Here is a 144,179-nt window from a genome sequence, read left to right as displayed (position 1 = left end):
CCAGGCGTTCCTGGAGGCGTACGAAAACTGTAAAACTCATTGGCAGCAGAGTGTAGGTGCGGAAGGGTGCTACATTGAAAAATTGTAATCGTTTGTACTATTCTCTTGAATAAATTTTGTTTAAAAAAATCAGTCCTACTACTTTCAGAACAGACCATGTATAAATCGCACAGCTTTTCTTTTGCACACGCTCGAGTTGTATGGTATCTTTTTTATTATGGGGGTCCCATACAACCGCCGCGTACTCAAGTTTAGCTCTTACGCAGTTGTTATAGGAAAGACACTAAGTCTTAGTACTGGCAGGAGCATTTCTAAGTTTTCGCTTAAGAAACCACAGTTTTCAAAGTGCAGCAGCAGAAGTTCCTGATATGTGTTTTGACCAAGATAATATATTTGTAAACGTAACCCCTAAGTATTTATATGAGTCCACCTCTAATATATTATTGTTGTTAAGCTGATATGTAAAGGAACACGGGTATATTTTCCTTGTTACTCTTAAAAGTACCGTTTTATCAGTGTTTAACTGCATACCCCAATTTGTACACCAGTGGGAAATAGCTTCTAAAGTATCCTGTAAAATTTCTTGATCCTTTGTGCACGTAATTTCTTTAAACACAACACAGTCGGCAAATAATCGGGCCGAAACCTGCGCAGGAATAACATCTAACAGGTCATTGATAAAAACTAAAGAAAGGAGCGGGCCCAAGACACTTCCTTGAGGCACACCTGAAGTAACATCTAACATCCGAGAAGAACAGTTCCTAATGGTGACGTATTGTTTCCTATCACTAAGGTAGGCCTTGATCCAGTGGACAATATTTTGAGAAATACCGATACATTCCAGTTTAAACAACAGTTTTGCATGTGAAACCAGGTCAAAAGCTCTAGAGAAGTCTAGGAACAATACATCGAGTTGACCGTTCCCGTCTAACACACATCCCAGTTCATGCACTGTCGATAGCAGCTGTGTGACAGTTGAGAGCCCTTTTCGAAAACCATGTTGGAATTCAGATAATATCTTGTTTCCTTCTAAGTGTTGCCGAATATATGATGCTACAATGTGTTCCAGCATTTTACAGCACGTACTTGTGATCGAGATTGGTCGATAATTCGCGACAGATAACGGTTCACCTTTTTTGTAAACTGGGACAACACGTGCCGTGCGCCATAGTGCTGGTATTTCACCTGAATCTAGCGATAACTGGAAAAGGTTAGTCAGAAGTGCCGATATCTGTTCTGCGTAACGCTTTAGAAAAGCATTTGGTATTTCATCCGGTCCTGCTGATTTGCTATCGTCAAGTTCTAGAAGCATGGCTACGACTCCTTCACGATTTACTGTAATACTTTGCGATTCCGTACAGATTGAATACTGAAGTTCGTATTGTTCAGGCTTTGAAAAAATGCTCTGGAAATACTTGTTAAAGTGTTCCGCTATCTCCCAAGCGTCAGCAGTTGAAGTTTCCCCAATATTTATTTTCTCGATGTCAAGATTGCTCTTTTTCAAATAGCGCCAAAACTTTTCGACATCGTTGCTAATGAACTTGTTTAGACCATCGGAGAAGTAACTTCTTCTTGATTCGTTTATTTGATGCAACATGCTATCTTTTAGGCTGGCAAAAAGGGGCGTTGTCTCCTTGTTTTGCTTCCTTAGCCTCCTAATTTTACGCTTAATGTGAATAATTTCCCTGGTTATCCAAGGGTTACGGCTACGCTTGCGAATTTGTTTCGATGGGACAAACCTATCGATACAAAACCTAACTGCACCACAAAATTTAGCCCACAAGGCTTCGACATCATCTTCAACTGCATTAAGAACCAAGTCCAGGTGGTCTAAAATCGAGATGTCATCTGCCCGAAGGAAATCTTTTCTAAGAACGACTGAGTTAGGTGGTTTAGCTTGCTTAGATGGTAACATGAACGAGAAGTAAATTAACTTATGGTCCGATAATCCGTTTTCAACTTTCACGGACGCGCCCTGAAATATTTCAGTAATAAACAAAAGATCCAGAATAGAGGTGCCACGAGTGGATTCATGCACCGTTTGCTGCAAGTTTAATGAAAACATAATATCTAAAAGCGTATCACTCTGCAAGGAAGTTCCATAATTGATATGGTTCCAGTCAAACGAAGGAAAGTTAAAGTCACCGGTTACTACAACGTTTTTACCTCGTAGCCTTAGAAGATTGTCATATAGATTAGACATGAACGTATCATCTGCATTTGGGGGCGGTACACTGCGCAAATAAAGAATGTGAATTCTGCATATCTGGCTTTTAATAATAAGGATTCGCATCCAGGGATTTCTTCACTGGAAATAACTTCAATAGACGCTTTAACAATAACTGCTACGCCGCCACCTCGAGAACCCCTATCACGCCGGAAAAGTTTGTACCCGGGAGGTACAATTTCATCATCCCGTATAGATTCGTGCAGCCAAGTTTCAGTGATCGCGCAAAGGTGTGGGTCGTATGAAAAAAGAAGCGCTTCTAAGGAATCTGTTTTATTGACCAAACTTTGAGCGTTAAAAGAAAGGAGGCGTAGGAGCCTGGTATTTAACTGCTAGCTTTCGGACGAAGAAGGATGACTGGTACGTTTAGGTAAGAGTACGCGAGACATAGTTTCGTCATCCCACTTGTAGAACTGGCCATCAATGCACAGTTTGTCGTGGATTAGCCGAACTTTTTTCCCTTTTTTGTCTTTTTCACTGTCCCATAGTAACTTACGTCTTCTGAGAGTGTCAGCACAGTAGTCATTTTGGATAGAGACATTTGTCCCTTTCAGTTTGTAAGTATAGCGCCCGGCGACGCTCTAAAGCGCCGGCGCTGAGATCGGCGTTACAGCGCGCGCTAGAAAAAAAATAAAGATGGACAGCGCGTGTTCGGGGCGCACGCCCGGCACGGGCAGTTCGGAACTAGAAGCCTGCCACGCTGATCGTCTCCCTCTGGTGCTCCGCTGCGACCCCGCAAATCCTCAACAGTGGTGACCCGGACGTGATTCGAACACGCAACCTGCTGAACACGCAACAGTGGTGACCCGGACGTGATTCTCTGGACTGCGCTTCCTCGTCGACACTGGTGCCGAAGTCAGCGTACTGCCGTCCTCCCAGGCAGACCGTGCTTCCAAGTCACATGGACCTACTCTTCGTGCGGCCAACTCAACCTCCATCGCAACGTATGGTCTCCGATCCCTCACTTTGGACATTGGCCTGCGGCGCACGTTTCGATGGGTCTTCATCGTCGCCGATGTAAATCAACCCATCCTCGGTTCCGACTTCCTGACGCATTTTGATCTGGACGTCAGCATGCGTCACCATCGTCTCATTGACAGCAAGACGCGCCTTTCCATCACTGGCGTTATATCAGCTGTCGCTTCCACTGGCATCCGAACTCTGCTTCCGTCATGCCCACACGCGCATCAGCACTGGCCAGTTGCTCCGGACTGCCACTCTCGCTTCACCGAAGCACCTGGCATTGAGCCCAGCAATTTCCTCCGGCATCGTCACAGCTGTCACCGTTGTGTCGACGGTCCCACCACAGCTGCTGTCGGTCCATGGAGCCGTTTCGGCCGCTCCTGTGCTTGTGACCGCGTACACGGCGCGTCAGATTCCCATCGACATCAGCTGCAATGTTCCAACACCGACGACACATGTGTCCGCGGGCAGCACTACAGTCGGTGACGGCCCGACCATGGCCTTCCCTGCCCCCATGTCCATTGTCAGCTCGGCATTCTGCATCATTCGCCCGCTGCGAAGCAGCCAGGCTCGTCCACCTGAGCCCGCGCACTCCACCCGACAGCTCTTCCCGGCACCTGACATGAACTTACCGGACTCTCCATCTCTGGCTACTCCATCTCTGCCCCGTCGGCGCGCAAATTTCGCCGTTCCGTCTAGGCGGGGGACCCTATAGCGCCCGGCGACGCTATAAAGCGCCGGCGCTGAGATCGGCGTTACAGCGCGCGCTAGAAAAAAATAAAGATGGACAGCGCGTGTTCGGGGCGCACGCCCGGCACGGGCAGTTCGGAACTAGAAGCCTGCCACGCTGATCGTCTCCCTCTGGTGCTCCGCTGCGACCCCGCAAATCCTCAACATAAGCATTGCTTAACGCAGCTTCTTTTTCTCTCGAGTCTTGAAGGCGAACAATTATAGGCTCTTTCGGTGAAGGTTTACCGATCCTGTGTATACGACTAACTGACGTGCATCTGGTGCCTAATTTGCCTTCAAAGATTTCTGTAATAACCTTGTCACTTAAGTCCGACTCAGATTCGTTAGGAATATTCGGAATACCAAACACAACTAGGTTAGATTTTCTGCCGTAATCTTCTAAATTGACAATCTTGGCTTGATTCTTTTTCAGTGTATCTTGTATTTGAGCCACGGTATCCTGTACAGGAGCACAGACCTTTGGGCTAGTTGGTTCATAGCAGACACGTACAAGCGCTAAAAAAACACGGACAGAGAAGAGACTTGGACAACACGAGCGCTTACTTTCAACTGAAGTCGTATTGCCATTCACTGAGCCATGGTTTCCAAAAGCAAGTGACGCGTCTTCAGTCAGCTGGGTATCCGACAAGCCTCATTGTATCCGTATCTGAAGGAATGTTGAAAACCGTAAAGAGAAAAGACAAGAACCAGATCGAAGCAAATGGCAACAGAACGGTAGTCATCCCCTATTTGCACAACACCTCGCATCGCCTAAAGAAGATTGCGAAACGCAGTGACGTCAGAGTAGTGTTCTCGGCGCCTGAGAAGTTGGAAAAGCTAGTCAAGTTGACTAATCCTTTTCCAAAGCCTAAAGAACCATGCGGTATCAAGCACCGGGATCCTTTTGTAGCATGTGTTTCTGGTGTGGTCTATGAAATTCCTATATCGTGTTGCTCTAGGTACATCGGTCAAACTGACCGATGTCTGAACGAAAGATTACTGGAACACAGGAGGAAGGTAGGCAATTATAGAGACGGTAATCTTTCTGAACATTGTCATGATTGTGCTGTAAAGAATAAGAAACCATGTAAACCTGTCTTCAGCGCATAGTTGTCAGGAAGTGAGAGAGAAAATAGAGGCAGATTTGATTAGAAAAGCCGGTCCATCCTGCGTCAGCGCACCATCTGTCACACTGACTAAAAAGGAAATAATGTTTTTGGGAGCAGCCACGTGATGTCGGCAGGGCTATCAGTTTGACGTCATGCAGCAAGGTGTATAAAATTGTGCTTGTGTATCAATAAACCTTCAGTTGAAAGTAAGCGCTCGTGTTGTCCAAGTCTCTTCTCTGTCCGTTTTTTTTTAGCGCTTGTACGTGTCTGGTATCCTGTACGTCCGTAATGTTAGTAGCCATCGCTTTTACATCCTCTGAAGTCATCTCCAGTTTAGACAAACGTATATCGAAGCTCGCAACTGTTTTTTCTGTGTTTTCAATGCGAGTTTTTAATTCAGAAATGTCAGCACGTATCGCCTGTTGTCCATCTATGAGCTTCTGAAACATATCCTCAACCGAAGGTCCTGGATTCTCTTCAATATCGCCACAAAGAAGCAGCAGAGTACAGCGAAAACAATCATAAGTAGTACTTAAAGATGCATGTGGGCTCGGCAGAAGAACTAAAAATCGATCATCACTTCTTATTGTGGTGTTGTAACTAACCTGCATCACAAGGAACAGACGCATGGTTAGCGGCCGCCGCTGGACAAGATCGCCGAGCCCACTGCCGATGCCTGCATGCGGTGCTGCATTTATAGTCCTGGTGTCCGAGGACGTCACAAAGCCGTAGAATGTTGAATGGTCGGGCCCGATGATGACGTCACTCTCACACTGCTTGTCGAAATCAGTTACAATCGGCGAGTCATCCGGCGTCGAAGTAGCTTTGCCAAGAGGCAAAAGCAGGATCTGCATCACAAGGAACAGACGCATGGTTAGCGGCCGCCGCTGGACAAGATCGCCGAGCCCACTGCCGATGCCTGGATGCAGTGCTGCATTTATAGTCCTGGTGTCCGAGGACGTCACAAAGCCGTAGAATGTTGAATGGTCGGGTCCGATGATGACGTCACTCTCACACTGCTTGTCGAAATCAGTTACAATCGGCGAGTCATCCGGCGTCGAAGTAGCTTTGCCAAGAGGCAAAAGCAGGATCTGCATCACAAGGAACAGACGCATGGTTAGCGGCCGCCGCTGGACAAGATCGCCGAGCCCACTGCCGATGCCTGGATCCGGTGCTGCATTTATAGTCCTGGTGTGCGAGGACGTCACAAAGCCGTAGAAGGTTGAATGGTCGGGTCCGATGATGACGTCACTCTCACACTGCTTGTCGAAATAAGTTACAATCGGCGAGTCATCCGGCGTCGAAGTAGCTTTGCCAAGAGGCAAAAGCAGGATCTCCATCACAAGGAACAGACGCATGGTTAGCGGCCGCCGCTGGACAAGATCGCCGAGCCCACTGCCGATGCCTGCATGCGGTGCTGCATTTATAGTCCTGGTGTCCGAGGACGTCACAAAGCCGTAGAATGTTGAATGGTCGGGTCCGATGATGACGTCACTCTCACACTGCTTGTCGAAATCAGTTACAATCGGCGAGTCATCCGGCGTCGAAGTAGCTTTGCCAAGAGGCAAAAGCAGGATCTGCATCACAAAACAGACGCATGGTTAGCGGCCGCCGCTGGACAAGATCGCCGAGCCCACTGCCGATGCCTGGATGCGGTGCTGCATTTATAGTCCTGGTGTCCGAGGACGTCACAAAGCCGTAGAATGTTGAATGGTCGGGTCCGATGATGACGTCACTCTCACACTGCTTGTCGAAATCAGTTACAATCGGCGAGTCATCCGGCGTCGAAGTAGCTTTGCCAAGAGGCAAAAGCAGGATCTGCATCACAAGGAACAGACGCACGGTTAGCGGCCGCCGCTGGACAAGATCGCCGAGCCCACTGCCGATGCCTGGATGCGGTGCTGCATTTATAGTCCTGGTGTCCGAGGACGTCACAAAGCCGTAGAAGGTTGAATGGTCGGGTCCGATGATGACGTCACTCTCACACTGCTTGTCGAAATCAGTTACAATCGACGAGTCATCCGGCGTCGAAGTAGCTTTGCTAAGAGGCAAAAGCAGGGTCTGCATCACAAGGAACAGACGCATGGTTAGCGGCCGCCGCTGGACAAGATCGCCGAGCCCAAATTTTTCGTCGCCCGGGCAGCGCTCTCTTGCATCTCGGTTTCCTACCTTGATACTCTTTCCCGCGCGAATGCTTGTACGATTTCTTTTTGCAGGTTACCTTACTGCCCAAGTCTATGAGCCTCGGCACACTTATGCGCTTCGCTTTGCGCGATAGCGATGCCTCGAACATTTCTTTAGCTCCGATTCTGACGCTAGTTTCAGGGCTGACAACGTAACTCACTTTGCCGCAGTCATATTGCCGGTGACGCTGATGCTTCCGATGGCGGAAACCCGTCTTCGCGCGCCTGCCCTTTCTCTCTTTTCGGCGGCACCACTCTTTCTTATGTCCGCCTTTCATCTTTCGGTGGCAATTCACTTTCCTGAACTGACGGCTCCTTTCCTTCCGGTCGCATCTTTCTTTCTTGTGCTTTCCTTTGATTTTCTCCTGTTCCAAGCACATGCTGCTTCCGTGGCCTAGGTTGCTGCTCTCTGACAATATCACTCCGATTGTCAGCCATTTCAAGTGCGCTACCTGGCTCAGGTCTGTCTTTGGCGCCTTTACTAGATTCCTCCAAACTGCGCTCTTCCTCCTGAGCGTCTCGGAGCGCACATACGTGCTCATCTCCCTCGGATGGAATGACGTCTACCTCTCCTATGTCATCCGGAACGTTCTGTTCTCCACTGTCGTCCAGCGCCTTAGCGTCTTCAGGCCCTGACGTACCAGTGTTTTCTCCTGACATTAGTGCTAGCAGGTAGCCCTCGTCATGCTGCCGCGTTTAATTCGACTGCAGATGATGGTCTGCCTTGCACTAAGTTGCAGTGTTTCCGCTTCTGCAGCTGCTTTCTGGAACGTGACAGTAAAGTTCAGGTTCTTCTTCCTTGCACCAGAGGTGCCCCGCCAGAGACGGTTTGTAGACCAGAAGACTGAAGCTTTATCTTCGCACCAGGGGTGCCCCGTCAGAGACGGTCTTCCGATTAGTTGAGACGCAGGGATAAAGGGGATACTTGATAATTTATATACAGATATTTACATCGTATACAAGTTAAGGCACTGGAGACAAATTTAGCGGTAAAAAGAGGAATTAAGGAACAAAGATACAAAACAACCAAAAAATGGATCTGGCTAACACTAGGGGAGGCCCCTACATGGCACAGCCGAAGATGCATAGCACCTGACCTTAGCCCAGAACCCTATTTCTGGCGCCGGAGCTCGGTTTTAAAGACCTAAAGGCCCGGCCCACATTTATAGCTTCCAATCATGTTGTGCTCTTATCATAATTATGAAAGAAGCCAACAGCCACAAAGGGGCACAGGGGTTTTTAAATTTATTGATTTATTTTGTGGTGTTAATCAATTTAGAATATTACTGAATATGTTATCGCTTAAAGCTAATTTATTAGAAAAGCAGAAGAAAAAACAACCACATGCCGCGGGTGGGATCCGAACCCACGACCTCCGAATTACGCGTCCGGTGCTCTACCTCTGAGCTACGGCGACGGCTGTCAAATCTTCTGTTTTCGGGGGTATTTATGTTTACAAGTAACCTAACCTTGAGAGTGTTCATCAGCGCCACCCATGTTCATAAGCAGCGGACGTAGAACGTCCTGAGTTACCGCAGGTGTGACGTAGAACGTCATCGAACCGAGAGGGTGAAGCTGCGTGAGAACCCTCTTATGCTTCATATGGCGTCAAGGCTGCCAGAACCGAGGCCCTTGCTAAGCAATTAAGCAAACAAGGGAAGGGGAATGAGGGGCTCGTTATAAATATGAAAGAAGCCAACAGCCACAGAAACCAAGGGGTCCGCCGGTGACAAGTTATCAGCTCACCGTAGTTCTCCAAGCCGCTGTCCAATAGGCGCTTGACAATATCATACACTTCGCTGGAAAGAAGGGCTACCAACTTCTGTGCCCAACCATCACGCTCAATGCGCTTTCTCTTGCAGACAAGCTTGAACTTTGCGAAATGCTTCGCCATATACTCAGCGATCACGAAGGGCCGCGGCCCGTCTCTCGGCTGCCGACCGTTGGTCTCATGCAGAACGGATGTTTTATTTCTCTCGAAACTCATCCGATGCGCTTCAAGGTCCAGGTCCATCAGTTTCCTTACGCGAGCACGCCGTTTTATCTCAAGCTGCTTCCTTTTTCTGTCTCTTCGCGCCGAAGACGTTGTTGCCTCTCGCTCTGCGACATCGCGCTCACGGCCTTCTTAGGCCTCGCGCTCGTCTTTCTTTGGCCTCGCGCTCAAGGCGTTCTTTAAAGGGGTGGAGACACCAAATTTGTGGTTCGCGCGTTCTTAGTTTCAAACGTTTCTTAAGGCTCCAGGAAGCATGATACACACTCAAAGATTCATATATTCACAGTGAATAATTTATTATAGCATTTTTTAGGTGAACGATTTTCGGTTTCGGTTTCGGAACGCCGAGTTGTACAGTGACGTCACAGAGGGGGAAGATCAACTGCTTCGCTTGGTCACGTGGGCCCACAAAAGTTGTGACGCACCTACTGCTGCATCGTCTGCTTTCTCACACACGTGCTGACCAGCGCATGAAAACAAACAGCTGCATGTCTAGTCCCAGCAGCTCGGATTCTGACAGATGTGATTCCAATGAGTGAGGACATCGACTTTTTTTTGTTCGCATGCTAATATCGCCTTCGCGGGTTCGCGTGAGGATGCGAAACACTTTGCAAAATGCCAGTAAGCATCGCTGCGCCGCTCTAACCAAGCTGCGCCCACAACCGGTGTCACACTTCGCTGCCGTGCAGCAGTACCTGAGCGCTGCTTGGGATGGTGTACAAATATCACAAGAAAAGACAAGAGCGCCTTGTTATCAGAACTGCCAGCTATACTCGAGCAGCGACAAAGCATGTCTGCTTATGTTGGGAGCTTTCGGCAACGGCAGCGCTCGCGAGCGCTCCGGGCGACGAGCTCTGCTGCTGCCTGGCTGCCGTGGTCGTCGCTAGGCCTATAGCCTGTTTAGCAAGCGGCCGGCGCTTCGGAAGTCGCTTGCGCTATAATAAAAGGCCTACTTTTCACAAATAGCTGTAGTGTTAACAGAATCATCTCACAATAAAATAATAGTATGGTCAATCTCCTCGACGCCTTCGGCTGCGGAGCTAGCGGGCGCCAGGCGAGCCGGACCCCAACGTCGCGCCAGCGGCAGCTGCTAGGCGCGGTTGTGGCAAGAAATTTGCTCATTTCACAGTTGTTGCCTCTACCAGCAGCTCAATATTGGTCAGCGATCCTCAAAAATGACACTTTTTTCACATTTCTTGTCCCATGGTTTATTATTTACGTCAAGAGCACTCTTTAGCTCGCTTTTATGACGTCGGCAGACGGTATCCAGGCTGACCTACCGGATGGCAGACTCGGCGTACTTCACGTCCGCACACGAAAATACGAAACAGCCATGCTACCAGAAAGGATGCTTTCTAGATTCGAGATACGACAGCATGACTGTGCTAAAAGTGGATCTTTCGGCAGCGACACTGCCTGCGGCAACGCCGGCCGACGACCTGCGCGCTGGTCCCAGACGGCAGACTGCCCCAAGTCGTCGCTAGGCCTAGCTGCTTTAGCATCGACTCCGCAGCTGAGGGCGCTTCGGGATTGGCCAGCGCTCAGAAACGTGCTCCGCTCGGCACCCCTTTACTGTGAACTCGTCCCATAATAAAAGATATGTTCGATTTCCACGACGTCTTCAGCAACAGAGCTAGCAACGGCAGGCGAACCGCACCAGGCAGCAGCAGCACAAAACCAGCTATGGGATGAAATTTGCTTGCATCGCAGTCATCACTTCTACCAGGAACTCGGTATTTGCCAACGATCGTCAGAAACGATGCATTTTTGATATTCATATATCCCAGGGTTTGCTATGAACGTGAACAAACAATACTATCGCGTTCTTCAGATGCCGGCGTTCGGCACGAAGACTGGCGCAGGCCGCCCGGCTCCAAGGAGTGCGCCCTATGTCATCATGACGCTGCCGCTCTACGCGCTCGCATTGGCTGCTGTTTCCCGTCGTTGTTGTTGCCGCGAGCGGCCCGCCGTTGACATCTAGCAGGCCGGACGTAGGCAACGAGCTGCAATCGGACGTTGCGACGCTGTTCGCAACGGCGCGCCGCAAACGCGGCTCGCTGGTGCGTCGACTGCGCTCACGCGGCTGTGCCCCGCTCATCGTACGTCACTGTATTTTGGTATGACGTCACTAAAACTTAAATTTTTCTACACCCCTTGTGACGTCATGGTTGATGGCGCTAGCGATGGGTCTAGATCGTGAGAGTGAGCATTTAGGTGAACTTTGGAACCGAATTAAAATATTTTTTAAACGTTTGTTGCCTCCATCACCTGGCTGTGAGTGCCCTTGCATACATAGGAATCCCATAGCAGGCTTTTTATAGCTTCAAAATTTGGTGTCTCCACCCCTTTAATCTCAGCCCAGCCTCATTGGCTTCCTCAGCCGTTATTTCCTCTTCCCACATAATCTCAAGAATTGCATACTTTCGTATTGCGGGACCCTAAGCAATGCCTCAAATTTTGATGAGTTACTTCACTTTAAATTTTTCCATCGCGCACAATAGCCTCTTGCAGTTTGCCCTTTTCTTAGAATTCCCTTGGCATTCACTACAATAGAGCTACTAGTACGACACGCGCAAGAAATTCTTTATAACAACGCCTTGTTTACTCCCTCTGCACCAGCCTTGCTTTCAAAACACTCCTACTAGGCTCGAAACAACAAAGCTCTCTGCAGTGGTACACAAAGCCCTACTCTGGACTACAATCACGTGTGCTAGAACAGCCTGGAGAATTCAGGGGAAAACATCACGCACTCAACGCGCTGAGGTACCTGACGTCGGTCGATCCCGCAGCTGCCATCCACCGTTAAGAAGGGGCGTTTCATCCGCTGCCACCACTGTTAGGATTGGGACTTCCCACCGCTGCCTCCACTGTTAGGATTGGGACTTCCCACCGCTGCCTCCACTGTTAGGATTGGGACATCTCAGCCTGCTACCACTGCTGCGCGGAGCTGAGCGAAGAAAGGGTCGAGGCGACGGTGAGTCAACGAAACGTTTATGTACAGTATGTACAAGGGCTTTACATAATCGGGACAAGGGCCGAGAGCACAACGGGTTAGCACAAAGCAGTAGGGCGATGCCTCGGGAAAGCATCTCTCTGGCGTGATGTGTCGTCTGCTACCCGTCTGCCGCTCCGGCTCAGCGCGGCTCCGTTTTTATAGCTTACGGTGAGGGTTGCAGCCGCCAGCCGTTCGAACCCTCCAGTCAGGTCACGCCACTGGCCACCGTTTGAATTGGACGAATAGACGAAAGGTGTTCGGCCGTCAAAAGTTTGCAGCATAGTAAACGCGGCCAGCGAAGCGTCGGTTGAGTCCCCAGGCGACGCTAGCGAGGGGAGGGGGAAGGGACTGTGCCGGGCGAGCCAGTATGAATCATGAATCATGCTGATGATGAATCAGCGGACGCCGGATTCCCCCAACGCCAGACACTAGAAGAACAAGGAGCGAATATGTAGTGGGTTGACCACAAACTTTCGCCAAGCTCACTTTAGAATTTCCAGTCTCTTAGGTAATTTTTTATGAGGTTCGGTGTATACATTCCTCGTTAATCTCAAACGTCAGAGTAAATCCCTGTGGTCCAGTATAATTATGTGGTAATAGTGGTCCAGAATAATTATGCTTCTGCGAATGCAGGGACGCCCGGGGTAATAACCGCGCGGGCAGCGACCAACATCCGCACCATGTCCTGGAGTCCATATGACTGTGGATTTAAAAACGGTATCTTTATTTCTGAGTATTGTGACTCGGGTAGCATGGCAGGACCGGTGATGGGATGAGGATGACCAAAGGCTGGGTTACGAAGAAGGGAACAAAACTTGATAAAACTATTTACATTATGAACACGTACAGCAACTGAGAGTGCTTCTCAGTTGAAGAGCCTCGATGAGAGGAATCTACTTGATGTATTATGACGTCCAGCTTGATCTCACTTTACGTCCATTTAATATATGGTACTGTGTAAGCGATCCTGCTCAAACCTGTATTAACTTTATGTTTCCTTTTTATTTAAGTCCATGCTTGTGGTTTGATAACCTGCGAATCATTCTCGGCACTTGCTTTCGCAAGTTTCGAAGTTTCTTGTGTTCGCTAGATTTTTGGAAGTGCCACCTCTTGAATTTGCGCTCCTCCCGCAAATACTATAACCCTTTCAGAGACTCCTTTCTTCCTAAACATTAGTAACTCCGATTTGTTGGTTGCACATTGGAGTCCACAGCTATTAGCGTATTGTTGCACGGTATCCACAACACATTGTAGTCTTTCCTGCATGCTCCCAGTTGACCCTCCGGAGAACCAAATCGTAATGTCGTCAGCATACAGCGGGTGCTGGACACCCTGTATGCTGTCCAGCCTACACGGTAGTCCTAATAGGGCAGTGTTAAAGAGCAGACGAGATAGCACTACCCTTGCGGTGTGCCCCTGCCTCCCAGTCGCGCGAACTCCGACTTTATTTCTCCGACATTGAACCTAAATCTTCGGTTGTAGAGAAATTCTTTGATATAATTATACGTCCTTACACCAGAATTCCAGTCCTGCAAATTTTTGAGTATGGTATGTTTTAAATTGTCAAATGCACCTTTGAAGTCTATTGCTAGAATTTCTCTCTCCTGATAGCCTCTAGGTTTGTGGATGCTTTCTACTTTTCGCTGCAAAAGTACCTCTTTATTCAAAAGGTTAGGTCTGAACCCGAAAAGCGTGTTTTCGAATAGGACGCTTTTATCTAAATGCGTATAATTTCTTTTCCGTATGTGACGTTCCCGCCTGTCGAGGGTCATTCACAAAGCAACATCATTCGTTGCTATCTATGGGTCCTGCTGAAGCGAGGCGAATTGAGCCAACAAGGCGGTAACCTGGCAAAACATTATTTATTTCTCTGCCTGAAGGCGAAACTGGGAGTCCGCTCACCGCTGGCTTTCAGGAGAACTGGTTGTCCGTCCAGCAAGTCAGGGCTTCACTCCGCTCATCTTGGTTCAGCGGGCAGCGGCTGCCTCGCCCCTCCCGTGGTCTGCCACTCTTCCCGGCGCCCGGCTCTCATCTCTCCTCTGTCCGTTCTCTTCCGCGGCCACCGCCAGTCTCTCTCGAGCTTCACCTTCTCTCTCGTGGTCCTCCTCTCGTCTGACGGTATTTTCGCCGCTGTGGTCCTACAGCCGGCCATGGGCGTACTACGAATTTCCAGGAAGCCGCCGCCATTACGACGAGAAGGATGATGGCCTTCGGGGGGGGGGGGGGGGGAATGGGGTATTCCTCGACGGGCTGCGCTCCCCTGCAGCCCACGCCTCGCCTCCACTGCTGGAAGCCTGCCCGGTGCCAGCCGCCATCTTACTTCGTCACTTCGAGCCGTTACGCAGTCTGTAGCGTCCGCTGCTGGCAGGGCCGCTTGGCGGCCGCACGCACACACAAACGCGCTTGTCTGCCTGCGCCCGAAGGGAGGGGGGGGGGCGAGCACACAACCGCACCACAAACCGCAGGGAAACGTGGTGAGCGTCGGGCACAACACATGTCCTCTAGCCTTCTCCCCTGTAGCAGTCTCTGGCCACCTGTCCCCTGCAGCGGCCGCCGCATTCCACACCATCGCCTTCGCAGGCATATCGAGGTCTATAATTTTGAAGACAGGCACAATGTCTTCGGCACTAGTCGGCGGAATGAGCTTTTGTAAACCTGGTTGTGACCAGTGCCTCATGTATTCAGCTTTCAATACCCCCTCTTATAAAGAAATTTTTTATGAAAATTTTGTATGCACGTCACACAGTACTGTTCGTCGGAGAGCTTTCATCTCTATCTCTCATTTCACAACGTTATGAACGGGCCAGTACCCACTCATGCACAGTAAATTATTTGATGAAACCAAAGAAAAACAGCAAATCCAAGTCCGCTCTTTTTGCTAATCACCAGTCAGTCCCGCATGACAGCTTGGAGCCAAAATTTTGCTATTGAGACGGAAATGTGTGGCAGATCAATAGTCGCGGCAACTGCCAGACTCCGCTTACGTCGCGCTTTCCACGAAGAGGTTACGAAAGGTCAGGAGGTGGTCTTTTTCCAGCGGCAGTTTCTGCAGTGTTTTGCAAAATCCTTTCTCAGTTCATGCCAAAAATAGACTTTGATAACCGCCCGGCGGGTCTTTTGAAAGACTAAACGTCCTCTGCATTCCATATCGTGGCATAACCTTACAACTTAACTTCTCATTAGCAAAGGGACAGCAGCTCGGTCTGCGGCATCGTGCGTTTTGTGTCTTAAACGAAGTATACCACAACAGTCCTAATGATATAACTCTGACTCTTTTCCTCCTGACCTGTTGCACTCGTGTATCCGTTTTAGGACAGACAGATATTTCCTTTGCTCTTTGTAAAGGCGGGTTTAATCGCAAGGGGATACTCGGTTCCTCTGCCGTCCGCAGCGCTGCTGGGAGCATCTGCATGGCGGTTGGCCTCCCTTGGCTCGCACACACTTTCTGCTTTGACCGTGTGTAGGCTCACTACCGCTTCTCAACGCCCTCGCTCGTCATAGTTCTCGGTGGATGCTCTGCTTAGTTCCTCGACACCTTGACTGCCCCCCTCGCCTTCTTTCGCACGCTGCTCGGAGCAGGTCGTTGTCACAAAATTCGGCGCATTTTTGAAACAAAGAAACGCAATCAGCGCCGCGCGGACGCATCTCGCCAGCGCGGTCGTAAAACGAGGGTAGAACTATTAACCATACTATTAACCAAGATTGGTTAATAGTATGGAACTACAGGCAGCAGTATTTTATAAGCGCTTGTGTGACTCATGCTCTGCCCCGCCGCGGTGGCTCAGTGGTTACGGCGCTCGGCTGCTGGCCCGAAAGACGCGGGTTCGATCCCGGCTGCGGCGGCTGAATTTCGATGAAGGCGAAATTCTAGAGGCCCGTGTACTGTGCGATGTCAGTGCAAGTTAAAGAACCCCAGGTGGTCGAAATTTCCCGAGCCCTCCACTACGGCGTCTCTCATAGTGAAGGGCTCCGACCAAGATTTTTCAGCAATCTTTCAATACCTCAACACTGACCACACAATAGAAAATCGGGAAGGTGGTTCCATTATACAAATCAGGAATTAAAACGTCACCTGCGAATTATCGTCCATCTCGCTTACCAGAATATGCTGCAAATTATTACATGTAATTTTCAGAAACCTTGTTAATTTTCTTGAGACTAATGCTTTCTTCACAGTCACAGCACGGATTTCGGAAATCATATTCATGAGATACCTGTCGTGTCCGGTCGCTGTGTTGAATGCAGCGAAAGACGCACACGGTACTTTAAGACTTCGTTTATTTAAAGCTGATGAGGGTGCGACCAGCGTCGACCGAGGCAGGAGGCGAACTGGCCGCCCGAAGAAAGGAGGGAGCGGAGAAGCGTCCACGGGAGGGAGTGGCTTCCCAAAACAGGAGGAGGATGCGGGGGCGCACCATGGGGGGCATCTGGCGACAGCGTGCGACGAGGGGCAAGTGGTCGTTAGGACGGAGCACTGCACTGGTAACACACAAGAGGGGGTGCGACGAGGGGCAAGTGGTCGGTAGGACGGAGCACTGCAGGGGTAACACACACACACAAGCAATAAGGGGACACAACACTTCCTTCCCCCTTAGAAAGTTGCCTGGTATCGGCAGGGGGTCGGCGCTCACGCGTGGAGGCGCGCTGGCTTTGTGCGCTCGGGGGAGAAACACTTGTAGGCTGGCTGTTGTTCGCTGTGTCTCCTAGGTCTGTCCTGGGCGAAGTCTCTTCTTCCGGGGAGAGCTGCCAGGCTATGTGGGAAGATGGTGCACGTGTTCTTTCCGCTGGCGGACAGCTCTCAGACGGCGTCGTAAATCTACGCAGCTGGTTGAGATGTCGGCGTGCTACTGTGCCATGTATGTTGACGAGCCAAGAGCGCAGGCCTATGCGTCTGACAATTGTAGCTTCCTGCCAGCGTGGCTTTTTCAGAAACTGTCGGGCGAGGACGCGCTGCCCCTCATTAAGCGTGCCGCAGCGCGGAATTGCTTTTTCTTCCCGGAACGTCTCTGCCTTTGGCTGGGGGAGGATGGCTGTTAGCTGGGTTCGTATTTCACGCTCGAACATCATTTTCGAGGGGGTCTCGCCTGTTGTGCTCTGAACCGTCGTGTGCTGCTTGAAGAGAAAGCGCGCAAGGCGGCGCTGCAGCGAGCCTGTCTGATCTCTTTCAAGGGCGCGTTTTAGCTCGGCTACGTAGCGCTCGGCTTGTCCGTTTGTCACTGGGTGGTAGGGGGCCGATGTAACTGAGGAGATCCCGTTGTCGCGATAAAACTTGAGAATCTCCGCAGACACAAACGGTGTTCCGTTGTCCGATACTACCTTGCGTGGCAGGCCGAACGTTGCAAACAGTGATCGGAGGTTGTCAATGACTGCTGCTGAAGTCGTCTGTCCCATTTGCCTTATCTCAAGCCACTTTGTGTAGGCGTCTACGACCACAAGGAAAGTGCAGCCCTCAATTGGTCCTGCAAAATCAATGTGCAATGTGTGCCAGGGTGTGTCTGGCTTTTCCCATTCTGGGACAGGAGCTTTCGGCGGGGCGCTCCGGCTGCTCTGGCAAGGCTTGCATTCTCGCACCACTGTTTCGATGTCGTTGTCAATGCCAGGCCACCACATGTAGCTTCTGGCACACTTTTTCATTGCAACAATGCCCCGATGTCCGGAGTGGATGAGAGACATAGCTTGTGCGCGTAGTTCTCTCGGAATCGCAACTCGGGACCCAAATATGATACAGCCGCGATGGGTGCTCAACTCTGTAGCTCGCCTGCGGTAAGCGTCGAAGTTGTCCCCTTTGAGTTTGTGCACGTTGCCTTGTTGAACAGTTGTGTAAACTAGCCGGAGAGCTGCACACTTCTGCGTAGATGCTGCAACTGTGCCTGCTGTAAGCGGAGGTTCTGGCAGTGCTTCGAACATCAGAAGGTCTCCTGGTGGAAATGGTTCGTCAACAGTTGCGTCTAGTGCCAGACGGCTTAGCGCATCGGCGTTTTGATGTTTACTCCCATTGCGGTAGACCAGAGCGTAGTCGTACGCTGAGAGTTTGATGCACCAACGTCTCATTCGCGGAGACAAAGTTGGTGGCATAGGCCTTTGTGGTCCCAGAATGCCCAATAGCGGTCGGTGATCGGTTATAAAGGTCACCTTTCGGCCGGCAATGTACTGGTGAAAATGTGTCGCCGCGTAGACGATGGCTAGCCCTTCTTTGTCAAGTTGCGCGTAGTTGCGTTCTGCTTGCGACAACGTACGTGAGGCGAAGGCGATGGGAGCTTCCCTTCCTTACTCGTCAGTTTGCGATAGAACCGCGCCGACTCCGTACGGTGATGCGTCGCAAGCCAAAAGCAGAGGCTTCCTTTCGTCGTAGTGGCGGAGGACTGTACATCTTCGAATCAGGTCTTTCAGGGCATCGAATGACTGCTGATGGCGTGGCGACCATGTCCATGTCACATCTTTCCGAAGGAGTTGGTATAAGTCGTTGGCCACGGTAGCTCTTTGTTCCAAGAACCGGTCGTAGAACGTCAAGAGTCCGAGAAAAGCCTGTAGCTCCTGCTTGTTTGTTGGAGCTCGTGCTTCTGTGATCGCTCGCACTTTGTCCTCGGTAGGGTGAATGCCTTCTGCATCAATTCTGTGTCCCAGAAATTGCACCTCCGGCACCGCAAAACAGCATTTCGCTTTGCTTATGCGCAAATTTGCGTTTGCTAGCCTTTCGAGAACGAGCTCTAGGCGCACTGCATGCTCTTCAGTGGAAGTGCCACTGATGATGACATCATCAAGGTAGACACAAACTCCTGGGAGGCCCTGAAGCACTGTGTCCATGAATTTTTGAAATATGACCGGGGCTGCAGCTACGCCAAAAGGCAGTCGCTTGACTTTGTACAAGCCTTTCAGTGTATTAATTGCCAATAATTCAGCAGTTGATTCGCTCACCTTCAGCTGCTGATACGCCTGGGTGAGGTCCAATGTGCTGAAGACTCTTGCGCCACGCAGTACACTGAATACTTCTTCAGGTGTCGGTAGCGGGTAAGAGGACGCTTTAGTCGCAAGATTGACGGTGCTCCGGTAGTCTCCGCAGAGGCGTATGGTTCCGTTCTTCTTGCGAACTACGACAAGTGGTGTGGCCCATTCTGAATGCTGCGTCGGCTCGATGACACCTTGCTGCTCCAGTTTGTCCAACTCTTTTTCAACTGAATCTCGGAGAGCAAACGGCACCGGCCTGGCCTTCAGAAATTTGGGTTGCGCGTTGTCCAACAACTCCAGTGTGACCGGGGCCCTTCGTTTCCTGGAATCTCTTCCGAGAATACTCTTTCGTATTTCTCCTGCAGTTGCTCAACCATGTTCTGGCTCGGCGTCTGGTGTATGCCGCATATCATCACGCCTAGTGGAGAAAACCAATTTCTTCCTAGAAGGCTTGATCCTGTGCCCTTCACAACAAGCAGACGTAGCGTATGGGTCTGGCCGTTGTAGTTAACCTGCACGTTGGCAGAGCCCAATAGTGGCAGATTCTGTCCTGACCACGTTCGCAGGTGCGTGCCGTCTTGTTGCAGGGCTGGTGCGTCAGATGGCCATGAAGTTCGGAACGTGTCCTCACTGATCAGAGTACAGGCTGCGCCGGAGTCCACCTCGAACATAATCAGCTGGTGATGTACGCTTACTTCTGTAAAAATCTTCGGTCGCGTGCCGAGATTCATGGTGTTCAGGTCGTACAACACAGATGGTGTTGCTGATGTTGTTCCATGGAGATCAGATAGCGGCGTATTCTCTGAGGCGTTGACGCTGTGATTAGGCTGCGAAGGTGACTTTATCTTGGCAAGTCTCCGTTTCGTAATGCATGCTCTTTCGATATGCCCTCGTTTGTGGCAAAAATTACACGTGGCTGACTGGAATCGACATCCCTGGGGGTTGTGTTGGTCGTCACACCGCCAGCAGCGTTGTGCCTTTTTGACCGATTTTACAACAACAGAAGGCTTGCGCACCTGGTTGCTTGTCTGGTGTACCGGCTCGGTGTTCCGGCGAATCCCTCTCTGCTGGTGACCGGCGTTCTCCGCTCGAACGGCGATGTCGTAAGCTTTGCTGAATGTGAGGTCCTTCTCAGCGAACAGGCGCTGCTGCAGTGACTCGTCACTCAGTCCGCACACAAATCTGTCGCGTAACATCACGTCCAAGGGAAGCATGGTGGTGTTAGCAGAAGAAGCTGCGTCTCCCTCCTGCCCGGTAGCTGTTGTCGACAGCGTTCCAAAATTGCAGTCGGCAGCAAGCTTCTTGAGCGCGGCTACGTAGGCGCTCACAGTTTCTCCTCCCAGTTGATCTCGTCGTTGGAAGCGAGCCCGGCTGTAGACCTCGGATGGCCTTGGGTCGTAGTGCTTTTGCAGTGCTGATACGATGTCCTCGTAAGATACTGCCGCTGGTGTGCTTGGCTGAATAAGGGCGCAGACAGTATCGTAGGTCTGCTCCCCGCACAGCGTCAGCAGGTTGGCCCTCTTCAAGGCTGGGTCTGTGATGTTGTTAGCTTCAAAGTAGAACTGAAGGCGTCCAACCCACGATGACCACGATGAGCCGTTGAATTCTGGTATCTGATTGGGAACCCTCGCGTAGCCATGGCTTGTCAATAGCGTTGCGTAGCGCGGGTCGAATCCACTTTCTCGTCGCCACTGTCGTGTCCGGTCGCTGTGTTGAATGCAGCGAAAGACGCACATGGTACTTTAAGACTTCGTTTATTTAAAGCTGATGAGGGTGCGACCAGCGTCGACCGAGGCAGGAGCCGAACTGGCCGCCCGAAGAAAGGAGGGAGCGGAGAAGCGTCCACGGGAGGGAGTGGCTTCCCAAAACAGGAGGAGGATGCGGGGGCGCACCATGGGGGGCATCTGGCGACAGCGTGCGACGAGGGGCAAGTGGTCGTTAGGACGGAGCACTGCACTGGTAACACACAAGAGGGGGGTGCGACGAGGGGCAAGTGGTCGTTAGGACGGAGCACTGCAGGGGTAACACACACACAAAAGCAATAAGGGGACACAACAATACCCCACTTGTCTGCTTCACTAACAAGCTTCATCTTATTTTAGACTGCGCATACCTTTGGAGAAGGTATGCCACCGTTTATTACTTTTTAAACTAAATCAACTGAATATTGATCATAACGTTTCAAAATGGTTTGGTATGGTTTATGGGAATTAAGGCCCCAAAGTGACTCAGGCTATGAGAGACGCCGTAGTGAAGGGCTCCAGAAATTTCGACCACCTGGGGTTCGTTAACGTGCATTGACATCGCACAGTACACGGGCCTCTAGAATTTCTCCTCCAAAGAAATTCAACCGCCGCGGCCGGGATCGAATACGCGTCTTTCGGGCCAGCAGCCGAGCACCATAACGTTTTGAAATGGATCGAATACTTTCTTCGCAACCGATCACTGTTTTTTCCCGCTAACCACTACGATTCACCTTTCAATGATGTTTATTCGGGTGTGCGTCAAGGGTCAGTCATTGGACCGCTCCTCTTTCTCATTTACATCAATGATCTTCCTTCCAAAGTAACATCTAAAATTCATCTCTTTCCTGATGACTGGGTTGCTTTTGCGAAATAAAATCACCCGATGACATTAAACTTCTTCAAAGGGATCTTATGTATATTTAGCCTTGGTGTAATCAATAGCTCATGGAACTAAAGACTGACAAATGTAAAGTTATGCAAGCATCCCGACAGCTACCACTCTTTCGAGGTACTACTTAAATAACGTCCCCTTAGAAGCTTTCACTGCATATAAATACTAGGGTGTCCACATTTTTCCACAGCTCTCCTGGTCGCACCGCATTGGTTACATTATTAACAGTGCTAACCGCATGCTGGGCTACATAGCTGAAACTTTACCAAAACCATGTCTTCTCTTAAATTATTGCTTTGTAAAGCGCTAATCCGTTAAAAACTGGAATATGCTGCTGCTGTTTGGGATCCCGACCCCGAAAAACAAATTACTGCTCTGGAGATGGCATGAGAATTGGCAGAGGCTTAGCTTGGTTCAGCCCGGTAGGTTGCAAAAGCAAATGGCAAACTATCTTTGTACACAGTGGGAAAGTTTCACCATGACTACCCGCCGCGCTCCGCCGACGGATCGAGCTGGGGGCCCTTTTTTATGCAGCTGGTATGACGTCATCTCGACTGTAGCGCCACTGGTGAGAGGAGCGCGAGGCTCACTGCCGTGACTACCACCGCCCTCCGCCGACGGATCGAGCTGGGGGCCCTTTTTTTCACAGCTGGTATGACGTCACCTCGACTGTAGCGCCACTGGTGAGAGAAGCCCGAGGCTCACCGCCGTGACTACCGCTGCCCTCCGCCGACGGATCGAGCTGGGGGCCATTTTTTTATGCAGCTGGTATGACGTCACCTCGACTGTAGCGCCACTGGTGAGAGGAGCGCGAGGCTCACTGCCGTGACTACCACCGCCCTCCGCCGACGGATCGAGCTGGGGGCCCTTTTTTTCACAGCTGGTATGACGTCACCTCGACTGTAGCGCCACTGGTGAGAGAAGCCCGAGGCTCACCGCCGTGACTACCGCCGCCCTCCGCTGACGGATCGAGCTGGGGCCCTTTCTTTCGCAGCTGGTATGACGTCACTCCGCGAAAGGTCAATCGTAACTACCGCCGCGCCACGTGAGTACCGGGATTTCCCAACCCGGCGCACCATCACCTCTGCCCCAGCACATGCGGGGATAGAGGGAAATAAGGTAGCGGACACTACTGCCCGCGCGCTTATCCACTGGGCGTCGCCTCTCTCGCCGCCTGATCCGGCTATTACTTTTCGGGAGATCTCTCTCCTGTATCAAAACGGTCACGGCAGATATCCACCCCCCTGTAAAGGCCTCAAGAAGGCAGAGGAGCGTTGGCTTCTTCGTCTCTACACCAGCACGGTACTGTGGCCTGCAGTGCTCAAACATTTCAATTCGGCCTTTTCGGGCGAGTGTCCATACTGTGGGGAAGTGTTTGGGGACACGTATCACATGGTGTGGGCATGCCCTGCCAATCTTGCTTTCCCACCCCACCCCCACGGCACCCGAGAGGACTGGGAGGCTGCCCTGCTTGGCTGCTCAACTCTCCAGGACCAACGAGCCCTAGTGACAAGAGCCCGGGCCGCCGCGGAGGCCACAGGGGTCCCGGACTGGGGATCCCTACTAGTTATTGTGAGGGCCGGGCCCTTCAGGCACGGTCCAAGCAATACCTCTCTTGTACATAGTATAAATAAATGTTTTACACCACCACCACCACCACGCTGAAGGCTCAAAACCTAGCGTAGTATTGCTTTCGCAATAAAAAAATTACCGAAGACATTTTGGAAATTCTAAAGTGTGCTTGGCGAAAGCCTTGTGGTCAACCCACCGCCGCTCTCACGAACTGCTTGGCGCATGGCGGGCTTCCCGCATGTGCGTTTTTTATTGTCTTTCGTGACTGCGATCTCTATTTTGATTGCAGTGTTTTAGAGCGAGCTCTTTGGCGCCCGTTTCGCGGCGTCGCCGTCGGAACGTCGAACAAGGCTGGACTGCCTTCTTAGCCTATCGAATCTACCAAAATTGCATACGGAATACGGACCCCGCACACCGTTGCCTTATTGGGCCCCTGCTCATCAGGGGTTGGCAGGAAACGAGGCAGCAGACGCAGCCGCCCGCGCGCTCTCTCACCGGGCTGTTTTCGCCTTCCCATCCGATCAGGAACCCAATTTTAATCCGGTCTATACATTCAAAGATATCACAACATATTATCAAAATTGTCATCGCCTTTACCCTAGCCCATGTAAAGGCCTCAAAAAGGCGGATGAGCGGCTCCTTATCCGCCTTCTCACCAATACAGGATGGAGATCTCCCGAAAAGTAATAGCCGGATTAAAATCAGTAGCCGGATCAGACGGCGATAGAGGCGATGCCCGGTGGTTAATTAAGCGCGCGGGCGGTAGCGTCCGCTACCTTATTTCCCTCTATCCCCGCATGTGCTGGGGCCCAGATGATGGTGCGCCGGGTTGGGAAATCCCGGTGCTCACATGTGTGTAAAATTTGGAAGGCACGATCTGGAATTGGCCCTGTTCAAAATTGCGGCAAGCTCCCCTTGAGTCGGTGATAATGACTCGGGACGCTGGATCCGCAGCTGCAAGTGCGATAGCAACTTCCTCCGCGAATGTAATAATGGGGGCACGGAAGGTGAGGCCCTGGACTGGGTTGTTTTGGTGGACGACGGCAGCCGTGTACCAACCCCCATGGTGTGGACCTGCCGCGTCAGTGTAAAATACCCCTGGTCGAGCACCATACTGCTCGGAAATGGCGTCCGCTCGCGCGAGGCGGCGGCCATCATGGGCATCCTTTGTCATGTTATTGGGGAGGGGGCGAACCTTTTACCCTTTTATTGGTCCTCTCAAAAAAGAGGTAAAAAACATAAAAGAAAGAGAGAGGATGCCTGGACCAGCAATGCTTTGCCAGGCCTCGGGCATGGATACCCGCTTCTCCTCTTGGGTGGTGTAATTGATGTGGAGGCGGGTCAGTAGGCGGCTACCCGCACGTATTTTGCTTAACCGCAAGAATTGATTGCTAAGATGAGCCTCGCGCAACTCCCCAAAGGTGCTCGTCATCCCCAGGCCGAGGAGTCGTTGGTTGGATGTTGCAATTGGGAGGCCGAGAGCTCTCTTATAGATTTTGCGGAGAATCACTTCGAGAGCGTTCTCATCGCATTTGCGCAGGTGGAGGTACGGTGCCGAATACAGGATTCGGCTGGCTACGAATTCATTGGCCAGCCGCAGGCGTGTTTACATCGCAACCCCCCTCGTTTGTTTGATACCCGGCGGACCATATGGCCCACCTGATCCCCCACCTTGCGGAGCTTCTTCAGCGTGGTGTCAGTCTTGCGGTTCCTTTGTATGTTGAGTCCCAATACTCTGATTTCATCGTGTTCAGGTATCGGGCCACTAAGCAGGGAGAGGGCAATTTTGGTTGTGCACCAATGATTGGGATGTATGTGCACGAATTCCGATTTGCTCGGGGAGCACTCAAGGCCGCAGCGGTGTGCATAATCCTCCACAATAGCCGCCGCTTGCTGCAGGTTGGCCTCGATTTCTCCAACCGAACCGTGTGTTGCCAGAGGGTGATGTCGTCCGCGTACAGGGCATGCTGCACACCCGAGACCTCACCCAGCAGGGTAGGGAGCTTCATCATGGCCAGATTGAAGAGAAGAGGCGAGAGGACTGCTCCCTGTGGAGTCCCTCGCGTACCAAGTTGGTATACGGGCCATGTTCACTGTCTTGGAGTCGGATATATGATTGCCGATCTGCGAGGAATTGCTTAATGTATTGGAATGTGTTGTACACACAGTTCACTTGGGACAGGTGGGAGAGGATAATATCATGCGTTACATTGTCGAAAGCACCCCGCAAGTCCAATGCGAGGACCACATTGTCGTCGCTAGGGTGCTCGACGGGATCAGGAATCTCTCTATGATGTTGCAGCAGCACATCTTTTGCGGACCGGGCCACAGTTGGAACGATTCCAGCGCAAGGATGGACACCGCGAGCATGAACGGACACCGCAAGCATGAGCCATTAAAGGCTTTCGCCTTACTAATGCCGCTCGTTTTATTTTATCGAACTCTAATCGTGGCTCAAATGTAAACAGCACGAAAACTTACCTATCTTTATAGCCTTTAGCGCGCCTCACAAAAATAATTCGTCTGTCCTTTCCATAGACTGTACTATGATTCCACTCTACAGCCGCCGCGGTGGCTCAGTGGTTATGGTGCTCGGCTGCTGACCTGAAAGACGCGGGTTCGATCCCGGCCGCGGAGGTCGAGTTTCTACGGAGGCGAAATTCAAGAGGCCCGTGTACTGTGCGATGTGAGTGCACGTTGAAGAACCCCAGGTGGTCGAAATTTCCGGAGCCCTTCACTACGGCGTCCCTCATCGCTCTGGGACGTCAAACCCCATAAACCAAACCATTCCACTCTACGGAACGCACTCACTGCTCCTCCCCACCACATTTAAAGTCGCCACGACGTTGGGATTTCATCATTTAACGCCTCCTCAGCATTTCAGTCCTACTTGCCTCGTGCTTAACGTGAATGGACCCACCTTCCCGCTGAAATGATCGACATCAGTGATAACCAGCATTTTCGCGACGCATTAGCTAACATTGTATGAATAGCAGAAAATTTTTGTAAGTTATTTTCTTGTCTATGTGTTTCTTTTTTGTATTTTTGTAACCACTCCCCTCTTTAATGCCTCTGGCGCTTAGGGTTCAATAAAAGAAATAAAACAAAAAAGATTTAATCCACTGTTCGAGTACGACGCAGTTGCCAAATTACTGACGCACAAGACATCTTTACTCCATAATCAGCCTTCGTAGTCATAATCCTCATAATCAGCCTGACTATGCCCAATGCAGCGTAAAGGATTCTAACATGTATTTCCAATTAACTATGTGTTTTGCCATCTGCGGCCACCGCATCCTTGCAAACTTTCTGCCGCCCCCTGTACTTGCAAACTTTCTGCCGCCCCCTGCTAAGCTTGTCTTCTCTTGGAATCCACTCCGTTACACTTTAGGACCAGCGGTTATCTTGTCTTCGCATTACATGCCCTGCCCAAGCCCATTTCTTCCTCTTGATTTCCACTATAGTATGTTATTAAACCGTGTTTGCTCCCTCACCCACTCCGCCCGCTTCCGCTGTCACTTTTCTTGCCATAGCTCGCTGCGTTGTCCTTAACTTAAGCAGAACCCTCGTTGTTAGCCTCCACGTTTCAGCCCCATAGGTGAGTACCGGTAAGATACAGCTGTTGTATACTTTTCTCTTGAGGGATATTGGTAAACTGCCTTTCACTGAGAGAACCTGCCGTACGCGCTTCGCCTTATTCTTATTCTTCTAGTTATTTCCCTCTCATGATCCAGATCAGCGGTCACTACCTGCCCTAAGTAGACATATTCCTGATATATTTATCCGTTTGTCATATGCAGCGCCCCATGCCGAATGGTACGCAGTAGTATTTTGTGCAAGTGTTTTATGCAGGGGCGCCGGCTCCGTCAGGAGTTAAGCCCGTCGCTTCGCATTTTCTTCTGTTAGGAGTATCCTAAACAAAAATATGGCTGGTGGCATCGTATTGCTAAGCCTGAACTACTGAGCGAAAGCACAATTTTTTGAAGGTGGACTCCACCGCCATGTATCTGAAAGTGCGATTGAGCTGTACACAGACACAGGGGGCCACTTGCCCTCATCTTCAAGATTTTCACCGTCAGAGCGAATTTACTCAATGTACTCCAGTGGCCTATGTTCTAGTGCGCTGTCAACGCCAGCGCGTATAGCTCCAGTGCCGTGTTTCTGCCACAGCGCTGTCCTCGTCAAAGAATGCAGCGCACATCTCTCCGCCACTAACGCCACACACGTGAAAGCGCGAAAATGGGTTTGCTTGTAGTGTCTGTTGATGAAGAAGACGATGCGCAGCGCGAGAGTGTGTTGCACTTAAACGCGAGGTGCCTTCGTCAAGCATGCTTAGATTTTTCTTTTCCACACTATTTCCATGCAATAATAATAATAATAAAAAACTGCGGTCATAGCCTAATGTTTTCGCGTAGTGGCCAGCGAAGTTGAACGGGTTCGCGCCGCAGCGGGTTCGAATCCCTGTCGCAAATATTTGATTTGTTCTTATTTATATCTTTCTCTTGGCAGAGATCCACAGATATTGCAAGACCTTTCTCGGGGTATACCCATCGGAATAACGCTTTCGCAGTAACACGCAACGACTTGAACGCATCGATGCACTTGGTGGGCACTTCGTGGCGGTATGACTGCTCGAAAAGATCAGAGGACATTTTTGAAGGCCATGAGTGGCCTCCGCAACAAGTAAAACGAAACAACTTGAACTTACTCTCGCTCAATTCTTATATCGGCATTGACCAGGTAGGGGAACTAAAAGAACTCATCTTACGGATTTGTGAGTACCGACCATGCTTTAAATGTCCGTAAATAAACATGCAGGGCAGACCTATTGAAGTACAAGGATAGAAAAATGCCAGGCTCATTATAACGCACATGCGCACGTGTGAATGGAGCGGAAGGTCCCATAATCCAAAGAAAACATACGATAATGTCTGTCTTTGCGGTGTTACGCAATGGGAAATTCATTGCGTAATTAACTTTGTGCTCAAAGAGAACTCATCACAAAGCAGAGCATAAAATAAAGCAACCAAATGCCGTGGTTAGAATCCGAACCTTCGACCACCAAATTTCGCTTGCGGCGGTCTACCAATCGGGCTACAGGGGGCTGTCCAATCTTTGTTCTCGGCGGTATTTATGTTGCGTGTGCCCTATCCAAAATGTTCACCAGCATCGCCCACGTCCGTAGCGGCGGATGTAGTACGTCCTGCACTGCAGCAAGTGTAACGTGGAATGTGATCGACTGGTGAAGCCGGAAGCTGTGCGAGGATCCTCTTATGCTACCTGTGGCGTAAGACTGCCAGAAGCGAGGCCCTCCTTAAGGCATGTCAAGGGAGAAAACGAGCCAAAAAAGACGGAAACACACTTCTTGTGTTTCTGTCTTTTTTGGCTGGTTTTCTCCTTTGACATGCCCAGCTGCTTAAGGCGGTCGTTGCTTCGGATGCCGCAGGCGGCATATGTTTTTTTCTTCTACTTTATAGTCTTTACGCCAGGAAATTTGCCCTCTAGCTCTCGGCTTCCGTCTGTGGCTGCCCCCCTCACCTACGCTGAGGTTGCCGCCAGACCCCGACGCCACGACGCCTGTTTCCCAACCATCTGTCGCGCCGCTCCCACCTCCGCCGGCACCTATCCGTTGTCGCCGGCCGCCTCGCCGTGCCGTCATGAACCCATGGCGCACCCACGACAACCGCCACATCTGTTACGCCTGTGGCTTGCCGGACCACGTCGCCCGGCTTTGTCGCCAACACACGCCCAGTTTCCGGGACGAGGAAAGCCCATTCCACTACGACCCTGCGCCTCCTTCGCTACCAGTTCCCTGCGGCACCACTGCGGACTCCTTCCATCATGACCGCTCTTCATATTCTTCACGCCGGTCGCCTTCTCTCCGTCGCCGATCTATCTTTCCCATGCGCCGGCGATCACCCTCTCGTCCGGAGGAAAACTAACAGCCGCAGTTCCGGAGGCAAGAACTGCGATTCCATCGAACTGCCCAAGTCCTCCGTCTTCACCAGCCAATGTTATCGAAGTATTTGTTGATGGCGTCGCCGTTCTCGCCCTTGCAAACACGGGCGCTGCTGTATCCGTTATTAGCGCAAGCCCTTTGCCGTAGACTCCGTAAAGTGAAGACGCCTGTTTCGAACTTTTGCCTCCGCACTGCAAGCTCGCACCGCATTCAACCTCTAGCGTCATGTACAGCTCGCCTTGTTATCCGGGATGTTGTGTATATCGCCGAGTTTTTCGTGCTGTCCTGTTCTCATGACGTCATTCTGGGCTGCGACTTTCTAACCCTTCATCATGCGATCATCGACTGTGCCCGTGCCAGCATTGAACTGTCTCCGCTCTGCGCTACTCTGCCGTGCGACACCTCTCCCCGACTCGGTAAAATGCCGGTCTGAGGCCCCTCAGGCCCCTCAGGCCGTCTTGCTCGTTGGGCGTTGCGCTTACAATAATACGACATTGAAGTAGTCTATCGATCTGGACGTAAGCATTCTGATGCCGACGCACTATCGCGGTCCCCTCTACCTCGTGACTTAGACTCCACATCTTCCGCCACCACTGATGCCTCCTCCCTTGATATTGCCGACATGCCGTTTGAACAACAACGGGAACCCTGGACCGCTTCCCTCCTCGCTCTCCTGTATACACCATCTCAGCGACCTGCGACCCGCACTCTCCGTCGTCAAGCCCGCCACTTCGCAATACGGGAGGGCCTCCTTTACCGCCGCAACTACCTTCCTGACGGGCGCAAATGGCTCTTTGTCATTCCTCGGCGCCTACATTCCGACATATGCGCCTCTTTCCACTCCGACCCCCAGTGTGCTCACGCCGGTGTGGTGAAGACCTACACGCGCCTTCGACTCCGCTACTACTGGCGGGGAATGTACCGTTTTATCCGACAGTACGTTCGCTCCTACGCGGAATGCCAACGCCACAAAACCCCTTTCGCCGTTCTATTGCTCCGATGCAGGCCTTGCCTTGCCCCACGCGCCCATTCGACCGCGTTGGCATCGATCTCTACGGGCCCCTTCCCATCACTCCGGCTGGACACCGCTGGGTCATAGTGGCAATCGATCACCTTACCCGCTACGTCGAAACGTCATCCTTGCCATCCGCGTCTGCGCCCGACGTTGCGTCTTTCATCCTGCATCATCTCGTTCTACGCCATGGTTCCCCCAAGGAGCTTCTGAGCGACCGCGGCCGTGTCTTCCTCTCAGACACCGTCGAAGCCCTACTTCGCCAATGCCGCATTATTCATCGCTCTACAACGGCCTTCCACCCGCAAACGAACGGCATTACTGAACGTTTCAATCGAACATTGACCAACATGATCGCCAAGTATGTTGCCTCGGACCACTCAAACTGGGACCGCATTCTCCCATTTGTGAGGGGGGCGCTGTGAGCGCGCGGAGCGAGTGGACGTACAGCGCATCGTATCCGCCAACTTTTGGCTGGAGCCACGGTTCCTAGGCCGGAACCCCGTCATCACAGCCGCGTCTGTCTTCGCGAAGTCGACAGCTACCTGTGGACACCACTCACACACAGGTGGGGCAACATTTACGCATTTTAGGGCCGATCCTCACTTGCGTTTCGTGGCGACGGCGCTAGGCCTAGCACCTACGCCGACGCTCGGCCGTGAGTGAGTTGCCCACCCGTGTCAAGATGGCTGCCCAAAAAGTACAACGCGGCTACGACCCGGACGCCATGGCCTGGTCCGAGGTTCCTTCAGCACCAACGCCTGAGAGTCCGGATTCTGCGTCCATCGAGAACCCGAGGCTCTTCAAACTAGTGGAACGCCGCTCCCGCAAGCGGAACGCCGCCTCCAAGAAAGCGGACGCCACGTCGGCAGGCCGCTCAACACGGCACAACGCTGCTGCGCGCGCTGCAGCGCTTCACGGAGGGGCCCAGTCTAAGACCAGACCCTCTTGGAAACCAAAGCCACTGCCGCGTCTTCATCCAGAAGACATCGTCATCATCCTGAAGCCCCGAGTGACCGTCGCTCTCAGGGATGTATACCAACATGGCGAGCTGGGAGCAGCGTTCGCGGCCTACCTGGGCGCCAAGGCCGCAGCATCCCTCAGCATGCTCCCCACATGGGAGCAAAACCTGATCGTCGCAGGCACCAGAGAGCCGCACGTCGCGGACAAGCTTCTGCGGGATCTTCAACTAACATCACCGAAGGGCCAGCTCTCCATGTACGGCCAGTTGAAACTCACTGGAGACGTGTGCCGCGGCGTCATCACCGTGGCCAAGCACGAGACCAGAGAGTCCCTCCAAAACAAGATCCAGTGGCGTGCTGGAGAGCTTGCCGATATCCGCAAGCTTGGCAAATCCGACGTCGCGTCGCTCACCTTCGTGGGAAAAGTGGTGCCGCGATATGTGCATTATAACTCCGAGGTGACCCTTGTGCGTGCGTACAAGAAAACCATTCCGGCCTTCGTGCGGTGCGGCACTGTGGGCCACCGAGCAGACACCTGCCCCTGCCCGGATGAAAAGTGCGGCCTGTGTGGCCAAACGGCGCCGACCGTCGACAGAGTCAACGCGCCGCATGAATGTACTCTGTCCTGTGCAGTCTGTGGGCAAGCCCACGCTACCAACTCCCGTGACTGCACGGGAAAATTCCGGCAGCTCAAGGTGCATGGCCCCAAGGCTAAATGCCCAGAGGTGCCAAAAAAACCAGCGACCTGGCAAGCAGCCAAGTCATTCCAAATCAGGTGCCGGTGGCGGAACGCCGCGTGGTGCTCACGGCACCGACCAGAAGACATCGTCACCTTCTTCACCGTCGGTGAAGCCAGCGCTCGGGAAGAAGACGGCGCCTCCACCGCCCAGCGGCAGAGACACTGGCCACTTCCCGGCCCTCAAGACAATTCGCGCTGCCGACGCCCGGGCATCAGCGCCTCAACACGACAAACAGGTGAGCAGCTGGGCTGAGACAACACCACCTAGAAGTCTTCTAGGTGGTGTTGGCTGAGATCGCCTCCTCTTCCTCCCATGCCTCACCCTACCCCGTAACCGTCTCCGCACTCGACGCGGAATACAAAAAACAGATAGACGTGCTCCGGGCACAGAATGAGCTTTTGCTCAACAAAATTCAAAATTTAGAGTCAAAATTGGCCTCCGCCGCACCGAGCCCGCAGAACTTGGACGCAATGGAGAGCGACGCGGAGATCTCGCCTGCCCTCGTGACAGCCATCTCTGCGATGGAGGAGCGAATAACCTCTAAATTGCGATATATGATCGAGACCGCCAAGGACCAGATCTTGACCAAGGTCAAATCTGCCGTCTCCGCGGTGGTCTCAAAACACATCTCGGACACATCTCCACATCTCCTCACACATCTCACACATCTCCTCCGTCGGACGGGGCCCATTAGGGACGTATCCCGCCCTTCAAAATTCAACCGTCTGATTATTGATTCGGACAATGAGGACAGCTGCCCCGCTCCTTCCGTCATCACCCCCTTGATGGCGCAAGTAGCTGGCTGTGGGGCAGCCAATCCCTCCTCCTCCCCCCCAAGAATTTTAAATCATGGCGAGACACCTTACTCAAAGGAGTTCCGCCATCTCCAATTCGGCCATGTCAACTTCAATAACACAGTGGAACTGTAGAGGCTTTAAGGACCGCACTAAGCGGGCCAATTTCCGCCTCTGCTTTGAAACTTTCGAGTCCTTACCAGCCGTGGTTGCCCTCCAAGAGCCAGGCCTGGGCACCACAATTTCAAATTACACGACGTTCCAACAGGATCCCGCGTCTTGTCTTCTCGTTCACAAAGACTACACAGCCAACCTAGTGGATCTCGACCTACTCTTATGTAATGGTGACCCTCCTACCAGTCCGCCGCAGGGACCCACCGTTGCATATACTCAACGTGTACTGCTCTCCCAAACTAAAGCGAGTGACTTTCGCGGACCTCTTTAGCCGCGCGCTAAGAGTAGCGGGCCGCGATCCCCTGCTGATTGTGGGCGACTTTAACGCTCCCATTCAGCAGTGGGGGTATCGCAAGGAGGAGTCGCGCGGGAGTAAGCTGGCGGAGCTTGCGTCCGCGTTGTGCCTCACCCTCCACACGGACCCTGTCCACCCAACCCGGCTAGGAAATTCCGTGACACGGGATACGTGTCCGGACTTAACCTTCACTCGCAACATACGACACGCAGACTGGTTCAACACCGAGGAGACCCTCGGTAGCGACCACTGCATCCTTAACACTCGACCTACTCTTATGTAATGGTGACCCTCCTACCAGTCCGTCGCAGGGACCCACCGTTGCATATACTCAACGTGTACTGCTCTCCCAAACTAAAGCGAGTGACTTTTGCGGACCTCTTTAGCCGCGCGCTAAGAGTAGCGCCCCCTCAAGCGTCCCAGAACACAAGCCCGCATCCCAGATTGGACGAAATTCAGGCAAAAGTTTAACTCACTTGATAACACACCCATTTCCGAGCAAGGCTACCCAGCATGGTCCCAACAGCTGCTGAAACACCTTTTCTCGCATGAAACTCACATCCAGCTCTCAGAGGCGGTCACGGACGTGGATAACCACCTTCTACACCTCTGGGAAGCCCGTCGCAGCCTCGTCCGCCGTTGGCGACGCCAAAAACATAACAGAAAGCTTAAAGCTCGAATTGCCGAGCTTACCCAGAAAGCGGCAGAGTACGCGGCCCAACTCGCCGACTCCGACTGGGTGGATAGATGTAACACGGCCGCGCGACAAATGTCCAGCCGCAACACGTGGCGTCTCTTTAAAGGCCTACTCGACCCAACCCAAACACGAACCGAAACACAAAAACATTTGCAGCGAGCCATTCACGCTTTCACTGGCAACACAACTCAACTGGCACAGAAACTTCGGGACCAGTATCTGTGTACAGCCCAAGACCCCCGTGGATCTGCGTACTCTTATGCAGGCAAGGACAACACGGAGATGGATCAACCTTTCCAGCTCCATGATCTGCGGGCGGCTCTTGCCAAAATGAAACGGGGCACTGCGCCAGGAAGGGATGAGGTGACCGTCAAGCTTTTGACGAACCTGCCCGACTTGGCATACCAGTCCCTCCTCGACTACATCAATGCAATTTGGCGCGGGGACACCCCCCTGCCAATTGACTGGAAAACGGCTCTGGTCACATTTATTCCTAAAGCAGGCAAACCAATTGACACAGATAACCTTCGCCCCATCTCTCTCACCTCTTGTGTGGGCAAACTAATGGAGACGATGGTGCGGGATAGGTTATCAGCATATCTTGAACACAAGCATGTTTTTGCGAGCACCATGTTCGGATTCCACCCACACAGATCCGCACAGGATGTCCTCCTGCAACTTAATCGGGAAATCCTTGACCCCCTCGAATGCCCCCATAATGACCGGGTAGTACTCGCCTTGGATCTTAAAGGGGCATTTGACAGTGTAACACACGAGATCATACTCAATAACCTAAGCCAGACCGACTGTGGTCTCAACACATTCCGATACATAAGCCAATTTTTAATGGATCGTCTATCCTACATCCGAATACAAGATACAGAGCACGGTCCCTACCTACTCGGCACGCGGGGAACCCCCCAAGGGGCGGTACTTTCCCCGCTGCTCTTCAATCTGGCTATGATGCACCTGCCGGCACAGCTGGAGGGTGTTGCCGGCGTACAGCACGCCTTGTACATCGATGACATCACCCTGTGGGCCACGCAGGGTAGCACCGGGGACATTGAAACCAGCCTGCAAACAGCGGCGACGATAGTAGACCGCTACGCCCGTCGCTGCGGTCTTCAATGTTCCCCTCAAAAATCGGAATTTGTGCACCTCCGCCCCTCGCGGAGGTGCACAACTAAAATCTCTCTTTCTCTTGAGAGTGGTCCCATACGCGAAAGTGACGAGATACGGGTACTCGGACTCTACATCCACAAACACAGGCGGCCAGACACTACATTGGCCAAACTCCGTAAGGCGGGGGACCAGGTGGGCCGCATGGTCCGCCGGGTTTCCAACAAACGCGGGGGGTTACGAAGTAAGGATGCCTTGCGGCTGGCAAACGCCTTTGTAACCAGTCGAATTCTCTATTCGACTCCTTATCTCCACCTACGGAAACAAGAGGAGGATGCGCTTGAGGTCATCCTTCGCAAAATAATTAAGCGTGCCCTTGACCTCCCCATCACTATTTCAAACAGCCGGCTTATGGCTCTAGGGGTGGTGAATACTTTCCGGGAGCTCCGGGAGGCGCACCTTACAAACCAGTACACGCGCTTGTCGCTAACAGAGTCGGGTCGCCGCCTTCTTGCTCGACTCCATATCCAACACACCCCTCCAATGGAAGACAGGTTTCGCATCCCAGAACCGTGGAGACGTGCCCTCCACGTGCGGCCTCTTCCAGCAAACATGTCACATGAAGACCATAATGGTCGGCGCCTGGCACGAGCGCAAGCGCTAGCCCGACATTATGGCAACAAAACAGTTGTATACTAAGTGGACGCATCCGGCCCTCAAGACGGGGGATGGTACACGGCCGCGGTAGTTCACAACAGCAACACAGTTAACGGCCTCATCTTCCGAGCCAGCAGTGTAACACAAGCAGTAGAGGTCGCGATTGCTCTCGCGGCCTCACATTCCGATTCAAAATACATAATTACCGACTCGCGAGGGGCCTGTCGGAACGTCGAACAAGGCTGCACTCCCTTCCTAGCCTATCGAATCTATCAAAATTGCATACGGGATACGGACCCCGCACACCGTTACCTTATATGGGCCCCTGCTCATCAGGGGTTGGCAGGAAACAAGACAGCAGACGGAGCCGCCCGCGCCCGATTTTAATCCTGTCTATACATTCAAAGATATTACAACATATTGTTACGTGACGACAAGCGATGAAGAAAGGACTGCATGACCGATGGCGATGACATGATTTAATGTCTGCGAGCCTAGCACGAGCGCTCCTGCCTATGCCACTGCCCGCTTCGTCGTCTTCTAGTCCGTCACATGACTCGGGCCCACGTAGCGATCGTCCCGATCGCGCGAACTAGAAGAATGCCACAGACGATGACAAGCAGGACGTGACGATGGGCGTGGCAGAACATATGAACAGAGAAGAGAAGATGAGTGGCTTGCCGTCACGATGAAAGAGATGATGAGCGGGTGAAGCCAGTTCCACGAAGTCTGAGGAGCCACCGGTTTCTGGAAGTCAACATCGAGGCCCGTGGACACACCCAGCGGCAGGGGCTGGGGTACTTGTTTCTCGTGTGAGTGTCGGTGGTCAATGGGTTCTCTGGTCAGTGGCGGTGGTCTCGGTTCAGTGGGGTCGTAGGTCATTGGGTCTTCTAGGTTCTCATGTGGCTTCTCATGTGGGCGGTGAGTGGGGTCACAGGGCAGTTGCGGCGGTCGTTGTGTCATCGTGTCTTCTGGTCGGGGCTTGGGGCGGGGCGGTGAAGAGCGGCGGCGTCGGGGCATACCTGGCAGGCTGGGGAAGTGCCGGGGGGTGCGAAGCCGTGAGCTCTCCACAGAAGACCTCGGTGTACAGCAGGCTCCTAAGCTCCGGACCGGGATGAAGAAGGTACCCAGCACCTTACACCAAATGTTACGTGACGACAAGCGATGAAGAAAGGACTGCCTGACCGATGGCGATGATATGATTTAATGTCTGCGAGCCTAGCACGAGCGCTCCTGCCCATGCCACTGCTCGCTTCGTCGTCTTCTAGTCCGTCACAATATTATCAAAATTGTCATCGCTTTTACCCTAGCCCATGTAAAGGCCTAAAGAAGGCGGATAAGGGGCTCCTTCTCCGCCTTCTCACCAATACATTGCTGTGCCCGGCAGCGCTAAAACATTTTGACCCCTCCTTTAGCGGCAGCTGCCCACACTGTAGTGCAGTGTCTTCTGACACCTATCACATGGTGTGGGCCTGCCCCTCCAACCCCGCTATTCCCCCCATCCCCAACCCAACCCGGGAGGACTGGGAGGCGACCCTGCTCTGTTGCCACGACTTACAGGCCCAACAAGCCTTAGTCGGGCGCGCCCGGGCGGCGGCAACCGCCACTGGGGTCCCATACTAGGGACCTCCACCTAGTGTTTGTAAGGATCGGTCCCTTACGGGCTGATGCAAACGTACCTCCTGTTCATTCTTAATAAATGTTTTCACCACCACCACCCATTTGTGACGTATTTATTTATTTATTTATTTTATTTATTTATTTTTATTTATTTCAATACCCTAAAGGCCCAATGCGGGCATTACATAGGGGGGATTCATCAAAGAAAACAACAGATATAAAACACAGAATACAAACGGCTGAAAACAGAAGTAAACAAGTTAAGAAGGCAGGTACAAGTTAATAAGAGGAACAAAAAAAAGGGCTAATATGAGGTATTTGAAAAAAAATCACATGTAGCAAACCGCGCAAAAGACCAAGAAAAATCCCGGCTTGGAAAGTTACTAAACACAGCATCTAACATTTTGCGGAACGTTACAGCCAGCACACACACACACTAGAGCAACCAAGAAAAAAAAAACGTAAGAAGTGAATCACACAGTGAAAAAAAAAAGAACGCACATCAACATATGTTAGAATTTTCTAAATAGGACCAAAGAGCTGTTTGAAATGAGGATGTTTCAGCGATAGTCGCAATGCTAGAAGGAAGCGAATTCCACTCGTCGATAGACAAGACCAATGGTGAGTATTTGTATCGTTCTGTCCGAGCGAAAACAGGTTTAATCTTCTGCATGTGATCTACACGAGCCGATGTGTGCGGTGCCGGGAGAAGATAAGAGCTTGAAAATGGTGTGTTGCTGTGGTAGATAGTATGGAAAAAGGATAAACGGCTGAATTTTCTGCGCATGACCAGAGGCGAGAGATGGAGCGATAGTTTCAGTGCTGTTACACTTTGATACCGAGAGTAACGGGAAAGGATGAAACGAGGAGCTTTGTTTTGAATAGATTCCAACATGTTGATAAGATAGACGTGATGAGGGTTCGAGATGACCGACGCGTATTCTATCGCAGGCCTGATCAGCATGTTGAATGCGTGTAGTTTTGTGTCCTGGTTGGCTTGGTGCAGTCGGCGTTTAAGAAGACCAAGTTTTTTTTAAGGCTTTGTTAGTGATTTGTTCAATATGAGTGCTCCAGGATAAATTAGAGTTAAAATTTACACCGAGGTATTTTACCGACGCTGCAGTCGGTACAACACGGCCACACAGAGCACAACTGGCTTCTCTCCGTTCTTTCTTCTTTACAGCCGCGAGCCTACCTGTACCATGGATACGGTGCTTCCGTATCGCTCTGATGTTTCCGAGTCTCTTACCCTTTCTCAAGTAGCGGCCTATGCTGAAGAATGCCGCCAGCTTGCCCGCTCTTTTACAACGCAAGATCAGAATCTCCAGAAGTACCTTCGCGCCCCTACCAGTCCGCTTCCGTCTTATACCCCAGACTCCCTCGTGTAGCTTTGGGTTCCCTCAACCAGTCCCGGTGTCTCCACTAAACTCATCTCAAAGTACCACGGCCCCTACCGTGTCGTCTGCCAGTCCTCTCCAGTCAACCACATTATTGAACCGCTTTCGCCGCCCCAAGATGCACGCCGTCGTGGCCGTGAAACAGTGCACGTTGACCGTCTCAAGCCGTACTACGACCCGCCTACCGTGTGTGCGCCTTAAGTCGGCAGGATGCCTCCTCTTTCGCCGGGAGGTAACTGTAGTGTAGCAGCCGCGCTCGCTCACTGTGATGAACTGGGGTAGTGAAAGACGACGACGATCCTTAGGTGTGAAGCTCGCTCGCAGCCCGAACGTTTGGCTGAACCTTTGCTGAACGTTGCAGAGCGACCTAGGTTCTGTTGAGTCCCAATCCCCATCCTACAGACTATTTTCTCTATTTTTTTTACAGAAAGCATAACAAAAGATCAAAACATTTATCATGCTGTCCTTCGTTTCAGAGCCTATTCATGTGTATTTAAGTAGTTCTTTTACCGAGTATGACACTTTTACCGAGGACGGCAACCGAATGGCTTGTCAGGGAAAATTGTCGCGGAGCATTCTTCCTCTTTTAGAGAAATTGTATCCTTAATTATTTTACTACTTCTTGGGCTAAATTTTGTTATGCATGCATTGGATGAAGGTATTATTGAGTGAAGCGTGAAGTACGGTAGGTAAAAAGGTTGATTGGAACATAATTTTGGAGCTCTCGAACCCCGATGCCGCTTACGACGCTTTCCTTTCATGCTTTGTATCTGCTTATAACACATGTTTTCCCCTCAAGCCCCGAAAAAAGAACAAAAAAGAACGAAAGCCCTGGATTTCTCGTGAACTGTTTCAAAGAATCAAACAGAAAAAGAGACTTTTCCAAACATTCTTGCAAACAAAAGATGAAAGTGACTTTCACGCATTCAAGAAAGTACGAAATCTGCTAAATTCAGACTTAAAAAAAGCAAAGCTCGAATACTACACACATAAATTTACACAGGTGAACGGTAATACACGGCTGGTATGGCAAACCATGAGAGAGTTAATCTATAAGAATGCAGAAACAAAAAAAGTGAACTTTCGGAATGCCGATCTGTGTGAAGCACAGGTTGTAAACCTGTTTAATGAGCATTTTCTTGCTGCTGGTGCTCCTTTAGCGGATGCAACAAATGCACCTTCTTCTACACCAGGGGTTCTCAAACTTTTTTGCTTGGAGGAACGCCAAAAGCCTTCAGTAAGTTGCAGGGAACCCCCCCCCCCCCTCTCCCGCTTTCACTTTCCAGCAGTGTTGTCGAGTGCATTTTTGCAGAGAGAGTTGCAAAGGTTAAATGTTTCTTGCACAGATTAATACAAATACTAATGTGATGGCTGGTACTGCTTCCCTTTTAAGAGCAAGTCAAAGCGTGGCGCAGTAGCACTCGGAGCCAGTCTCATATCAGCTGCCGGGTCAGGGCCGGTGAGGGTTCTCGCGGAACAGAAGAAGACAGCCCGCGGAACCCCTGTGTTCCGCGGAACCCAGTTTGCGAACCCCTGTTCTACACCTTGGGAAAAGTATGTCACTGCACGCAATCCGAATACAATATTTTTGTCCCCCACTGATTTTAGCGAGGTGCAAGATATAATTATGTCTCTAAAAGATGGTTGTGCATCTGGCACTGATGAGATCAGACCAAAACCACTGAAGGCTGTGAGTCAAATCGTTAGGACTCCTATTGCACACATCTGCGATCTTATAATGAAAAAGGGAGTTTTCCCAGCCAAAATGAAACTTGCTCGTGTGACGGCTATATATAAGGGAGGCTCTTTCGATGACGTGAACAATTACAGGCCGATCTCTGTGCTTTCTGTATTTTCCAAAATAGCTGAGCATATTATAAGCAAAAGGCTTGTTGGATTTCTAACCTCGCAAAATATTATCGTAAGGCAACAGTTCGGCTTCCAGAAAAACAAATCGCCAGAAACAGCACTACTTGGAATAAAAGATGAAATTCTGCACAATATCGAAAACAAGGCACTAATTCTGGGTATATTCCTCGACTTTAGAAAAGCGTTCGACAGTGTGCAACATGATATACTAATAAAAAAGCTTCAGCATTACGGTATCAGGGGTATAGCTGGTACTCTCCTCATGAGTTATTTCACTTCACGTGAGCAGTATACTGTCATCAATGGTGTATGTTCAGAGACAAACACTCTGTTGTATGGTGTACCACAAGGGTCAATCCTAGGGCCAGTCTTATTTCTCATCTATATTATTGATATTGTAAATATACCGGGTGCCTCGAATTTGGTTTTATATGCGGACGACACCAATGTGTTCTTTTCGGGTAGGGATTTAGATGCGCTGTTCAGGGAGGCAAACAATTGGATGTTGGGCTTAACCTCATGGCTGGGAAGTAACCGGCTCGCATTAAACATAAACAAAACAAAGTATGTACTCTTTCGCTCCAAAGGTACTGAAATGTATACAATTCCATGTTTAAAATTTAATGGCCTGGACATACAACAGTCTTCTACTACCAGATTTCTAGGTGTGACATTCCACGAAAATCTCTTATGGAATGCTCACATCCACACACTTAGAACTGATCTCTCTCGTGCCTTAGGCATCTTAAACCGACTGAGGTGTTACCTGCCAGCTTCTATCAAACGACTGGTGTACTCCCTTATACATTCACGTTTTAGTTATTGCTCTCTTGTGTGGCAAACCACGACGAAAACAAATTTAGATTCTCTAGTATCAATACAAAAAAGAGCAATACGCGCTATCAGTAACTTAGAGCTGTCCTCTAGTTGTGCGCCCTAGTATAGATCGCATGGAATACTCCAAATGCCTCAGTTCTACAAATACAGACTAAGCCTGGAAGTTTACCGTCAATACCGGTTGGATAAATCTACCTTTGAAACAAAATACCAGGAAAAAAGAAGTGTGTACAATTTAAGAAAGAGCATCATAGTCAAGCCCGAGCTCGAACAAACTATGGACATCAAAGATTAAGCTGTCAGATAGCAGATTTATTAAACAGTTATCCCGTCATTCATGACCTATTAACCGAAAATCTTTCATTAAGCAGGTTTAAGAAAACACTGAAGGGATTATTCTTAAAGGAAGACTCGTGTGTTATGTTTTCATGTTTTTCTTCTTGTTTTGAATTTTATGTTTCATGTGCTTCAAGTTCGATAGTTTACATGTATTTTATGTTTGGAAGTGTTTTGTTAACATGTATTGCTAGTAGAAGTTACTGCACTTATACTCTTGTAGTCCGTTTCTGTACATATTCTTGCACTGTAAAAAAAATATAATAAGGGGGTTGGGGGATACAGTTTCATCTAAGACATTTCTCTGCATGTAAACTCCGTTGAAACTCTGCATGAGTGTCAAACCGCTGCTTGCCACAGGGTGGCGTGACCTCGTCAGGCACTTTTCCGCCTTTTGTCACGTCCCCCAAGACAATAGTTTTGTATTATTGTCTTGAATAAAAACTGATTGATTGATTGATTAATATTAAATCTTCTTGTCGATGCTAACTGAAATATCATCTGTGCTTTAATGTTGTTTCTTTCCTCCCTGATTCATATACTTGATAGATGTAAGGGCACTGTAAGCATGAGAACATATATAAATATATCACGCGAGCGATGTTGGTTCTTGTTGCTTAAAATTCTGTCAGTTAGCAATGGGACAATAAGAACAACCGGGTTACAGCAGCGTTTGCTGCATGAGGGGATTGTTGGCCATGTTTTCAAGGCGCACTTCTTTTAATCGCCACACATAAAGGGGACCTGAAATGTTTTTCTGACAAAAAACGCTTCCATTTATTCGCGTGCGTATAATCTTTATGTTGGTAAACTTTAGTTTGCATTCATAATTTTTTCAATGTCTTGAGAGATGTACGATTGCATCGTTCAGCACTGAGAGCTCGATCTGCCGCGCCCTATCATTAAAAAATTTGCTCGTTTGTCCAATGCATACCTTGCCGCATGAGAGAGGCAGTTCAAAAGGTTGCGAGTTAGCGCCTGTCTTTACCTCATTATGTGTTGCGCTAGAAAGAATACCGCCATGAAAATAAATTCTGAGAATCAGCGCTGGCAGACAATGGACGAGAAACAAGAAGGCCACAGCGCAGTTGTGTCCTCCTTGTTCTCGTCCGTTGTCTGCCAGCGCTGTGATTACCCAGCAATACAACTTGCTCGTGAAAATAGATGTGGTCTGAAATCATGTCAAACATGTGCAGTGGAATGAATATTTAGAACGCGTACTTTGGAAGCTGTGCGAGCTCACCAAATTGCGACGTGAACTGCCATATCTTTCAAATTCCGATGGGGCAATTTTATGCTAACAGCATGTGCTTCTCTTTCATCACCGTCCATGTACCGCCTACATTAGAAGTAGGTTACCTCTTGTCGATACCTTTGTGGGGGCATGCAGGGTAAATAGACTAATTACTAGGACAGAACAGCGTGTTGTGCTACCCAAGACAGGTTTGCGCAGTTTTCCGGCTTTGATAGATAGAGGAGCAGTGAAATATGCACCGCTGTTGGCGTGGTCAGAAATAACGGCCGAAGTAACTCCAACGATGGTAGTAGGGAATTGCGTATTACAACTGTGGCCTTTTATTACGCGCTTAATCTTTTTATAGAATTCGAGCGGAACCAGTTAAGTGCTTTTTTTTTCACTTCAGAATCAGGGCAGAAAGATTTATTTTAAAAGCTTCACACTTTGAGTTTATTGTCTCTTTTAATGATTACGGGCGCAAGTTTTTGTGTAAGGCATACGCTACTCGCTTGTTGCTCATTGTTTAAAATATTCTAGAAAGTGCAGGTTGTAGCAGGATGGTGATCACAAAATCAGATAATTTTTTCTCGTTACTAATTTTGTGTTGCGTCCATCCGCATCCTTACGCACAACACTTCCAGCTTTCTCCTAGACGCGCCCACCTTTTGTTTTGTAGAAAGTAAAAATGGTCATACGACATCGAATAATTTACTTTAACAACATGCAGCAGATGCCTTCAGTCCGGAAAGGAACCAAACACACCATACATACCACACCAAACATAATACGCCTGCTTATTACCTGTGTCCTGGCACTGCTCGAATGTCTCGTCTTGAGAACGTACTAATACAGCTTACATAGAGGTTTAAAGAGATTATAAAATCAGCACTACTCTCAAAATAAATGCAAACTCCCACCAGTTACATTGAATTCTGTTCAGCTTGGTGCAGTGGGAAAGTAAACACTATGAAAGCGCATTTTCGGGTAGGAAGTTGGTCTGACCGCCAATCTAAGAAATCCACACAAGGGATAAGAATCCAGATTCGCCCAGTGAAATATATCATTGAATACATCTCTACTCCTCTTGCTTATATATATATAACCTATGTCTAGAAACCGCAACCTTCCCCTCAGATATGCAAATAGCAAAGGTGACTGTCCTGTATAAAAAGGGTAATAAGAATGACTTGGGTAATTACAGACCAATTAGTATTCTCCCAGTACTTTCTAAAGGTTTAGAAAAAATCGTGCTAATACGAAAGGAAAAATTTCTGCAATCTCATAACATAATTACTAGTTCACAGTATGAATTCAGACAGAATAAATCAACAGAGCTTGCCCTTCTTCACGAAAAGGAATATATATTAGAACATTTTGAAAACAATGTTAGTACTAGGCATATCTGTGGATTTCACGAAGGCGTTCGACAGGATTAGTCACAGTATTCTTTTGGAAAAGCTTGAACTATACGGGATACGAGGACCAGCTTTGCATCTCTTGAAATCTTATTTATCATCTCGAAAACAATATGTTCAGATTAGAAACTTCAAATCATCACAACGCTCAGTTAATACCGGGGTCCCTCAGGGCAGCATCCTTGGCCCTCTGCTGTTCAATCTCTACATTAATGGCATTGTAACTATTGACACTTCCGCCCGCTTTATCATTTATGCCGATGACACTACTATCCTTATACCTGGTGATACCTGTGACGATCTAAACATGCATGCTAATCGCATATTAAAGAATCTAGAGGAATGGTCAGACTCAAATTTTCTTTCAATAAATGTGTCAAAATCCAAAGCTGTAATTTTCCGTCCGAAGAATAAAACTTGTAGTGCAGAACTAGCTCTCTCTTATAAATCACAAGAAATTGAAATAGTAAAATCATTCAAATCACTTGTTTATTTTCACGAAAATATGCTGTGGGATGTCCATGTCAGTCATGTCATGTTGAAGACATCTAAGATTATAGGTTTTCTATCACGCCACAGACATATTTTACCACAGACAGTCAAACTTCTCTTACATAATTCCCTGTTCTGTTCACACCTAAACTACTGCACATTAGTGTGGGCAACAACAACACATACTAACTTACACAAGATATTAGTACTTCAGAAAAAAGTCCTTCGTATAGTTTATGACTTGCCCGTTAGACACACAACTCAGGATTTGATAACTAACCTCAACATTATTACCATATTAAACCTCTATGCTTACAGACTGCTGCGCGTGTATACCGTTGAGCAAAAGCGCCATGTTGACACCATTTCCTCTATGGCTCCTTTGCATCAGTCCGATTCACCATATCCGCATCGCCACAAACCACAATGGGTTTTACCATTCACAAGAACTAGCTACGGTCGTCAGACTTAATTACCAACTACCGTATCTACAAAACCAGTTAATTGAAGCAGGCGTAAACCTCCGTGAAATCACCATCTCCTCTCTGCGTAGTATGATTGTTCATTTGGTTAAGTGCTAATACATCAACTCCTGTTTTATGAATTGCTCTCCACCCTTTTTGTTATTTGATGACTGGTCGTCTACTGTGCTGATACCCCTTTTTCGTTGCTGATACCCCCTTTTGATTTCTGCGTATTCTGTTCGGTTACAGACATTGCTTATATTGATGTTTTTATTCATCTATGACTTGATGTTCAATTTAGTTCCTCGTTTTATGTTCTTAATGACTTGATGACTTGACGTTCAATTTAGTTCCTCGTTTTCTGTCACTGCCGTCTGAACAGGAGAGGAGAACTCCGTCAAGCGGATAGCCGCTTTTTTTCTCCCCTCCTCCATCAAATTGTATTTGATTTGGTGGAAATAAAGCATTATTATTATTATTATAACAACACTGCGTTCGTAGCCACAGGACCCTAATGACAGCATGCCTCGAACTACAAAGTAAAATAGCTAGACTAGTGATTGGCGATTCTAATTCCCTCTGGTCATTGTAATCTATGCCGGCGTGGGAGAGCTGACGTAGAAGAGTGCCCAGATGGGCTAGTTGATGGATGTGCATCTTTTAAATGGGGTTGCTGCGCTGAAAAACACGAGGAGAAGAAGACAAGAAGAATGTGTGCAGCTGTCTTATACATCTTCTGTTGTCCGAGTTTTTTTGGCGCAGTTCTGGTGTGCCCTCCTAATCATTGCAAAGGAACCGCCAAACATAATACTCCAAAGGCAAAGAAAACGAGAAGAAAAACAATCTATTTTTTTCATTGGTCTTCTGAGCAACTATGTACGCTCAGATTCCACTTTGCCAGAGGCCCTCAGGACGCAGCAGGGGCTCAAGGGGCGGCAAGCGCCTTCGACTTCCTCGAGGCTACCTTCCTAACGGAGCCCATAAGGAGCACCGCGTCTGGGTCCTTGCTCATCACGAGGAACATGAAGGGCCGATCAACGGTGAACTTGACCACCTCCGCCGCGCCTGCCGCAGCCGCAGTGGTGGCGCTGGTGGTGCTCTGGACCTCGTTAGAAGGTGCCCTGCCTCCTCTGGCGTTGGCGTGGAACACGGTCACGTGCGTCAGCGTCGACACGAACAGGCTTTTGTCGTCGCTGATGCCCCCCAGCTGCCCGCGGCTCTTGAACACGTCCGGCGTGCCCAGCAGCGACACGATCGGCGCCAGCTCGGTGTGCCGCTTCAGCTTCAGCACGGGCATCGTCACATCCACCTCTTTCTCCTGGAAAGAATACTCTCTGTTTCACATTGTTTGACAATGAAATTTTTCAGCCACGCAACACAGCGCATGCGTTAGTCGCCTTAAAGCCGCAGCATAGCGAAGGTACGCTTTCCCTTACACAAGATGTGCGCCTACCGACCAAGAAAGTCATTTCTCTCCCTATACGCAATGTCTGGAAATTAGACGGGGGGCTTGCCATATCGGGTCAACCAGAAATGTGTCGGAGAAAAACGTATTGGTTAGACGTGAGATAAAATTGGCGCCAGCATAAAGGACGAAAACAAAGAACTACACAGGACCAGCGGTTGTCCTCAGCACTTCTTCCTTTGCGCTCGTGCCAAGTTTATACAATGAATCGTAAGCTGCCAAATTTCTGCATTGCCCTTCCTCGGAGGAAAATAGTGATGGCTTGGAAGTAGAGCATCTGCCTCGCGTGCAAGATGAAAGGGGTTCGAATCCTCGTGCCGCGCAATTCTTTATTGGGTCTCAAAAAAGAAAAAGAATTCCACTTGTGGATGGAATTGAACCAAATGTCAGAGGAACACTTTGTTGACCTAAAGTGCGGAGAGGCGCAAGCCTTTAATTGCGGTGTTGCTGCTTGTGTCACTGATGTGTGGTTAAGATGTTAAGCTTCGCCTCTAACAGTCGAACGCGACCGCGTCTTGAAACGCTACCAGGGAGTCCACAGAACGCCATCGCCCGTTCGGCTCCACGCCTCGCTCGTCGGTAAATTAGTTTTTGAGGAAAGGAAATAGATCTGTCTCGCATATCTCGGTGGACACCTGAACCTCGCCGTAAGGGAAGGGAGGAAGATGGGAGTGAACGAAGACACCGTATTCACTAGACGCGCCTTTGTTCATTCCAAACCATCGAGCTGGCATGGCGGAGTGGATAGCGCTCTCGTCTCGCACTCCGGAGACCGTGGTTCGATTTTCCAACTCGACCAATTTCCTACTCGGTTTCATTTATTTAACTAGTCGGACTAGAAACGTTAATTAGGCTAACCGATAAATTAAGCAATTAACTAAACTCAGTCCCACTTACTTGGAGCATCACTATACGATCCCTTTAATTGGTTGCATGGTTACTAGCCAAAGTACAATTTGCCACGTTTGAAATTCGCGCAGTGTGACCTCACGACAATTTAGACCAATTGAAACAAGTCAGCGTAGCTACGCCGCGACGGCGGCCACCCGAGGTCTCGCTTTGGCTGTCGGAGTGTTGCTTTCGCAACAAAAATCAGGGCTGCGGTGCAGCCTGAACTAGGTGACCAGAACCGACAACGCACTTAAACACCGGAGCGGGATTTGGCCACCCTGGTGTAGTACTTCGCCACAAGCTTCTATAACAAACCAATTAACACTCGGCCCTCAGTCACCAGAGGCTGCGGAGCAACTGATTAAGGTGCTGGTCAGACCAGTGACGCCGCGCAGGGTGCTGAGAATCTCTGGCTCCATACTGGTTGCCATTGGAAACTGAACCTGGCAACGTTTAACGCAAGAACCTTATTCAGTGAGGCTAGTTTAACAGTGCTGTTGGAGGAATTGCGGGTATTAATTGGGATGTCATAGGGCTTAGTGAGGTTAGGAGAAGAGATGAGGCGTATACAGTACTAAAGGGCGGGCACGTACTGTGCTATCGTGGATTAGCAGACAGACGCGAGCTAGGCGTGGGATTCCTAATTTATAGGGGTATAGCGGGTAATATAGAGTTCTGTAGTATTTACGAGAGAGAGAGAGCTATCGTAATTAGGTTTAATAGGCGGTCCCACCTGAAGGCGGTGCAGGCGTACGCGCCTACATCCATGACATGATGACCAGACCATTGAAAGCTTCTATGAAGACGTCGAATCGGCAATGAACAAAGTAAAATCCAGAACACTCTACTAATGGGCGACTTCAATGCGAAGATAGGCGCTAAGCAGGCTGGAGAGCAGGCGGTAGGCTACTATGGCAAAGGCTCCAGAAAGTTCGGCAGCAGTGCAGCATTGAACATCATTCGTGAATCGCAACCTTTTGCTATTACAGGAAACGGCCATTTCTGCGGTTAGCAGCCAGCAACACAGCTGTCCAAGGCAAACTTCGCATCGTCAAGATAACGGCACTTGGAAGCTTCGACCATCCTCGCGGCAGCAAAGAAAGAAAGTCACGTAACTGAAAGGCGGAGGCACCTGCACGCTTGAATGCAAGGACGCAACGATCGAAGCTCCAGTTCGGCAGCAGTGCAGCATTGAGCATCATCCGTGAATCGCAACCTTTTGCTATTACGGGTGAGAAGGTGATTTCCAAATCAGTTAATTACTTACCTCACCCGTCCTGTTGAAAGCACTGCTGCCGAGCTGAGAGCGACTGTGACTAGGATTGATTTGCATAGCGACGAGCAAAGAGACTGGAAAGGATTCTAAGGATGCCAAGTATGGACTAGACGTGAAGGATTTAAGGGAACTCACAGACAGCATGAACGTTTTAAGCGAGACATGAGAAGTGAGAGAGATAAAGGATAGTATTAAATACTTTTCAGATACTTGCGATAAAGTCGCCGGCGTTAGTAAAGACATTGTGGCATTAAGGACAGAAATAAAAGAGCTAAGCAGGCTGAGCGCTGCGCTGAAAACAGAAAATGACAGCTTGCAGCAAAGGGTAGACGAGCTTGAGCAGTATCAATGATCCAACAACCAGGAAATTAAAGGAATCCCTCGAACTGATGATGCTGTTGCGGCACTGAAAAGTTAGCTGAAGTAGTCGGCGAAGCTGTAGAGGAAAGTCACATCGATGCGGTTGGTTGGTTTATGGGGTTTAACGTCCCAAAGCGACTGAGGCTATGAGAGACGCCGTAGTGGAGGGCTCCGGAAATTTCGACGCTTGCCACTGGGCGTCAGCACAAAAACGTGAAGTTAAGAACATTGTAGTTCGCTTTGAGCGAAGGAGCAAGCGAAATAATTGCTCTCTAAAGCAAGGAAAAAGAAAATTGGCACCGATGACCTCGGACTCCGGGACAGGAATCCTATCTACGTGAACGAACACCTCACGCCTCGCATTAAGATGCTGATGGCGGTAGTCAAGAAAAAAATTAAGGACGCGAAGTGGAGATTTCCGTGTACTGCGAACGGAAAACGTCCAGCCCCCAAAAATGAAAGCTTGAACATCATTCGCACTGCTTCCTCAGATGACCTAGCACTGATTGCTGGATCACCACGACCTCCTATCGATTAGTTGTTTTTAATCTCTGCTTATCTATCTACGTTTTCACATGGCCCTACGCCAAGGCTCTTATCATGACATTCACAGTCTCAATTCTAATTTTTCCAAGAGTAATGCGCTCTCAGCTATTCACATGAATGCAAGAAGCGTTAGAAATAAGGCAGGTGCAGTAAGAGCTTTGCTGGAAACGATAAAGGTGCAATTTGATTCTTCTCTGAAACCTGGCTGACCAAGAATGAACATGCCCCGCTTTTCAAGGGCTATCGTTCGCTGAAGCTTATGAGAAAAGCAAAAGAGGTGGTGGCATTGCAGTATATGTAAAGAATTGTATGACTTTCGATACTGTTAAAGAATTTTCAAGGATAACCGGTGACGTTGAATGCTTGAACAATTCGAATGGGAAAACTCAGTGTCTGTAGTCTACAGGCCCCCAAATGGCAATCTGCATATGTTTAATACTTTTCTAGAAGAACGGCTTGAGCTTTCTAGTACGCGCAACGGGAATTGTCTCATTATAGGAGATCTGAATGTAGATATGAGCTCAGGGGAGGCTCGTTCACAGGAGATATACTGTCATGTCACGCCTGTCGGAACTGCATCACGCTTCCATCGAGGGTGTCGGCAACTAGTGCCACACTTTAGACATTTGCGTGCCAAGCTCAACTAAAGATGACCTAAGAGCTGGCGTTCTTACTAACGACATCAGTGATCATATGCCGGTCTTTTGTTTCGCAAACATCACCTTAGAAAAGAGAGCTGTCTGTCAAAAACCACGGTTGTGATAAATGGCCATACACTAGAACACTTCCGATGCCTAATTGCAGCCGTAGACTGACAAGAAATTTACGACACTACAGGCGCAAACGCAGCATACAACTTTTTTACATTATATACTTGCTTGCTATGATTTAGCATTTACGCAAGACGTTGTTCACAGCAGGAACAAAAATATCCGATAACCTTGGACAGAATCCTCTTTCCACGAGCGCATAAAAGTGAAAAATGGTATGGTACGGAGCCAATGCCTGCTCGCTGCAGTAAAAAAATACGGAAATAAGCTGCAAAGTGACCTTAGGAATGCGAAAAAGCTTTACTATTACTTTACTTTACGAAAAGCCCATAACCGTTTCGCCCATCCCTTCATCGACGTCGTCTTCTGTTTACGATCGGGACGATCGCTCGGTGAAGAAGACGAAGCTGGCAGTGGCGTCGGACGGAGCGATCGCGCTAGGCCAGCGGCCATTAAATCATCTCTTGTCCATCGTTCATCACGCTTCATTCTTCGGCTGGCCGCCACGTAACACTATTAGCGTCTTTTCTACGATTTACGCAATGACCCCAAAAAGATAAGGGAAACTTTGAACACGATAACAAACAGAAAGAAGGCCTATCACACGCCAGCATCCAAGTTAAATGACAACCAAATTGAAGGAAAAGAAGTAGCTAATGCAATGAACGAACACTTCAGTGAAGCTCCAGCGCAAGTGACAAGAACAAAATACAGTAGCATCTATGATGCAGCAGATATCTCACCAATTTCAGACACTATCTTTTTCCAACCAACGGATTCGGCTGAGGTCGTTTATATTGTCCTTGAAGTTAAAAATCATGTAGCAGCAGGTGTGGATGGCATTGCTTCGGGACCGATCAAACACGTCGTGCCTCAGATCAATAGTGTGCTAGCATATATTATCAACTTGACACTTTCGTCTGGCATTTTTCCCGACAAACGGAAGATTGCACGCGTGACGTCCGTATATAGAGGAGGTGGCGAGGATCAAATTTAAAAGTGCAGGCCGATATACGTTTTGACCGTTTCCTCGAAAATATTTGAGGAAGTGGTTTATAAAAGGCTATCCGCGTTTCTTGTTCAGCAAGGCATAATCTATTCCTGTCAGTACGGCTTTCAGAAAAATAAATCAACGGAGCAAGCACTAGTATACATTCAGGATAAAATAATTGAAAATATTGAGGAACGAATGCTCACAATCGGGGTATTTTTAGATTTTAAAAAGGCTTTTGATTGTTCACAAAACCACAAAATTTTGTTCACAAAATTGGAAAGGCATGGTATACGTGGAGTGGCTTGGGAGCTAATAAGTAGTTACGTGAATGGTAGAAGCCAATTTGTGAAAATCCAAGATGTGTCCTCCGATACAATACAGTTGCACAAAGGTGTCCCGCAAGGTTCGAAGCTAGGCACTTTGCTTTTCTTGCTATATGTAAATGATATTGTAAACATACAAGGCGTTCAGGAACTATTAATATATGCCGACGACACTAACGTATATTTTGCTTGAGTCTAGCGTTACAGAAATTTGTTATCGGAGCGGTTAACAGAAGACATGCTGCAGCAAAATTCAGATGAGACTACATACATCTTATTTAAGCCAATTAAGAAAACAGTCGAAAAAGAAATCCATATCATCTACAATGGCTCTGCGAATAAACGAGCAAAAAACATAAGTTTCTGGGCGTCTGGTTTCAGGAACAAATATTTTAGAATAAGCACATTTTTTATCAATGTAGAGAACTCTCTAGGAATATACGTATCATATACAGAATAACACATCTGATTCGAACGCGGATAAAAAAACAGCTGCACAACACCCTTGTTTTCTCGAAAACATTGTTACGGGTCATTGGTATGGGGCACAAGTAAATACAATTACAGTAAGTTATTAATCTTGCACCAACGCGTTCTCCGCATGTTCTCAAATTATCAAGGCTCTTGTGGAAATCTGAGAACAGGTCCGCTTTTTGGTTAATATTCCATGTTATGCGCCGACCAGATTTACTACATGAAATTTCTTGAAGTCATACACAAAGAAAAAACATATGCACAGCAGGATTGTAAAAGTGATTGTGGATGAAACTTCAGACATTCCAAACAACTCACACCTAAAATAAGAACGATTTATGGAAAACAGCTATCTGCTTTCCAATCAGTAGATATATTTAATAAATTCGCAGAAATTAAATATGCCTTTTCTAAGCAGGTGTTCGAAAATCAGGTTAAAGAAATATTGCTGAATGGAAATATATGCTTCCATGATGAGAATCGTATATATACATATATATATATATATATATATATATATATATATATACATATATATATATATATATATATATATATATATATATATATATATATATATATATATATAATGTAATTATGTAATTTAGTTGATGCAATCGCTGTCGTAGGACTAGACCTTCCACCTTCTTGTGAAATTTGTTACTTAGTGCTTGATCTCCTTTGTTTCATTTCACTTTACCAACTGAGAAAATATGGAATGCTGCGTGTGCTGCTAGAATACAAATTTCAATTTTCCAGGTGTTAATAATACAGAATGGCGTACATCGCATGACGCACATGCCGGCGCTTAAATCACAAAAAGAATTTGTATGTTTACCTCGCCGAACAATAAAAGTTTTGCTGGAGAAGCTTTCAGGGCGTGAAAGCGCCATCTGAGACACCCCGCTCGTCATGCACAATTTGTTCCAACCAAAGAACTCCCTTGGGTGAGGCACACACTACGCTCGGCAGCGTATGGCTTTAGGCACTAAGTGCAGCTTGGAACTGTCGGTGAAGTACACCTAAAAGTGCACCGCTCGAGAGAAACGGATAAAAAAACGGAGGAACGGAGGACACGCGCTGTCTCGAGTCGGCCGCAAGTAACAAGCGTTACAAATAAAAGATCATTAAGGCATACGACTATATCTTAGCACCAAAGAATATTTGATGTCCTGCTTTGGAAAAACATTGCAGTGGGTTGCCACCACAGCAGGTAATTAGCGCGGCCGCGCTCAAGTTTAGTTTAACACAACTTAGTAAAGTGGAAACGCTGAGGTGGCCTCCTGCGCGACGTTCGCACTTATGCCGGTCTAAATTTCTCAATTTCTTACAATAACCTTGGCTTAAACCGCGAGAAGCTGCAGTAGAGTAAGACGCAGCTTTAGCTACGTCGGCCTTCCCGACTTCAATATAAGCGCTCTGAAATAAATTACACGGAACTTGGAAACACTTACGTACTTCACGAAACGTGCTTCATGAATACTTTTCTGGCTACCAGTGCAGCTGATTACCCAACAGACAAGGAATGTCGTGTAAAAAAAAAGCAAATCGCCCCCGATATGTCTCACACTTTGCGCAGCCCAAGCTTCGTCCGGCAGAAGGCCGTTTATATTCGGCGACCCCATACTCCTGCGCCCGCCGCGCCATCCAGCCCGTAGTTGTGCTCAATGGTTCAGACATCACGCATGACGTATAAGAGCTCAAACATAATGATTGCTTTGTCCTTTCAATTCGCATCGAATATTAAGTTAGCATACTCCAGAAGTGGAAAATGAGCAAACATATATTGCACTGTAGTTTATGTATGCCTCACGTAATCTAATACTTAATTGTGATGGCACTAATGCCATCCGGCTGCTGAAACCAAAATCAAACGACAGAAGAAATTCAGTTACAAATTATTCACGACGTAAAGGCGAATTTCGCGTCATCATCACAAAGCAAACAGGTCCGAAAAAGTGGTTCCTCTCTCCCTTCAAGCCGTAATTCTGGGCCGAGAAACACTTAAGCACAGCTGCTTTAACGCATGCGCTCCGCCCACCTGCATATTGGCCAGGCAGCGCAGCAGCTTGGCCGGCGTAAGGCTGTGCTCGAAGGTGGCCAGCCGCTCCATGCGGGGCAGGAACACCACCATGCATTTGTTGGGGTCCTGGTAGGGGATCTCCAGTGCCAGGGCGTCCAGGTCGCCGCAGTCGCCAACGCGGAAGCGGCCCCGGCGCTTCATCACACGCACGGCGCGCATCTTGGTCGGGCTCTCGTGGAAGTCCCCGTGGCCCGGCTCGAAGCGCTGGCGCCAGCGGCCCTTGACGAACAGCACCGCGATGGAGACGAGCAGCACCGGGTCGCGGCCCGTCGTGGGCGGGAAGCCGAACACTGTGTACTCGCGGAAGGCGAACGAGGTGAGGGCGCGGATCCACAGGTCCATGCGGATGGCCGCGCTGCCCATGTCGGCCTGCGCAAGAGGAGGGCCATGCAGTCAGCGCTCTGGCGTGACCTGATGGTGCCGAACGTTCGTTCTCTATAGTGCGCTGGGGCTTACGTATAGTGCCCTTTGTCCGCACTTAGCCATCGTGTGTTTGTTTGTCTGTCTGTCTTTCCGTACGTTTGTCTGAAGCCTGCTTTGTGGCAGGCTGTCCACCTACTCACCGGGTTATGGGCAACCTCCCCAGATATTTGTGTATAAATATATAAATCTGGAAGGTTGCCCATTTGCCACTGCCCACGAGGTTGTGGGTCAACTGGCCGCCGGAGCAGTGACAGTTCAGTTAATGACTGCTCGCGAGAGGCTGCTCGGGAAGTGAAACCTGGGTCTTACGAGCCCTATCGATGGCAGCCCCTGTCATTGCAAAGCAATGGAGTACCGGTTAACCACTGCACCAGTGCTCCAGGAATAGTATAAAGTCTCCAAGGGATCTATAATGTAAAGCAGAGAATGACCAAGTCTGCATAACTTTCAGCCAAACTTGTTGCTGAGCTTGTTCGTAAGCCATGAGTTCAGAGGAACCAGCGCAAAAAAAGGACAACGGAGAGTAGAGAAGAAGGACGACTCGGACAGAGGCGCTGAACTTTCAACTTTATTTCGGAAAAACTATTGCAACGTATTTATACAGATTTCTGTGAGCGACAATGATGCACAGGCAGAGCAAGAGCATTTTTTTGGTAGGACGATAATTCAAAATCTAAAAGATATGGCAATGAGCAAGCAGAAGCTTACCCAGCTTTTTGCTTTAACATATGAAGAAAAGAAGTAAAGGAATGTGAGGTAGAACGGCCAACAAGGAACACGCCATAAACCAACGACGATAAAAACATGATCTTGAAAGCTAAAAATGTTTTTAAACTTGAAGAGAAGACACGAAAACGACCTATGGTGACGTTCTCGATCTAAGAGAACGTCTTCAGCAGACTATGCGAGCTGCACATCAAAATTCGGTGCTTGCTGACAGGCTCGGAAGAGATAATATGATAGGAACAGGAAGAAACGGCATTTCAGGGTTGGGAATAGAGCCCTTATTCTTTTGCCAAGTAACCACAATGAACTCCTAATGCAGCGGAAAGGTACCTTTGTGGCTTCTGGAAAAAAGAACGATGTGGATTATTGGATTGACTTGGGCCACACTACAAACCTATTCAATTCAATTCAATTCAATTCAATTCAATTAATTTATTTTTCAACTCGAGGTTGAAGGCCCTCAGGTGAAAAAGCTGTTCTACGACAGCTTGAAAGGTGCCTGGGGGGCCCATACAAGGCAGCAGTGGTTACAGACTAAATTACAGTGTGAGTACACATCTTCAAACAATCATTCGAACAACTATAGAGTACAATAATTAAGAAGACAATTGTTGTTAATAAGAATTTCAGGTGATCGGCGTTCTGCCTCAATTCGTCCTGAACATCAGAAAACATTGCGGAATTCACATATGTCAGTCGTACTCCAATTCAATGTTAGCATGATTACTGTACACAGGTTGTTTAGTGGGTTACAAAATATTGTCGCAGTTGTTTTCTGCTGTAGGTCTCGAAATATACATCCTTCTTTTCGTAATCTTTCAGAAGAAATGGAAGCAGGTACTGTAGGGACTGACAGAGATAATCGGTACGCCGGTGTGGTGCGAACCATTTGTCACAACTGCGAGTAGGACCATAGCTTTGTTTCCACATCAATAGGCTTAAGCGATACGAAAAGCGTGCCTCCAAAGTGATCATGCAGGCGTCATCTTTCGTCGTAATCGAAGAAGGTGACTCAGAAGAACAAGTGCCTATCTTTAGTACGGATCACGGTAAAGGGATCCACCAAGCTAGATTACGAGAAACAGCAAGAGATTCGGAGCTTACATGAGACATATTAAAATTGAACTTTATTCCGTAGAGGCGGAAAGGGACTCGAACAAAAGTGAACACATAACTTGACGTGGTTCGAGCTCCCATTTACAAGGCATACAGCAGTTGCACATTTACATACATAGCAGCACAATTAAGACAACATACACACATAGCAAGCGAATCCAGATTTTCTTGGCTGAAAAGAAAAATTAGTTGGTCGCATTTTACGTCAGTCTTATTTTGCACAACAATCCCTTTTCGAGCTGCGAGAGAGAGAGAGAAAGGAATTTTAATGAGGGAAAGGTGGAGAGGTCGGCCGGTGGTAACATGGGTCTAATTTAATATGATATATGATCTTCATCATATCAAGATTAGCATAATACTCTTAGAACGAAAAAAAAGCATCACAATAAAATTCATAGTGAGCAAAACCATCAATTTTGTGATGCAGACATCTTTTGTTAGATTCCAGGGAAGACAAATCTAGTGGAGTGCAAACTCAGGCTCTCTACTTCTGAAACCGTAAATACCCCGCAATGCCCGTTTCCTTTTGTCATGAAGGAAGTGGTCGAAAAAGAGATAGACGAGGTGGTGAAATTAAGAGTCATTGAAAGGTCAAAATCTCCATAAAATTCTCCCTCATTCTGATCAAAAAGAAAGACAACACCTGTAGCACTTGCGTCGATTTTCAACGCATAAATGATGTCTTGTGTCTGATGCAGAGTTTATTGCAAGAGCAGACGTCATATTTACAGAGGTTAAACCCGAGGTATAGTTTTTGAAATTTGACCTTGCTAAAGGCTACTGGCAAGCACCCTTGTAGGACGCTTCGAAACCGAAAACAGTGTTCTCTACCCAATCCGGTCACTATGAGTTGCTTTACGCGCTTATGTGCATTCTGTTACAGGGCGTAGACAATGTCGCTCATTACATCGACGATGTTCTCGTAGCGGCTTCTTCAGGGAAGAGCTTCTTCAGTGTTTCATTCCTGATCTTATTTTGTGTGATAAACTCGGTGAGCACGCCCTGTAGCTTACCCAGTGAACACAGCAGCGAGCACGAGGGGAGTTGTCTCAGTGTTCCATTTCTGACCACATTTTCTGCGATAAACATGGTGTGCATGTCGTGTAGCTAAGTGAAAACCACTATCCGGTATAGCACCGTGCATGAGGGGAGCTACTTCAGTGTTTCATTCTGATCTTTGTGAGGTGCACAACAAATCGCCGGGCGTTTTTCGGAAAGTGGTGCGTCGACAGCAGAGCGCTGCACGTGCCAGCCCATCATTGCGCGTGTGCTCGTGCGAATGGTGTGTGCGAGGCGATGACCACGAAGAGCGCGGTGAGCACGAGGAGCCGAGAGCTGACGTGTGAGGAAAGTGAGGTGTGAAGGGAGACAGCGCAGCGGAGGTTGGGGACTTCAAGTGTGGAGGTAGCAGCCGAAGGACTGTTGGGACTCTGATGCCGCGTAGCTGACTCATTGAACATCACCATCAGATATAGTAGCGGGCAGGAAGAGCGCTGCTCCAGTGTTTCAGTCCTGATCTCATTTTCTGTGAAACTCGGCGTGCCTTCCGTGTAGCTACCTCAGTGAAGACTACCTTCAGATACAGCATGGAGCAAGAGGAGAGCTGCCGCAGTGTTTCCTTCCTGCTCTTATTTTCTGCGATAAACTCGGTGTGGATGCCTTGTGTAGCTGACTTAGTGAATATCGGCATATAACATGGAGCAAGAGGAGAGCTGGTTCAGTGTTTCATTTCTGATCTTATTTTCTGTGATTAACGAAATGTGTCTGTTGTGCAGCTCGCTCGACGAACGTCGGTTTGAGATGTATGAATTAGCACGGGAAAAGCTGCCTCGGTGTTTCATTGGTGATGTCATTTGCTGTGATTATTATGGGGATCATACGGGCAAATTTAGCTTTAATTCTAATAAGTGTATTTTGTCTCGTTATGTGCGATCTGGAAGGTGTGGTTTTATATGGGCAGAAAAAGTGCCACTCGGAATGGATCAGTTTTCGGCTGCATACTGCACATGCATCTAATCTTCCCGTCCGCCATTTCCATCAGGCAAAGAGCCGCACGTGTTCGTCCACATTATGAATGCGTAAGCATTGTATGAATATATTTGCGGTTTCGTGTCATCACAAGCTTGTCCGCACGATTACATCCGAACGAATCGGTTTATGCGAAAAAGAATCGTACCATCGAATAGAGCATGAAAAAATCGCGTACGGGAAATTGGGGGTTGAGGTCGGTTAAGTAGTTAATTAATTAGAGCAAAAATTGTCTAATAAGTGTGCAGGGCCGCAGCAAAAGTGGCGCCAAATTTGAAAACGTCGGAAGTATGCAACCACATGACCGGAAGTGAATCCAGGTCGTCTCTTTCTCCCACTGTGAGGGTGACGTATGGTGTAGTGTAGTTGACTCTGCTAAGAACGAAGGCTTGTATTAGTCTCCTGGTCTCGGCTTCTTTAACTCCTCCTCGCCTATTCGCGATGCGTCTGATAAGGAAGGAGATTTGGTTGACAGTGTTTCTCAGTTTCTTAATTAACGTGTCGTTTTTTTGGTTTCACTGTATCAGCATTCCTAAGATTCTTAGTGTTTCCACTTCTGGGATGGTTGCCCCTTCCGCGTAGATTTTGATCTGAGGCGCTTTATTTTTTCTTTGACGCTTTGGGTGTAGGATGAGAACTTCAGATTTTTGGGGGGAACACGCGAGTCCCGCGGCTTGTGCCTCCTCTACTACTACATCTGCCGCTTGTTGTAGCGTATCTTGTATCGTGGCAATACTCCCCTTGGTGGTCCAAAGGGTGATATCGACCGCGTACAAAGAGTGTTCTAGGTCTGGGATTTTTGCGAGTGTGTGTGCCATTTTGATGAGGGTTATATTGAATAAGAAGGGGGAGAGGACCAATCCTTGCAGCGTTCCTCTGTCTCGTAAACTGAAGGTGTCGGATTTGATTGCGCCAATTTGAATTTTAGCCGTTCTATCGGAGATAAAGTCCTTGATGTAGTTAAACGCTCTTTCGCCCACATTCAACGGTGAAAGAGATTCTAGGATTGCTTTGTGTTTGACGTTATCAAACGCTTTTGTTAAATCTAGAGCTAGGATTGCCCTGGTGCTCCTTTCTTGCTCCTGAGATAGGACTTCGTTTGCTAGTCTGAGCATCGTGTCCTGTGTTGATAAACGTGGTAGAGCCAACCATAATGTGTGGATATAAATTCTCTTTGTGCATGTGAGACTGGAGTCTGTCTCTATCAGTTTTCCTATGCTAGATATAAGCGAAATAGGTCTGAGGCTTTCGAGCGCGAGCTTTTTGCCCGGTTTTGGGATGAATTTAACGATGGCATGTTTCCAAGCCGCTGGGAGTTTGCCCTCCCTCCAACACTCGTTCGCAAAGTTCGTGAGGGCTGTGATGGAAGCGTCGTCTAGGTTTCTGAGTGTCTTATTGTTAATACCGTCTTCTCCCGGGGCGGATGTCGTGCGTATCTTATGGAGGGCTGCTCTTATTTCCGCTATTGTTAGACAGTCCTACAAAATTGCGCTCAACCTCCCTCGTCATACTCCAAATGAAAAACTATTAGAGTTAGGAATTCATAACACCTTAGCGGAAATGATAGAAGCACGCCTAACCGCATAATATGAAAGACTATCAGGCACTGAAATGGGACGTTTCATCCTAAAGAAAGCAGGAATACAATATGAAGGAATCCGTACACACACCTTGCCAATTCCAAGACACGTGCACGAACACTTAACAGTCCCTCTTCTGCCCAAAAACATGCATCCACACTACTATACGGACAGAAGAAAGGCTAGGGCACAAAAACTTCACGATAGATTTTCAGTTCAGAAAGACGCGGCGCACGTGGACGTGGCAGAACATGCGGACAGAGACGCCTGTTCTCTGGCAGTTGTCGATCATCGAGGGTCTCCCCTTGCATCGGCGACAATGGGTAAAAAAAAATTTCCGGAGGAGGCCGAAGAAGCTGCCATAGCTTTAGCCATTACCTCCACCACTGCCAAATACATCATAAGTGACCTCAAAACAGCAATTAGAAATTTTTCAAAAGGAAGGGCCCACTTAGCAGCCACCAAAATCTTACAAAAAATCTCCAATACCCGCCAGATAACATTGATCTGGGTCCCCGCCCATTCGGACCATCTCGGAAATGAGGCGGCGCACCAATTTGTCCGAGGATTCGTGGTTAACCGGCAGATGCACTACCCCGAGCTCAGGTCGGCCAAGGAGCGAATGACAACCTACAAATAAATTACTACCCACTTCAAGAAAGAAAGACAGATCTTCCCAGAACCACATAAATCCCTGAGTAAAACACAACAAGTCAGTTGGCGGCAGCTCCAAACAGACACTTTCTTTAATCCGTACATGTACTCCTTATGGTTCCCGGAGCAGTACAGCCCCGTCTGTTCTCTCGGGGGGGGGAAAAGGGGGGGGGGGGGAAATCCGACTGTGCGGCCTGCCCCCCCCCCCCCCCCCCCCCGCCACCAAACACGGACCGGTGCGGTTTTGGCTGTTAGGTTTTGTTTTGGTGCAACGCACAGCGGTGGGTGGATCCGCCGGAATCCACTCTTGGGGTTGCGAATCCCCAGGAAAGGTGCAGCAGACTTTCCGCGACATTGTGAGCGTGTCGCGCCCACGATGCCCTATGCCTGAGTGGGAGGGCAGGTCCGAGAAGGGAGACGGACTGGGAACGTGGAATCCGGCTTAAAAGCAGAACTGGTGACTAGAACGACTGTTTGCTTTTGGCGTGGTCGACCCGGTAGACGCGGTTCCGACTTAGCTGTTTTGCCGAGCGACGAGATCGCCCGGGCAGACGCGGTCGTTCCAAAATTCGCAAAATTGAAAGTCACACGGTTCCCTCTCGGTACGAGGGCGTACCACCCAGCCGCGGACGCGTTGGTTTCCGATCACGAAGAGCTCGGTGCCTCGCGGGTGCATGCGGCTGGGCGATCCAAGCTTAGGTTTTCGGGAAGTCGTTCTTGGCCTGAAAGCACGAAAAGAGATGGAGTAAGTAGCAGCAAACTCCGAGGCCAGTAAGCTCCGAAACGCGGGAAAGCCCGGCGGCTAAGTAACGGTTAGTAGACTGGTGAAATCGCAGCGAGCATCAAGCCTGGCCCGGGCCCGTGCAGATATACCTTGTGGTAGCACGTGATGTCACTGCGGACATCAACCGAGACTTCAACCATGACAGAGTGGGCGTATGGATTGAGGTTTCACATACTATGCCAGGGTGATCGCTCTCGATCGCTGCGAAAACCGTGAAAGGATGGCTGCAGCGTGTGCGAGTACTGCAGGAGTAAGAGCCGAAGTACCGAACGAGTGCTGCGAAATATCCGTCTCTTAGTACTGTGGGAGGGTCGGGGGGGGGGGGGGGGGGGCGGAACCTGGCTTGGGGGAGGGGATCCTGGTCGAGCCCCTGTAGGATTTTCCCTGTCTCGGACGGTCGGAGATCGCCGGCAAAACGTTCTCTGTGGTGTGGGAGTACGCTCGACGCCGAGGGCCCACTATTGGTGCACTGAGTGCTCGCCCTTCAAGGAGGCCTGAAAAGGAACTCAGGATCAAATCAAACCAAATGTGGTCAAAATCCTGCTGTCCCCAATCCCACCTAATTCCCATAACCCAATCCAACCTCCAATTTCCCATCCATTTATCCCATCCCTTCCGCTACTTCCCAGGGGAGATCAGGGGAGTCTCCCCGGGCCCGCTCCCCCGGTTGTGGGTCGCTAATGTAGCATTTTCCCTATTATTTTATTTTTCCACCCACGGGTGGCGAAAATATATTTTGCCTACGGGCCTCATCTTTTATTTTCCAATTGGGTTAAGCCTGTTGTGCGTAAGCGGTGCAGGCAGGGGCATATTATTTTTATTTCCTTTTGGTTGCCCCAACCTAACAAATGTGGGCACCAAAAGGCAGACACACCGCACATCCTATACTCATGTACTCAAGACAAGCCATCGCACAGTCTGCAGCTCTCTACCCAATCTCAGTGGGAGGCCGCGCTGCTCAGCTCGGACCCGGAGGTTCAACTTCGAGCCACAGAGCGAGCCGAAGAGGTCGCCGAACGACATCGTCGTCGGCCACCTGGCGTCCCGCCTAGAAGAGGAGCCCACCGCGGGGATGGGAACATCACCCCAATCCGCGCCTAAGACCTCTTCTTTAATAAAGTTTACCTCCTCCTCCATGACCGGAAGTGTGGGCGGAGCCAACGAGTGGCACCAGTGTGAATGCAGACACTTCTTGGTTAATTCAGCAATTTCATACACAACTTAATGATGTGTGTTTTTACTAGACCGTTACCAAATCGATTTAATCGTCAATAGGTGTTCCGCGGTTTGCACATGGAATATAGTACCTAACGCTTGCTATTGGATACAAAATTGTTCTGGTGTTCCATTTTGCTTTTCTTTTGTTCATGATGGGGAGATGGAGGGGGGGGGGAGGGGAGGCACGAGGAACGGAAAAGGAACGACACGTGTTGCTTCCGCGCTATCTTTTCGTCATGAATGTTATCTAACTCGCCCAACTTTCGGCTTTGCTTTTCTTGTGTATTGGTTTTGATGTTTGTAGTGCCGGTTACACACTTGATGTTTCCTATTGCCTGTGCCCTTTGTATGCAAACATGGATATGTTTACAGAAGCCGAGTTTTCTTACAACTTTGGATGGATCATTTGAGACTGATGTACAGGACGGTACACTTTTGATTTTAAAGAATTGTTTGCATTGTTTCCCTGCTAGTGACCAAAGTATTATGCCTGAGTTCTGTTCGTCGCTGCAGAAATTTGTACAAGGGTCCATGGCCTTGTCAGGCTCTTAGCCTTTAGCCTTGGCCTCCTCTTAGAGACTGTCTGAGGAACAAATAAAGGAAAAAAAAATTGAAAACGAAGCAAGGCGCGAAGTTTGAAAACTCAGATGGCGAATTGATGGAACTTTATTAAGACAATTATTTGTGCTATCGATAAAGTATCGATAAGTTATCGATGACTGATCGACTTCAGGTCTGAGGGTCTTGACTTCCGGTCACGAGTCTCAGTTGACATGAAAAGTGTTACGCCGACGTCTTGGTGTCGCGTCTTAAGTTGTGACGGCATGCTTGCGCATTTTTCCAATGGGGATGCCGCAGTGATCTCTAACATTTTGATTTCTATGGCGAATGGAAAGAAGCACTATGGGTGATGTATTGGGTGCTGTGCTAACATCTGTGGGGACGCATTCGTCCCCTGCGTTCGCTTTCGCGCAACGCACAAGTTCCCTGTGGTTAGCTTTCCCGCCATGCACCCTTCTCAGTTGTGTTACTTTAACTAACAAGGGAGGGCGCTCGCGTCGCAGTGACACCAGCGCCACGGATGGCGTTTTGCTGCGCGCGCGCCGGGGTGAGACGGTCCTGTTTCGCTCGGGACAGGGGAAGCGCGCGGATGTGTCGCGTGCCGCTCTGCTCTTCGCCGCGGGCGCCTCGTGGTCGGAACATGCTCCCGCCACACCGTCCCGTCCGGCCTCGGAGCTTCCCCTTTGCCCTAGCGTGGGCGAACGTTCCCTCGTAACCGTGCTGGTGAGTCGGACATCCTCGATTCCTCAGTGCATTTAGTTGCTAGCTGGCGTTATTGTTGTAATAGCAATAAATGCCTTGTTTGTGTCAGCCAGTGAGTCGTTCCTTTGTTCCCGCAGAGCAAGGCCCGCGCTCGGCCAGAGCACTCGGTAGCGCTCGCGACCACGGGGTGGGGTCAGCGCGGTTTTGGACTGAGTCAGCCGCGGTTAAGCGGGCAGAACGGATTTATCTCCCCAATCCTAAAACCCCACACATCTTATGAGCCCACACTCAAGCACATAATCCCGGACTGGCCGGCCCAAAGAGAAGGAGAATAAGTTCACCTGCTTTCTTTAGTCTAGAACCAAGTGGATTAAGTTCTGCACTTAGTGCACTGCGCAACAGGTCTGCGAACAGACGGCAAGCACACATTCGCTCGGGCTCGACAAACCTGGCTCTGCTCCAAACTAAATGCTGGCAGTAAGGCCGCAGTCTGGCGTTGTACGCGAATTTTCGCATCACAGGCAGGCTGACTGCTCACGCGTAAAATGTCAGGTGTACCCAAGCTGATTGAAATGAATTCTTCAAATTCACTTTGAGCTGAATGCAATCTCCAGGGTAATGCACTGAAGTTCATCTTCTGACACTGTGTAAATGACATTAAAGGCGAGCGGCATTTGTTGAAAGGGGTGCTAAATTTCCTCATTTCATAGTATAGCTAAACAGTGCGAGCTTGTATAGCTGGCTGGGCCGAAATTACCTTCTGATACAGCAAGGACTAAGATCCGTGCTTCAGTGTTTCATTCTTGACCTCATTTGCTCGATTAACTCAACAGTGTGTGTGTACCCCGCAAAGCGAGAAATTCCTTCTGGGGCTGCAGCGAAGACTACATTTTTGAACCGATTCCCTGTTTAGCATAACACTGTGTATTGGGGATCGAGGTTAGCCTGCTGGTTGCACGGCTTGCTAGAGTCTAATACATCAATTAAGATAATGAACCACGTAGCAATCCGCTCTCTGGTCTTTTGGGGGAAATATATCGCATATGCCTTCACTTCATGATACGCGTTGTATTTCGCGAAGGGCCACTTTATTTGGGCGTAAGTTTCTGTTCATACATGACATCATTTGCATCTAATCACGCACATTTCTCACCATAATTTCTTCTCGAATAGACGTCCCTATTATGGCTGTCGTGCGGTAACTAAAGAATGATACACATCGAATAGTGGCGCAGAGCTGGAGACCAATTTTCGCGCAGCCCTGTGTAGCGTAAGGCACTACAAGACAGCATCCAGCCACGTTGCAGAAAATGCTTACAGGTTTCTATACATCACCACGTGATGCACATCCTATGCCTCGACCGGTGAATATGGATAAATATCTTTTTTGCGTATATCACTAACTGGGTAGCATATACACATACTTGATCGCCTATGCTTAAAAAAGGTATCAGTTTGTGTGCGATAGTTGCGATTTATGTTCCTGACATCTGCCGAGGTAGTCGTCGTGATAAACCAGACGATGAACGAGGTTTTCTTTAATCCCCGAAGCCAGCACTTCATCGTCGCGAGCGTCTCATTTATTGCCAAACGCCTTCTTTTGGTGCATGCCAAGCAGCGCTCGCAATCTTGACAGAAAGTCGGCATCCATTGACCTTGATGCCGATGACCAGGCATCAAAATAATGTATAGTGCACACCAATGACCCGCCTATTCTTTTGTTTCAAACACGACACTTCTAATACTCCGGCCTGAAGTCTGCCTAAAGAAAATTACGTTCAGCAGTCGTGTCCTCTGTATGACGTTGGCCTTTAAAGCTCTGTAATGGTTACCATAATGATGCTGATAGTTAATTTTTATGGAGCAAGGGCATGTGCGGGCAAAGAGTGCCATGGCCCATGGTTTTTTCGTTTGCTAAAGCTGGTGTCAAAGACCCATTTTCCAAGCAATTCACCACGACTAAGCCGAGCACCAGTCCTGGGCAAGATTGCACCTATTGAATCACCGGTGGGTATGCGGCGGCACTGGGGATCGAACCCCGCACCTTCCGCATGCGAGGGGGATGCACAGGCCACCGCTGCGGCGGTTACAAAAGTTGGCTGCAGTTTAGTTGAGGTTAAACCTGGAAGATTGCGAAAGCAACATCTGCGCGTAGCCATATATTGTTGCGTGAGCTACATTGCCTACATTCTCGACGGTTCGCGTGCTCTTGCACGACTATACTGCGCATGCGCGAGGAGAAAGTGACGTCACTACGCACAGCTGGCGTGCGGGTGGCCCCGGCACGCTAGCTGTGCGCCGATACTGCACATCAGAGAGGAGAGAGAGAGAGAAGCGATGGAGAGCGTGCGGCAGCGGCGGCGGCCCCTGCACGCCAACTATGCGCCAGAATTGCGCATGCGCAACTGGCGAGCGCAGCGGCGCGGCACCTCCGAGTCACCCGCGCAGCGACGGCGGCGGCGCGCCAGCTGTGCAGCGTGTGACGTCAATGCTCCTCGGGCATGCACAGTATGGATGGGCGACTAGCGTAGTGTTGCTTTCGCAACAGTAATGCAGCAATTCCCATATTGGTCGGAACAGTTACTCAGGCTCTCGGCGGGGATGAAGGAAGCCAGCGAATACATGCAAACTATTGTTGCGGCTAGCAGTACGTCATTGTGCCTATAGTTGTGCCAGAAGGGGAAAGACACTTGCAGGAAAAGTATGCCAGAATGGTAATTGTGCGTTGACATTTTACATTATGTCTGCGTACACTACGCGCATAGGTGCAGTCTGCAGCCATTCTTTTTAAAGGGTCCCTGAAACGGTGTCCATGTAGGCAAAGAGAAGTCGAAGTATTGATAGACACTGAACGATCAATCATCCTACCGCAAAAATTTTTGATCTACCTTGTGTGGAACCAGAGATAATGGCTATTAAAAATGGCCACCAGCCTTTTCCCTCTCAACTCGTACACCGGAGCGAACCATAAAAAAATAAAGATTACAGACCGGGACCATGCTCCGCCCACAAATACGTCATCGACGAGATCGGTTTGTTTACTTCCGGTAGACGCGCTCGCTCGCTCGCTTTCCCGCTGTCTGCTCACCTGTGTCTCGCAACCGTCGCTGCGGCTTCTGTCGTACTGTGGACCCCGAGCTGAAGGAACGACTTTTGCGGATGAGTGCCGAAATGGGTTTCAGCCTTAAGGCGGGGACATATGTGCGAAAAGTGTGTGCGATTCGCTGCGGAGCGCCGTTGTGAACGACGTCGTAACGACCGATCGCAGCTCGTCGCCTGCGTCCAACCTGCTGGATGTCAACGACGAGCCGCGCGTGGAAAACGCAACGACTGGAAGCGGGAGCCAATACGAGCGCGGAGAGCGGCAGCGTCGTGATGCCGTACAGCACGCTCCTCATGGCGCTCGGGGCCGAGCCACGCCAGGCCGGCCTGCCAGCCTTGATGCCGGCCGCCGGCGACTGAAAAACGCGCTAGTATTGTTTGTTCTCGTCCATAGCAAGCCCTTGGATAGATGCATGTCAAAAATGCATAATTTCTGACTATCGTTGGCCAATATCGAGTTGCTGGTAAATGTGATGGCTGCGATACCAGCAAATTTCATCCCACAGCCGCTTTGGTGCTGTTGCTACTAGGTGCGGTTCGCCTGCCGTCTTCTAGTTCCGTTGCTGAAGGCGTCGTGGAAATCGAACATATCTTTTTATAATGGGACGAGTTCGCAGTAAAGCGATGTGAAGAGTAGGCCTTTTATTATAGCGTAGGCGACTTCCGAAGCGCCGTCAGCTGTGGCTTCGATCCGAAACCAGCTAGGCCTAGCGACGACTAGGGCAGCCTGGGACCAGCGCGCAGTTCGTCGCGCGTCGTTGCCGCAGGCGGTGTTGTTGCCGAAAGATCCACTTTTGCACAGGCATATTGTCATTGCTCGAATCTAGGAAGCATCATGTCTGGTATCATGGCTGTTTTGTATTTTCTGGTGCGAACGTGAGGTACGCCGAGCATGCCGGCCGGCCGGCCAGCTTGGATCCCGTCTGCCGGCGTCATAAAAACGAGCTAAAGTGTGTTCTTGACGTAAATAATAAACCCTGGGATAAGAAATGTGAAAAATGTGTCATTTTTGAGGATCACTGACCAATACTGAGCTGCTGGTAAAGGTAACGACTGTGATACGAGCAAATTTCTTGCCACAACCGTCTCGCAGCTGCCGCTGGCCCGACGTGGGGTCCGGCTCGCCTGGCGCCCGCTCGCTGCGCTGCTGAAGGAGTCGCGGAAAGTGACCATACTATTATTTTATTGTGAGATGATGCTTTTGACTGCAAAGCGATGTGTAGAGTAAGCCTTTTTTTATTTTTTTTTTATTTATTTCATACTGCAGATCATCTTACAGATCCAAGCAGAACAAGATAACACAGATACACGGGTAACAAGTAAAATAAAAAGAAATAACAAGTAAAATAGAAAGAAAAACTAAAAATAAAAATAAAAAAGGCATGCAGGATGACTATGCGCTTACATTTTATCATGTCAGAGAATTCCACTCACTGATGGTACGCGGGAAAAAGGAAAATTTAAAAGTGTCAGTTCTAGCAAAGTACGGGGTAAGTGAACCGGGATGATGGTGACGCGTGATGCGTGTAGCTAAAAACGATAAATAGGGTGCAGGATCAAGAGCCAGTTTGTTATTTATGAGCAAGGAAAGAAATTCTCGTCGAATATTTTTTCTTCTTACCTCAAGAGGTTGGATACGGTTAGATTTCATTAGCTCAGACGGAGAATCAAAAGGTGAAAATTTAGAATAAATAAATCTTATGGCTTTTCTTTGGATTCTTTCAATTTTCTTAATATTAGTATTAGTATATGGATCCCACACCACGCATGCATATTCGAGCTTAGGCCTGATTAGTGAGTTAAACGCGAGAAGTTTAACCTGAGGGGGAGCTTTGGAAAGTTTATTTCTTAAAAAATAGAGTTTGCGAAAGGCGGACGAACAGATATTTTCCACATGTGAATTCCAGGACAGATTGTTAGTTAATGTTACACCCAGGTATTTAAAACTGGAAACTTCCTGCAGTGGTGTTTGTCCGAGATGGTACCTGTGCTCAAAAATATTTTTTTTACGTGTCACGCGAAGGAAGTTTGTTTTTTCTTTGTTTAAAGCCATGTTTAAAGCCATGCGACTTCCGAAGCGCCGGCCGCTGCGGCTTCGATGCCAAAGAGGCAATAGGCCTAGCTACGACCACGGCAGCCAGGCAGCAGCAGAGCTCGTCGCCCGGAGCGCCCGCGAGCGGCGCCGTTGCCGAAAGCTCGCAACATAAGCAGGCATGCTTTGTCGCTGCTCGAGCAGTATTTCTGATAACAAGGCGATCTTGCCTTGTGATCCCTAGCAAAAATTCCCAATAGGAAAAACCAATAGCATATATGGTTATTGACACCAATAGGCTTATTGGTCATATAGGCCTTTAGGACCAATAGCTGTGTATGACCATTAGGCTATGGGTCCAATAGCTCTATTTGTCCTATAGCATATTGGTTATATTTGATAACACCCAATAGGTCGTCTAGTGCAGACCTCTCGGCTGTTAAGCAGCATGCAGCCTCGGGGATGTCAGGATAGATAAAACGGTTTTTCACTTGAGAAGTTCTTTTATTAGCTCCCTTTTGCATACCGTATTGTGCGTTTTTATCGTAAAGACTCAAAATTTTTCTTACCTCAACCGCTGGCTCGTTTGCGGTGAAACTGCACACAGAGCTTGCATATTATGGTAACTTTTGTATCGTAGCAAGTTTTACAACGGTACTTACTTAGTTGAGCCGTGCATGATGCAAAAGTGTAATCGTCTGCATCGAGATCGGCGGACCGAAACCCAAAACATCGAGTTTTTGCTGAACGGCTGCCGTAGCGCCATCTGTCTTCTGCAGTCGAAAGCGTCACAAGGCGCCAAGGCGAGCGTTGCAAGGAGCGCGGGCCCTTTGAATACGCCGTTCCGGCCTTTTAGTCTGCTTCAGCTGAAGCGCTTCGAACATTTTCGGCCAACTGAGCGGAAAAAATGCCAGAAACAACTACTTTAACGAGGCTGTGCCATTAAAAGAATATTGTTTGACGTCTTTTTTTCGTCCAATGACTTTATCCAATTCAGCTTATATCATCTGCTTTCGTGGCTCTCCTAAAGCGTCGGAGGACGACGTCACGAAGTCCTGAGCTGTGTTTTTCTTGTTTAATTTCATTGTGGAAGACAGATGGCGCTACTGCCGCCCTTCAGCAAAAACTCGGTGTTTTGGGTTTCGGTACGCCGATCTTGACGCAGACGATTACACTTTTGCATCATGCACGGCTCAACTAAGTAAGTACCGTTGTAAAACTTGCTACGATACAAATGTTACCATAATACGCAAGCTCTGTGTGCAGTTTCATCGCAAACGAGCCAGCGGTTGAGGTAAAAAAAATTTTGAAAGTCTTTACGATAAAAACGCACAATACGGTACATCTCTTGGACTTGCCAAGTTCACATCTTCTTTAGCAGTTGACTCTTCGTTACGTCTGCAATTTTCATGGCGAGCGTCCTTCCCAGGCTGCGGTGTCGCTCCACCACGTCCTGGCCACTGCAGCGCTTCTCCAGGTAGTGCTTGAAGAAGGCTGCAAAAGAGCACGTGCATAAGAAAGCAGCTAACATCACTAAAATCTGGGTGTTCGCAGCGAATGAGATCACAAATGCAAAAACGAAAATGATCATGCATGCATGAATAAGCTCGGCACATACTGAAAGCTACCTGTAGCACTACATATTTTCTGTGCTGAGCCAAATATTCTTTTTTCCCCTTTGTTCGAATTACGCAGCATGTACTATGAACACACTCAAACTTTCGATGAGTACAGCTCTGGAACAAGACATGCAAAAGGTGAAAGCATATGGCTCCTTATTCAGCAGTTCTTGGATATAAGTGACAGGCTATTGCACACATAGCGCTGAGGGCGTTAAGCTTCATTGAATCCAATGGAGGCTTCGGATCAGCTTTGGTTCGGTTGGAGGAGGCACCAGTGACACTTCGGCCGATGAGGCCTGCCGAGGAGAAAATTGCCACCGCCGCCTCCCGCACAAACACGCTGTCTTTAGTGCGGCTCATCAACCGCTCGTACGTGGTGACTGGAAGCCACACACCTTCCCCCAGGAACACCTGAAAGGGAACATCAACCATGAAAAAAAACGAGCAGAGTTCGATGAACTTTTTATAAGACTGCAAAATGTAGCAAGGAAAAAAACTGGGAAGAATAATGTGATGCACAAGTTTAAAATGCTTATGTGTAATGCCTGATGTGGATGCTCTAGATGTTTTTTGGAAAGTACATGCGACGTTTAAAACGGGCTGGATGAGAACATGCGCCAGCCACTATGATACTATATAAGTGCACTGTTATTTCTCCTCGTACTATAGTCACATACAACTCAACAAGTGCCATTTCCCCTCAAAGGGTTCCCCTGCAACCAATGGCATCGACCAATTCTCATGATGTAGTGGGTCAACCTAGGGAGTGGTATCGTATGGAGTGGCAGATGAAAGGTGGTCAACAATGTCTTAATCGGGTTAACTAGTCACCATGGCTATGGCAGCTGTTTGCAGCCTGGAGCTCCGACTACAGCATTCCACGTTTTCTGCCTTCTGTAAACACTGGATAAGACAGCATAATGCATATGGCATGAGCATTATATATAGTCCACTAATGTGTATTATTAGGCTTGAAATTATTGTTCTACTAATTGAGTTTGCAATTAGCTTGTTTTCAGCAGCATAACTGAACTTTGGCTGCTATATGCAGGACACATACACAGAGGAAGGAGTGAGTTTACTCCACTGTTTAACTGCAAGCAGCACTATGAACTAGGGCGATCCCTGCAGTTAGGTTGCAGCCAATGGTCCACTTCTGCAGTGGTCAGGGCACGAATTATGCTAACATAACGAAGGCCCTAAACTTGACATTGCTGTTTCATATAAATCAAACCAGCAGTTCTACTAAGCTAACTGTTAACTGATACAGACCTCGGATCCTGAAACAGAGAATGGCCTCATCGTCCCTTGGGCAGCGGCATTTTCAGTGCCATCACCTGCTGCCTCTTTGCACAGATGTGTCGCCTCTGGAGGTGACGGTGGAGGCAATGCCAGGTTTTCTTCAGGCTCACATGGCATGTTTCCCTGAGCACGTACATTGGCAGGCCCTGCCTGTACGTCCATATTATGCCCACTGGCAGGACTGTTACGTCTTGGCGGGTCGGGAGGGGCCATGGCCACAGGTCGGAGACTTTTGCTGCATGCTGGTGCAGCAGGCCCATCAGCACCCTTGAAGAGGCGCCGTTCTGAACAACGAATTGAGTACACTTGTAACAGCTGCTAACTGGCAAGGATGGTACATTCCAGACGACATGCTAAATCATCTATCTTCCAAAAATAGAAAAAAACATACCTGTCTTAAATATTCTGCTGCACAGTGCCTTCTCCAACATTTCGATTCGCTGCTTGAGCCTTTTATTTTCTGCCCTTAGGCATTCATTTTCATTGTCGCTGTCATTCAGCAGGCTGAGCTGCCTTTCTCTGAACTTCTTTTCTGCTTCAGAGTTCTTGGAGCTTTGCTGTGCTGCTTTTGTGACCTGAACGTCATGCATACACAGAAAGTGAACCACATGTTTACCGAACACATTTCGCCACTGTAGAACATCCTTAACTGAAAAGCCACCAGCAGAGTCATCCGTATGCAACCAAATTTGCCTCAAGCCTAAACTAACAGCAATCAGAACTCATGCATTCGGAGAAAGCATTAGGCTGGCTGGCCCAACCATGCATGCATGCCTAAATTTATGTGTGTTGTGTTTAATGGCACATAGGCAGCTAAGGCCATCATGTGCCAAGCACAAGGTATGGGACTAAATTTATAATGCATGAAGGGCCACAAGGCTGAGTCAATGTATGTGCTGAACACGTAAAAATCATTAGGTAAATATGTTGCTCAAACAACAGGCCTTGCACATGTACTAGCATAACTTATGCCCAAATATGTGCTTTTCTCCGCTAACGTTTATTGCAAGCACAACACGTGCACGCGTGCTTGCCGTCCGCGAAGAACTCATAATACTTTTGCAAAACTCTGAAAACCAGCTTTCGTGCATAGAAAAACCTCAATCTTTACTCTAGCGGCGCGGACCGTCACCGCGGGGTGAAGCATGGTTCAGTGCTGAAGACTTTTTTCCGACCGCACACTGTTCGCACCAAGCTGGCACAGCTGCAAATAACGTACCACTTCCTTCGCGACTAGCTAGCACGCGGGGAGGCGGCAGGTGTATTACCCTTATGAAGCTTACCCTTCATCGCCGCGGAGCAACACACAGCTGATGCAAACAAAAAAATATACTACCTCTATGACAAGAACGGCGTAGAGCATTATATATTCTCACTGTCATGCACTGCACCCAATTCCTAGCTGCCACCAAAGCCGACCGGGCCACCATGGTGAAGAGGCTTTTCCTAATTGTGAATTAAGGAAGCTGACCTCCACAGTTTTACGAAGGGTTCGCAAACACACAATATTTACTTGTAGCTGCATGCATGCTTTCTTACCTCCTGCACGGAATCCTCGCTTCCGTCCGAATCGTCGCTGTCCGACGACGGCGGCGGTGGAATCGACACCCTCTTCCCGCACTTTTCAGCTTCATCTCTGGTCTCTACAAGATTGCACAACGAAATCAGTTGAATTAAGTGCTGAAAGAAATGTCGCGCGGGGCATGACAACTGCACTTACCATAAAGGCGCACAACTTGGGCCTTGAAATACCCGCTTTGCTTCTCGTCCCGCCAAAATACTTCGTACCATTTGCTGCACGAAAAGTCAAGGACTGTTCTAGGCTTAAAAGACCGGAATTCCTTGGTATTAACTACGGCTTTGTGGTTGTCGTCACGAAAGCGCACGTACGCGTACATGGCACTACAAATAGCAAACACGTGCAACGCTACGCGATCCAGACGCGATCAGACAAGTGGTAAGTACACACAGGTAACAGAGGCGGCAAGATACGGGAAGAAGGGTGGCTATGGATGGGTGGAGTTACCTGCTTTATCCTTTGTATTGAGCGGTAGCTAGCGCCGCCTAGCCTATGATTCCACCCCAGCCAGTCCTTGAATTTTCCTCTTATTTTCGTCTGTTCCTTTTAGGCATAAATTTTTTAAATAACTATGCTTTTAAGACATCTAACTTGACAACTATACATGGAAATACGATTGATATCAGACTGGGGCATGGACTGGGGGCCAAACCAGACTTGCAATGTTACCAGGTTATTTCGGTGGTAACTAACTTGGCAACACTGCACCGAACATCCCAGGACACAAATGCGCGCAAGACAGAAAAGATTTCCTTCTTCAAGTAACTTATTGATCTGGTATTAAAATACTCTACTTGTAAATCTTTATTATGTAGGTCATGGTGTCAGATAGTATGAAACAAGACACCATCACCAAGTGGCTACGACTTGATTGCGACACCTGTAGCCAATACGGTTCTTGTGGCCATTTTATGCCATTTGTGGCGCAGGCGCATGCTCATGCTGTTTGGTTGCACCGATTGAGCGGCCGTGCTCTAACCATGAGTGACACTCAACGTGCCTCCGCTCTCAGCGATGCTACTCGCGCGATTAATCCTCGCGCGAGAAAGCGCAAACGTTATCTGGAGCCCGGAGAGCCTTGCGTAGTGCCACGGTCTACACTACTCTACCAAGAAAGGATGAAGTCGGACTGCTCAACTTCAACAAGCAGTGGCGTGCGGCAATCACAGAGTGCACGCGATTTTTCCCAACAAAGTGGATTCGACCGCGGGGACACCTCCAGCGGGCCCGAAATTACAGAAGGCGAAAGCGCCGCTGATGACCCCAACATCAACGCAGACGAGAGCAGCGGTGACACGGGGGAGCAGAGTGGCACCTACGAGTGTAGAAGTGACGCCGACGCGTTTGACGACTTCGAATACTGCGGCAGTGACACTGATTCTTTCAGCAGCAGTGCCGATAACAACAGTGATGTGGATGATGGTGACGGTGGCGAAAGCACAGGGCAGTGTGACGCAGAGGAGTTCTGCCGTATGTTCTCCGGCGAGCACTTGCCGAACTCTGATTTGAGTGTCGCGGATGCAATGATCGTCCTAATGTCTTATTCTACGTCTGTTGGATTGAACTGGGCCGACATGGAAAAGTTGGCATCTGTGATAAACCTATTTTTAGGAAAACCAGTCCTTCCAACATCTCAGTACACAATGAGAAAAGTGTGGAAGCGGTGGAAAGAAGACATAATAACGCATCACTACTACTGTCAAGAGTGTGGCAAAATTGTACCGAATAAAGATCGGTCTACGAAGTTCACTTGCCCATTTTGCCAGGCTGCCAACACTTCTAGTAATCTTTTTGCAACCCTCAGTGTTAAGAGGCAAATGGAGGCTCAACTCTCGGACAGAAATTTGGCCAAGGCACTGCTAGCCTCATTGAAGGAACGAGAGAAGGAACGAGGCCTTTCCCCGCCGAGCAGCACCACCCTAAGGGATATAACAGACGGGAGGCTTTACAGACAGCAAATGAAAGATGCTTCCTGGTGTGACCTTTCTCTGACTTTCAACACTGACGGTGCAAGAGTGTTTAAAAGCAGCAAGTCAACACTTTGGCCAATACAGGCTGTGGTGAATGAACTTCCTGTGGCTCTGCGCTGGAGTAATGTTCTCCTTTGTGGCTTGTATTTTGGAAGGAGCCATCCAAAAATGAAGCCATTCCTTCAAGTTTTTGCTGACTGCATCACTGAGCCCCAGACAGTGAACTGGGAGTGTGACGGACAGAGGTTTGCCTCCAAACTGAGAGTCATCTGCTGTTGTGTGGACGCACCAGCAAGAGCCGCAGCTTTGAATATGAAGCAGTTCAATGGCTACTATGGCTGCAGCTACTGCCAACACAAGGGTGCTCGCATTGGTCGTAAGTACACGTTCTAAGCCCTGTTTTGAGAAATTGCATGTGAATGTTCCATGCTACTGGCAAGCTTTCTTTCGCAGCTTATAGACAATCACAAGTATGTAACGTGTCCTGATAGCTTAGTGCTGAGAAATTGTTAAAAGTAGTGCTATTGTTATAAGTATAGTGCTGTTATTTTTAATGCACATATGCTTTCATTGCACTTAGAAAGGGCCATAATAATTACTGCTCATGCTAGCAACTTGTCTGCATGCTGTCTGTACTATCTGTAAATGCTTGTCTTAACTAAACTTGAGGTGGGACATTTTTTAGTACAAAATCACTGCATCACAGCGCCAAACCCAACCAATAATCTTGCGGGGTCCTTCCAGTAGTCAGGTTGGCTCACTTTCGCACGTCTTAATCAGTTCAACTGTGCTAAACATTACCACTATTTTTCTTGCTTTTAGGCACGGTGAAGTACCCAGTTATCACTGGTGGAAAGGAGCCAACGCCAAGGACTGACAGCACAGTGAGGAGGAGCATGATGCTAGCCGAGTCGTCGGGACAGCTGCACCGCGGATTCAAAGGGCTTTCCCCACTAGCTTGCCTGCCTAACTTTGACCTTGTGTGGAGCGTCTGCCCCGACTATATGCACTGCGTGCTGGAGGGAGTTGGCAAGCAGCTGGCTGAGGCATGGTTCGGGAGGGCAAGCTCTCCGGCTTACATTGGGGAGCCTGCTGTTGTCAGGCAGGTTAATATGAGGCTGCTCAGCATGACGCCACCACAGTGGGTGACAAGGCTTCCACGTGCTATTGAGGACAGAGCACTTTGGAAAGCCAGCGAATGGAAGTGGTGGCTCCTGTTCTACGCTGTTCCATGCCTTGACGGCATCTTGCCAGAGCCATATTACGAACATTTCTGTTTGCTTGTGGCCGCAGTGTACCTGTTGCTGAAAGACAACATAGCAAAGAGCGATGTCGTACTGGCCGCAGACAACATATGTGCCTTTGTTTTTCGTGTGAAGGACCTGTACCTTGAACCAGCCATGACATTCAACGTACATCAACTCTTGCACATACCGAAGAGTGTCATGGAGCTTGGTCCCCTCTGGTCACACTCGACGTTTGTGTTCGAGTCTGGCAATGGCACATTGCTGCGCTTCATAACCGACGCAAATGGTGTGCCATTGCAGGTACTCGAGCGCTTTGTTATGAGGCTTCAGGTGACCAAACTGTCAAATAGCCTGGACCTGGCCACACCTGTGCATACTCTGTGCAAACGGCTGATAGCTCCAGTGGTGGCAGGACATGGTAATGAACCAATATTTCTTGGAAAAGGAATAATTTGCACTGAGTTGGACCAAGCTGAACATGTTGTGTGTATCCAAAAGCTAGGCTATGTGCCGCCCTCAGTGACAAGCTACCAACGTGTGGAGATATTCGCAGGCAACGAATTCATGTTGCTGGTTACCAGAGGGCAAAAAAAACCAGCAACTGTTTATTCACCTGCAAAGGGGGGGAGCACTATGCTTTGCTGAAAATATACCAGCTTCTTGACTGCTCATGTGTCTTAATAGGTGCACGCCTTGACTGCCAGCCGCACAGAAACATGCCTCATATATCTACATGCACACAGACATCTAGAAAGGCAGCTCTGTTTCCTGACGAAGTTGACAGAGTTTCTGTGTCCATGATAGTTGACGGCAACCATTATATTGCAGAGATACCTAATATGTATGAACGGGACTGATTTGTCACTTTTTCGGAGGGTTGTTTAGGTTGGTTGGTTCATGGGGTTTAACGTCCCAAACCAACTGAGGATATGAGAGACGCTGTAGTGGAGGACTCCGGAAATTTCAACCACCTGGGGTTCTTTAACGTGCACTGACATCGCACAGTACACGGGCCCTAACATTTCGCATCCATCGAAATGTGACCGCCGCCTCCGGGATCGAACCCGTGTCGTTCGGGTCAGTAGCTGAGCGCCATAACCACTGAGCTACCGTGGCGGCCTGGAGGGTTGTGTAAATATCGGTGTGTTTAAGGTGGTCAAGTAAAATAGATGTGTGTTTTAAACTTCAGTGTAAAGAAATTCATTTCGCCTGCTTTATTTGAGATCTATTGAAGAGAAGTTTGAATTTTTTTTCGATATGTGTAATGACATGACTAACAGTGTTGATAATGTTGAGGAGGACTTTGCATAGGGAAAAGAAAACCTGTCTCTATTGAAGAGCAACAGTCCTCGTTCTTGTCCATGTCCTGCACCTGTCGTGTGTTCTGCATTGTTTAAAACTTTGTGCAGTAGTATAGCCACCTGAAAACTTTTTTTCATATGTATTATAAATTTCTTGCCACTGAAATTTTTTGGTATGCAAGTGCGAAGTAGCATTTCTGAGAACATATATAGGTTGCTTATTGTACCTGCTGCTATTTACTTTACCCATACCCCTCAAGAACATTTCTTGCTGTGGACATTTTTTTTTTGCTTTTTTTTTAAGTGGGGAAATAATGCCTCGAGGTGGCTTCAGGTGGCGCCGGAAAGACGACAAAGCTGAGGCTCTCGCGCTCTTCTTCGGTCAGGGGCTGCTTGTGTTTGTACAGCTATTTAGCCTGCGTCTACTATTTTACTGTTCATGCTGCCCCTGTTTTCGTGACAATATTGCAACGGATATTCACAGAAGACGATGAGAAGGAAGTGCCTGATTGGTGTGCACGCGATATTGTTCGGTGCTTCCTGTGTTGTTCGCTCTGCGCTCCGGTCACCCTTGCTTGTGACTAGCCTTTCGGGCAACGTAACATCTTTGGTGGAGCGTGCCAGGTATCGTTCCCAGTACCACGGAGCTCCGAAGCGGTCGTCAAACCGGTGCTACTACCATCATGGCCCCACCCAGCGAGTTGCCGACCACTTCTGCCGCTCCTTTCGAGGTCATGGCTTCGTCCCGTGACCCCGGTACATTTTCGGGAAACGACGGCACCAATGTCGACGACTGGTTAAGCCTTTACGAAAGAGTAAGCGCATATAACCGGTGGGATCAAACGTTAATGCTTGCTAACGCAATTTTCTATCTGAATGGAACGGCGAGGGTGTGGTTTGAAACCAACGAAGAAGAACTTACAAGTTGGGATATATTCAAAAAGAAATTGCGAGCACTCTTCGGAAGACCTGACGATAGGCAGATCACTGCGAAGAAACAGCTTGCTTCTCGTGCGCAGTCGTCGACGGAAAGTTACGTGGCCTATATACAGGACGTATTGGCACTTTGCCACAAAGTCGGTGCCACCATGAGCGAGTCCGACAAGGTGGGCCATGTGCTGAAAGGCATTGCTGACGATGCCTTTCATCTGCTCGTTTGCAAAGACTGCAGAACTGTTGACAGCATTATCAAGGAGTGCCGTCGATTTGAACAAGTCAAAAGCCGTCGCATTTCTCAACAGTTTTCCCGACTTCCAAACACAGCTGCTACATCATCTTGCCAGGACCAACGACTTCAAACTCAAGTGCCCTCAGAGTCTCCTCCTGTCACCGACATTGTGACAAGAATTGTTCGCCGTGAACTCGAAGCCCTAGCCCCTGTGGTAACATCATCGACCACACCTAATGACACACTGCCTTCCATGTCGTTTATTCAGGCTGTCATGCGGCAAGAACTCGCCCATCTCAACCTCCCTCCGGCTTTGTGCGCCATCGGAAACTCGTCCCCACCGCCACCACCTCCAGTCCCTTTCCGTCCCACCTATTATTCACCACGGCGTTACCGCGATCCGAATGAGTGGCGCACGCCAGACGACCGCCCAATATGTTTTCAATGCTCTCGGGTCGGCCACATTGCCCGCCACTGCCGCAGCCCCTGGTTGTCACCCCCGCGAGACACCTCCTACTACCGTCCAAACTACACACGCCGCTTTTCACCTCTCCGCCCATCCGAGACGTCTGAGGCCGCCGATCAACCTCCACAACAGTCCTCCCGTTCGCCTTCGCCGCTAGCCCGCTGCTCACGCTCACCGCAGTCGCCTCGTGTTTCGACTGCTGCGTCCTACCGCCCCTCTCATCGGGAAAACTAAGTGATGCAGCTCCCGGAGGTGACGCTGCATCAACGACCCGGACCTCAAACCCTCTACTGACGGCTCGACCCAGTCTGTTAGATGTTACAGTTGACGGTGTTCCTGTGCGCGCCCTTATTGACACCGGTGCCCATATTTCCGTGATGAGTGCTGACCTCCGCCGTCGCTTACGCAAAGTCCTTACGCCTGCAACGTCCTGTGTGCGCGTCGCAGATGGTGCCATGCCTGCTGTCGAGGGACTGTGCACCGCTCGCGTGACAATCGGTGACCACAGTACGCCGGTTCAGTTCACCGTCCTTACCACATGCGCCCATGACCTCATTCTCGGTTTAGACTTTTTGTCGGATCATTCTGCCCTCATTGACTGCTCGCAGGGTGTCCTTCACCTTGAGCTTCCCCAACTCAATCCTGACCCCATCGACTCGTCGCTCCGGTTGACCTGCCCCGACTATGCCCACCTGCCCCCTCAAGCCTTATCTTTCATTTCCCTCACACCTTCTCGCCCTGTTCCCGATGGTGACTACATCGTTGCGCCAGTCATTGACCTCGCACTGACCCGCAGTGTTGTCCTGCCCCATACCATCACCACCGTCACAGCCAACAACCTGTCTCTACCTTTCTTGAACTTCGGCTTCTCCTCACAGCTGCTTCCAGCCGGCATGTGCGTCGCTACGTTGTCCCCACTCGCCCAGTGCCATGTGGCTCCATTAGATGCCTCTCCTAATCGCGACCCACCAGACCCACCGCGGTCCACTCCGCTGTCCTCGGACGCATTCACGACCATGATGCCCACCGATCTCCGCCCCGCCCAAACTTCTCAGCTTCGTGACCTTCTCCAGTCGTTTTCCGACATTTTTGACCTCTACAACACCTCACTGGGCCAAACTCTCGCTGTGACGCACCGCATTGACACCGGCGATGCCCCTCCCATTCGCCGCAGGCCCTACCGTGTCTCCCACGCCGAGCGCAAGGTCATAAACAACGAGGTCTCAGAAATGCTTTCCAAGAACATAATCGAACCATCCCACAGTCCCTGGGCCTCTCCAGTGGTACTAGTGAAGAAAAAGGACGGCTCATGGCGGTTTTGCATAGATTATCGACACCTCAATAAGATCACTAAAAAAGACGTCTATCCTCTGCCGCATATTGACGACGCCCTTGACTGCCTACACGGAGCCAAATTCTTCTCCTCCATAGATCTTCGTTCCGGCTACTGGCAAATTGCCGTCGATGAGAAGGACCGTTAGAAAACCGCTTTTGTGACCCCTGATGGGTTATATCAGTTCAAAGTAGTGCCTTTTGGCCTATGCAACGCGCCAGCCACATTTGAGCGCATGATAGACGCCCTTTTGCAGGGATTTAAGTGGACCACTTGCCTGTGTTATCTGGACGACGTCGTTGTATTTTCACCTACATTTTCATCCCACCTCGAAGACCTTTCCCAGATTCTTTCCCTCTTTCGTCGTGCCGGCCTACAGCTTAACTCCTTGAAGTGCCGTTTCGCGAGACGTCAGATCACTATTTTGGGCCATATCGTTGATTTCCAGGGAGTTCACCCTGATCCCGATAAGATCCTGGCCGTGAAAGACTTTCCCCTTCCCCGATCTTGCCACGACGTCCGAAGCTTCTTGGGGCTCTGCACGTACTTCCGTCGATTCATTCAGGGCTTCGCTGACCTCACCCGTCCCCTTACCGACCTATTGAAGAAAGACGCCACCTTCGTCTGGGGACCTGACCAAGAACGAGCCTTCTCCACTTTGATCGCCAAGCTGACCACCACACCAGTTTTGGCGCACTTTGATGTTGCGGCCCCCACCGAAGTCCGTACTGACGCCAGTGGCTACGGCATCGGCGCTGTGCTCTCTCAGCGACAATCCGGTCAGGACCGCGTCATCGCCTATGCCAGCCGCCTTCTTTCTGCGCCCGAGCGCAATTACTCCATAACAGAACGTGAGTGCTTAGCCCTTGTCTGGGCAGTTGGCAAATTCCGTCCTTATTTATACGGCCGCCCTTTTACGGTTAAAACCGACCACCATGCGCTATGCTGGCTCTCCTCTCTGAAGGACCCTACAGGGCGGCTTGGGAGATGGGCATTGCGTCTGCAAGAGTATGATTACACCGTGACAAGTCTAGCAGGTTACACCAAGATGCCGACTGCCTCTCCCGTTACCCCATTGGCCAGTGTGACTTGTTTGGCACTGCCACCGAAGCCGACCTGTTTTCTATCTCTGTCCTTGCCAACATGGGTGAAGAACAGCGCCGCCATGACGATTTGAGATCAATTATCGACCGCCTCAATTGCACTCCGTCTGATCCCTCGATGCGGCGCTTTGTGCTCTCTGACGGAATCTTGTATCGCCGCAGCCTCAATCCGGATGGCCCCAACCTTCTACTCATTGTCCCCAAGCACCTTCGTCCTGCTATCCTTCATGAACTCCATGATCTCCCCACTGCTGGCCACTTGGGTGTATCGCGTACATACGACCGTGCGCGATGTCGCTTCTTTGGGCCCGGCCTGTTCCGCTCCGTACGCCGCTATGTTGCAGCCTGCGATGAGTGTCAGCGCCGGAAACGCCCTGCTACTCTCCCAGCTGGCACACTTCAACCTATTGACGTGCCCCCAGAACCTTTCCATCGCGTCGGCTTGGATCTTCTCGGTCCGTTTCCAGAGTCCACCTCCGGCAACAGATGGGTTGCAGTTGCCACGGACTACGCCACCCATTATGCGATCACGCGGGCACTGCCAACCAGTACAGCTACAGATGTTGCGTGCGGACTTTTTGCTATACGACCTCATATTGCACCATGGTGCTCCCCGCCAACTTCTTACCGACCGCGGCCGCTGCTTTCTGTCCAAGGTTGTCTACGACATTCTTCGGTCCTGCTCTACTAAGCACAAGCTCACCACCGCCTATCACCCGCAGACAAACGGACTTACTGAGCGTCTCAACCGCACTCTGACCGATATGCTCGCTATGTACGTTTCCCCCGATCACCGCGACTGGGACCTCGCTCTCCCGTATGTTACCTTCGCATACAACTCCTCCCGCCATGATACAGCCGGTTACTCCCCTTTTTACCTTTTATACGGCCGCGAGCCCCAATTGCCTTTGGACACGCTGCTGCCTACTCCTGCTGCGCCGTCCTCTCAATACGCCCAAGACGCCATTGCCCGTGCTGACTACACCCGTCCACTTGCACGCTCCCGACTTCTCGCCTCGCAGGCCTCCCAGCAGGAGTTCTACAACCGCCGTCACCGCACAGTCTCTTTCTCTCCTGGCTCCCTCGTCTTGCTTTGGTCCCCATCTCGCCGCGTCGGCCTCTCCGAAAAACTTCTGTCCCGTTATGTTGGCCCGTACCGTGTCCTGCGCCAGGTAACTGCTGTCACTTACGAGATCGCTCCGGCCTTCCAGCCCGCTTCCTCCCGCGTCTCTCGCCGGAAACCCTACCTCTCGCCCTGCCGCTCGACGTCATCCAGTACACCGTGATGGTGTTTTTCCGGACGGGGGGCCATGCAACGGATATTAACAGAAGACGATGAGAAGGAAGTGCCTGACTGGTGTGCGCGCGCTATTGTTCGGTGCTTCCTGTGTTGTTCGCTCTGCGCTCCGGTCGCCCTTGCTTGTGACTAGCCTTTCGGGCAACGTAACAATATTATCCATTGCTGTGTGTAAATGATATCTGCATCGCCTCATATCAATTCAAGTGAAGATTTTCCTGTGCCGAATATTTACACTGTTCTCTCTAAGCAAAAACGGCCGTGTCAACCTGGAAAAATTGAGGGGCAAAAAATGTCATTGGTCATTATAGGCCAGCTCACATTATAATTACTTATGCCTGTTTGTGTGCTGCTCCTCAGGATGCTTTCTTTTTTTAGTTTATTCTTACTATGCATCATCACAAGTGATTATTCGTTTTCAATTTTGTGCACTTTTGCATTTAACAGCACAAAAGAAAATTGCATCATCACAAGTGATTATTTGTTTTCAATTTTGTGCACTTTTGCATTTAACAGCACAAAAGAAAATTGAAAAAATAAAATTTCATGAAAATGAACACCTGTACTGTATCATTCATTATTACTGAATTAACTCATAATGTGTTTGTGTGCTGGTCTCGTCAGTCAGCTTCATATACTGATAGTCTGCATCATAGTCATTCTGCTGTCTCATTTACTTAGATTTAGACATAAGGTCAGTACTAATTTCCATTCCTAACAATACAGGTGTCTGTTTGCTCTTATTATCTTTCACGTAACCCGTGCTGCTGAAGTGATAAAAATACCACAGAAGGCAAAAGGGGAAGCCCAATGACTCCTTAGTATAATTTATTTCTACATGACGCAGGTAAGATACCCATCCTCCATTATACCAGGTGGCCAGTATCTTTCTGCCAATTTCAGTCTGCCAACCAGTCTTTTTTTTGCCCACGATTGCCAGAATTTGAGCATAAAGGTTTGCGTTCCACATTCTTTGCCAAAGAGATGAGCTGTGGGCAGATCGAGCTGCAGTTTCCAATATTAAATTGACAAAAGCTTGCAATACAAGTGCAACCAGGTCAATAAAAATACCTGGTTTTCATATTGGTATGTATTGGTCTGATATCCCCAATAGGTATATTTCTATAGGCCCTGTATGACCTATAGCTATAGGTCCTATGGGACCAATGCTCCCAATACACTTATTGTATATGACCAATAGCTGTTGGTCTTTTGGTCCAATTAACTTCTCTATAGGTCCCATAGAAATTCAAATAAAACCAATCGAATCCAAATAGGACTCATATAGAACCAATAAGAATCTGGTATTGGACCCATACAAATCTCTATTGGAATTTTTGCTAGGGATATTTGTACACCATCCCAAGCAGCGCTCAGGCATTGCTGCACGGCGGCGAAGTGCGACACCGGTTGTGAGCGGAGCTTGGGTAGAGCGGCGCAGCGATGCTCACCGCTCCGTGTGTCCCTGCTTGTAGGGGGGCGGCAGTTCACAAGCGACGATCGGTGCGGCGCGTCGGCCAGGTTTTTAAGGACACGCCGTTCAGAAATCCAGCGCTGAATCCTGACGACGACGACAGCTCGCTCACTTCCATCTTTCGGCAGACAGTGCCGAAGGGCAACATCTTGGTTTTGCAACCAACGACACAGCACGGCCGGTCCATTTTGATTGCGCATGCGACGGAGGTCGCGACAGAAATCAGTAGTGCGGTGACTCCAAATCGCACCTCGATTCTCGATTCGGTTCGACGGCGGCGCCGGCGGAGTGACACAAGCGGTACGAGCAGACGAAAACATTGCAAACCGGAAGTGCAGTACTAATTTCTGACACCCAACACGCAATAACCGCGTAAACATGCATATAAACGACAACTCTCCTTGTTGAAATGCGAAATGGTTCCGCAAAGAGTAAGAATGTGAAGTATCTAGAGCTGTTAGTTTGTTAAATGTGCGATTTCACGTTGGCACCGCGAACCAATGATAGCCCTGCGCTGGTGACGTAAAGAGTACTAAAGTGACGTAATGAGTACAGATTCGGGCGGAAGTTCACCGCCGCTGGTCGCCGCGAGGCTCGGGAGCAGCAGTTTTTGAAAATGTATTATAAATTATCTACTCGCTTTTGATGTATTGTACGCGGCATGAACGTTCAGTGGCCTATGCTCTACGTAGTGCAAGTATTTTTTTGCCAACCTCAGACACCCCTTTCTGGGACCCTTTCAGGACACAGAACTTCCTATTCCTGTGTAGCGCTAGATTTATTGCTAAAAAAATGTGAACAACAGACACAAGCTATCATAGTAAAGGTAGTTGTCCAGTTATGCTGAGCTGAATAATTACTCACTCTGTGCAATATGGTTTTAACATACAAGAAAATGCTCATTATCTGACCGTGGTGCTACACAGGCTAAGGTGTTCGACATGAGTGTGTGGCTTGCAGGTTGGATTCCAGCTATTGCAGTTGGGTTTCCAGTGAAATGGAAATCCATCCATGTACTTTGTGAGATAAGTGCATCATAAACGCTTAAGGTGGCCGAAGTCAGTCTGTGCAAGCGTTCCCCTACAGTGGCTCTCGTAGCCACGCTTCAGATTTATTTATTATTTATTTGTTTATTTATTATGCAGACTTTCAAGGCCCGTAGGCATTACAGAAAGCAGTGTTGAGTTTATTACATTAGTTGAAGAGCCAAAAAATAACTATAAGGCAATTTGAACCGCGACCTTGAACCGAATGGCATCATAAATGGAGGCTGAGAAGGCTGGAAGGCGGTTCCATTCAGTAGCTATTCTTGCAAAAAGGGAAGAATGGTACGAATTAGTACGGCAAGTTGGCACTTAAACTTTATGTTGATGGTTGATGCAAGATGAGATGTAGCTGGGTGCGGTGAAAATATTTTCTTTCAGGAATGGGTTAAAGAGTACATTTTATGATAAAGATATAGGCGAAAGGACTTGCGATGTAGATAAAAGACAGGCAGAATAAGTGTATTTTTCATGGACATCACGCTGGAATGACGTGAATAATTAGATAGGATGTTAAACCACACATGAATGGAAAATGCCAATTCATATACAAACTGAGTAGTGTCATTGGAAGTTATTGAAATGCGGGCATACTTTTGACCAACCCTGTTCGCGGTTAAAACTCGAGATTGTCCTCAATGGGCTTCAGTGTCTGTCTTGTCAGAAGGATGTGAAATGGCGTCTTTCTGTGCATCACGTTGGACAATAAAGTTTTATAAAGGTCAGAGTAATGCAACAATAATGTGTTGGTAAAAATGTTTTATTTATTCTCTCTCTGCCAACCAAAACGTAGCTGGTGCCCCTTAGAGGAATTATTGGGGATTCTAGCAGTACGTCAGTAAATATTGATAGCCCAAAGTGAAAGCTATGTCCTGCACAAATGTCGCCAATAGTGTGCTGGCAGTTGTGAATACTCATTGCTTTCTGTCCATGCATATTCTAGTCTAAAGTACGCAGTGTACACTCCATGCCAAGTATTCAGGGCATAGGGTTTTGAATTTCAGCCATGCAGTCGAGTACTCAAAGCACCCGGAAGGCTGTAAGCGTCTGGAAGGAGAGAATAACCCATGTCCGAGCCTTTCAAAGGTCTTTGGTCTTTAAGGCTGCCATAGGTGCTCAACATGCGGCCGAAAAAGCAAACATTGTGGCCCGGAAAATTTTGGTGACGACTATATATAAATATGGTCTACGTGCATCCTCACAGTATAAAACATACTACCACTCTTAGAACTCTGGATGTGCTGCTGTAGTTCAATGCAAAAATAAGGCCCACGCTTCGGAAAGTTGATATATAGCATGTAAAGAATACGAACGAGCGCTGCAGTAAAATAACGTGCTTTCCTAACTAAAGTAGGTGTCGAGCATGTTTCACCCACACATCATTCATGTTTATAAAGAGGTCATGCCGAAAAAAAGCCGAGGACATTCGATTGTTGTGCATGGGTTGCATATCTGATCCCCATCATCGCAACCATGCTTCAGTGGCAGTGAGATGCAAAATCATGAAACGGTAGAGGTGGTTGAAGTAAATTTGCTTTCCCCTACTCCATCTCTCGTTACCACGGTTCTGGCTTTGAATGATGAACCTCCACATACCATGGAAAGTTCACATTTATGCAAGTTCACATTTATGGCAACTTTGCAGAGTTGCGAATGATGAATGCAGCGGAAAACTGCCATGCCCCATCAAGCATGGGAAGCCGTTTATGGCCTGCAGGACCAATGTGGTCTATCGGATTCCACTATCTTGCGGAAAATGCTACATCGGCCAAACTGGCCGTTGTATCAACGTTCGCCTCACGGAGCACAAGAATCTGGCAGCTGCTATATCAGGCCCTGAACACTTGGCGGCACACTATAAAAGATATAAGCATGATGAAAAAAACTTGTACCCCTTTGTTTGAGCACACACGTGTGATATCTGTAAATGCTGACCAGAAGGAGCGGGAGGTATTGGAAGCCTTTCTTATTCACATGGAAAGGCAATCGTGTGTCAGCAAACCGAATGTTTATCTCTGTACTAAAGATTTGAAGTTCCTATATCGGGAAGTGCCATCACGCATGCGATCCCATTGTTGATTTTTTGGTCCTGCTTGTCACCTATAAATTCGTGGTTCTTTTCGAGAATAAAGTCAGTTGGTGTCTAGCGCCTGTGTTGTCTTCGTCTACCCTCGTTCCTGTTTTTTTAGCGCTGCTACTATGTCCTCACATTAATGGGCACTAGTGGAACATTTCATGCATGAGTCACGGCATGCCATTTGTGCCATGCTGGCGTAGAAGAACCTAAAATTGTTAATCCATTCTCTGACATGGTACCTACAGCACTTTATAGTCCAAGGTTCGACGGAACACCGTCTGGTCAGGGCGAAGCATGATTTATTCACAAATGAAAATTGGGTCACTGACCAAGTCGAAAGATGAAAATGACGTTTCGGGTCCCATACGGGGCCCTTGTTCACAATAAGGCTTTCACAGAAGAAGGGATGGTTATATACGCTTCAGAATCCTCTGCAATCTTTTCACGTAAATATGACGTAGCGTGCCCTGATTCTTGTTTAGCGTGTTGGCCGTTGTGTGGATGATTAGGGATTCCAGATGCAGTCTTGCAGATAGGTTTCTTTCCGTCGCCAAGATTTCCACCTCATCCCAGCCTATCTCGTGGCCAGTGGACAGCACGTGCTCTGCAACTGCATTTTTTGCTGCGCGCTTGTTTCTGACGTCGCCCTGGTGCTCCTTCATGCGCCGCTGGAAGTTCCCGGTTTCCCCAATGTAGACGGAGGGGCAGTCGCTGCGAGGTATCCGATAAACAACGCCAGACAACTTGGCACGTGGTAGCGGGTCCTTCACGTTGACCACATCGGCTAGCAGCTTGCTGGTTGGCACGTGTGCAATGTGCACTCCGTGTTTACGGAAAATCCTAGAAAGGGCCTCGCTGATCTGACGCACGTAGGGAATCGCAGCACGTTTTATCTTTTTTGTCAGCTGTTGTGCTCCTCGTGTGTAGGTGGCTTTCTTGGTGACTTTGCTGGTAAAATTTCTAGGGTAGCCGTTTCGCTCAAGATCGTGCTGTATAAGCTTCATCTCGTTGCCAAGGCTGACCTCGTCGGAACAGATATTTTTAGCACGGTTGACAAGTGACGCAAACACTGAACGCTTGTGAGCCGTAGGATGAGCGGAATCAAAATCCAGGTATCTCCCCGTGTGCGTTGCTTTTCGGAAGACGCTGAAGGCTAACCGATGCGCATCACGTTTGACGAGCACATCCAAGAACGGGATCATGCCGTTCGCTTCCTCTTCCAAAGTACGGGACCCGAAACGTCATTTTCGACTTGGTCAGTGACCCAATTTTCATTTGTGAATAAACCTACAGCACTTATCTAAAGAATGCAAACATAACGTAGCGTAAAATACTACTTTAAACTGTGCCAGCTTCCTGATGTTTCTATACATGGCCTGCTTGCTGGCATGAATGAGTCTGTATGTTTATTTGCCCCCTACAACACTTTGTGCTTTGAGAACTTGTTGAATTTTCAGTGCAGCGTTGTCATATATGGTCATGACGCTGCAGAAAATATTGTTTGCTAGTATGCATTTACAGGGTCTGTATAAAAAGTACGGGGAAAAACTTCGGAAAAATAGATTTGTTTCAGATGAGGGTACCATGCCTCAAAAGTCTACAAAGTATATTCCTTTGTGCATCGACACCCTTTTGCCAACGGCTTTTCCACGACTCGAGTGCTCTCCGGAAGGCGGATTCTGGAAGGTCCTTAAGGGCACTCGTGCAAGCTTCTTTCACGGCACTTAGGGTCCAATGGTGGTGTCCTTTGAAGGAGAATTTCAATTTTGGAAATAGGAAATAGTCTGCTGGTGCCAAGTCGGGACTGTAAGGGGGGTTGGAGGATCGTCGCGATGCCGTTTAACGTCAGGTAGTCGCTGACCTTGGTGCAGGTGTGGCTGGTTGCATTGTCGCGATGCAGTTTCCAATTTCCATGTCCGGCGATGGCTGGCCTCACCTGGTTGACCCTTCTCTTCAGTCTTCTTAGCACTTCGAGGTAAAACACGCCATTCACTGTCTGTCCCTTAGGTACAAATTCGTAGTGGACCACCCCCTTTGCGTAAAAGAAAAAGATGAGCGTGGCTTTCACTCTGGATTTGCTCCTTCGAGCCTTTTTTTTGGACGAGGTGATGTCGAAGTGTGCCACTGAGAACTTGGACGCTTTGTTTCAGGGTCGTATTCGAATATCCAAATTTCGTCTCCCGTGATTACGCTGTCCAGAAAGCCGGGGTCTTCTGCAACGCGTTGCGAAAGGTCATCGCAGACACACACTCGCCTCTGCTTTTGCTCGTCTGTCAAGATTTTCGGGACGAGCTTAGCACAGATCTTTAGCATCAACAAATTTGAAGTGATAATGCTGCGCACAGTCATCTTATTAATGCCAGTTTCATCTGCGAACATTCGCACACTTAAACGACGGTCTGAATTCAGCACTTCATGCACACGTTCCACGTTGTCATCTGTTCTTGACGTTGCCGGCCGTCCAGCGAAGGGCTCGTCCTCTACACTCTCTCGGTCATCTTTGAATATCTTGCGCCACTTAAAAACTGCAGTTTGTGACATGGGGTCATCCTTGAACACTTGGCGAATCATGCCCAACGTTTCCGCACCGTATTTCCGCACACATCACAAAATTTGATGGCGCACCACTTTTAAATCGTTCGCTGCACTTTGCGCTTGCACCCAGTAACTCGACAGGGGTCCACTACAAACACGATCTAGCCTGAAAGAACGCTCGCAGACGACTGGCGCGTCTTGAAGGCGACATCCGCCGCCACTGCGCATGCGCAGTGTGAGCGCGCTGCGGCGTGCACTCACGACAGGAAATAGTTGTTCCCGATACATCTAATACAAGCCCGGTACAACTTCACACACGAGATTCCGAAAGAAAGTTTTTTTATTCCAGGTTGCTTGGATAATATTGGAGGCATAAACTTGGCAGTTACCTTATAACTGTGACCAGTTACGATCACTGGAGCGTTACAAGAGCACGCACAAGAAGTGCCAACGAGTTTTCACTGTCGCCGTATAGGTGGCATCTACCGAAAACCTAGGGCTGAAACGAGTGCGGGAGCGGTTCGCACACATTCACAGATTGAAGGCCAACAGCGCAAACGACGCAGACAAAGTACAGGAAAACACAGGACAGGCTGAGCAACGAGGAAGGCTGAGCAACGAAAAGAATCTGAAACAACTTGTGGGGTTAAGCACGAAACAATGTATGTGCCATGCGCAGAAGAGGTAGTTTACAAAATCCCAATGTCATGCGGACAAATATACATCGGGCAGACGGGGCGTTGCATCAATACACGTTTGAAAGAGCATGCAAATAATCTGGAAGCTAACAAATCTAATAATCTAGTTGACCATGCTCGAGACTGCCAATCTTGTTTTCCTTCATTGCCTTACTGTGATATTCTCTACAAACACCCGTCCCGATTAACACGTGAGATTATGGAAGCATATCACATGAGGAAAAAAACAAGGTTATGCGTCAGTAAGCCATTTATTTCATTATATGACAGTGAGGCTGCATACCTCGATGACACGTAGAAACATGGGTTTTGTTTACTAGCTGATAAGTTGGCCACTTTTTCTATAAAATGTACTACTTTCCTTGAATAAAATTTCATTTGTGAGTCAGCGCTTGTCCTGTATTTTCTTCTACTTTGTCTGCGTTGTTTGCGCTGTTGGCCTTCAATATGTACCACCAACTCGCCCGTTTGGCTATAGTTTTGGACATTCACAGACACGCTCATTTCCCGAACAAGGCACAAAATATTTCCATAATACTTTGATGACTGCTCTATAGAGCACGCTTTAATGGATCACTGGTAAAGGAACAGCCGGAGTGCTGTCCAGTGAACTCCGGCGGTTTCCCGACGTCAGTGAGCAGCGCCGCATTAGAGAAAACGCCACTACGATGGACGTCGCCAAACGCGTCTAAATCCGAGCACACACAAAAGGTTCCTGCTCAAAGAAAAAAAAAAGCTAAGAAATATCCCCAAAGAGCGAGAACGACTTTTCAACGGCCCACCACGTCTTGAATCACTGATGGACGGTGCGAATGCCACAGTTAACAGGTGGTCTCCCGAGTCCCGACGGCACCGAGTGATGACGGAGTAAGAGAAACGCCTGAGAGATTGTTGTCAGTGTGCAGACAAATCACTCCACACAACACGCAAGCAGGGCTTTTCACCGAATTTCAACTTGGGACATGACAACTGCACTAACGTTCAATTGCAAGAATAATTTTGCTGGCTTCGCCGACTGGCCGACGCGAGCAGGGGAAGGGGCACTTTGGTAAAAGTCTGTGAGCAACTTAAGCGCGGAGGAACATCTTTTTTTTGCGCGATTTTTTTTTTCTCAAAGTGCCGCGACGTCACGCACTTGCGGCTACTCTATTGGCTGCAGGCGGGTTTTTTGAGGGATTGATGCCTCAGCTTTCCTGAGTTGTATCGGACTTAGAATGTGGTCAACCCGCGTTTGATCCCTGACCCACTCTGCGCTCTTCATGTATCTTAACGTTACACCTGTAGCGCCACCTTGTAGCGCCCTGTAGTGGCGCGCGCGAAGAGAACGAAGAACCTTGAGCGCGAGCCTAACAGAAGAGGTCAGGCGCCCGGCTCGAACGGCAGCCATCATCTCCAGCTCTTCAAGGCTTGTACAAACCGCCTTCGTCCACGGAACGGCATCAGCAAGAATAAACGTGGCCGCACACCGCATCTGGTACCACTGTGCGCCACACACCTATCATTTTCCTTTTCCTAGCTCACTGCATTGTCTTTAACCAAAGTTAAGACCATTTTCTTTAGCTTCCACATTTCCGGCCCATAGGTCAATACTTGTAAGATACACGTGTTATATCCTTTCCTTGTTTATTCATATTGAATATTGAGACCAAGCACTACACCCACTACACCAGGGTGGACAAATCCTGTTCTGGTGAAAGAGTGCGTTGACGGTTTTGCTCTGCGAGATCAGGTTGCACCTCTGGCCTTGTTATGCAATTCCATCGACACGCGGAGCCTTTTTTTTAATCCAGTGGAGAATTGCTGGTCACTGTGATTCCAACCCCGGTCCTCTTGAATGCGAGGCGGATGGTTTACCTCTGCGACATTGCTGTTGCACCTTTACGCCATCGCATCTAAGGGCAATCACATGTTGAAAAAACGTAGATGCCCTGCAGAGAGGTCAGCGTCCCCTCACTTTTCCGCACTCAACTGCTGGCGGAAGTCCATCTGGTTCGTCTACTGCTGTGCTTCGTATTCTGTCATTTTGTCCCATTGTGGACGTTCACTACAAAGTCTTTCGTGAAAGAAAGTCCTGTTGTGCTTGAGCCCGCTTTCCGCTGACCGCTGGAAACCAGCGCCGTGCGCCCGCCATTGCGCAAAGTAAGCCCGGACGCGTATTCGCCAACTGCAGCCTGTACAGCCACATGGCTTGAAACCACGGTGAATTGATCACGGTGACTGAAGATTGTCACAACGGCTTACCTAAAAGGGATAATAAATCCTCTTAAACGGCGTTATATGACACTAAGCATCACGATTTGCGACCTAAAAGGGAAAAAATTGAAAAAAAAATGAAATTAAAAAAACAATAAAATTACAGTACAGAGAGCGGAGTCCAACGGCCGACCTTCCATACGCAACACGTGCCTCTAGTCCACTGCGCCATAGCGGCGATGTCAAGCCGCCGTTCTGAATGAATATTTATAACCAGCCTTAATGTGGCTGCTACCTGCCAGTGGGCGGCGCTGTCATCGCTGGCTGTACCGGCTGCATTTGGCGAACACGCAGCCCGGACACGCCGACATGTCGCGGCTTGCAACATGAGTCATCCTGGCTCACCGGCGCAAACCCTTCCTCCTCCTCCTCTCTAGCGTCGGCTCGAGACTCATGCGACGCTTCGCCGGCCGCTCTTTGCAGGCTGCAAACCTTCAACGGCTGAGCTCTTCTCGGCCATTCGTCCAATTCGAACGATAGCCAATGCTGTGACCTGGTTGGAGTGTTCGAACGGCTGGCTGCTGCAACCGTCACCGGAGGCTATAAAAACAGAGCCGTGCTGAGCTGGAGCAGCAGACGGGGAACAGACGAGCCATCACGCCAGACCAGCGTGCCGGCATCGCGACTATAGCTTGGTGCAGAGAGCTAATGTCAAGGAACATGGCTAGGACACAGAAACAAGAAAATTGCGCTTGTTGTGCCTTCGCCAGGCGCCGTACTTTTGAATCTGGCCCGAGAGCATACCGGCAGGCGTACGCCCAAGCAGCGCCTCCTCTATACTTTCTGTGCCTGGGAGAACGAGAGGCGAACAATGGGAGCCCGCCGTCGGGGCTAGTACGGCCTTTCGCCGCCACGCGCCGCCACCGGAGTAGGATCACTGCCGCGCCGTCGCTCATAGAAACGCAGACCGTTCGCTGCTCTTCTGTCGTTGAGTTTTCGGTTGCATTCATGTTGTTTCAAGTACAATCAAAACTTTTTTTTAAAAGGGAGCTCGGAAGCACTTGTCGCTAAAGGTAACCGGACCATTTTAGTCGCTTCTTTCGCGGCTACTGCTGTGCAATGCGCCCGCGCGTCGTCTGCTGCGCTGATATGACAGTGCGCGCCTGCTTAAATCCACTGCGTGGAAAATTGTTCTGTCACCTCTAAGTTCGCTTGTCTGAGGGTCGTTATCTGAAAGCAGTGCTTGGCAGCAGCTAATACTGAAAGCTTGGGCTCTGGAAGAGCTACGTTGCGTGCTGTTGTTTACTCATGTAAGTAGCACCTAAAGACGTTAGACTGCTTCCAAAGCGGTACCTGATCCCACGTTCCCTCTGTAAAGTTTTCGAGAGTTACCATTGTCGCCAACGAAGCCAGAGTTGGCGCTAGAAAATGTGGAGCTTTGCCATGTGGTTTCATCAATTGATCTGCCGCGCACCTCCTGCAAGACTGCATGGTGTCTCGAGTCGCATCGTTGACGCTCAACTTGAGCGTGTATGGTACGCGCGAAAAATGCGGCCTGATGTCAGTGCCACCAGCTATGTCAGTGCCACCAGGTTAGTGAGAGGCTTTTTCAAGGTCTGATCGTCCTGCAGGGCGCGGTCAGCAAAAGCTCTTAATGTGTCGAGAAGAGAAGTTGATCTGACGGGTAGAGCAGCCCACCCCGGTCTTGGCTGCGGGTGAACTGAAGGAGTGGCTGGTTGCTAACCGGCTTCGTACACAAAGTAAGGCAGTTCTCGCAATCCATATGCTCGCCAACAACTCGCGCAATGTAACCGCCCACATAAGCGATAGCCGAGGTCTGAAGCGACGGCAGGTGCTGTGGCAAAATTGTGGTAGTAAGCCTCTGAAGCACCAATCTTGCTCTCGACAGCTTCGGCGCTGCTTGCACAGTCGTCGTCAGGGGAGACTTTGGAGCTGAAGTAGAAGTTGGTTGCGCAGAAGAAAGGACGTCAGCGGGTAGGAGTCTTGACATCGAAGCACATCCTTTGTGGGCAATATTGGATGCTGAATTAGACGCAGCGATCCCGGTCTTCAGTAGCTTTTCGAGACCTGACATTGCAGCCAGAACATCCAACATGCTGTTACACCCGGATGACATTCGCAAACTACCAAACAGGGATTAAATTGGATCGCTGTTGAATTTTCGGGTGAGGAAGAAAAAAAAACTTCTCTTCAGTCAGCAGATATTTGACACACGCCACTGTGAAATAGGTAGTGATCAGAATTGTCTGATAGGTTTCGTCTGTAAAAAATTCACGGGTATGCCCAGATCTTTTTTTTAGCCCTTCTAAATACATAAGTAAAGTGATTTCAAGCCATTCAAGCCGCGGATCAGCACTGTCGAGCATCCGGAAAATGTAGGTGTATGTGCTGCGTCGTGTTGCTGATGTCGTGAAGCACGAACCACCAATAAACGTTCTTCATGAACGTAATGGTTGGCCCTGCAGCTGAAAATGACACGGCAGAAGTGCGCCCAGCCTGATCCTTGAAAAAGAAACAAGAATCGTACTGCGCGCGGCCGATCAGCGGTAGCCGAGCGCCCGCCGCGCGCGACGTATTCTACTCACACAGCGCCACCTTGCGGCAGCCGCGAGCGGCGGCGGAGCCAGCGCCCGACGGCCTGAGGAGAGCGTTCGCCCAGGCACAGAAAGTATAAAGGAGGCGCTGGCCAGACAGACGCTTTCCCGGAAATCGCCCTACTCCTTTGTGCTAGCCCGTTGTACTCTTGGCCCTTGTGCCTATCATGTAAAGTTTTTGTACATACTGTACATAGACGTGCATTGACTCATCGCCGCCTCAACCGTTTCTTGGCTCAGCTCTGCGCAAAAGTGGCAGCAGGCTGAGATGCTCCAGTCTCAACAGTGGTGACCAGGCTCGGAGGCCCAGTCCTAACAGTCCCCAGCGAAAGTAACATGAATGAAACAGCGCGAAAGAAGCCCGAAGGTGAAACGAAGAAGGAACAGGAACCAACAATGAACCACAGTGAACCAACTAGCCCAGCAAAAAGTTCTGCTTGGTAGCCCAGCGAAAGTGTACGCGAAAAAAAAAAAGCCGGTGTCGGTCCGGAGTGGTCGAAAAGGTGGATTTACAAGAGGCTCTCATAGATGGCGCCAGCGACACCAGCGGCGCACCGGAAACACCTGACCCTCGGGTTGCGAGTCAGCATCGGTGAAGGAAATGCAGACACGCTACCGCTACTCTACGCAGTCACGTCCGTAGGGCTTTGTATGCACGTCATGTGGCCTTTCACACAATGATTGCGATTGTTGAAGTGGAAGCAGTCCGTGCCTGCGTGGGCAAGATGAACCGCTTTCGCATCATACCCTTAAAGCTGGAGCTGAAGTGTCTCCCAAGTTTTTTTTAAAACAAAAATGCAGAGTTATATGAGACCCTTTCTCTAACTGTTGAGAATAAATCAGTCTTGTACCCGTTACAGAGAGATAGCAACTAATTACAATTAGAATTATTCATCTGAAATCAACTGATTTTAGCGGTGAGTTACAACCTAAAAAATGTCGGGTGCATACTTGGAAAATAGCAATAGATTGCTGTAGCGTTATTTTCCTCCCCACCTTCCTAACGACAAACAACCCACTGTAGAGGAAAGTGCCCAGCTGAAGGGCACGACTGCATCCACCTCAAACTTGTTATTAGCTCTGTCTGTCACTGCTGCGGTTTCCTTATTGGAAACGCTTTCGTGCATTGAAGCGCTTGAACTTAGCCCCATGTTAAGCTTTTCTAGAGCTCCACTTCGTATGAAACTCGCATGGCTAGTGAACAGTAAAATCTTTTGCGCAATATTATTGAAAGAACAGCGAACGTTATCAAAAGGAAACAAACCAGCGAATACAACACGCAACCTGAAGAAAAAGCAACCTGGAAGCTTGAGGCGAGGCTGTTGAAGTTAGAATAAAAAATATATGAACATTTTGCACAATTTGGTAATGCTTCCAGACACACATTTTAAATAACTTCGCTGTGAAATATGAACTAACGCAGAGTGGTGAAAAACACACTGATGTCCACGCTTGTGTTTTTCTATGTTTCTTTGCGGTGCTGTCGTTCTTTGTAGTGTGAAATATAAATAGGCCGGTATTGAAAGTAAAAACAAATTGCTGCGTACCAGTGTTGCGTTAATGTGACATTATGTATAATAGTTGTTTGATCCGAAGCAGTGATGGCGATTGTTTCACATGGCAAGAATAGTTATTTTAAATTTGTGAAGATTAAAACAAGCCCTGTGCTTTCCCTTAACTTGTGCGGCCGGTAGGTAGTAAAAATTTATTACCCCTGCAAATCTTTTTTTCATGAGTATTGATGAGGGCCTCTCTTTGGTTATATATGAGGGTGTGGTATTGTGCACCGCTTTATAGAGCGGAATTGCGAGATTAGAGGTAGTCAGTGATGCGTTTGATAAAATGTTTGGTTTGGTTTATTAGGGTTTAACGTCCCAAAGCGACTGAGGCTATGAGAGACGCCGTAGTGAAGGGCTCCGGAAATTTCGACCACCTGGGGTTCTTTAACGTGCATTGACATCGCATCTTGATCACAGAAAATTCTCTTCAGAATCGAATTCGCGGCTGCCCCGTTCAGAGCAGAAGGCCTATTCCCAGAATTTACTGTGCACCCCCTTGTCTTTGTGTCACTGCCTCGTGCGTTCCACAAGCGACGTGCCGGACGGCTGTGCACACGGTCGCGAGGCGTAGCGCCGACGCGGAGGAACGCAGCGTAGGTGAGCGAAACTTCCGTTCAGTGCGAGGTCTCTAGCGTGACGTCTCCGAGCTGAACCACAGCTTGCCCACGCGCAGAGAACGTCGTGGTATGAACTCGCCTTATGAGCGAAGCTGAACCACGTGCGCAGGTACAGGCTTCATCCACATTTCAAGCAGCGGCAGTGGGGGAGCGAGAACAAGCGAGTCTTTTTGTTGCGGAAGCAACACTACGCCAGCCAGCTCGAATCGTCGCGTGGTCGCACTTCAGCCGTATGCCGTGGCCCACGAACGACCTGCAGCCGCCGTTGCCTAGCAACGCCACGTTCCTACAGATGGCGCCGCCGTCTACGCCGCTGCCTGCTCCGCTGGGGTAGAGGGAGAGGAGGTGTATATATACCCCTCGGGTATAGTCTTTACGGAGAGCGCGAAAGAGAGGCAACAACGAAAGCACAAAGCCAGGAAGGGACAACGCGCTCAATTGCTGTCGCAATTCCACTAGGGTTAACCAGAGCTAAACCACAGCCAATTTTTTCCTCAACTCATCACCACCTCCTCTTCGTAGCAGTGGACAAACAGGCACCTCTTACTTCGAGCTAGAACGGCCCGAAGCCGCTTCTTATCGGGACTTCGTGCTAAGAGCTAGATTGCGTGCTGCATGGTGAATCTTTACGGAGGGAAAAGAGGTTTTGCCACGAAATCTAATTTATTCATTGCATGGCTTCCCAACCTCACTGAGGTTGGGAAGCGATGCAGTGAAAAAAAAGCAACGCATTAGTTATTGCATGGATTTGCGACAGCGCCCTGCCAGCGCCGCTGTGTCCAGCTGCCTGTCACGTTCTTCTCTCCACCAGTCGCTGATTCTCTTTCTTACCGCACAGATGTCAGCGCGCTACTTTTAATGTTTAATGTCCTGCGCTACATATAGTAGCAGCCGAGGGAACCAGCAGCGCTTGGCCCGAAGTCTGCCTTCCCTATATGGGTTTGATATTTTCCGCAGAGACAATCGATGGCTCGCGCGGTGCTGGTGTATTTATCGCCACTAAATATTGATTGCATTGTTCTCGCCCGGAGGTTCCATCCCCGCTTGAAATGTTATGGCTTCTCTGTACGGCAACTTTCCCAAACGTCCTTCTTGGTGTCTGCTACCGTCCGCCCAACAGCGATAGTATATTTGTACCCCTCTTTCAGGACGCTCTGAGTACCATAACAGCTACACACAAAAACATACCTGTCATGCTTTTTGGCGATTACAACTTCCCGTCGATAAACTGGTCTGATACCGCGTAAACGTCAACCAAAGGCACTCCATCCAGCGCATTCTTAAACACGTGCCTTACCTTCAATTGAACAAAGTTAGTTGCCACTTCTACTCGTGTCACAGATCACTGCGCCAATATTTTATACCTTATTCTAACAACTCATCCTGGCAACTGCCCCGTCGCGGTGGCTCAGTGGTTATGGCGCTCGGCTGCTGAACCGAAATACGCAGGTTCGATCCCGGCCGCGGCGGCTGAGTTTCGATGAAGGCGAAATTCCAGAGGCCCGTGTAGTGTGCGATGACAGTGCACGTTGAAGAATCCGAAGTGGTCGAAATTTCCGGAGCTCTTCACTACGGCGTCCCTCATAGCCTGAGTTGCTTTAGGACGTTAAACCCCAATAAACAATAAACCATCATCCTGGCAACTCTTCTTCGATAAAGGCCGCCGCGGTGGCTCAGTGGCTATGCTGCTCGGCTGCTGGCCCGAAAGACTCGGGTTCGATCCCGGCCGCGGCGGTGGAATTTCTTTCGAGGAGAAATTCGCGACCCGTGTACTGTGCGATGTCAGTGCACGTTAAAGAACCCCAGGTGGTCGAAATTTCCGGAGCCCTCCACTACGGCGTCTCTCAAGCCTTAGTCGCTTTGGGACGTTAAACCCCATAAACTAAACCAAACCAAACCAAACCATCTTCTTCGATAACATGTATGCAAGGCCTCAGTGATCATCTGGCAGTTCACTCTACGTTTTCTTCCAGCATGCTTCGTGACAAAACAGAAGACAATTGCCCTTTACGATAAAGACGGTTATGCAAGCATTCACGCCGATTTTTCCGCTTCGCTCCATCAAGTCAAACTGGATTCTTTTCAAATCAGAACTGCAGAGCCCCATATTTTCAAAGATACCAAGTAATGCCATTACAAAGCGAGCTGGTTCTCCCTGATTTAAGGTGGGGTGAGACTTTGTTTGGTCAAAAAATTCAGTTTTGAGATTTTTCAATCATCTGATAGAGAATTTCTTTATCTTTCAGAAAATATATTACACTTGGGTATTCGCTGTTTGAAAAATATTTTTTGCCCTTTTTCTTCGACACGTTGACAGGAAAAGTGGTTCTATCTCGACCACTAATCTCCACTGTGATCTCGACGCAATCTCTTCATTTCCGATACATGCAGAGTCAATACTCTAAAGGTATCGGTTTCGATTTGGAATTTATTCTTGTGAGTAGTACATCTTTAAGCCACTAGTGCTCGTTCTGTTGCTCTTCTGTTTATGGCTGCGCGCTAAGCTTTGACGCTGTCCGCTTGTGCGTACTAACAATTAATCTGGGTGAAGCATGGAGGAAGGAAAAAGAGAGAGGCCCTTTCCACACAACACCCTGGGAGAAAAGTGTGGAGGAAATCACGTGGTTTTTTCGCGATCGGAAGGCCATCTAATCCGGGCAGCTTAGCAACGGCGTTGTAGTTGCTGCTTGCAAACCGGGCGGTAGCAGACGGTCGCGGCATTGCATTTGCGGTGCGGCGTAGGCGTACTTTTCTCAACTGCTCGAGTTTGTTTTTGATCGCGCTCACAGGCTGACGTTGGCGCCGTTCACTCATATCTCAGGTGGAATTCGCTGCAAAACTCTCGTTGTTGCGTGCATTGATTTCAACGTGCTCGGCGACCACGATCGCACGGGCATTTCGTCTATTGCGTCACTGCTCGGAGCCGTCGGGAGACTACCGCTGCTCACTGAGGAGCACTCGCGCTGTTCGTTCACCAGTGATTCAATACGCCGTGCGCTAGAGAGGTCGCCGGCGTATTGTGCGGACGTTTCACGTCCTGTGTGTGCAGTGTGCGTGTACCATTCGCGCTCCCGTTTCCATCGGCAGTGAATCCTCGTTGCTATGAGGCGTGTTCTTGCAACGCTCCAGTGATCGTCACTGGTGTTAGTGTAACTGTCATTTTCGTTCTTCGCGATTGCGCTTGTGTGAGCGGCGGGGGCCATGACATGGGCGGAGGGCGATATTTTAAAGGAAGCATGCAGCTGCGCTCACTTTGCAGAAACTTGATTACCCGCCCGTTTCAAGCGCGTAACGTTTGAAGCGTCTAGAGAGCTCTAGCTTCTGGGACGTGCCGGGCTCAAGTGTATTCGTTCATATCGTGGCCAAGTCTGTGTTTCTGGTCGCGCGCTATGCTTAGACCGGTTTCCTGTTGCAGGTTTGCAATTGCTTTTCTATCTGATGTCATAGTCAAGAAATGCGAAAAAGGCGAAGCTAACTGAATTTGGAGGCATTTTCTCTCGTGTTAATTGTGCCCATGTCCTGTGATTGTGTTTTTTGGGGTAAAAAGTACTTAGTGGACCAACACGTGCGCTGAATTTCATTGATGTCTGTGGTTATGTTGAAGAAAAATAATTTGATGCATTCGATCATTACGTACAATAGATCAACTTTCATTTTATGTGTTGTCATCACGAGTAAATTGTGCTACTATGCAGTGACATTAGAAGCTAGTATTTCATCAAGTGGCGAAAAGCGGTGCGTACAGCTGCAGCTCTGCACATTAAACATGAAACGCGGCATTGAAATGATGTACAACACCGTGAAACTTATACTGCAGCCACTGGGTACTCCTAAACTTCTAGAAGTCTGAAAAGCTACAGTAATATATATTATGCACAATACTAGATCTGTGGATATGTGAAACATGCTATGTTGCCATGCTACAAAGGATGGATTTATGGAGAGGGGCAGTCACATTTTAAACATTTATTTCTTGGACTTTTTTCACTGAGAAAAAGATGTTCAGAATGGTTATCCTGTGTAAAATTTCAGATAAACCCTCCCCTGCTGTCTACTATATGCACTTTGCCCTCTCCGTTTCTGTCACCTGCGTGAGTGGCTCTTGGAGTTGTGAATCAAAAGTCATTGCTGGCACGGCCACCAATACAACACGTTATGATATTACATTTTGCGTTCAGGGTCAAGAACTCAAACTTTTTATATACTTGCCCATCCTCACTGCTGTATACGAGAAAGCATTCCTTGCATCACCAGCCGCACGAAACCATATTGCTATGAAGGTAAGTATAGTATTTATGGCCAATAACAAAGTACTGCAGAATTATTCCTACCCTCACTGCTGCACAAGGCAACGTTGACACAGCCAGCTTCCCAAACATATGCAATGGAAGCAGATGGCAACATTCAGCAGCAAGAGCTGCATTAAAAGGCAGGTTGAACACTAAGGTGGGGTGTGACCATGCATGGCAGCATATTGTTCACGACTCAGCCGAAAGCAGACAAGTGCACATTCATTCAGCATAAAACTGAGAGGTTTGTGCTATCCTCCAGAGAGCGCGATTAAAGTGCGGCCAGTAGCGGCACACTTTTATGCGAGCATAGCATGCAAACAACCCAATATCAATAACCTTGCTCAGGGATCTCATGCATGAACCTCTAAACTCATTCTAGCAAAGAAGGATTTTTTTTTACAACCTCATGAGCGCATCTGACAGCTGTCCACTCAAAAATCATTATGCTCTCAAATAGAAAGTGTTGCAGAGTACCATTCAAACATAAGTCTCGTGCAAGCAAGCTGTACATGAAAGGCTTCCAGGGTAGCCATATACTAAAACATTTCAGGAAGCTTAAGTTTAAAGGGAGTACTTTACACTGCATTATAAGGTGGGATAGTTTGTTCAGAAGCTTCATGAAATACACTGTGAGATCCAAGACACACAGCATTAAAAAGAGAAAGAAAAAAGAAAGGAAGAAGAAGAAAAAAGGAAGTGCTTTCAGGCAATGGGTATGTGAAATCTCTTAATTTAAAACGTTCCCCAAAGCTCTTATAAAATTTGACAAAATATTTTTGCAGAAATGACTAAAAAAACCTGAGCTACTGGTGACTATTGCATGCCATACTCAGTAAAGAATGCAGGGGCTCGTTCGGTTGAATGTGCAATTTACCGTTGATTTTATATGCGACTATTGTTGCGTATACCTTCATGCACTCGCTGTAGTTTCTACCGGCATCTTGCTTACCACTGCGATTAATTCGATCCCGACTTTACGTATTCATTGATCACACGCGCCCTTAGGTTATTCTAAACTCAAGGTAGACACGTGCGCCGAAGCAGATGAGTAAAATTCTTTCACAATACAGCCACTACCAGTGGCGTAGGCAGAAGTATTTTTCGGGGAGTGTTATACGCCGCTGGTAAAAAGAAAGAGACCCTGCGCTTAAACAATACCTTAGAGATTTTTCTTCTTTAATAAAGGCGAAGGGTTAGTTTTGTTCACTGCAGTATCTATATAAAGATACGTATGCACACAGGATCCCGAGAACTTCATTCATAAAAAACATTTTCTCACAAAAATTACCGACGATTACGTTACTTCCTAATGCGAAATTTGAGCGCAGCAAATAAGCTGTTTCACCTTTTCGATAGATTGAGGCAAAGAAATCGAGCAACACATGTATGCGCTATCACAGAATTTTTTTTTATTTTTCACACGTATTCCTTTAACAAAGACTCCACTAACAGTTCTTGACAGTCATGAAGGAAGCTTTGTGGTCGGAGAAATAGACTGATATATGTTCGACTTGGTACACCAATGCTTAATTCTCAAAGACGAGATCTATACAAGTGCCTCGCGAGGTTGTCACAGCCGTGGGACGCGTTACGAGCGAGAGGAACAGGATGTTCTCCCGCATAAGTGTTAGGAAATTGCTGTTTGTCTTTATGTCAACATTAAAGTCCCCCACTACTAACATCGGTGTGGATCGATGGACGGTTAATGCGAATTGCAGGAAGTGCACGACGTCTTTCGTGAGTGCGGTAGGGGCGAAGTAGGCAGCTACTACCAGCAAGCCGTTGGGCAGCTTTGCGGCGCACAGTTCGCCAACTTCATGTGACGTGGCAAACATTTCGACTGGTATTGCAGAGAGACCTGTGCGCAAGTAGATAGCGACTCCCGCCGCTCTGTTGTGGTCTCTGCGAGCACCACGGCAGTATAGGAAATCTATGATTTCGAGAGGCTCTTCGGGATCCATCCAGGTTTCAGCAAAGCAAAGTACAGAGGACTGGCGCAGAATGTGATCGTGGTGTACGTCCTTGGCATGTGCGGCAAGGGAGCGTACGTTAAGAATGTGGTTGTGGATGATGAATCAAGTGCTGCCAGCGAATGACGCGTCCATTGGCTGTCTGCGTGTGTTACTGATGTGTGGTTAAAATGTTAAGCTTCGCCTGCAAGAGTGGAACGCGACAGCGTCTTGCAACGCTGCCAGGGAGTCCACAGAACGCCATCGCCAATTCGGCTGTACGCCTTGCTGGAAGGTAAATTTATTTTTTGAGGAAAGGAAATGTATCTCTCTCGCATATCTGGGTGGACACCTGCACCTCGCCGTAAGGGAAAGGGTGAAGATGGGAGTGAACGAAGACGCCGTATTAGCTAGACGCGCCTTTGTTCATTCCAAACCATTCAGCTGGCATTACGGAGTGGCTAGCGTGCTCGTATCGCACTCCGGAGACCCTGGTTCGATTCCCCAACTCGACCAATTTCGTTCTCGGTTTTATAGATTTATGCGGTCTAACTAGAAAGGTTAATTAGGGTATTTCATATTTATATTATTGTATTTCTATCCATCGTGTTCTGTCATTAACCTGTCAATTGTAGGAACTGTCTAGGATGTTCGACACAACGTATATGAAACGAGCAACTTCTTACTGAGTGGGGAAGTGCGTGGTGGTGGAGGGAACGCGGCTTCGTACTTGTCTGTTTTTTTTTCAGCAGCGTCTCCTTCCGCGGACGCTGTTGTCGCTGCGGCGCGCGTCTTTTCTTTTCTTCTGACCTCTTCATTCTCCTCTATATTAATTAGGCTAATTGATTAATTAAGCAATTAACTAAACTCAGTCCAACTTAGTTGCAGCATCACTATACGATCCCTTTGATTGGTTGCATGGTTACTAGCCAAAGTACAATTGGCCCCATTTGAAATTCGCGCACTGTGACGTCACGAGCATTTCGACCAATTGAAAAGCGTTACATTGGGGGCGGAGCTGGTTACGAGGCCGACGCCGACGCCGACGCCGACGACGACGCGAAACCCAGGAACGGACGCCAAAGAGCTGCGCTCTAAAAACAACTCATACGGACAAACGTGGCTATTTACAATATTTTCACATTATATACAACAACACAAAAGCTTCTGCTCTACAACAAAGTCATGAACTGCAAACAAATGGCATTTGTCAAAACTTCTACTCCGTACATGCAAACCTGCGGGGGCCTGTGCCCATGCGGTAGCACGCTCTTTCGTTTGCTTTGAAACGCGCGCGCAATCGGCGCGGCGGCGAAACGTCAGCATGACGTCAGCCCGGACAAGATGGCGCCGAGCTTGTTTCCGGCTTCACAAAATGTCACGTGACGGCCTCTCCTCTAATTTTCCTTCCTCCAAGGGGTGAAGTGTCCTCAAACCATCTTTGCCAGTCTCAAAACAGTTGAGACAGCTGTCGATAATGCAATGGCATGCTTTATTGATATAAATGTAGCACAAGCAAGAGTGCTGAAACATTTGGGAGCCACCCCTGGGCCTCTGTGTCTGTCAACGCTAGCATCTATAGACAAGCGTCAGGCCGTGACGTCACGGAGATGCGGCGGCGCTGGAGTCAGCAGTGACTTTCGCTGTGTAGGCAAAAGCCGGTACCGTGTGCCTTGGGTATGCCATGCTTGAGCGTTTTTGAACGCATTTTGCGATATTCCGGCGAGATGTGGTGCGGGTGGCTGAACCGCAAGGCTGAAGAAAGGCAGCGGCACAAGTTTCCACAAGTTTATCTCATTTAGATATGGGCCAAAGGGTTACGCAGCGGCCGTGGAGCAGGAAAAGTTCGGCGACGGATCGGCTGCGCGGCTAGCATTGCATTTCTGCATCGAAATATGATAGTTTGCGTCTCTTAATCCGTATGTTTGCTCTTCAGTCGCGCGGCGAACAGTGCAAGAATGCGAGTATGTTGCGAGTATGTTTTTGCAGGCTAGTTGGTGCCTAAGCATTGTGGGTTTTTTGCGCAAAAGACACGACACAAAGAAACGAGGTAGACAGGACAAGAATCAACGTCTGCAACTTGTTCGCGTTCTGTCGGGCGCTCATCATGAGAAGTCTGCACGCGGCATTCCATGTGGGTGTGACCGTAAACTGAACGCAGGGGACCGTTTTTCAGGCGACAATCACCCGGTCTACGTCCCGGGCATCTCTTCGCGCTAAAAAAAAAAAAAACAGCTGCTGCCAGTCGCCGTCAGCATTCATCGGGCCACTATGCGCGACGTTTGAAGCAGCACTGTAGTCTAGATGATAGTAGGAATATACGACGCGCAGTTTTTTTTCTATTTTCGCCGAGACAAAGAAAAGCCAAACTCTTCGAACTGTTTTATGGAGCGCACAAGCTGGCCAAAGAAAATGCGCTCATCATCGTAGGAGATTTCAACGTCATGGACAGGAGTTGGGGATACCAGAAACGACATCAAGGGAAGAACATTAGTGGAAGTAGCGGAATACTTTGGCTGCAGTCTAATCACAGATCCTGCGACCCCCACGCGAATCGGTAATAGCGTGAGCACGGACACATGCCCGGACCTCACCTTCGTAAGGAAGAGCAGGGAGTCACAGTGGGAAAACATGATGGAAACTCTAGGCAGCGATCACTTTATCCTCCGGACACGAATAGCATCCGACACCATAAGACGCCAGATTGGACAGGCGAAAATCACTGACTGGAACGCGTTTCGCGGGGCTTGCAACAAATCTGAAGGCGGTATCCAATCACTGGAGGAATGGAGCGGCATGCTGAGAGAAACGCGACAACGATGCACAAAAAGTCTAAGGAGAACGACAGCAACGCCCGAAGTAGACGCCCACCTCCTCAGACTATGGGAAGCGAGACGCAGTCTCACCAAAAGATGGCGGAAGAAAAAACACAACAGGAAACTAAAACTAAAGATAGCAGAAATTACGGCAAAGGCGGAAGAATACGCGATGCAACTCGCGAAACAAAATTGGGAACAACTCAGCGACTCGCTTAGGGGAACTCTAGGCACAGCCAGAACCTGGAATCTCTTAAGAGCACTAATCGATCCGACCAAAATAAAATCAGAAAACAATAAAGCCATCCACAGATTCGTCCACTCCTTCGAGGGATCAGACATCGCCCTACTGGAGAAGGCACGAGAAAAATGTTTTGGCGATCACAATTCCCCGCGATACCAAGGAACGTATCGAGGAGCCGAAACGAGAAACTCGACCACCCCATAACTGTGGAAGAGGTTTACGCGGCCATAAGAAACACCACCAGAAACACGGCAGCCGGAACGGACAGAATCGACAACGCCCTAATCCGCAACCTGAGCGACGACCTCATACAAGAGCTCGTCAGCTTTCTTAACAAACATTGGGAGGCGGAGACGGTTCCCGAAGATTGGAAACACGCCGAAGTAATAATGATACCTAAACCTGGTAAAAAGCTACAAATTGAAAACCTCAGGCCCATATCACTCACGTCGTGCCTTGGCAAGCTCTATGAACGGGTTGTAACTTTAAGACTTCAAAATTACATGGAAGATAACGACTGTGTACCACATACCATGTTCGGCTTCAGAGCGAAGCTCTCGACGCAGGACGTTCTCCTCCAAATACAAGAAGATGTCCTGCGAAACGTACCTCGGACGGGAGCAAATGTCATAATGACCCTGGACATCAAGGGGGCATTCGATAACGTCAGCCACGAAGCGATCCTTATGGGTCTAGACAACATGGATTGCGGATGCAGAATCCACGGCTTCGTCAAAGCCTTCCTGTCCGATAGAACTGCCACCATCGGCATAGGAGACCTTCGATCGGACAAAATTCGCATTCCAAACAAGGGAACACCCCAAGGGTCAGTTATCTCACCCCTACTCTTCAACATAGCTATGATAGGCCTAGCTCGAAAACTAGAGAACATCGAAGGCATCAGGCATGCAATGTATGCTGACGATATAACAGTCTGGACAAACACGGGCTGTCTCGGAGAGAAGGAAGGGCTACAGCAAGCGGCCTCTTGTGTAGAGCAATACCTCGCAGAAAGAGGACTCGCATGCTCGACCAAGAAATCGGAACTGCTGAGAGTCTGGAGAGGCAAGCAAAACCGGACCGTCCCAACCAACGAGTACCTAAAACAACGTCTACCTAGAAGGGACACCCATACCCGAAAAGACAACAATAAGAATTTTGGGCATGTGGGTTCAATCCAACCAGCGCAGTACTCACACTTTTACATTACTGAAAGCAGCAACGCTACAAGTCGCACGCATGATCACCCGCATCACCAACAGGCGACATGACATGCGTGAAGAGGACACACTAAAACTAGTAAGAAGCCTAGTAGTTAGTAGAATCACGTACAGCATACCCTACCAGTGCCTCAACAAAAACGAAATACAACAAGCGGATGCCCTGCTACGCAAAGCGCATAAGACAGCGCTCCGACTACCACGCTACACGTCTACAGAAAAACTCATGGCCCTGGGATTACATAACACCTTTGAGGAGCTACGAGAGGCGCAGCTTGAGTCGCAAAAACTCAGGCTGTTGCAAACAACGACTTGAAGAGCGCTCCTGCAGAGGCTCGGATATCGCGAGCAGATGCGAGAAATGTCGAGGACGGCAACGATCCCCGACGAGCTTCGCAAGACCCTCAAGGTAGCTCCAATACCAAAAAATATGGATCCCAACCTCCATCGAGGCAGAAGAGAAGCGAGGGCCGAATTCATTGAGAAAACATACGCTCCTCAAGCCGCGACCGTGTATACAGACGCGTCTTGGAGAGGAGGATATAATAAAATCGCTGTAGCGGCGGTGGTCGATTCGTCTTTACGCGAAATGACCAGCGCGTCTCTCCGAGGCTGCACAGCTGCAGAGTCCGAGGAAGTAGCCGTTGCTCTAGCGGTGGCGGAGGGCTATAGAACCGGGCGGTCACTAACAATACTCACGGACTCTCAAACAGCCTGCCGAAATTACATGAATGGCAGGATAGGTCGTCACACGCTCCGTATACTCCTCGCAGCGAGCGACAGAATTAAAAACCAGGAAGAACAAAACGACAAGATCCCACACAAAATTGTGTGGGTACCGGGGCACACGGGGGTGGCAGGGAACGAAGAGGCCGACAGGATAGCTCGAGGATACATTACTTTCCGAGCATCCGACGAGACCGCCGAACTCGCGCCAGCACCCAGGGAATATTCGGCCATACTACAAAACTATAGAGGCAGAAGAATGCGATATCCCCCACCGCACAAATCTCTCAGCAGAAAGGAAGCTGTCACTTGGAGACAATTACAAACAGGCTCTTTCCCAAACCTACATATACTAAACAAAATGCACTCTACGATATACACGGACAAATGTCCCTGGTGCGACGAAAAACCTACTCTATACCACACCACATGGGCCTGCCAAAACATACACGTGGTCCCCAAAATACAAAACCCGAGTGCGGAGCAGTGGGAGACTCTGCTGTCCAGCGACCGCTGTGAAAACCAACAAGGTCTGGTGCAGCGAGCTCAACGGGCGGCAGTGGCCAGCGGAGCCCTGGACTGAGGGCAACCGACCACTGATTAGAGGCGGACGACTTCGACAGAGAAGGCTCCTGGGGGTAGAACCAAGACGTCTCTGAAGATGCCCCCAAACCGCAGGAAAAACCATTAGTGTAAATAAAGTTTTCCCTTCCTTCCGTCCTTCTATTTTCGCTTCCACGAGCTTCAACTTGTTCGTTTTTTCACCACCTAACCTAGAAAACGATTAAACTTCAGGTATCGGCAAAATCATGCAGTGTTATTTCCCATTTTACCTGAATTTTACAATTACTGGTCCATCAGAACCTGGCGAAAACAGCAAATTCCAGACCAAAAGCCAGTTATCAAGCAGAATAAGGCCTGCATGCAGAATGACTGAAAATATTAGCTCTGCAGAGCAAACGTAACTTCGTTGTAGCTCGAGGTAAACTTCTATCCATTCGATTGTCGACCTCTCTTTAAGCCAAGCGAATAAAAAAGTATTGTTTTAAGTCATTGCCAGTGAAGATCGCATTTGCATGACTCATTTAAAATAACTGCATGGCTTCAGTGTCCAGTAGTGTACGGCGTTCTCCGCACTGAATTGGCTGGACGAGAGCAGGCACATCACAAAGGTTGGTCATGGGAAAAAGTTCCCGTCGTCCTTCTTCTTGCACTTAGCGATCGGGTATGCCCTCCATGGGGTATGCTGTATCGCCCCAAATGTTGAGACTGCAAACCTGTATACCTCGTTCGTTCTCGGTTTTATTTAATAAGTCAACCTAGTCGACCGCCGAAGCCGCGCCGTTGCTGCCAAATATAGCAGCGCAGAAGGAAGCCTATGCAGCGCTTCGACAGATAATTCCGTCAGCCGAACAGGTTGAAAACGTGCTGAACTGCTCTCCGGTCACCAACAGAAATGTTTCTAGCCACAAGCGACGCGCACGCTTTGAAATATGCGCGCACGCGAGTTGGTTTCGAAGGCAGCATCGCTTGGCGCGGTGTAGGCATGCTACGTTTTTGCCTACACCCCGCGTCGCTGCCGACCGCAGCGCCACCTTTGTTTACAAACATGACGCTTGTCTTACATGACGTCATCCGCAAGGGGCGCTAGCGGCCGGTGCGGCATTCGCCATGTTGGTGGTCGCGCACGCAGCCGCCGCAGCCAGCCGCAGCGTTAAATAGCCGGTGATGTGTGAAATGTGAGTGTATTTCGCGTCTCGCCATAGATAATTACTGTCCGGCCCGTAACACCGCGTTACTGAGGGGGTGTTCCGGGAACTGCGCGAAGCAGAAAAGAGCGGCCACGCTCAAAAAGTTCCACTTTGTGAAAAGGTCGGCCCGTACGATAGCGGAAGCGCCGGCACAGTGTGAGACGTACAGGACTGCTGCCGCGCGTTGAATTCACCAGTATCGAGGCCCACCTTGTGCACGGCTTAAGTTTGCTGGCAGGCCAAGGAATTCCCTTTATGTAATACCCCTGAATAGGGGTCTTTAAGGAAATAAACTGAACTGAACTGATATAAACCTATGAGAGGATGCAATTACTTGACAAGCGGGTGAGTCCAAGAGCCGTGCTGAGGGTGCCGACGTCCGCGGTGCCGACGGCCGAGGTGCCGTTTTTGAAGAGGTGAGTAATTCTAAGGGTCTGCTCACTTAGCTGTAGCTTAACTTGTCATCTCTATCTGCTGAAAGTGACGTGTCACTACTGAATCTAGCTGAATGGCTGCACGCTGCGTTGCTGCGAAAGCGCTAGACGTATTGTGCATACGAAGCAGCGCTACGTAGCTACAATCAAAACTGCAAAACATTCTCGCTGTGTCTGCCGTTCGTGCTGCGAGCGCATGGCAGTATTTGTTTGACCCTTCTGTCGTGTGAATAAGGCAGCTATGACGCTTTGCCTTTCTGCTGAAAGACCGTCTGAGAAGCGTCACCAGTTCGCAGACTACAGGCGCTAGAATTATCAATTTCTGCGGCGGCAGTTTTGGAATTTCGGCAGTTAATCGTGCTGTTTATCCACCATGTGCCCTGCATGACTAGCTGACAGTTATCAACTAATATTAAAAGCTGCAAGTCGTGTACATTCTTGCGTGCAGCGCAGCCAGCCAGTTTTGCTGCCGAGTTGAGGCAGCTCGGTTATATCACGGTGCAGAAGAATTCTGCTGCAAACTTCGTGCACAATACGCGCTCAACAACGTACAAATATGCTACGGATCACTAACAGTTCAGGCCGGTTACCTCACGGCGCACCGTGACACTGCGCGAGCTGGCCTGAAACGACCGCAAACATGGCGTGCTTGCCGCGACGACGCTCGCGCCGTCTGGTAGCGCGGCCTCAGTGAATACCTCCTATAGACAGACGGAGGGTAAAAAAAAATTATTTCAAGCTGATACCTGAAGCGAAACAGGAAAGAAACGACCGAAGAAACAAAGAGAAAGGGTATGGCGATGCTGCCACTTCAAAAGACTACAGCCGAGGGAATTTGAAATTGAAATTGAAAAGATTTATTTGAGCAGAGCAGTTACAGCATCTGCTGCAGGGGCAGAGGCTAAAGGCTGTGGCGCCTGACGAGGCCTCTGTCCCTCTGCAGTCGACGGAAGCGCAATACAAATTTCAGCATAACAAGAAAGTAAGTCACATAATTAAAACAAATATGGGTAAAATATGCCATTATAATCACAACATTAACACAGTATGATAAGTCCAAAAATATGCAAGGATATTATACAGATATTTTGTTCAGTATACAATACATTGAAGGACACTTATAACAAAAATAAAGTGAAAAACCATGGTACAAGAGAAGGATACATCCTGTGTATCCATGTCATAGGCACTCGTCACTCCCCGTACAAAACACCTGATATTATTAGGACATTTTTAATGTGCTTTTTGAATGTGCTAATATTAGATGCGAAATTCAAGTTACCTTCAAGTTTATTAAGAATTGAAGCGATTTGATAAGGAACTGTTTGTTTACCGTAATTGGTTCTAGTTTTTGGCATGCGTCTTTTATTGTGTCGGAAAGGATATGTAGAGTTTTCTTCCCTGTCGCAAATGTGCAGCTTCCGGAGTTGTACGAGCTGAAGTAGTTTATAGTAGTATAGCTGGTCGGCCCTCAGCATTTTATATTTTAAGAACAAAGGAGAAGTTTGTAGGAGCTAGTAACGTCCATAATAATTTTCATAACAACGTAATATCTTTTTCTGCAGTATTATGAACTTATTGTAACTACCTTTTGTTGTGGTTCCCCACACCATCATCCCATATATTAGTTTTGAATAGAACAGGGAGTTGTACAACAGTTGTTTTAGCCATAGAGGAATTATGTGCCCTACTTTGTATAAACATCCTACGGTTCGTGCTAGTTCAATTGTTAGATGATTCACATGTGGCGTCCATGACAATTCTTCCTGGAACCATACGCCAAGGAATTTTTGTTCTTTAACCGAGGAAAGACATTGGTCATCAAACTTAAGTGTTATTGTATTGTGCAGTGGTTTGTTAACTGGGCCAAATACGATAAATGTTGTCTTTTTTGAATTCAGTTCTAGCATATTTTCCTTCAGCCAGCTGGACAGGTGCACTAGGTAGTTATTTACTTTGGTTTCGAGCGCTGTTATCTCATGCGATGTGAAAAAAATATTAGTGTCATCTGCATACATAATGATCTCTGGTGATTCAGGTATCTTCACAATATCATTAATATGCGCGAGGAAGAGCAAAGGGCCTAATACGTTGTATAATGTTGTACGGGCATCAGGCACCCTCAAGCTGCCAATGGCAGCTTTTTTGCCTGATGACCCCCAACGAGTCGTTGGAAATAAAGTTTTGAATTGAATTGAATTGAAATAATATCGATCCCTGTGGGACACCCTGAGTTAGTTTTAACTGTGATGAACTTGAGCCATTAATGAGTACTATTTGATAGCGATCATAAAGATAAGACGATAGAAGTTGCAGGGCAACACCACGTACACCGTACATAGATAATTTGTGTAGTAAGATGTTGTATTGGATAGAATCGAACGCCTTTTTAATAGCGAGAAAAAGTCCTACTGTGTATTTTCGATCCTCTATGTTAGAAATTATTTTATCATTAATGTATAACAAAGCCTGCTCCGTTGATTTCCCTTTTCGAAAACCATATTGACTTTCTGTAATAATGTTATGTTTATCAAAAAATGACACTAATCGGTTATGAATGACACCTTAGAAAATTTTTGAAAGCGTTGGCAGGACGGATATAGGGCGGTAATTTGCTAGGTTTTCAGGGCCCGCGCCTTTATATATTGGGGTGACTCTTGCTACCTTTAACTTCTGTGGAAAGACTCCTGTGGACAAAGTAAGATTTATAATAAAGGCCAAACTAACGGATATCACAGCGGATATACACTTCAACTCAATCGGGCCGATGACATCGATTCCAGCAGCAGCATTATTTTTAAGCTTGTTTATTAACATTTCTACTTCGTGAGGAGTTGTTGGGCGCGTATAAATTGACTCGCATAACGGTGCTATGGTCGATACTGACTGATCAGTGCAGTTCTTTGTTGTACAGGCATTCGAGCCTACTTTAATAAAATGCATGTTCATAGCACTGGCGAGAGCTTCACCGCGCACAATCTTGCCATCAATGGTGATTTCAGTAATGTTTAAACACTTTTTAGTTCTTCCAGTGAGCGTATTTACTGCATCCCACACCTTTCTAGGATTTTCTCTTATGCTATCGAATTTACTATGGAAGTATTCTACCTTAGCTTTCTTCAGATCGGATGTTAGTGCGTTCCGGTACTTTTTAAATTTCAAAAATAAGCCTGGGTCTCTTTTGTGTAAAAATTCGTGGCACATTTTGTCCTTTGTTTTTATGCGGCTGTAAAGAAGTGAATTCATCCATGGTTTTCGGAATTTTTTGTTTCCACGAGAAATGACGTTTTCATCATCATCATCATTTAATGGCCCTTAAAGACCCCTGGCGGGGTATTACATAAGGGGGGGGCGAACATCGAAGCAAGTAATGACATTATTAGGTCAAAAAAAAAATACATATACAAAAAAGTACAGTAAAACAGTGAAAAAAAACTGAAAAAAAGAATACAGTGAAGAAAAAGTATACAGTGAAACAATCATTGCTGGGGAAGAGAGAAAAAAAGAAAGAAAAACACGTTTATAAATCAGGCAGACAGGTGCAGTAGAATATCAAACAATCATAACATAAAAATAAAACGCAAAGGCAACAGTTACCCACATTGGGATTTCAAGTGCAATGACAGCATTTGGCGGAATTTCAGAGCATCGCGTTCAGTGACAATTAATTCGGGTAGTGAATTCCATTCATTAATGGCAAGAGGCAGAAATGACTTGTTAAATGCGTTTGAGGAGCCATGAAGTCTTAGGATGCTCATGGAGTTGAAAAGACGGCGTGATGTTCGGAGGGGAGGGAGCAGAAGGGAGTGTCGAAGTGAGGGAAAACAATGGTACAATTTATGGAATAATGATAAACGGGCAATTATACGCCTATGCGCGAGAGGCTCGATGTCGGCAGATAATTTTATTTTGGTAATGCTAGAGCGGGTGTCATAGTTGGAGGAAATAAAGCGGGCTGCACGGTTTTGGACGGCTTCTAGGCTGGCTATTAAGTAGGCTTGATGTGGGTTCCATATTGGGGATGCAAATTCAAGTTTGCTACGGACGAAAGTTTTGTAGGCTAGGCTGCGAATGGAAGAAGGGGAGAAACTGAGGTTGCGTCTGATAAAACCGAGTGTTTTAGATGCATCAGCAGCAATCTTCGTGATGTGCTCGGACCAAGTGAGGTTGCTCGTGATATGGATGCCAAGATACCGGTATGATTCGGCTTTAGTAAGGATGGTTGAACTGAGTGAATAAGCGTAGTCGATATTAGTGCGCTTGCGTGATACCTGCATGTATTTGCATTTCGTTACGTTGAGCGTCATTAGCCATGTGGAACACCAGCTTTCAATCCTGTTTAGGTCGCTTTGGAGCAATTCCTGATCATTGTTAGTAGTTATGCGGCGGTACAGGACGCAGTCATCTGCGAAAAGACGAATTGTCGATGAAATGTCGGAAGGAAGATCATTGATGAAGATTAAAAATAAAAGTGGGCCGAGCACCGAGCCCTGAGGCACACCAGAGAAAACTTTTGTTGTGGGAGAATTGTCATTATCGATAGCAGTGAATTGAGAGCGATCAGTTAGGAAGCAGCGAATCCATTTTAATATCAGGGGATCGAGGCATAAGCATGAAAGTTTAGCTAAAAGGCGTTGGTGGGGTACACGATCAAATGCTTTTGAAAAATCAAGGTAAATGACGTCTGTCTGGAATGAAGAATCTAAGTTTAGGTTAAGGTCGGTAGTGAATTCAAATAGTTGGGTTTCGCATGAGTAACCGGATCGGAAGCCGTGCTGATTGGAAAAAAAGAAAGAGTTAGAATCAAGGTGAGATGCGGTTTGTGAATATATAATATGCTCTAATAGTTTGCATGCAATGCAGGTTAAAGAAATTGGACGGTAGTTGGACGGATCATGACGGTTGCCTGCTTTAAAAACTGGTACTACTCGACTCAGCTTCCAGTCGTCCGGAATTAAGCTGGTAGCAATAGATTGATCAAAGATTATTTGCAAAATTTGACTGGAGATTTCCTTGGTGCATTTCAGTATCTTAACTGGTATATTGTCTGGTCCCGGGGCACTTGATACTTTAAGTTTTTCGATGAGGCTTCCAATACCGTTAGCTGTTATAGTAACAGGCGGCATTTGCGAAAATGAAAACTTCGATACAGGAGGAATGTCTGAAGTAGATTCATTGGTGAAAACCGAGGAGAAATAAGAGTTCATTACAGCACTGCGTTCGCCTGATGCGACCACAGAGCCATCCGGGTTAACCAAGGAGATGTGATGCGTAGACCTATTACCTGGCGTAAGGAGATTCCAGAATTTCTTTGGATTGGAGCGCATGATTTCTAGCAAGTCCTGGTGGTAAAATTTCTTTTTTGAGCTTCGTAAAAGTCTCGTGTATTCGCAAAGACACGCGAAATACTTATCCCACCTTGATACACTGGGAGAATGCTTTGCAAGACGGAAAAGACGTTTTTTTTTCATTAAAAGTTTTCTGAGGGCATTGGAAAACCAAGGTTTGCTGGCATCACCTCGAATGCGTACGAGGGGTACATATAGATGAATAAGTGATATTAATTTTTGTTTGAAGAGCAACCAGTTATCATTGACGGTTCTTGTGGAAGAGGACATACGAAAGTGATGGAAAAACTTGTCTAGCTCAGCAATGATACTTGGAACATCGGCCTTATTATATCACGAATGAATTTAACTGAAGGTTGACGAGTAGCGATGGGTATAGATAAGTTAAACAACAAGGTACAATGATCGCTGAAACCCGGAATGGATGATAATGACTGGACACATTCAGGATCTGAAACAAGAACAAGGTCGAGGGTATTGTTTAGGCGAGTTGGAGTGTGAACTGTTTGCACAAGGTTAAAGGTAAGAACTAAGTTTAGAAACTCACTCGATTGGCCAGAATGTGCGGATAAGTTGTACCAGTCAATATCAGGAAAGTTGAAATCGCCGCATAGTAAGTAAGTTGCATGGGGATAACGGGTATTAAGGTCGAGTAGTATTGAGTACAGTTCATTAACAAATGAAATGTCGCTGTCTGGAGGACGATAGCATGCAAGCAATATGACTGTGCTAGAAGGAAGCAATAACCTTATCGCAACGATTTCATGATTGCAGAGGGGCAAAAGAGGAAAAGAAGGCGTGCTCGATTTTACAAAAACCAATACACCACCTCCTCTCCGCATCACCCTATCGCGTCTGTGGACCGTGAAAGATCGCGTATCGTGCAGCAGCTCTTCATTCGAGATGTCCGAGGTCAGCCACGATTCAGTAAATATAGCTATATCAGTATCGCTATCGTTTAGGAAGGCTTCAACGGCATCTTTTTTGGGCAGATAGCTGCGGACGTTGGAAAGTAGAACTGCTAAGGTTTGATAACTCGGGGCTGCGTATGTCACTTGTGGTGACTGACGAAGTAGGTGTGGCGGAGGCCGATGAGCGGATGGCAAACGCTATAACTTCACTTCTTGGACAGAATCTGTTTCAGAGTTATAAATAAATTGACGGTCATTCATCAGGAGCTTGTCGAAACGGATCTTAAATGTGGTGCTTCTTCCTTGGGCGTAAGAATAAAGCTTACTTCTGGCCATTCGCACACGTTTTGAGTAATCTTCGCGAATTGCAAAAGAAGTATTTTTTAGCTTCGGTCCTGCCGTTAAAATCCTTGATTTTTCCTTGAAACGGGCCAGTTTGACAACTATTGGGCGATTTTTCTCCTCTTGATAACGCCCTATCCTGTGCGCCCGTTCAATGTCATCAGGGCTGACGGTAAGGCTAAGTTTATCTGAACAAAAAGAAATAATCAGAGACTCAGACTGAGCCCAGGTTTCAGCGCGATCATCCTTAATTCCAAAAAAGATCAAATTGCCGCGGCGAAGGCGATTCTCTGCGTCATCATATTTGTCGGCAAGAACTTTAATTTCCGCAGAAAATTTTTCTACATTCGTTTGTGAAGTGCTAGAAGAATTGGGGTCGACTTGTTGATTCAGCTCGGCAATTTTTTCCAGTGCATCAACGCGAGAAGACAAGCGGCTGACCACACCTTCAATATCAGTTTGTGCAGCACGTATTTTTGCGAGTTCAGCAAGGACTATGGCTTGGGACTGTTCTAAGCGAAACAGTGTCTGCGAAATTGATTCAAGCGATACAGGTGTGTCCTCTTCTGTAGGACCAGGATTTAGTTCAACGTCACCCGAGAGGACAAGCAGGAGGCATACCAGGTGGGCGTTGAGACAAAAGTAACATGACAGGCACATTACTCTACGGTAGAAGTCAAGCAGGTCAGCGGGGCACGACACTGCGACCAAGAAGGGGTTGCTAGTACGAACAGAGTTGGCATGAGGTAGGTAACTAACCTGCGCAAAGAGTGGCGGTTTCATGACCACGTTCGTTGCAGTGGCGTGCCCCGAATGGCCCCAGAACGATAGTTGCATTTGTAGTCGAGGCGTGGCTCCTGTGGTGACGGTGGTGTGTGGTTGCCAGGCAGGCGTTTCGACTGTAGCTGGATGTGGCGGATGGAACGTGTCTTCTGCTGTCTTGGCGATGAACACGGGAAGCTGCGAAGCAGCCTCACCGAGGTGACGGGCGGTGGCGGGGTAGATGCTGCCAAGGCAGGAATTCAGCGCAGCAAAGATCCAAAGCAGGAAGGCCTGCGCAAAGAGTGGCGGTTTCATGACCACGTTCGTTGCAGTGGCGTGCCCCGAATGGCCCCAGAACGATAGTTGCATTTGTAGTCGAGGCGTGGCTCCTGTGGTGACGGTGGTGTGTGGTTGCCAGGCAGGCGTTTCGACTGTAGCTGGATGTGGCGGATGGAACGTGTCTTCTGCTGTCTTGGCGATGAACACGGGAAGCTGCGAAGCAGCCTCACCGAGGTGACGGGCGGTGGCGGGGTAGATGCTGCCAAGGCAGGAATTCAGCGCAGCAAAGATCCAAAGCAGGAAGGCCTGCGCAAAGAGTGGCGGTTTCATGACCACGTTCGTTGCAGTGGCGTGCCCCCTTCTGGAAATGCCACATCATACGAGGAACGTAACAAGGTGAAGAATATATCGAAGGCTTTGTTAGCGTCTTTTTGTTTATAGATTTCACTCCAATCAACTCTTTCTATCAGACGAGCAAAGTACTGCAGAGTTTCATCTGTAATTTTTCGACGCGTATGAAGCAGCGCATCCGGGTCTTTCCTGGTTTTCTTTTGGGATACCGCAATAAAAAATAATGGCAAGTGGTCGCTCAAGTCAGATGAGAGCACTCCAGAATAAAATTGATGAGGTTCTAAATTTGTTACGCATACGTCTAACAGTGTTGCACTCTGTGTGGTTATTCTTGTTGGCATGCGTATGCTGTTTTCGGAATCGTATGTAGAAAGCAGAGTCTTTAGTTCGCTGGCGTGCAAGTCATTGGAAGAAAGGTCTATGTTTATATCTCCCAGAATAACGCATGGATATTGTTCTGTACCAACGAAGGAAAAAAACGTGTCAAGAAATTGCAAGAAGTTTCTTTTGTGCCCCATTGGAGGACGATACACAACTAAGATCACAAACTTCCCGACTCGTGCTCCTAGGCATTCAATATCTGGTGATATAAATGAGAAATCTTGTAATATTTCATACGTGAGTGTTTCCTTAAAATATACAGAAATTCCTCCGCCTCTTTTGTGTTCGCGATATACATGCCGAGGAACGTAGCCGGAGAAAAGTGGTGCATCATCAGGAGTTGTAATCCATGTCTCGGAAAAGGCCAGGATGTCATAATTTATTTTGAACGGTTCGAGAAACGTATTTATATCGTCACTCTTTCTTTTAATACTTCGAATGTTCACATGCATTGCGGAAAAAGTACTATCTCTGTTGCTGTGCTGGTTATTGAATTCCTGGGTGCTATAGTAGCTACACATGCTTAACCTGTAGTGTGCTGGTGTGTTTGCTGGTGTTTCGCTTGCTACTCTTATGCAGTAATCAGGGCCAGGTCCGCGTGACTAGCGATTTGAATAGCCGACCCATGTTCTTCTTTACGGGCAAGTATTTTTCCGCCTGCAGTCCAAACGAACTTCCAACCGTTTTCCTTCTTTTTCTTGATTGCAGCAGAAAGCAGTACCTTGTTTGCCTGAGTTAGGTGTTCATTGACAAAAATTGGTTTTCCGGTTTCATCACCCAGCACAGTGGTATTAACTCTTTTTTTTCTGCATTTGTTCAGAATGTCATTTCGCTTGCTTCTGCGCACGAACCGCACTATGATGTTTTGCACATCTGAATTCTGCGTACGAACCCAGTGGCATGCATCGATATCAGCATTATCAACTTTTTCACCAACATGGTCACCTATCTTTTGAACCACAGTGATGGGATCAGTTCCGGAGGAAACACCTTTGATTTCTAGGTTGTTCAATCGCTGATATTGCTCAAGGTCTTCACATTTGCGCGCTAAGCGTTCGTTTTCTGCCTTAAGTTCCTGGTTCTGTCTGAACATTTCTTGCATTTCTTGCCTGAGCTGCTTTATTTCATCGGCTGTATTCTTCACTTCGGTGCAAACATCAGTGCAGAATGAAACACTGTCTTTAAGCTCGCGCATTTCAGCCCTGAAATCACGCTTAAAATTTTTAAATGCGGTTACCAACTCTTGCAGCTCCTTCATATCTGTGGTTTCTTTTTCAGACTCTTTTCCAGCGTTTTTCACGTTCCCCTTCCCCATTCTAACACATCATGCAGCAAGGGCAGTATTCGGCAGCAGTGCACCACAATAACAGACAAAATACACATTTCTGAAGAATAAAAGTGTTTTCAAAAACTTTACCGACGTTTTTCTCAAAACATTTTTGGAAGTTCGTGTACCTTTTTCTCGGGAACTATGGGGCACAAGCAAACAAAATTTCTCAGAGGTGTTGATTGGTGGCAGTTACATAACTGGAACTAGAATCAATAGCCTAGGTGCATTTTTATTATTTCTAGCATAAAAAGACCGATCATAGGTGGCAATCTTCATGCATCGGCAAAAGCAAAAAACGTAACAAATCTAGTTTTCATTACAGGGACATAATTCTAGTTCCACTTCTGTGAAGGATCTGTTGCTACCTTTGTACAAAATTGGAACACTCTGTCGGTAGTAGATCGTAAATAAAAGGTACAAACGTATAAAAAAGTAAAAACAGAAATAAAAAAGCTGCTTCAAAATTTAAAACTAATTTTTGACTCTACTGCAAGCTGCGTCTATCTTTAATATTCCTTTCAAATTTTATGGCCATAGCTTTTATTGCTACTGCTGTGCAGCCAAATTTTGAAACTCGATTTCAAAGTCTCACCCCACCTCAACGCATCATTGAGGCGTCCAAATACCACGAAAAAGCGCTAATTTTGAGCGACTAATTAAGTTTACGATCGCTTCCCCAACATGGACCAAATATTATAATTCCGAAAGGCACAACAGAAGGTAAATGTAAATTTTTTTTTCAGAGTTTATCGTCAGTGTACAACATAACCCAAAAGGCTTTGGAAAAGCAATATTCCTCACGAACCTATTGCAATTTCCCTCTGTGATGGCTCCGGAAATCCCTTTATTGAAGCCGATGTTGCGAGTGTGCTGAACTCTGCATTTTCTTCGGTGTTCATCAATGAAGCTGCCCTTAGCCTTCCTGACATCCCATTTTTTGACCATTCCGTCATGGAAAAACATTCCAATTGAACCCGATGGCTTTGCTATAATATTGAGTGATGAACCAATGATTCGTTCTCGGGTATTGATGAAAGTAATGGAAAAATGCTGAAGAATACTAAAAATATTTGCAGCGTCATTCTGTCACTCATATTCCAGCAGTCGCTTCCTACAGGATGATTACCTCTTGACTGGCAGAATGGCAAAGTCATCCCTGCATTAATAAAAGGTAACCGTTCATCCCCGTACAACTGTCGCCCGATTTCACTCAAACATGTTTGCTGCAAAATCGACGAGCTTATATTATACTATGTTTTGTAAGTTTCTTCCACCCATGATTTCCTCAAAAGTCGCTCATGTGAAACTCAGCTTGCCCTCTTTCTACATAATCTGTACTCGTAGTTAAACCGTAATACACCATGTGATGCTCTGCTTCTAGGTTTCGAAAATGCGTTCGCTAAAGTTCCTCATGGCCGCTTAATTGACAAATTATTCCATCTGAATCTGTGCCCCTCGATTGTTTGTTGGATCCGTGCCTTTTCAATCATCTGCTTTACGCGCGAAAACTGGTGCGCCCCAATAGGACCGCTTCTGTTTTTAATATATTTTAGTGGTCTCCCGCTTAGTATTTCTTCAAGAATCCGATTGTTCGATCATGTTCGTGTCACACATCACTCCATAGGAACGTAATCAAATATCATCGCTCTTGAAAAAACCTTTCTCAAGAGCAGTATTCGTGTGACGAGTGGCTCATGTCTCGTAATATTTCCAAGACCTCACCGATTTCCTTTCACCATCGTCATAACTTTTTCTCGCCTTTATATACTATGGTAACCCAGCAATTTATTCCGTAGATAATTACATGTACTTAGGCGTTCATATTCCAAGCGATCTAACTTGCACTCTCCGTATCACTCGCATCACCAACTCTGCAAACACCGTCCTTGGGTACCGTCAGCGCAACCTTGCATTAGCGCCCAGTTCTCTTAAATCAGCCGCTTACAAGACCTTCGTCAAAAAAAAAAAAAAAACTAGAATATGCTATCTCTGGTTGGGGTTCCGATCACGTTAGTCTATATAATACCGTTGAAATTCGGGCTTGTTGGTTCATACTTCGGAGCAATAGCGCAAACAGGACAAGGGACCAAAAACGAGTAGACACACACAGCGCTGTGTGTGTCTACTCGTTCTTGGTCCCTTGTCCTGTTTGCGCTATTGCTCCGATTTATATAATACCATTGAGTCAGTCCGGAATCGTGGCGCTATGTTTATGTCATCTGACTACTGTTATCATTCGAGCATCACAGGAGAAAAAACACGATTACAGTTCCCTACACCAGCCATGTGTCTTAACAGATGACGTCTATGTTTATTTCATGAATTCTCTCACAATACTTCAGCAGCCGATGAAATCATGTCACGCTCGCAAAGTGTTATTATTTCACACCATAACCCCCGACCCGCTGTGTACCGTGAATGTGTTATACACAACATTCAGCGATCGTTTTTTTAAACTGCCCGCGACTGGAATGAGCTCCCGACTTAAGTGGCCGCCATCACCAACCATCGACAATTCAACTCCGCCATCAAGGAAGCTCATTCATCAATATCAACTGTTTTCTATAATTTTAACTAATCTATAATGTTATTTTAGCTGTGTTATCCTCCCACTGAACTAATGTCCCTCAAGGGACCTTAGAGTAATAAAAAATAAAGATATAGCGCTCAAGATTCGGAGAAGTTTTTTTTTCGTATCGAATATGCTGAGGTGGTTTCGGGAAAAAAATGATGGATTTTATCCTATGAGTTTTCTAGCCTGGTGCGCATGCATCGTTATCAGTGTGATAAAGTCCACAGGAATACGCATGGTTAACCGCGCGGCAGCGTCGTTGTCTCTCATGCTCAACATAATTCTTGGCTATAAGAAATGAAAACCAGAAAATACCAGCGCTCTGAAGCTGAGAAGGTTACCGCGAGGGTTGTTTCCACGGCTACTGCAGGCGCGAAGTCATGCCGGCATCCTGGAGTTAGGTAAATTATGACCTTCTTGTCCGAATTTCTTCCAGAATCACAACGTGTATACCGGCTGGTATCTGTAGAACGGTACTTTATAACTGCGATCAGAAATGCATATTCTTCTACGAACGTAGTAAGCACACGGCGCATAGAAATGATGCAGAAGTCCGATATATTGGCGCCTAGCAGCCGCAGCGAATTGCAGGACATTCTCAACGCGCAAGCGCGCGCGCGCACACACACACACACACACACACACACACACACACACACACACACACACACACACACACACACACACACACACGCACACGCACACGCACACGCACACACACACACGCACACACGCACACACACACACGCACACACACAAGCAGCAACACAAGGAGTAGAACAGCAGTGGACAGTGTGACATACATGGGTGGTGCCTCCCGTCGTCCACAGCGGGCACTCACCTCGAAGAAGTCCGGCTCGGTGCGGCACCACGGCGACAGGGCGGCCACGTAGGCGGCCAGCATGTTCAAGTTCCGGTCGCGGATCAGCGCCAGGTCGTGGGTGGCGTTGAAGCCCTGCCGGTGGTGGTTGGGCCACGAGGCGAACAGCCGCTCGTGGCAGTGCGCGAAGTAGGCCACGGCACTGGGCGCGTCGCACTCCAGGTGCAGCAGGCGGGCCAGGTGTCGCGCTGCGCGGCCCCGGGCCCCGTGGTAGAGGGCGATGAGGGCGCCCGCGGCCAGGAACGGCGAGAAGAGCACGTTCCGGGAGCCGCCGACCTCGCGCAGCTTCTGGTGCAGCTCCAGGGCGAAGGCGAGCAGCGCGGCGCTCGCCGACGGCGTCAGGGCGGCCACCTGCTCGGGGGACACCCTGCGAGGACGCTCTGTCAGCGCACAACGCTCCTCACTGCCTACGCCCATAATTAAGACGCTGGGCGTGGTTAAAAGCCACCGCAGTGTAAGATGCCAGACTATTTCGCACCCTTGCCGGCGTTAACTCGGTAGTGTTAGAGCGAACGTTCCGAGAAAAGCAGTGCGCGTTGTCGCATTAATTCAAAATTGGTCGGCAGTGCTCGTGACGTTACTCCACAATCAACCAATGAGAGAGAGGCGCCGTTTACCAGATGTCAAGGTGCCCCGCCGCGGTGGCTCAGTGGTTACGGCGCTCGGCTGTTGACCATAAAGACGCGGGTTCGATTCCGGTCGCGGCGGCCGAATTTCGATGTAGGCGAAATTCTAGAGGGCCGTGTGCTGTGCGATGTCAGTGCACGTTGAAGGACGCCAAACGATCGAAATTTCTGGAGCCCTTCACTACAGCGTTCCTCATAGCCTGAGTTGCTTTGGGACGTTAAACCCCAATAACCAAGAAGATGTCAAGGCGGACGGTTGATGAGAGGGTGGCCCGGTGCCAGCTGCGCAGCAGTCAGAGCGCGCGCAGTTTCGACTGGTCTGTGGTTGGCGCCTCGAGTCATGTGACAGGGTGCATGACCTGGCTGTGGCGGCTGAACAGCACCGATTGAGCGCTACTGAGTCGCTCCAGCAGTCCGTTTGCGTAAAATGAAAGAGGCTTCAAGTCGGATCCGTGCGTTGGGTAATGGCACTTAAGGAGTTGCGAAGGCGGGCCAAGTCATTCCTGACGCTGGCTCGTGCAGCTTCAGCCCCAACTCCAAGCGCCCTTCCTGGGCGTACGCGCTCAGCGTCGGCGCTCTTGGCGTACGCCAGGACCGGTCTTCGCATGCGCACTGCAGGAGACGCCAGCGAACCTCGGCGAGGCGCGGATATTTGTCCGTGCTAGATATCGGCGCCAGCGCACGGGCGCTCGCGTGCGCTTCCGAAGCCGGTTGCGGTTTAGAACAATCGGAGGACCACGGGAGCCTCGGCGACTCTTTTCTTCATGGCTCTTCTGGGTTCCCCGAACTTTTATTCGCAGTTTAATTGGTCCTTTCGGCGCCCCCCCCCCCCCCCCCCACCCGACCCCTTTTCTTCCCGGCTTGAAATTCTTTCCCTTGAGTCGAGAGGGGGAGCGAGCAAGCACCAGGGACATGGAGATGCATGCCGCTTTTCGACGCCCGTTCCGGCGCACGCCAAGAGCGCCGACGCTGAGCGCGTAAGCCCAGGTAGTGTCTTTGGAGTTGGGGCTTAACGGTTGTTCAGGAGTGTGCAAATTTTTTATCGTTAACCGTAGGCTTAATTAAAGGGTGAGTGCAGTGTGAACACAGAATGCAAAAAAACATATTTTTGCACCGCACCTACTGTATCAGCGAAGAAGAAAAGTTGAGTTTGACATTCCAATTTTTAGGTAATTGGGTAAGTGCCGAAATCAAGGAGAGATTAATTAGATCAAAGAACACCCATGACAGGTAAAATAAATAGTTACAAGCATTAAGCAAGCGAACAGGAAGTGCCGAACTGCCCTCACCGCCTCCGAGCCAAGCGAGCAAGGCAGTGTCTGCCGTTCTTGACGCATTTTTCCAGGTTTTTAGTTGTGCTTAATTCGCAGTGCCATTGTTTTCGTCTTGTCTCGACGGGTCAACAAAATAGAATTTTACTTCTCTGTCTTCCTTGTGTTAGTGCGGAGTCTGCTCTCATCCTGGTAATGTATGAAACACTTTCATGAAACACTAGTGGTGGCCTAGTGCCAAAAGTTCTTCAAATCAAGGGATTTATAAACTGCGCTTTAGAGAGCAAAGCAGCTCAGCCCGGACCGGACAGGTTGTGTTTATGATTCCGGTTTTCGCCAGCCCACAGTTATAGCAATCACGGTCGATTAACTGATGAGCCTGGTCAGAGGTTATCGTGTACAAAAAAAGCATAGATTACTTAAAGGCTAGCATTATGGTAACTAGTAGTAGTACAAATTAAATTAAAATGTCAGTTGCAGTGTACTGCAGTAAAGACAAAACTGATGCTGTTTTGCCAAATGAGCACTTGTGGATCCACCCTTGCCGTTTTCTACGGATGTTGTTGTTGTATAATTGAAATACCTTTTTGAGTTGTCCAAGTTTTGTAGAGGGGAGCAGACCCTTTGTCCAGCCTTTCAATAGGCTTCTTGGCTGCGCTCCTGGCATCTATGTGGTGTTATGAAAAGGTGACTTGACTTGACAGTCAGGAAGCAAGGATTTATATCAATGATCAGAGCGTAGAAGTCATTAAAAGTACGTAATCACAATAATATACAGTTCAGCAGCTGGACTCTCAGACATGGAAGCTTAACGTAGAAGTGCTACGTTATTGTAATGCTGAATCGAAAAAAAGAACATTAAATGTGTTTCGTGTGCTCAAGCGTATGCAAGTCTAGCAGCGGGCGGCAGAAAGTTAGGTGATCGGATGAGATTAAGAAGTTTGCGGGGATACGGTGGCCGCAGCTGGCGAGGGAGAGGGTTGGGCGTAGTCAGGATGACGATGATGATGTGTGCTCAAGATGAGCTGTTAGGTTTACATTCATATGCAATGCCGGTTCCATTCCAGATATTCCTTCGGCCAACTTCACCTGGCAACGATGTGTTCGTTCGAACAAGCAGTACGCGTAACGCGCGCAATTACAACAAGCAAGGCTGCTCAGGCATACCGGCAGGTACAAAACGCACCATGGAAAGTGTAGCAACGCGTTGACACCGTGTCACTGGGCAGCGACAGCACTGGGAAGAAATACGCGCCGAGCACGAAGCTTGAGGAGTAAAGAACAAAATTCATCAACCCAAAGGCATAACAGCACTGCAACACAACAAAATGCACAACTACACGAATGCTGCTGAGTGAGAATATGGCTAAATTCTAACGAAGCGTACAGCCGGCACACACGAATGAAACAAAGAGAATTAACCAATGAAGCATGTGTAAGAATCTGCAGGCAGCACGTCAGATAGGTATGTGACGCACAGCGGCATTCGCAGCGACTCACGTGGTATTTTCCTGCCCTTCGGATGACTCGCCGGAAGGCTGCGCGGAGGTCCTCTGTGCCCCTGAAGAGCAGGGCTGGACACGAGGACCTCGGGGCTGCTGCTGGCTGGCTCCCTTTTCCATGGCTGAAATTGTGGGGGTCGCCTGCGCACGTGCTCTCTTCTTCCTCGACGCCCGTGGCACGAAACTACCGTGAATCAGGACCAGCCAGGCAGCCGCGTTTAGTGACTCAAAAATTTCCGAGCGCACGAGAATGAAACAAGGACTGATAGAAAGGACACACACCACTATCAGTTCCTCGTTTCATTCTCGTGCGCTCGGATATTTTTGAGATGTGTAACCAACTAGCCTGCCAGTTCGTCCTGAGCGTTTAGTGACTCGTCTCGACTTCACTGCCCTGCGCCCTCATTTGACGCAAAGCGACCCCTACCATAGTACAATACGGCATAAGTCGGGAAGCATTCAGGCGGACGCTGCCGCGCCATTCATTGGTGTGAGCCATGAACACTCTGCTGAACGCTGCTTTCTTTAGATAAAACCGAATAAAGTCTTTGGTAGATGTGACGAAAGCAAATTTAAGTAGTCGTTGAGGCCACGCTCGAAAGAGGTTTAAAGACAAGAAGTGGCTAGAAGGCGGGACCAAACAATTTTGCCATAAAGCTATTAAATGACTTGCAATGGTGTAAGGTTGGCGCCTTTCGATCGCCTCTTTCCATTTTAACCGGCGCCCTAATAACGACTGAAAAAGCCGCTCCACGAGCGGCGCGGCGAAAGCATCGCGGTCGTTAGTCTGGACGGCGTTCGCTGTTTCACTGGAAGCTCGTTTCCGTGTTTTTTTTTTACCAAAGTAAACGAATGGTCTCCCCTATCAGTCGAAGGTCGCGTTTCCGCCGGGTCCTCCGTGGCCGAGTGCGGATCACCCACAGGTCTGTTGTGGGGAGAGGGAAGGGCAGCACGCGCGCCTCGCGGCTTTCTTCAAAGGGTTAGGCTCGCGGAGGGCGCGCTTGCGGTTATCGGAGGCATCCCTTCTCTGACAGGGCCGGTGCCACACGGCGCGGCGCGGTACAGACAATGCCCGGTGGCTGCGCGCCCATCTGCTAGCCTCATCTGGGAACGGTTAGCGGCATCTTACCTGCCCCGAGGGGGGTGTCGCGGTCCCTGTTGCGGGAGGCCGTTCGTCGCCGCGTTTGCAAGCTGTGTATGGCGCCAAGGCCGGGGCTTTTAGGGAGAGAGCAAAAACACATGTAGTGACGATGCTCCTCCTGCTCGCAGCTTGAGAATAATTCAACGTCTTGCTTTTTTTTTCTTTTCGCGTGGGGAGAGAGCGCGGGGGCGCGCGATGCCCTGCCGCCATCACGACACAGAGATTTTGGTTTGGTTTGGTTTATGGGGTTTAACGTCCCAAAGCGACTAAGGCTATGAGAGACGCCGTAGTGGAGGGCTCCAGAAATTTCGACCACCTGGGGTTCTTTAACGTGCACTGACATCGCACAGTACACGGGCCTCGAATTTCTCCTCCAAAGAAATTCAGCCGCCGCGACCGGGATCGAACCCGCGTCTTTCGGGCCAGCAGCCGAGCACCATAGCCACTGAGCCACCATTTTGGTCTTGACCGGAGCCAGGCACGCAGACCGTGCTCTCGAGTAGCCGTGGAGTGGGTCCACGGGGCGGCTGGCCAGACATCATGTTGTCATGTACATACTCCTTGTAAATAGTCGTCTGTGTACATAAAACCTATATCAGTGCTCGACAAGAGTCCCCTGTCTTCCTACTGGCTCAGTACTTCGTTGGAAAAGAGAAGAACGGAGGAACAACCTCTCCGTACAAAGAAGAAGAGAAAAGAACCACCCTTTACTGGCGCAGTCGACAGCACGAAGAACTGCATCGGAGGAGACTCGGAAGACAACAAGTGGGAGACGATAGCAAGCACCTCCAAGCGTAGGACACCAAAGGCGGTGTACCTGCGGAGGGTAACTGCGAGAAGGTCGTCACCGGGATCGGCGAGGAACGTTAGCCGACAGCCACGGTCAGAAGGAGACCACACGGGCAACAGGGGAGAAGTCAACATGAAGGCAGCCAGCACCATCGCGACGGAAAAGCGGCGAACTTGGCGGCAAGCGACTTCCGACCGACTGACGTTCACAGCGGTGGATCCAAGTGAGTCCTCTTGTTTATGTTCGGGTGAACGCAGGGTTACTCGAGTCAGTGGTTTTATATGGAGACGAGATTTGCCTACTTGAACCCTCACAAAATGTCTAGAAACGCTGAAGGCAGAAACAGCGCAGGTGGGGAGGACAGTGCGGATGAGTTTCCTCAGCTAGACTTCGACCGACTTGACACCGCGGAGGTCGATAGCGAGGGTGGCGAGGGCAACGGTGATGGGTCCCACACACGTCTATCTGAGAGGGAAATGAAATATAACCTGAAAATGGCGGAGGAGAGGCGCGAAGCCTTGGAACTCAAAATTGAGCTCGCTCGACTTCATGGTCCCACCGCAAGGCGCACACATGACGATGCGAGCGAAGGAGAACCGCAAGGCAGCCGGATGGCATTGAGGAATTACACTAAATTGTTAGCAGGTGCCATTCCGAAATTCCCCATTGGTGCGGAAGTACCTATTTGGTTCGAATCCACAGAGAGCTCGCTGAAGGCGTACGGAGTGCCGAGAGAGTTTTGGGGACAGATTGTTTTCCCATTTGTTGCGGAGAGGGTGCAGTACCTATCAACGCGACTCTCGCCGGCTCAGCACCGTGATTACGAGGTGCTGAAGAAAATTGTGCTGGAAGAGCTAAGGCTGTCTGCAGCCGAATAGCAAAGACGGTTCCAGTCAGCTACCAAACGTGCAAGCGAGACTTGGAAAGCGTTCACGACGCGTCTGCGCAGCTACGCGAACTTTTACGTAGACGCACGCGGCGTGAAGTCTTTTGAAGACCTTTTGGAGCTTCTCGTCGCTGATCAACTGAAGGCGGGCTTAAATGAAGAAGCCAATAAGTACGTTAAGCTTCGAGAAGGCGAAAAATGGTGTAAGGCTGACGAGCTAGCTCGCCTTCTGCAGACCTTCGAAGAGGCTGCGGGAGAGGGTAGCGCACAAAGGAGGGGCAGCGGCCTTAAGCCAATTGAACAGAAGGGCGCGGCTAAAGGCGAGCTGAACAAACCGCTCAATGCACAAGGGAGCGTTAAGCCTCGAGTAGAAGAGCCACGAAAGGGCAAATTAATCAAGGCAGCTCAAAAGTCAGCTCGAAGGGGCGAATGCTTTCGGTGCGGTGACTCCACCCATTACGCTGCGCACTGGCCACTTCTTCGCGGGGAGACTAAAATCAAATCAGTAGGGCCCGCGAATGGAGACAGGCTAGCAGTGGATGACTCCTCCTCTCTGCGTACTAACTTGAGGGAGGTAAAACTAGACTGCAGCGGCAAGGTAATTGACGCTATTGTCGACACCGGCGCCCATATCACTGTGATTCGTGAAAGCAGCGTGCCGGAGGAGCTCGTAACACCACACGGCAGCATAGAGCTGGTGTCAGCGTTTGGCGAGGAAGTGAGTGCTAAGCTAGCACTGCTGCCTCTAGCTTTAATTGGCGAAAAATCACCCATACAGGAGGTGGTGGAAGAGACACAAGTAATGTGCGCTCTTACAGACAAGCTGAAGTGCACCTTTTGTTTAATATCGGGTGACACATGGGAGCAACTGCTTGACGCATGCCAGGTCAACACCGAGGCCCGGGTGCTAGCAGTGACGGAGCAAAACAAGCTGAAGGGGTGCGAAATCGATAGACCGGAGACGCCCGAGAGAGTGGAGCCGGAAAACACCGCTGGTAACGCAGCAACTCCGTCAGAAGCGGTAGATGTGCGGAGCGAGGCGCGCGAAGCTCAGCCGATACAAAGCAGCGACGCGCAGAAATTCCGTGATGAACAGCGGAACGACGATTCCTTGCGTCAGGCCCGGCAAAGTGCAAAAAGGGGCAAGGCGGGAATGTTTACGGTTGATGGGCTTCTCTATCACAAAGACTACGTGCTAGGAGAGCGGGTGCATCAATTGGTACTACCGTAATCGCGCCGCAAAGCTGTGCTTAGTCTGGCCCACGAATCTTACTGGGGAGGCCACCTTGGTGCCCGCAAAACTAAAGCGCGCATTAAGTATTCTTTCCACTGGCCAGGCATGGAGAAAGACATTCGAGACCACTGCAGTAGTTGTCAAAGCTGTCAGGTCCGCTCGGACAAGAGACAAGCTGATCGAGTGCCGATAGCACCACTCACGCGGCCGAAAGTGCCATTTCAGACGGTGAATGTTGACGTGATCGGACCGCTCGATCCACCTTCTTCAAGAGGGCATCGCTATGCACTCTGCGTAATTGACCTGTGCACACGCTGGCCGGAAGTAGTTTGCTTGAGATCTTTGTCCGCTAAAGCTACCTGCGAGGCCCTATTAGCAATCTTCAGCCGCACAGGCGTTCCTGAGGTGGTATGTTCCGACTGCGGCACTAACTTCACCGCCGCCTTGACGAGAGAATTTCTCGCGAGATTGGGTTGTTCTCCACGGTTCTCTACTCCTGACCACCCAGTAAGTAACGGGGCGGTGGAAAGGTGGAACAGAGTCTTCAAAAATATGCTGTTTCACGTTATTGAGAGGAATGCGAGGGACTGGGACAGATTCATCCCGTTTTTACTGTGGGCATATCGAGAGGTGCCCCATGACACAACCGGTGTGTCGCCTTTCCGGATGCTGTACGGTAGGGACCCGGTTGGGCCACTCGCGATACTAAAGAACAGTTGGGCAGGTGATATTGAGCTGCCGGCAGACCTCGCAGACTCGCCCGCTGATTATCTGAAAAAGTTAAAGGTGCAGCTTGAACTCGCAGACGATGCCGCAGAGCTGACGAGCACAAAGCAACAAGAAGCCTACCCTTCTCAGTACAACAAGCACTCCTCTATCAAGAGTTTCAGAGAGGGCGATACGGTGCTGATCTTCGATGAGAGCCGTTCAGGGAAACTGCACCCAAAGTGGTTGGGACCGTGTACGGTAACAAGGAAGTATCGCGAGCACTCACACTACGTGCAAATGCGCGACGGAAGCCAGAAACTGGTTCACGCTAACCAGATGCGCCCTTACGTGAGCAGGGTAGCATCGGTGAGCGTCATGTTTCATGATGACAGTGATTTCGGGGAGGTGGAATATACCCCGCGTGTGAACGAGGACGAAGTGTCATGCGTAGTCCTCGGGGTGGAAAAGACAGCACATCTCGATGTAGAGACGGCTGCTAGAATACGCGCTGTATTCGACCAGCACAAAGCACTCTTCGCAGCGAAACCAGGCGTAGCGCGTGTGGGCGCGCATCACATAAAGCTGGTTGAGGGCGCCAAGCCGAAACGCAGTCGCCCGTACCGAATCGCTGAGACTCTGAAAGGTGAAGTCGCCAAGCAGATTGAGGAGCTGCTAGACTTGAATCTCATATACCCGTGTGAGAGTCCATACGCGCATCTAATCGTATGCGCGCCTAAGAAAGATGGGTCGATCCGTCTGTGCATCGATTACCGGGCGCTCAATGCAGAAACCGAGACGGATGCCTACCCAATGGGATGCCCACAGGAGCTCATTTTGCGTGTAGGAGCCGCGAAGTTCATTACACTCATCGACCTAAAACGAGGCTATTGGCCGGTTCCCCTAGACGAGGGCTCACAACTTGTAACAGCCTTCGTGTCGCATTGCGGTCAGTTCGCATGGAGGGTCATGCCCTTCGGCCTGAAAAATGCAGCTGCCACTTTTCAGAGGGATATGAACAACGTGTTGGCTCCTCATGAAGAGTACGCGTGCGTGTATTTAGATGATATAGCCGTCTTCAGCCAATCGCTAGAGCAACACGTGGAGCATCTGCATGGGGTGTTCACTACTTTGGAGAGCGCAGGATTGCGCGCTAACGTAGACAAGTGTCAGTTAGCTCAGGCTTCAATCCGGTACTTGGGACATATAGTAGGCTCGGGCAAGCACGGCCCAGACCCTCAGAAGTTGGAAGCGATCGAGAGGCTCCAGGTCCCTAAGACGAAAGAAGAGTTGAGGAGCGCGCTCGGTCTCTGCGGCTACTACCGCAGCTACATTCCGAAGTTCGCTGAGATAGCTCGCCCGCTAACGCAGCTGACGGGAAAGAGTGTACCGACCCAATTGCCGTGGTCACCCGAAGCCGATAGCGCCTTCGAGGCACTCAAGCGAGATCTCTGTGCAGCCGTTTCGCTGAGTACACCTGACCCTCAGAGGCCATACGGACTCTACACGGACGCCTCAGCTGTGGCTGCAGGTGCTTGCTTATCACAAACTGCCGATGACGGTTCGGAACAGCCGATCGCCTTCGCAAGCCATCGTTTTACACCGACGCAGATGCGGTGGGCCACGATCGAAAGAGAAGCATTCGGGGTCATTTGGGCATTAAAGAAGTTCGAGACGTGGGTATTCGGTGCCCAGGTAACTGTTGTGCCCGACCACAATCCGCTGTCGTACCTCACGAGGAGCGTACCCCGGGGTGCGAAACTTACCCGCTGGGCTTTGGCGCTGCAGCGCTATAATGTGACGATCCAACATCGCAGTGGTAAAATTCACGCGAATGCAGATGCACTCTCGAGTCTCCCAAATGGTTGCTGGGGAGTAATGACTGACTCGAGGCCCGGAGCGTTCTCTAGGGGCATAAACAGGGCGACGCTGAAGCACGTGTCATCGCCCCTGTGCCGTGTGAACGGAGACCAGTGTGCGTCCCGGGACGTCAACCAACAAGCTGTGCGCGTGCGAATGGTGTGCGAAATGCGGTGTGAGAACTGTAACCCTAGGACGGGTTTATATACTCTTTGCATGTCGCCTTGTTGATGTGCACATGTTTGTCATTTGTTTTGTATTACCTTGTGTTAGGAATTTTGTACTACCTTGTATAGGAATGTGTTACGGAAAGTGGCGTTGGCGTCCCACCTTGTTATCTGTGTAATTCAATGTATCTATTTAGTGATTATTGAATCTTGGGAGGGAGGTGTAAGGTTGGCGCCATTCGATCGCCTCTTTCCATTTTAACCGGCGCCGTAATAACGACTGAAAAAGCCGCTCTACGAGCGGCGCGGCGAAAGCATCGCGGTCGTTACTCTGGACGGCGTTCGCTGTTTCACTGGAAGCTCGTTTCCGTGTTTTTTTTTTTACCAAAGTAAACGAATGGTCTCCCCTATCAGTCGAAGGTCGCGTTTCCGCCGGGTCCTCCGTGGCCGAGTGCGGATCGCCCACAGGTCTGTTGTGGGGAGAGGGAAGGGCAGCACGCGCGCCTCGCGGCTTTCTTCAAAGGGTTAGGCTCGCGGAGGGCGCGCTTGCGGTTATCGGAGGCGTCCCTTCTCTGACAGGGCCGGTGCCACTCGGCGCGGCGCGGTACGGACAATGCCCGGTGGCTGCGCGCCCATTTGCTAGTCTCATCTGGGAACGGTTAGCGGCATCTTACCTGCCCCGAGGGGGGTGTCGCGGTCCCTGTTGCGGGAGGCCGTTCGTCGCCGCGTTTGCAAGCTGTGTATGGCGCCAAGGCCGGGGCTTTTAGGGAGAGAGCAAAAACACATGTAGTGACGATGCTCCTCCTGCTCGCAGCTTAAGAATAATTCAACTTCTTGCTTTTTTTTTCTTTTCGCGTGGGGAGAGAGCGCCGGGGCGCGCGATGCTCTGCCGCCATCGCGACACAGAGATTTTGGTCTCGACCGGAGCCAGGCACGCAGACCGTGCTCTCGAGTAGCCGTGGAGTGGGTCCACGGGGCGGCTGGTCAGACATCATGCTGTCATGTACATACTCCTTGTAAATAGTCGTCTGTGTACATAAAACCTATATCAGTGCTCGACAAGAGTCCCCTGTCTTCCTACTGGCTCAGTACTTCGTTGGAAAAGAGAAGAACGGAGGAACAACCTCTCCGTACAAAGAAGAAGAGAAAAGAACCACCCTTTACTAATGGGTTTTTCGGGCACCAAGCACAGCACGGCACAAAGCACAAAGCGCAGAACGGCGTTCACAGACAGTCGGCGGTTCCAGCAGCACCAACCAGAAGCATGCGCTCGCCGAGAGCAGTCCCGCTGATGATGATGTCTTCAGGCTTAATCAACGTTTATAGATACTTTTTTAGTTCCGTAACTCCTCGCAGCGCCCGTAGGGAGCAGGCGGCCTGTCGCCGTCCCCGCCACCGCGGCGCTGCAATCGCGGGTTGAGCTAGGAGAGCGAGAGTCGTCTGCTAGCGTGCAGCGTTTTGCATGAGCACTCGCATTCGAATCATCGCTGCGCGACTGCTGTTTTTTTTTTTCCGGCTGTTGCCCGGAGGTATTTCATAACATATGTGTGCTTAGCGCGTTTGCGAACTTAAGAGCGGTATTCTGAGCCGTGTCACAAGCGGCCGTTTTGTACGGGCAATGACGAAATGCATGCTTCGATTCTGCTTCTCGTGAGATGAACCTAACCTTGCTACTTCATAGATTTAGATTATCCGCCGAACCAGTTTTTCGCGACTGGCTGTTGTGTCTCGCATTTCGCGCAAAATTACTTTTACGTTTTATTACAGCAATACTGATGCAAATAAAACCCGCCGCTGTCTCGGTGGCTACGGCCCGCGGCTGCTTTCCCGAATGCCGCGAGTTCGATACCGGTGTAGGCGAAATGCAATAGTAATTCAAGGCCCTTGGCATTTAAATGGAAAAATTTTATTCACAAATCCACTAAACATCGTTGTTGACAGATTTGCTGTCAACTAATTTGTCAGACAAGCTTCGCCTACTTCGCTCTTTTTGAGCTCTAACGGCGCTACGATTTTCCAAGCACTTTGCTCGCGCAAAGAAGTGCATGTGCGTCACTAAATAAAATTAAATTAATTTAGCTGTGAGCACCTCAGCATGCTCTGGTAAACCAACACCATTCGTGCCTTTCTTTACAAGAGTATCCAGCACGTTCCAAAACAGGTCGCCGAACAACTCGCCCTTTCAAGCCTGTTTTATAGCACCCTCTACCGCGCTTACACAGGCAAACATCTTTTCGGAAGGGTATGCGAGACTGCCACTAACATACTCGCGCTCAGTAATGAATAGCCTCACGCGGCAGAGAATCCTGTCTGCCAAGTGCGTCACATTGCGTCACAGAGTTCACATTGCGCTTTATTTCTCATTTTGAAAGCAGCATAGCCTGCCAAATAGTACAAGGCTGTTTCTTCTGGTGATGGAACACTGTATCTGTGGTCGTTGGATGCATTGGAGAGGTCCCTGAAAGGTATCGCCATCAGCTCCTGCCAGATCTGTTCTTTCTAGCCTTTTTCTGGATGAGGGCGTCGCGACGCTTTTCTCCGAGGATCTTGAAAGCACTAATTAAGACACGATCAGTTCCCGTCTCACAGTTCCCTTTCACCGCTACTTCAACAGGTGTGTAAAAGAAAGCAGCCTAAATAATTGGCTGAACTTGGTCACTGTAGGGTGGTCTTCGTCACCTCCTAATGACCTCACTAGGCCAAAAAGTCTCTGAATTAAAAAACACATTATATATGAGCATTTATAGGCTTTTTCAACGTGCCAGTCTTACCTCAAGCGGGTCTTGGTCTAACTTCGCTGTGAGAATATAGCTGACGCCCTTGTTGTGTAGGAAGTCTATAATGGACAGCACTGCCATCAATGTCACCCTCAGGGACTCAACGGTTTGATTTGATGCAGTGAGTTTGATATTTCCTCTTGCTTCCGTACGGTTGGCGCTTCTCCGGGCTGCTCTTGTACCCGCTGGTACAGCCGGGCACGAAGCAAGTGGGCATCGTCGCGCTCGAAAGCTGCTTCACGGCCAGCAGCGTTTGTGTTTCTCAGTGCACGATGAGTACCACGTGTTCGCAGAGCGCACAGGAACACAAATGGACAAAAAAAGCCAGCGACAAACCCGCGCACGGGCTATGTAGTAACTGCAGGAGAGGAGCCGCGCGCGCGCCGGCGGCCGCGCAAACCTCGACTGCAGCGCCCTCTCACCGCCCGGGTACAAGCAGCGCCCGCTTTCAGAGGAGGAGTTATGGAACTAAAAAAGTATCTATAAACGTTGGGCTTAATGGCATGTACCCACGTCGGGGGAGTCCCGCTGCCGCGCGGGCACTTCTTCGTAATTGCAGACCACTTTTTTTAGTTGGTACAAATAAAACAACACAAGGTAATAAAAAAACACTCATGATCAATAAAAGTCGTCCTCTGTCGATAGATTACCGCTTTCGCTGTAAAACTCTTTGCCTTCACTAAAGCGGACGTTTTCTAAGCTGGAAGAGGTTATGGAATGCAGCACAAATGATTTTTTCGAAAGTAAACTGCGCAGCCTTAAGGCAGTGGTCTGGCGGTGGGTCCGTAATTACGCCAATGGCAGGCTGTATAAAGTAACTTTGCTACAGTCAGTCAGATTGAACCCCAGAAAGAAAGCCCTACTATCGCACGCATTGGCTTCAGGAAATGCTGGTTTCAGTTTTCAGTTTTAATTGAAGAAAAACATTCTTGTGGGACACCTCGGCTAAAAGCTGCTTTTGTCAGCTTGACGAGATCCAGGGCCCAGCGTATTACAAAGCAGGACAAGTCATACAGACATTGAAAACAGCAAAATAAAGGAACATAAAAATATAAATACTTAAACACACAGCACAGATAGACGTGCAAAATGTGGTTACCAGTAGAACGTGTATACAGTTTTGAAGTAATGTAAACACTGAAAAAAAAAACATGCATGTGGATGATTTAAACACATTCAAAATCAAAAGAAACAACATGAGCTTAACATCATCATCATCATCAGCCTGACTACGCCCACTGCAGGGCAAAGGCCTCTCCCATGTCTCTCCAATAAACCCTGTCCTTTCTCAGTTGCCGCCACTGTATCCCCGCAAACTTCTTAATCTAATCCTCCCACCTAATAGACGATATGCGAAATTGCTTGGCGGTCTGGCAACACCGTGCCCACAACTTCCGGTTTCCATCTTGGCGCGGTCGAGCTCGTCGAGCTGGTGCATCGTTTTCTATGCGTACTTTCTTCTTGCGAGTGGAATTTCAACAGACAAGCTTCAGCTGCTGCGTTGTTTTCACAGCTGATCTTTGACCAAATGTAGGTTCTTTCAATAAGCGCCAGCTTACTCCTACCGCGTCCTCAGCTTCGCTTGAAGTCTGGCGCTGATGATCGCAATAATCGGCACTCGAAAGTGGGTTGGAAAGTCGAACCGTGACCGTGTGCTGTTGTCGTTTTAATGCTCGCATTAAAGCACCAGTTCAAGCATCACGCATTATCATGGCTATTTTATTCCCAGGTGGACGTGAATTCATCTGGTAGGGTAGCGAGCGGTTATTTTGCGGTGAGTGCGCACGTGTGTTGACAAACTTCTGTGATAGTGCGAACTTTCGTTCGCGCCGACCCCAGAAGCTTCGTGCATTGCAGTATAATCACACAAGACCCTCGACCAGCTGCGTAATTCGATTCCTTTACTGAAATGTGCAATGCGCATCTGCGGTTTTCAACGTCACCGTTTCAGAGCCCGGCGTCGGTTGATTTTCGCCGCAATTCGTTGAAACCGCGTCTCGCTTAAGACGCAGTTGCAGCGAGTATTGCGATGCTGTCAATCGATATTACCAAGAGGAAAATGGGCATATATAATTCAAAATGTAAGCAAAGACGCAGTTTCTTTTTTTCAGATAAGCACTGAGCTACCGCGGCGGCTTGATTAGAGAAAGAGCGTACAGCTGTATAGGTGCCTGCACGGACTCGATACGCTGGTCAAGTTGTGTGTGCAGGGGCGAAATTAGCATGTTCGGTTGCTTCCGAAAGTTAATTAGCTTACTCCCAAACTTGGACAAATAGCTTTGTTGCGAAGCAAGCTGTTGAAGCTTGCCACAACGATAATAAAATCTGATGGCCTGAAGCGTTTTCAGAAGACTGTTGCACGAACTTTCTAGCTTGAAATGCGTCCCTCCTTCATAATAAAGTAGCTATATTATTCGCTTCTTTTTTTTTTTAGATTTTCGTCGCCGCAGATATCGAAGGTATAGGAATCCTCAAGAAATAAAGCATTCGCACCTCAGTTTTATACGTAGGGTGTATTGTTTCACAAAGACTCCTTAAAGGGACACTGAGGAGAAATTGAAGTTGGCTTGTATCGACAGAATACCAGCTCCTGATTACAAAAACGCCACTCATACTGACAACAAAGCTCTTGTAACGTAGAAAAGAGCAAGAACCAAAATACAGGTATCGCCGCCACAGGCCAAACTCGCAAGTACAAGCGTCATGACGTCATATAACAAAACAGTGTTGCTAGAACCAATGGTTCTAGCAACGCTAGGACACGAGAAGCACAAATCACTGAGGCGCAGCCAATGCATGCGCAAATCTCCTTGACGTCGCCAGATGGCGCCACGTGCCGGGCAGCTACGCGCTCGCCTGAAGCATCGGGACCAATCAGCGCCTGCTCGCCGGCGTTAGGCGGGCTCCCGGTATTCCGCTAGCGGTATCAAGGTACACGGTATGCTAAAGGTGTCTATTTGCAAGAACTTCGTTGACGACTTCGAGAACGAGATCCATCGTAACGCTCGCAAAACGCCGGTGCAAACGTAAGCGAAGCGACTGTAGCGACGGCCGCAATAGCCGATAGATGCCTTCAACGTGCGGCCGGCGGTAGCTTTCTTTTCGGCTGCTGCTAGGCCGCACTGCTGGCCGCCAGAAATCACGGAGTCTGCACACGTCATATGCACGTCATGTTTCACGTCACTTAGTCCTCTGTCGTCATAGCCGAATCCCAAGTTTGAATCACAGCGGCGGGAAAAACCTTTTCAACTTCGAATCCAAATTTCTTAGATATAAATGCATTTTTCGCTGCCGGCCAAGTGGCAACAAAGCCATGACATGCCGAACTATCGGATTTCGCTATAAAAAATATATTAATAGTGCTCTCCTCAGTGTCCCTTTAACGCGCATAACATGTGCGTATGGTCCAGAGAGTTTGCTCGCCCTTCTAAAACTAATTGAACGCGGGAAAACCTTAGCTGAACACGTAGCAAACTAAGCAGTAATCGGCATATGGTTCTTCGAGTGAACTTATTTCGCCACGGCACGAGCGATTGGCCCGCTCAAAAAAATTACCTTCTCTATTAGCTTGTTCAAGTATGCGTCTATATATATTCCCGCCCGACCGGGGAGTTGATAAATGCACGAAATCGGCTTCTAATTTTGATCAGGGACAACAAAGGATGTAGTCCTTATCTTAATTTAAGCGCAAATCACTTCGAGAGATTTGTCAAAAATCAGCGCAGAAAGCGAAAGCTGCGCACTGATCCGCGTGCTGACACATGATACCTCGCATGGCGTTTTGTGTTACTAAAACGTTGGGACGGAGTAAAAAAATAGAAAAGCGAAAAGCTGGAACGCACCTAGTTCTGGCACGCATCGTAGTGTCTTTTCACAGTGGAGAGGGTAGCGCAACACTGCATCGGCATTTTACTTTTCACACGAAGCGCAGCCGTTTTAACCCAACGCTGGGCAACGGTTTCGTTTTCTGTACCGTGCCAACATGGAGGACTTAGTTCTCGGAGCGTCGAGAGATGGCGCTGCGCATTTTGCATATCGTCTATTTTCTGTCGCCCCCTGCTACGCTTGCCTTCTCTTGGAATCCACTCCGTTACCCTTAAAGACCAGCGGTTATCTTGCCTTCGCATTACATTGGTTGGTTGGTTGGCCTCAAGTAGAATGGCACATACCCACTACGGGTGGAGTGGCCAAGACACAGGCGGTGAACTATTGGAATGATTAAGAGTTTTAGAGGAAAAGGAGTATTAATAGGGTATAGGCTGACAGATTGGACGACGCAACGAAAGGGGACCTGTTAGCAGGGAGATCGAAGATGGGAGGACGGCATTATGTGCAAATTTGAATGCAACATCTGGAATGGTTCAATTTTGTATTGACTGAAAGAGAGACAGAAAAAATAAAAATAATAATAATAAATTAAAAGTTTGATAATCAGAAAAATGAAAACAAGTAGAAAATAAATAAATAAATAAATAAAAAAATTAAAAGAAAACAAAAAAAAAATAAAAAAACAGAAAAGAAAAAAAAGTAAAAAAATATTAGCATGGGAGTCGCTGTGTTTCTAGAAGAAATTTTTGAACTGCACAGCGCACACTCCTGTTGCTTCGTCCAAGCGAAGTAGCGCCAAAGGAAAGAACAACCTCAGTGGACACAGGCAGACCCAGCTGATGAAACGGAATTTCTAATAGGCGCCTCCTCAAAGAATAGAATCAGCGGCAGAACAGCAGGAAGTGATCCACTGTCTCAGGCTCGGCACAAAATGGGCACAGTGGAGAAACCGCCAGACCAGATCTGTGAAGGTAGAAATTTAGCAGAGGAACTCGGCATCGCAAACGCGTGAAAGAGACCTCCAGTCTGCGGGAACTCCAGTCTTTGCTGCTCCAAGGGTGCAGAAGATGCTTGTATTCGGGGAATGAAGTAAGCGCCGAGGCTGAAAATTCCTGAAATATTGTGTAACTGCGAAACCGCACCGCAGCTGTATATGCGCAGGTTGGCAGGACCGCAATTATTGGGCCACAGAGAGAGGCCCTTGCTAATGAATCAGCAACCTCATTTAACTGAATGCCCACGTGACCCGGTACCTAAAGCAACCTCACCGAATTTAGGTGAAGCGGGTTCAGCTGCTTAAAGAGGCGTAATGCCCGAGACTCAGAGGGTGATGATAATGAAAAGCAAATAGATAGAGAGTCCTCATAACCATGACTTTGGAAACGGCAGGATCTAATTTACGTAAAGCTAGAATGACAGCTAATAATTCGGCCAGATAAATTGGAGTGAAGTCGGGGAGACGGAGAGAAAAGGACCATCCCAATGCAGGTGAAAAAATGCCCACACCTGCCTTTTCACGATCCTGCGAGGCATCGGTAGCAATGAGAATATGAAAAGGAAAGGATCTTAGGTGGTCCTGTAACAAACCGAGAAGGAGAGGAAAGGGCTGGAGCTTGGCATTCGATGGGAAAATGTTATCAAATGCAATCTCGACTGAAGGTGAGATGTTATGCAGTGGATGGATATTTGTGAGCTTAATGTTTAAGGGATCGAGGAGAGACTGCACGAAACATATCTGCGGAGTATGCAAACGAGACCAGGTGGCATTTAAAAAGACTGCGGGCTGACTAAGAAATATTACATTGGATGTGTGGAGAGGAGAGTCGCACAAATTTAAAAAGGTTTGGACTGTTAAAAGGCGAAATCTGGCTAATAAAGATGGAATTCGCGCCTCAAGGTGCAGGACAATATTAGCTACATACTTCGGAAGTCCCAAGCAGAGGCGCAACGCCTCACGCTCCAAGAGCACAAGCGGTCGAAGTTTATAGGCAGGAGCTCCTGAGAATAAAACACATCCGAACTCCAAAATTGGGCGGACATACATTTTATAGATCAGCAGAAGTGTGTG

The 144,179-nt window shown here is 48.7% G+C and overlaps 1 protein-coding gene and 1 pseudogene across 2 annotated transcripts; one reads left to right on the top strand and one right to left on the bottom strand.

Moving 5' to 3' along the window:
• Positions 1–46,354: 46,354 nt before the first annotated feature.
• On the bottom strand, positions 46,355–128,843 carry LOC149325053 (iris-like). Its single transcript, XM_089564176.1, has 4 exons — positions 128,722–128,843; positions 125,286–125,691; positions 54,570–54,980; positions 46,355–46,747 (listed from the first exon to the last, which is right to left on the bottom strand). The coding sequence occupies exons 1-4, from the start codon at positions 128,841–128,843 to the stop codon at positions 46,355–46,357; spliced, it is 1,332 nt and encodes a 443-aa protein (XP_089420302.1).
• LOC149325054 (uncharacterized) lies at positions 75,021–78,114 on the top strand (annotated as a pseudogene). Its single transcript, XR_016286259.1, has 2 exons — positions 75,021–76,386; positions 76,833–78,114. The product of XR_016286259.1 is annotated as an uncharacterized LOC149325054 (transcript).
• Positions 128,844–144,179: the final 15,336 nt, after the last annotated feature.

Source organism: Amblyomma mixtum, chromosome 10 (assembly GCF_055824585.1).
Source record: "Amblyomma mixtum isolate Tamu chromosome 10, ASM5582458v1, whole genome shotgun sequence".
Taxonomy (NCBI): domain Eukaryota; kingdom Metazoa; phylum Arthropoda; class Arachnida; order Ixodida; family Ixodidae; genus Amblyomma; species Amblyomma mixtum.
Note: the sequence above shows the minus strand (reverse complement) of the source record. Positions and strands in the feature narration are given on the sequence as shown.

What these genes read in the sequence shown, in the direction of transcription:
- LOC149325053 (XM_089564176.1), bottom strand. Translation starts at nt 128,843, where the DNA reads ATGGAAAAGGGAGCCAGCCAGCAGCAGCCCCGAGGTCCTCGTGTCCAG. An exon ending in GAAGGGCAGGAAAATACCAC is followed by an intron (nt 125,692 to 128,721) that starts GTGAGTCGCTGC and finishes GCGTCCTCGCAG; the next exon opens with GGTGTCCCCCGAGCAGGTGG. An exon ending in CCGAGCCGGACTTCTTCGAG is followed by an intron (nt 54,981 to 125,285) that starts GTGAGTGCCCGC and finishes CCTCTTGCGCAG; the next exon opens with GCCGACATGGGCAGCGCGGC.